This window comes from Cornus florida, unplaced genomic scaffold (assembly GCF_030987335.1).
Source record: "Cornus florida cultivar Cherokee Brave unplaced genomic scaffold, ASM3098733v1 CherokeeBrave_3.0.0_Hap2_Chr02, whole genome shotgun sequence".
Taxonomy (NCBI): domain Eukaryota; kingdom Viridiplantae; phylum Streptophyta; class Magnoliopsida; order Cornales; family Cornaceae; genus Cornus; species Cornus florida.
In genome coordinates this window covers 27,665,710-27,809,888 of record NW_026775572.1, presented here as the reverse complement: position 1 = coordinate 27,809,888, position 144,179 = coordinate 27,665,710, and the positions used below count along the sequence as shown (strand labels likewise).

At 35.4% G+C, this 144,179-nt stretch overlaps 6 protein-coding genes across 12 annotated transcripts; 2 read left to right on the top strand and 4 right to left on the bottom strand.

The window, feature by feature from the left end:
- Positions 1-20,518: 20,518 nt before the first annotated feature.
- Positions 20,519-24,656, bottom strand: LOC132295915 (probable serine/threonine-protein kinase At1g09600). The gene is made up of 7 exons (XM_059794177.1): positions 24,607-24,656; positions 23,491-23,629; positions 22,030-22,130; positions 21,583-21,697; positions 21,298-21,439; positions 20,942-21,210; positions 20,519-20,725 (listed from the first exon to the last, which is right to left on the bottom strand). The coding sequence occupies exons 1-7, from the start codon at positions 24,654-24,656 to the stop codon at positions 20,519-20,521; spliced, it is 1,023 nt and encodes a 340-aa protein (XP_059650160.1).
- Positions 24,657-50,656: 26,000 nt separating this feature from the next.
- LOC132294450 (NADPH-dependent pterin aldehyde reductase) lies at positions 50,657-58,575 on the top strand. Of its 2 annotated transcripts, XR_009478088.1 has the most exons (6): positions 50,657-51,028; positions 51,750-51,819; positions 55,297-55,490; positions 55,927-56,099; positions 58,170-58,318; positions 58,417-58,575. XR_009478088.1 is itself a non-coding variant. In XM_059792320.1 (5 exons), the coding sequence occupies exons 1-5, from the start codon at positions 50,774-50,776 to the stop codon at positions 58,237-58,239; spliced, it is 762 nt and encodes a 253-aa protein (XP_059648303.1). In that variant the 5' UTR covers positions 50,657-50,773; the 3' UTR covers positions 58,240-58,575. The 2 variants fall into 2 exon arrangements, 1 of the variants encoding a protein (XP_059648303.1); XM_059792320.1 differs by having other exon boundaries at positions 58,170-58,575.
- Positions 58,576-59,487: 912 nt separating this feature from the next.
- On the bottom strand, positions 59,488-77,027 carry LOC132294449 (DNA (cytosine-5)-methyltransferase 1A-like). Of its 3 annotated transcripts, none has more exons than XM_059792319.1 (12): positions 76,917-77,027; positions 66,613-68,128; positions 64,613-66,131; positions 64,374-64,535; positions 63,946-64,150; positions 63,744-63,855; positions 63,256-63,403; positions 62,582-62,779; positions 61,892-62,170; positions 61,637-61,798; positions 60,875-61,093; positions 59,488-60,439 (listed from the first exon to the last, which is right to left on the bottom strand). In XM_059792319.1, exons 2-12 carry the CDS (start codon positions 68,124-68,126, stop codon positions 60,302-60,304), a joined length of 4,656 nt encoding a protein of 1,551 aa, XP_059648302.1. In that variant the 5' UTR covers positions 68,127-68,128; positions 76,917-77,027; the 3' UTR covers positions 59,488-60,301. The 3 variants fall into 3 exon arrangements, with proteins under 3 accessions (XP_059648302.1, XP_059648300.1, XP_059648301.1); XM_059792317.1 differs by lacking the exon at positions 76,917-77,027 and adding an exon at positions 76,380-76,776; XM_059792318.1 differs by lacking the exon at positions 76,917-77,027 and adding an exon at positions 76,034-76,291.
- Positions 77,028-79,907: 2,880 nt separating this feature from the next.
- LOC132294448 (uncharacterized) lies at positions 79,908-96,408 on the top strand. Of its 3 annotated transcripts, XM_059792314.1 has the most exons (13): positions 80,001-80,135; positions 82,506-82,549; positions 82,674-82,820; positions 82,934-83,116; positions 85,603-85,685; positions 85,820-86,018; positions 87,071-87,192; positions 88,379-88,445; positions 90,122-90,172; positions 93,465-93,517; positions 93,681-93,891; positions 94,476-94,646; positions 95,711-96,408. In XM_059792314.1, exons 2-13 carry the CDS (start codon positions 82,541-82,543, stop codon positions 95,768-95,770), a joined length of 1,356 nt encoding a protein of 451 aa, XP_059648297.1. In that variant the 5' UTR covers positions 80,001-80,135; positions 82,506-82,540; the 3' UTR covers positions 95,771-96,408. The 3 variants fall into 3 exon arrangements, with proteins under 3 accessions (XP_059648299.1, XP_059648296.1, XP_059648297.1); XM_059792313.1 differs by lacking the exon at positions 82,506-82,549 and having other exon boundaries at positions 79,915-80,135; XM_059792316.1 differs by lacking the exons at positions 82,506-82,549; positions 93,465-93,517; positions 93,681-93,891 and having other exon boundaries at positions 79,908-80,135.
- Positions 96,409-97,179: 771 nt separating this feature from the next.
- Positions 97,180-119,590, bottom strand: LOC132294445 (dynamin-2A-like). Its single transcript, XM_059792310.1, has 22 exons — positions 119,032-119,590; positions 114,398-114,448; positions 114,134-114,257; positions 113,904-113,993; positions 110,457-110,518; positions 110,190-110,304; positions 109,738-110,080; positions 107,867-108,014; positions 106,439-106,540; positions 106,233-106,352; positions 105,300-105,383; positions 105,061-105,188; positions 103,720-103,804; positions 103,410-103,551; positions 102,308-102,384; positions 101,752-101,808; positions 99,546-99,690; positions 99,284-99,432; positions 98,879-98,992; positions 98,724-98,791; positions 98,112-98,284; positions 97,180-97,746 (listed from the first exon to the last, which is right to left on the bottom strand). The coding sequence occupies exons 1-22, from the start codon at positions 119,173-119,175 to the stop codon at positions 97,502-97,504; spliced, it is 2,766 nt and encodes a 921-aa protein (XP_059648293.1). The 5' UTR covers positions 119,176-119,590; the 3' UTR covers positions 97,180-97,501.
- A 2,619-nt stretch (positions 119,591-122,209) lies between these two features.
- On the bottom strand, positions 122,210-132,514 carry LOC132294447 (chloride channel protein CLC-c-like). Of its 2 annotated transcripts, XM_059792311.1 has the most exons (7): positions 132,073-132,514; positions 130,741-130,941; positions 129,714-129,891; positions 127,075-127,337; positions 126,331-126,600; positions 124,245-125,373; positions 122,210-122,678 (listed from the first exon to the last, which is right to left on the bottom strand). In XM_059792311.1, the coding sequence occupies exons 1-7, from the start codon at positions 132,264-132,266 to the stop codon at positions 122,589-122,591; spliced, it is 2,325 nt and encodes a 774-aa protein (XP_059648294.1). In that variant the 5' UTR covers positions 132,267-132,514; the 3' UTR covers positions 122,210-122,588. The 2 variants fall into 2 exon arrangements, with proteins under 2 accessions (XP_059648294.1, XP_059648295.1); XM_059792312.1 differs by lacking the exon at positions 132,073-132,514 and having other exon boundaries at positions 129,714-129,896; positions 130,741-130,820.
- Between the last annotated feature and the right edge of the window lie 11,665 nt (positions 132,515-144,179).

Sequence of the window (144,179 nt, the reverse complement as noted above, 5' to 3'; positions counted from 1 at the left end):
ACTAGGACCCCACCAATTGCTCTGTCAGAGGCATCAGTATGCACTTCAAATGGCAAACCAAAGTCAGGCAGTCTCAAGATCGGTTCTGTAGACACTGCCTGCTTAAGCATCTCAAAAGCATTCTGGCACTCCTCAGACCAAACCCACTGTTTGTCCTTCTTCAACAAGTCCGTTAAAGGACTGACCTTCTTGGAATACCCCTTTATAAACTTTCTGTAGTAGTTTGCCAACCCTAGAAAAGATCTCAACTCTATCACTTTGGTAGGTGCAGACCAATCAAGGATGGCTTTCACCTTTCTCTCATCCATTCTGACATGGCCCTTACTGATCCAATGCCCCCAAAACATCATTTCTTGGCGACAAAACTCACACTTCTCCTTTTTGACATATAACTGAAACTCCTTCAGTTTTGAGAAAACCAATCTCAAATGTTTTAAGTGATCTTTCAATGACTCACTATAGACTACAATGTCATCTAAGTAAACAACAACAAAGCGATCGATGTAGTCATAAAACACATTATTCATTAAGTTGCAGAAGGTTGCCGGGGCATTAGTTAATCCAAACGGCATTATAAGAAATTCATAAGATCCATAACGAGTTACACATGCAGTTTTGGGTTCATCTCCTTCTGCTATACGCACCTGCCAGTAACCTGCACATAAATCCAGCTTAGTAAAATAGGATGCCCTTGACAACCTGTCAAATAAATCTGCGGCATTGGGCACTGGATACTTGTTCTTCACAGTCACCTTATTCAAAGCCCTATAGTCCACAGACATCCACATTGAGCCATCCTGCTTCTTCTGGAACAACATTGGCGCGCCATACGGTGCCTTGGATGGTTAAATATAGCCAGACTCCAGTAACTCATCCAACTGTCTACGCAGTTCAGCCAGTTCTGAAGGCGCCATCCGGTATGGGGCCTGAGCAAGAGCCCTAGAACCCGGCTCCAACTCTATCTTGTGATCAACAGCACGTCGAGGGGGCAATTGCTTGGGTAGTTCTGGTGACATCACTTCTGTAAATTCCTCTAGAATTTCAGCAATAGAATCCGGAACTTCAACAAACTGGTCCGGTTTGATCTCTATCATAGCTGCAAGAAAGGTAGAGTCTCCCCTCTTCAAACCTGTTTTCACTTGCAATGCAGAGATTATTTCGATGCAGCCATATTTACGATCTTCCTTTTTTTGGTGCCCATAAAGAGCCACTGATGGAATAAAACATGGATAACTCATGTCCCAAATAAAAACTCCTCCCAAATATAGCACAACTACCACTCTGGCTTTCGTAAGGAACTCAATTCCAAGAATTAGATCAAAATCATTTAAGGGTACAGCCATAAGACTAACTACGCCTTCCCAACAACCAACTTTCATAGAAGTGGTGGCCATGCCTAAGACAGGCTTGGCTTCAGAATTCACAGCTTTCATCTTATTAGCATGTGGAATTAACTTTAAATTAAAGTTACTTACTTTCCTCTGCGCAATGAAGTTATGAGTGGCCCCCGTGTCCACCATTGCCAAAACTTCCTTACCGTTCAGCGTCACCTGAATGAACATGAGCCCTTTCAACTCCATGGACTGTTCTTCAGTAAGAGCATTCAGCATTTGCAGAGGATTAACTCGGGTTGGACCAGATTCTGAGTCTGAGTCTCCTTTTGAATCAGCGACAATAGCACTCAGCTTCTCCCTCTTGGGGCAGTCCCTAACACGATGGGGACCATTGCAGATGAAACAACTGTAGTTGGGCTTAGTCCCACTACTACTCCCTTTGTTATTGTAATCTTCCTTGGCCTTGACAAAGCCACCGCCTTTATCCTTCTTTTGATTCTTGTCCTTGAACCTGAAGGACTGTCCTTTGTCTTTCTTCCCCTCCTTGGACTTCTTCTTGTCTTTTGTAGTAGACCCAGTCATCTTGAAATCTACAAGACAACATTACAAGAAATGGTGCTATTAGGGACAAAAAAAACTGTCCCTATAGGTGCCCAAACTGTCCCCAATACCTTTTTGGGACGGATGATGCAACTGTCTCTATATGCAGCGTCCTAAAAGGGTTTTAGGGACGGACTAATTGGGACGGAATAAAACTCCGTCCCAATTGAGCATTAGGGACTGAATTTGTTTATCCGTTCCAATTGAGCATTAGGGACGGAATTAAATTCCGCCCCAATTGAGCATTAGGGACGGACTTAAATTCTGTCCCAATTGATCATTAGGGACAGAGTTTTATTCTGTCCCAATTAAGCATTAGGGACGGACTTAAATTCTGTCCCAATTGAGCATTAAGGACAGAGCTTTATTCTGTCCCAATTGAGCATTAGGGACAAAGTTTTATTCTGTCCCAATTGAGCATTAGGGACGGACTTAAATTCTGTCCCAATTGAGCATTAGGGACAGAGCTTTATTATGTCCCAACTGAGCATTAGGGACGGAATTAAATTGATGTATTTTTTTTTTTTTTTTTTTTTTTTGGCGCCTCGGACTTTTTCACATCTGTTCTTATTTCCCATCCGCTGTTGACAACCTGAAACTCCTCTACCTTTGATCAGTGATTTGATTCATATCTTCATCCATTCATAATCTGTCTGCTATATATATTCATAATCTGCTTCTACACAAACTAAAGTTAATGTCAATATATAATTAAAATATATATAGGTTGTTTAAATTACACTTCTAGCAATTCTAAAAACTGTACCAAAAAAACATCATATGTAATCCCAAAAAATTAGTTTCTAATCAAAAACTTTCTTGGCCTTGCACTTGACTTTCTTATACTGCCTTTGGAAGAGGTGCAGCAGATGCCACCTATTTGTGTGCCTAGCTATTAGGAAATGCTATCAAAAACTTAGTTTCTAAACTTCAATGTCTGAAATCATTGATCATGTATTGCAGGCTCGGATTGAAATGGTTGGTACGGATGACCAAATGCCCCAAACATTGGTGGCTGAGGACTATTCAATAGACAGCCAAATGGTCCATAAGTTGAAGGCTGTTGCTGCTGCTGTGGGCTACCAAACGAAGGTCGATGCGTGCCAAATTGTGTGAACATAAGCTGAGAAGACATTCTGTTTTGATTCTCCGCAAGACTAGCCACAGTTGCCTTCAAATCATTTATGGAATCTTCAGCTCTATCAGCCCTCCTCCTCTCAGCTTCTAATTCTGCCACCAATTCTGCAATATTGGCATTCCTCTTACGTCCTCGTGGAGCCTTCTTTCCATGACCAAACCCGCGGAAATAAGTACCTTTTCCTTTTCCAAGACAATTCTCTAATATCTGCTCATCCACTGGAATTGGACTACTAGCATCCACATTAATAAATTCCTTTGATTGGGCAACCATATTATCCTGTATTTTGAAATGTCAATGAAGTAATTTAATAGATAAATTGATGCAACCTAGATAAGTAATAATTTATATTGCTTTCATCAGGAAAACCAATTTTATTTTGGAATTAAGGCAAAACTGAAGCACTCTTAACTATAAGGATGATGAGAATTTTAGTTCAAATAATTGAAAAGAGTGATAAGTTTGCTATGCAATGGTAAAAATTCCTTCAGTAACAACATCACTAACACAAAAACAGAGTTACACAAACACAAAGAGGTCAACCATGGCAAAAAAATTAAAGGCCTAAGTCACTGTTTATTTGATTCATGGGTTGTGTCTTTACTAAATATAATATGCAAGGTTCTGCCAAACTGTAGGCTACATCTATACCCACTAGTAAACACATTTAAGAGAAAAAAGACCTAAATAAATCAAATAGGTAAGCATACCATTATTTGAGAAAATAAAGAATACCATATTTAATTACTTAAATGTTATAAAAAAGAGAATTACAAATAGCAGGACCTAAAGATAAATGGACATAGGACGACATTTTTCATATCTATACAACAAGATGAGAAGAAGACTTTAGAGCATCAAAATTTAAAGCATTATCTCTGAAAGTGAATCAATATTTTTCAATATAATTCCCTCCACATTTTCCAAGTCAGAAATCATTTAGTAATAGCAATTTTCAACTACAACAACTGCAAAAGAAAAAACCTTTTGTTAAGTCTTCCATACAGTTATTAGGCAAGTAAAACCATTGGTTTCATGGAAAAAAAAATTGTGTAAATAATATTATTGCATTTTCCTTTTTTAAGAAGAATGGATGAATCAATTATAATTAAAGATAAAAACAATATTAGAATCTTTTTATATCAAACATTGCCAAAGCCCCACATTCAAAACAACCTTGACAATTTCCAAAAGAGCTAAGATCTCAGCCTAAATAGCAATTTGGTGTCATCCAGCATAGAGAACCTAAGTATCTAATTTATCAAAGTGAAAGCTAATTAACGGTCTTGCATTATCCTGAGCTAGAGTATATAGTATATACATATTTGTTGTAAAATGTGAGTGCACTAGAAGACAAGAATGTGTGATGTGTCAATGGGTATTGAGGTCCCTCTATATGCTGAAAAATGTCAGGATAATACTTTCTCTAATGCTATTGGTGGATCTAGCCATCCTTATCCGCTATACTAGGGTTTTTCAGTGTGACAAAAAGTTGGTATAAAGCATCCTTATAGTAGCCTGCAAAAAAGAGAGCCAAGAGAGGAATATTGAGCTGAAATAGGCTGCATTGCAAAAGGGGCTCGAAGCTGAATATAGTGAGTGTTTAATGGGTGATTTCAGGTTTATCCAAGTCTATTTTATTCATTGAAATCCTCATGAAGAAGCTGTAGATGTGTTGAACATAAAGGAGGGCTTATGTTGCTGATTTTCTGATGTAAAAGAGTGATTCAGAGCCTCAACATCTATGAAGGACGGTTCAGAGGTTTGTACAGGTTAAGGCAAGTATATTCTATCTATTTAAAGCTGCAGAAAACCTGTTCTTAAGCATATAAGTGTTGTAGCTAAATTTAAGGTCTCATTGTTCTTTATTGTTGCTGATTTTTGGTTTAAGTAACAGAACTGAGTTATATATATACAAATCATGGTGTGAGTTGATTATGTACCCTTGGAACATGATTGTGTTGATGATTATAAGCTGTTGAAGTTGGTTTATTTCCTAAAAAGTGGTCAGTGCTTGTTTTGACATCTTAAACCTCATAAGCAAGGGTTTTAAGCTTAATACACTGAGATCACAAAATTAAAATTAAAGTGTTATGCCTCAGTTAGTGTGTTCTACATCAGAGCATATGTGTAATGATGGTTCTAGTTTGTGAGAACTCAATTCAGGCCTGAGATTATACGAAATTCCAGAAATACACTTCAGTCAAGCAATTCTGCAGAAACTGTAGCTGAGGACAGTTTGTGAGCTATTTCTTGAATATTAATTGTTGTGTTCGTGTGGTGGTTAACCTGAGCAAGTGTAAGGTGAGGAAACAGAGCCGTGGACCTAAGCTTTCAGAGGTGTCTAGGCAAAATACCAGTTTTACCCCTTCATATTAATGTTAATTCAATGTTGTTGTTTTGAGCCTGCTGTGAGTTTTTCAGTTCTGTTTGTGAGCTGCAAATTGATTTACCTTGCTGCTTTAAGAATTTTTTATGCACCAGCAAGTGTATTTTATGAAGACAAAGCTGTGACGACTGTTGGTGGTACAGGACTGAAATCGAATTAGTGATATACGCACACAAAACCCTAAAAGCTAGGGTTAGTTGAGTTCAAGCCATTTGAGTGCTGTGATTTACATAAAATTGTTTCTCCCTATGTTGATTTTGTTTTCCCAAGCCCTCTATAATTTTGGGACTGAGACTTAAAAGGCTAACAAAGAGTCTACAACTTTGACCCTTAAAGTTTAAATAATATTAGTGTCAACAATGCTCTGAAAAATGTGTGCAAGAGAGAGAGAGAGAGAGAGTTTTTTACTGGACCCCTTCAACAGGAGGGTATATTCTTCCCAGAGAGTTGGTGTATAAAATGATTAGATATGAATTTTTGACACTTGGACTTAATGGTTTCTATCTTTATCTGAAGTGAGCCCTTTTCAAGGGGAGAGACTAAAAAGGCACTAAACTAGCTTGGAAAGTGGGGGATAGGGTAGAGGGATGAGGCTATGAATAAACTGATGGAATGAGGGCTTTTCACTTTTATTAAATGAAAGAGGCTTTTACATATTCTCCCTTGCAAGTTGAGAAAGTATTTTATTAAAAGACGCAACACACAACTAGCCAAGCTTGAAACAATAATTCAGAAAAGCTATACACAAAATCAATTAATTTATAATTAATTAAATTTAAGTCAAGTCAAATTTAAAAGTATAGAGAATCAAATAGGAACAAATAATACAAAACATTAAGAACAGAATCAAAACAGATTCACAACTATTTGTATTCATAAAGTTTGCCAGCAAAGCAAGTGGAAGCAAATTTACGGACAAGGGCAGTTAATTCAAACCAATACTAGATATTGTGTATGCCCAAATGCATTACCGACAAGCAAATTTACAGTTAATCTCCACATCCAAACGCAAATAATCTATGTCCAGTACACTGAAAAAGTAACACATGATATAACTTGTTATCTAGTTAACTCTTTTAGTTATCATTTATGACTGAAGATGGTCAAAATAATTCTCAAAATAGTACAAATTAGGGACAAAGAAATATGCAGTCATAACATAACCACAGTATATTCTTTGGGGAAAAAGTCAATGCAATTTTTATCTAAGCCAATGTTCAAATTATATAACCAGTCTAGTGATTCTATACACAACTTCAAAGTTGTACACTAAACACCTACTAAGCCAATGTTCAAATTATATAACCAGACCAATGCTTTTCAAATGAAGCAAGTACCCTTGTTTGTTGATCATATTGGATCACTTACCCAAAAAAAAATATTTATAAAAAAACAAAAATCATTCCTATATTTCCCAGCCACTTCTAAGTTTTAACAACAGAGAAGATTTCTAGGGATAAGGGGTGACACGGAGATTAATATTAAAATGTCACACCTAGATTTATGAAAAAAAAAAAAATCAAAACTCCTAATCATTATTATATATGTGTGTATGCAGAGAGATAGAGACATAGAGAAGACTATGAAAATTGGCAAATCTTCATGTTAAGTTAGATGATTTAACTTCTATGAAAAAAAAAAAAAAAAAAAAAAAAAAAGATTTCATAACTTACATATGCTTTGCGAGCATCATCATTAGTCCATCCAGTCCCTTCCTTGAAATGTGCATTCTTGTACATTTTGATGGCAGGTCCTACGATACGATCCTCATTCTCTTCATCACTATCTTCATCATTTAAAGTAGCTTCCTTTTGTTTCTTCATTAATTATTTTTATTTATTATAAGGTATGGTTGTTGAAAGAAAAGAAAATAACGAAATCTAAGTATAGTGTTAGATATTACATACCTCTTCATAAATCATTTTGGCAAACGACTTTGACCCAGCATAATGTATCACATCATTCTTTGACCTGTTTTCTTTGTTCTGGGCACTAATTTCCTACAAAATAATTGAAAAATGATACAACAAATGAATGAAAGAATGAAACGTTGAAATCTTTGGAAAACGATATAAATAGAAAAAAATGTAGTAAACTTAACTTGAAATTTTTTGACATCCACCTATTGCACAAGATCTGCCAGTCCTCGTAAGTTACTTCAGGATGTGTGTTGCGGCGTGCACTTTCTTCTGTTTCAAATTGGTTAAGATGTTCTTTCAAACGGTACCTATACTTCCTATGAGTAATGGCTAATGCGTTATCTGCGCATTCCTTAGCTTTTGAATCCTTTTCACAATCAACTCTGAATTCTTCCTGTAGTTTTTCACATGAATAAGCCATAAATAAATATCATTTTAAAGAAGGAAAAATAACAGAATCCTGATTTTGGAAAGCTAAAAAAGAAAAAATTACAAATTATTTTTCATATCATCTAAATATACAAAGAAATCTCACACAAAGATATGCATTAATTAAGGCAAACCTTTATTTTACAATATAAGAACTGTTTATGAGATTTCGGAATCTTCAGCCAATTGTTATAGCATAGTGGAATGTAATCACGAGCAATGATCCCAAGCTCTCTCTCCCAAAAATCTGAATATTCCTCCACCGGTTTTGAATAATCGTCGTTAAACTTAATCGGAATGATACCCCCATTGTAATTTTTGATTTTATATTTTTTTTTTGTTTACAGCTTTTCCACGCTTCGGGAATTCTCTTGAAGAACCTGAAAAATAAAAGACATGAAAGTAACTTGTAAAAGTATTTTGAGACCTACTTTTAGTAAATTCAAAGACCAAGTGTAGTAAATGTAAAGATTAGAAAATATCACCTTCCACTATTGGTTGTGGCTGGGACGATGCAGGAGCATTTTGGGTGAGTTCATTGTTAGATCTCAAAGAGCGACGAGGTTTATTGGATGCCATGGTATATTACAGCAAAAGGCGAATAAAATCTTTATAACGAATCAAAAAATCGATAGATTAGAGAGTAACAATTAAGTAAGAGGGAGAAGTATTAAAATAACAAGACAATAGAAAATTAATATAAAGAAAAATAATAGATAATGTGAATGTAAAAAAAGAAGTAATAATAAGACAAAAAGATAAAAACAATACATATTCTAAAACTTAATGTTCAAGTACTGAAGACAATTTAACTTCAAATTTCCATGTGTTCAACAAAAAATGAATAAAAATAAAACTCATCACATGTCATCCAAATCAGTATCATCTTCACTAAGCAATTCTTCTTCCTCGTCTGAATTGTCTTCAATGGAGATTTCATCATTGTCTTCAAGAAAGTCAAATTCATAACGTGATTCTTGACTAGTTTTAAGAATTATTTCAGCATCAATACTTTCAACCTCCAAGCCATCCCTATTCAAAGGGAGTGGATCCATGTCAAAGTCCGCCGCCTCAACAACCCTATCCACAATACATGGTTCATCCTCTTGATATGCTGCAGTACACATTTCAGCTGTAAGTTTGCTATCATCCTCCATTTCAAGAACATCATAGGAGCTTCTATGTGTTATATCTTGAATGACCTCCCACGTCCCTCGTAATTTGCTGTCTTTGACGAAGAAGACTTGTTTAGCTTGATTAGCCAACACAAAAGGCTTATCTTTGTACCATTTACGGGCTATGTTTATGCTCCTAAAATAAGTATCACTCTTAATACCAGTCTTTGTGTTGAACCAATCGCATTTAAATAGGACAACCCGCCTTTTCAAAGGGTATTGTAACTCAATGATATCTGTCAAGACGCCATAGTAATCAAGGTCCTCTGTTTTGACTAACACACCACTATTTTGTGTTCTCGATTTCTCTCCCTTTCCTTTGTATGGAACCTAACTCCGTTTACAATGCAACCAGAATATCGATGTATCCGAGATTCAGGTCCACACGCTAATGAATAAAGGTCATCATTAATTGTTGACTTGTTATGATAACGCTCTTCTTTTATCTATGAAAAATTTGTAGAGTGTTAAACTAATGCACAAGGACACAACATCTAAAAGAAATGGTAGGTATGTCAAGCACATTATAGACTTACCAGTGTTTCCAACCATCTGGGAAATTCTTTTGCGTGTCTGGATTGTACATTAACCGTATTTTCTTGCTCAAGTGTAGCCTTGTGTGCACTAAATAATTATGTGATATTAATATATGCATTTTATAATTTACAAGTAGATAATTTAAAAAAAAAAAAATACAATATATAACTTACAGTGCATATGACTCAATTTCTGGACAATTATTTAACACGTAGAATCGAGCCTTTTGTATGCTTGCAATGTCAAGTATTTCTAAACTTCCAGACCCTAAAGGACGAACCACTTGCCTTAGCTGTGAAAAAGTGGACCGATTGGTACGATAGTCGCCCTCGTGATTTCTTTCTTCTCGATTAAATCGTGTCTCAATCCTTTGAAGAAACCTTGAGCAAAATGTAACACATTCATTGTCCACATAAGCTTCGGCAATGGACCCTTCAGGACGTGCCTTATTATGCACATAAGACTTAAGAGTATGTAAAAACCTGCATACACATCAAAATACTTATACATAATTAAATATCATGTAATGCCCCCAAAACATTTTATGTATTAGAAATATACATCACCTTTCAATGGGATACATCCACCGATATTGGGCAGGTCCTGCGATGATAGCCTCACGTGGCAAACGCATAACTAAGTGCACCATTATGTCAAAAAATGATAAAGGAAATATCATCTCTAACTTACATATTATAATAGCAATGTCCCTTTCTAATGCCTCTAAGACATCCATTTTAAGGGTCCGACAACACATCTCCTTAAAGAATAAACCAAGCTCTGCTATCGCATTACAAATATCAACGGGTAACAATCCCCGTATAGCTAGAGGGAGGAGACGCTGTAAGAGAACATGTGAATCATGACTTTTCAATCCAGATATCTTACATTCACTGACATTCACACAACGGCTTATGTTCGACGCATAACCATCTGGGAATTTCACCGACTTTAACCAATCACACAATTGCCTTTTTTCATCCTTTGACAATGTGTAACGCGCAAGTGGCATCTCAAATTTCTCACCATTACGCCTAAGATGAAGTTCTTTTCTAATACCCATTTCTTCTAAATCCATCCGACTTTTGAACGTATCTTTCGTCTTTCCTTCAACGTTCATTAATGTCCCCAATACGTTATCACATATGTTTTTCTCTATGTGCATAACATCCAAGTTGTGCCGCAACAAAAGCGTTCTCCAATAAGGCAATTCAAAGAATATACTCTTTTTTGTCCAATTAAGTTCCTCCTTCCCACGAGTCCACTTCTTATTGTTTGGTCCTTTTCCGAATCTAACCTCGGGTATGAGATTAAGTTGTTCTAGAATATCATCACCAGTCAACTGCTTTGGTGGCTGTCTTTCTTCCTTCTCACCATTAAATTACTTATAACGCTTCCTATAAGCGTGTTCGGATCACAAAAAAATACAAGCTCCCACGTAACATATCTTCTTTCCATGACTCAAATAAGAAGAACATGTGTGTTTGTTACAATTTGGACATGCCATATAACCCTTTGTCATCCATCTGGATGTCATCGCATAGGCGGGAAAATCATGTATAGTCCAAATCAACCCCGCATGCATGTTAAAGTGAGATTTGCTATAGGCATCATATGTCATCACACCATCCATCCACAATTCTTTCAACTCATCGATCAACGGTCGCAAGTACACATCAATGTCATTACCAGGTGATTTAGGACCAGGAATAAGCAATGACATAAACATATATGGTTCCTTCATACATATCCAAGGTGGCAAATTGTAAGGCACAATAATTACAGGCCACATACTATAAGCATTGCTCATGTTACCAAATGGATTAAAACCATCACATGCTAACCCGAGACGAACATTACGAGGATCGGCAGCAAACCAACTATGCTTATTGTCAAATTCCTCCCAAGCTTTTGAATCAGCTGGATGTCTTAACACATTTGTCTCTTTGACGCGTTTCTCCTTATGCCACCGCATGTCTACGGTTGTATCCCTTGACATAAACAATTGTTGAAGCCTGTGTTTAAAATGAAAGTATCGTAGAACTTTTTGAGGAATTTTCTTACCTTTACCTTCGCGAGATTTATACCTTGACTCACCACACTATGGACAACATTCTTTACCTTCATTCTCCTTCCAGAATAGAGCACAATCATTTTTACATGCATGGATGGAATCGTATCCGAGACCCAAGTCACGTAACAAGCTTTTAGTCTCGTAATATGACTTTGGCAACGTGTTGTCATTAGGAAGCAACTCCTCTTTTAGCAACTTAAGCAACATGTCAAAACTTTTGTTGGTAATTCGGCCTACAACTTTCATATGGAACAACTTTAATATTGCTGACAACTTAGAGTTTTTCTGACAACCTGGCCACAATTCACATTGTGCGTCATTTAGCAATTTCTTAAATCTTTCGTCTCCCACATCAACTTCAAGTGGATCTTCTGCTTGTTCTGCATTAGTGAATGTTCCCATTCGTACATTATCCAGCAGTTCAAATGCATTGTCTTCGTTTCCACGTCCCTCATCGGCATTATCCCCATTGTCGGTATTAAAATCATATTCTGTATTAATAGTACTAGTGATGTTAACAGTACCCTCCCCGTGCCATATCCAATTAGTATACGACTTGTACATCCCACACTGAAATAGATGTTTTTCAACCTCCTTAATTGGCTTATACACAGTATTTTTGCACAAACGACACGGACATCTGATCCTACCCTGCCCATCTTTATGTCTGTTAGCCAACTTTATGAAGTTTCTTATGCCTTTATTGTACCCTTCACTACCCCTAGCATGATGATGAATCCAAGACTTATCCATGTAACTGGTTCACCAAAAACAAAATCAATTATAGATACAATAGAATTGATGCATGTTGAATATATATGTGTATGTATAACTCTTTCAATTTCCTCATCCATGGTCCTATCCCATTAAATAGAAACATGAATAATGTATTAAAATAGATGCAATTGTGTGGAAATACATTTATTACTTTTTTACACATTATTTTGTATTTCAATTATGTCGAAATGTGTTATAAACATATATATATGTAAGGAACAACTTTATTTTGAACACATTATGTACAAGTATGTTCAGGACAAAAAATGTTATAACCTCCCAAACAACCAAAAAATGAAGGAACATAATAATTATTATTTTTACTAAATATAATATCTACCCGGATTAAATTCAAACATATTTATAAGAGAACCTTTTATTTAAACAAATTAAATTGAAGAAAACAATGAAGCTTAAAAATAACATCAATCAAAACATGAACAAACAATTCCGTATAAAATACAAAACAGAATCATATAGTTCTGTCCACAAATTCAACTATATATCACAATGTTAAGACGAAGCCAAAACCTAAGAGATCAAAAACAAAAGCCTCATTTCCTAGCACTTCATTATCTAGATGTGAACTAATTTCTAATGAAAAATCACTAAATCTGAACCAAAAGGAGGATAAAACAACACTATTTAGTTCAAATCCAAAGCCAAACAAAACCACATGTATATAGAAACAAGATATTCAAAAAAAAAAAAAAAAAAAAAAAGTAAACTTAAAATCTAATCAAAACACATGGAGACAAATTTACCGAAACAAATAGAACAGGAAATTAAGAAATCACAAGACATTGAAAATTGGACTGTTTAATTACAAAATCACAAGATCACCTAATTTACATCCCATGTGGGACAGAACACATCTACGCAACATAAAAAATGGTGTCTTTGGGTTTGCTTTTTTACTTCTAAATTTTGGTATGAATTCTGATCAGTATACTCGTAGTCTTGTATAAAAGTAAAATTTGGAAATTGAGCAAAGGTGATCTATGTACCCGCTCTAGGTCAATTTCATATTGGAGAATCCAATTATGTATAAAGCCTTGAAACTTCCAATAGTTGAAAGAATTAACATGACTACAATTGTGTCCAGGAATATAAAAATAAAAATAAAAAAATCTGTTATAGCCTCCCAAACAACCAGAAAATGAAGGAACATAATAATTATTTTTTTTCCTAAAGATAATTTTTTCCCAGATTTAATTCAAACAAGTTTTTATTTTTGGGCAACACATGAACAGATCTGTATAGAATACAAAACAGAATCATAGAGTTTTGTCCATAACTTCAACTATATATCACAATGTTAGAAGAAACCAAAACCTAATAAATCAAAAACAAAAGCCCCATTTCCTAGTACTTCATTATCTAGATGTGAACTAATACAAATACTCACACACACACACATATATGTATATATAAGGCCATAAAAAACATGTGTGTTAAATCTATTGAACTGGTTTCTTTTACTTTTTGAACAAAGCACATTGAGTTAGATATAAAAATACTCAACAAATTACACCATACACACAAAACAATAAATAAAGAGATAACTCTAGCCTCACCAAGCCAAAAAGCAAATATACAAATCTAAAAAGCAACGGGAAAAAAAAATTAAATATAGAAAATAAAAAACACTTACAACACCCGTAGAAGAGTAAGTAGTGACACTGAACTTCTAGTCGCTCTGGTAATCCTTATAGAGAAGATCTACGGCACGAAACAAAGAAGCAAATGATAGAAAACATTCCAAGCTATCAATCCAATCAACTGAGACAAATGGATGGGGTATTCCAAAAATATAAAGGATGGGCTCTTTATGCGTTCAACTAAACATTTTGAGCTAATGCAAAATTTACAAATCCATTGAATTGATAACATTTTTGGCTGCTCAAGTGGATCAGTAATGCTGGGTATTAGAGATTTTCGTAAATACACAATACACAAGTGTTGCATTCTATAACAATTGGTTACCAAAAAATTGTTAAAATAGCTCAGTAATCTTTTGAAAAATAAAGCTTAAATTTGGTATTTTTAAAACTGTAAGATTAGCAATACAAAATAATAGGGATCATCGAGTCACTTGTTGAATTTAAAGTATTATAGGAAAAAAAATCCCCAAGAAACAATTTAGTGACAAATAACAATTTAATAAATAGCTAGTGAGTCAAGCATAATTAGGGAAAAAGTCCCAGATATTGGATCAATTTGGGGTGACCTGGGAGGCACTCTCCTAGTTGGTGTGACTTTCAGCACCACTCTAACCAATTCGTGCGCACCAAGACGGGGCGTGACACCTTCTCCTTGTCAGATAAATATATATATATATATATATATATATATATACATATATATTTTATATAATACTAACTAAAAAATGAAAGAAGAAAAAAAAAAACAAAAACAAACAAACAAAACAAAACCCTCTCTTAAACATCTTGCGAAGCTAGAACCAAGTCTGCAGAACTGGAAAAGGCAAAGTGATGGATTAAGCTGTACAGTTTCAAAATAACATTTGTCCTTGGACACATACTCTGCACTTCTTCTTATCTACATGATACACTCTAGTTATCAAAAAAAAAAAATTTGTTTTGTTTTGTTGGCTATAGTTATCAATTAATTAGCTTTACAGCTAACTTGCACTCTACTTGTGGATAAGAAGATCAATGGGATATAAAGTCTTGTTTATACATTCTGTTTTCTTGTCCAATAAAACTTTTTTAAAATTTAGTTCCAAAAGAAGATGGATACAACTCAGGCCAATAATTTATAATACTACTAAATTTAGTTTGTTATGATTTTTTTTTTTCCAAAAAAAAAAAAAAATACGTTAAAACCCATCAGTACCATTTAGGTTAATGCAAAATTAAAAAATTTCCAAAGCCATAAGAAGAATATTCAAAAATGAAAAAGTTGGGTTTGTGAGAAGATGACGGACCTGTTGCAGGGAGTGTCTAGAGTAGGAAAGTGGGTGAGATCAGAATACAAAGAAGGAAGAAGAAGCTTTGTCCACCATTGATGGACTGACTTTGCTGCCTCCCAATTAAAATGAATTAGATGTTCACCCAATTAGACAAAGAAGAAGCCAATAAACTGCAAATTATATATTACTAAGATCAATCAACAAAACCCACAAAAAAGGATTGACTTTCCAGCAAGAAAATTAAATTAATGAAGTAGCTTAGTTTATAGATTGTGCAAAGAATCTACTCTTATACGAATTATGAAATTTTATATTATTCTCAAAGTACGCGAGATATCAGGTTCTTCAATGGATTAAAAAGAAAAAGAAGTGAAGCCAATTGTCTATTTTACTTCATAATAGCAATATATAGCATAACTCCTTCAAAATATATATATAAGAAAATTTATTCTGTTTTATTTTATATTTTATTTTATTTTATAATTTTTTTAATAGAAACTCACTCTTACATTCCACTTTTTCTTTTAAGGGATTTAAACCTAGATCTTCTATTTTGAAAGGTAAAAAAGTGCCACTATTTTAAAAGTAAAGTTTATGTTTTGCATTACAATCATATGTTTGAGAAAATTTAGAAAACTTAACTGCAGAAGGAAAGCAGAAGGAATATATATTTTTAGCCTAGCAATTGGTTGAAGTTTGATTAGAAGTTAGAGGGTAAGTAGACGACTCCAACAGAAGCTCACACACCAACTGTAGGGCTTCCCACCAACTGGGACATAAAGCACGTCTACCATAAGGAAATTCCTAATGTAATAATGTACAATTTGGAAGGATGAGCGCGACAAGAACTTATCTTCTGATTTCAAGTTTTAAAAATCTTCTCCAGCATTCCACAATTCTAAATCAAAATAAAAATTCAAAGAAGACCTTTACAATTCTTCTTTTTTAATTTTTCTGTCTCATTTTCACTAAAAATTTAAAATTCAAAGTTAATCATAACTTGATCCTAATCCAAATACAGAGTTCCATGCATGACTACTTACCAAATTAAATATTGATCTTTGAACCCACCCCCCGTTTTCCTTTTTGTTACATTTTTTTTTTCCTTAATTTCGTTTTGAGTACAAATATGGTTGTTAAGCAGTGAACAATAAAGCGAACACTCAAGTTTTGTGCATCTAAAACATTTATGTTAATTATATGCATGTGTATATGTGTGTATATAGTGAATGTATACGCAATTAGGGTTCATTAATTGGGAAATAAGGGAATTGAGGAGTGAAAATTACCGGCGGTGGGATTGATGTTGAAGACGGCAGAGAGTGTTAGAGGACTCGTCGATAGGAGAGCAGAGGATATCAAGAAAGATCGTTTCCGGCTGCTGTTGTTGTTCGGCTCTTCAAGACCTCCATGTTGATATCCACTTTTGCGAAAGAGAAAATTAGTTGGCAATGACTTGAATTGAAAAGAAAAAGATCAATATTGGGGAAGACCATACAAGTTTTTCAGCACCAGATGTCATGTAAAGGCAGAGGGATCATCATCGTCTGAGATAGACGGAAGGAGAAGAGCTAGCTAGGGCAATCCTTCAGAAAGAGGGCAGAACAAGTTTAATATAATTGAGAGGGTTCTGCACAAGTGTCTCCCTTGTGGGCAAAATATATATATGCTAATTGACCGAAACTACGTCGTTTTAGAAGGATAGTTTTGTAAAATTACCTGGTAAGTAATCAAGGATGGTACGTTTACCGTCCCAAAAGGCCATTTTCATAATTTTTTTATTAAAAAAAATATAAATATGGCGCTAAATTTTCGCGCTAACAAATTGTAGGGGGTGGAATTTTTTTTTTTTTTTTTGGTATTTTAGGCTTTTTTGGGTAATTTGGGACAAACTGCCCCTTCCGTCCCAAATAAACTACCTTTTTGAGACAAATTTGAAACTGTCCCTAATTGTCCGTCCCTGTTGCCCAGAATTCTTGTAGTGCAATCTGCCGCTGTCATGGAAGTAGGAAGGTCCCTCACACCTTGCCTACGGAGTTCTGCCTGAGCCCATGGTTGCAATCCGGACATGAAATTGAACAGCTTGTCTTCCTCTGAAATATTTCGAATGTCCAGCATCAAGGAACTAAAGTCCTTCACATAGTCACGAACGATGCCTGTGTGCTTCAATTTCTTCAGAGATTCCCTTGCAATCCATGCAGTGTTCTGAGGCAAGAACTGGTCTTTCAATTCCTTCTTAAGGGTCTCCCAAACTTCAATCTAAGGCCTACCAGCAGAAGCATCGTCCTCTGTCCTTGTGCGCCACCATAGTTTTGCATCACCAGACAAATACATGCTTGTAATGGTCACCTTCTCGCCATCGGGGATTCGAGCAGCCTTAAAGTACTGCTCCATGTCCCATAGGAAATTCTCCAACTCTTTGGCATTTCGGGTACCACTGAAAGACTTGGGATCCGACACCTTGATCTTCTGTGAAAGAGGATCACCACCGCCTCTGGAACTCCCATGAATGGCCCTCTTCACCAAGGACACTTCATCTTCAAGGTCTTTCAGGTTCTTGAAGACGTCAGTCAATGACTCAACATCTTCAGAGATGCGGGTCAATTGCTCTTTGGTGGCCTGCATGAAGTCACCAAACCCATCAGGATCAGTCTTCAAGATCTTCACTTTAGAAGCCAAGTTTTCAATTCGAACAACAAAGCTCTCTGCACCATCTTGTACCTCTGTTTCTGTAGGAAACCCACAAACTCTTCCAAACGGGAAACTCTCTCACGAGTATTACCTTCAGCCATCCTGGAACGGGGCTCTGATACCAATTATTGCAGGGCTAAATTACCCCATGAATTTTTGCCTCTGTAATGGCACTTGGGGCCACCAAGTCTCAGCCAACACAACAACACAATACACACAGTATAGAAACGTAAAGAAGGCACACACTGTTTACAGGGACAAGCCCCAACCTTTGCTCATATTAAACATATTACAAAGGAACATAAGTTCGTACAAGGAACAACCAAGGCTCACACCCTCCTCTCTGTTCCCTCTACAAAGCCCACCTTAGCATTATATAGGCCACTCTCAAAACCGCCCATAACTGCCCACTAAGATGATGGATGACACCCCCATCCACCTAGGGTCGTGCTGGCACCCTCCAAATATGCCAGCACTATAATGCAGTTGACAAGCCCAACTGCTAGACTTGTTGGCATGTTCTGTTTATGCCACATAACTACAAGAAGTTACATTCTGCATAGTAGAAGAAACCACCCTTAACCGCCTATGTGTTGGTCCTCTCAGAATTGTGCCACATGCTTGGGAGGTTACTCAGCACTCCCCCACTTCCCATGATGAGTGGGAAGTGCTAGTAACTTCCCCCAACCGATCGAGCCCACTAAGCCACCACTTCTTGTAACCGCAAGCCATGACTTTGTGTTGTCCATGCTCTAGCCACATCTGAGTCAACCTTGTGAACCTAGCCCAAGCCAAGTCCACCAATCTGCACCCACATATATATGTCTCTGAGTGCACGGCGTGCCAAGCCATGCACGCCCGTGCGCACGCTCGGGTGCACGCCAAAGTGCACGTCGCCGCACACACTAGTGCCCTTCTACGTGCGCCATGTTTGAACCCTCATGCGCCCGTGGCTGTACGCCAGCCTGGACGCCCATGCGCACACCGAGCTAGACGCTCGCGCACACTAGGTTGGACGCCTGCCCGCGCGCCCACCTGCACGCCCGCATGCGCGCCGCTGCACACCAGCGCGCGTGTCGGTGCCCACTTGTTTGCCCTTCAATATCTTGGATGCTCCCCACTTGTGCAACCATCTTGGAGTGGTGCAACACGTGGCCATGCACGTTGGCTAAGCCCTCTAAGCAAGTCATGCCATAGCCCAACCGATGTGCTCAACAGACCCCTCCCTAGTATAGTCTTAAGGAAATCCAACACTCTGACAGGAGTAGACATCACCCATGCTTGAGGAGTCATAATGGCCTTTCAAGCCTTTCCCGACATCCAAATTAAGTGCCGTCTGCGCCAACCAGCTTCTATGGACTCAAGATACCTCCCATAAAGATCCCAAGTCAAAACTCCAAGTTTCACTTTTCGCCATATTTACGAAAGTGCCACTGGGCACCCCCAGTGCACGCCGAGCATTTTTTTAAGCATCTTGTGTGCACGCTGACAACCCACTGAGCATCCTCATGGCTGTCTAACCAAAGCCAAAGTATTCCCAAGACATGGCATGGCCTTGAAATGCCCATGTCTTCCCTTGGACAACCGTCAAGGGGCTAATAGTTTGGTATTACATTGTTTGGGTGTGAAGTTTGTGTGGCTGTGGATGCGATTGCTAAGGGAAGGTAATTATTGCCACGACTTGTACATTTATATGGATGAATCACATGAGATGAATTTTCAATGGAAAATGTTAATAATATTTTTAATTTGGTAATTAGTTATAATAATTAGAAAAATGTTAAATAATTAAAAAAATACTTAGTTGTTGTTACTGTGACTATTTGGAAGTTTATTTAAACATCTAACCATCCGGCCTAAGAAATAGGTAAAATAAAAAATTAAATTAAATTAAGTGATGAATAACATAGTGAGAAATCCATTAAATAAATGGTTTAATGTTTTAACTTAAATAGGTCTGTAACCCAATAATTAATTTATGTATTAAATGTAAATATAATGAATTTTTTTTTAGATAAATGGATGATTAAATTCATGAAATGAGAATAAATGGGACAATAGAATTACAAAAAAGGTGAAATATTTTCGAATCTATATTTAAATAATAGAAACTGACACTATTAATGCAAAACCTGACACTATTAATACAAAAGTCTAGGAGTTTCGTGTCTTGTTCACTCAAATTTGCAACAATGGCTCAGCCTTTAAATTGAATGGGGTAAAATTGATTTGACTACACCAGTTTTTAATCTGTACAAGCATATATTAAGTAACAAAAGTGACCCCACAAACAAATTAAGCCACCGTGTCGATCTAAAAGGCCACCACAAGACAATTATCAGGTGAATGGCCATGATTTACTTCTAAAACACTCAATTTTTCCCATCACCTAAAGCCTTTTGAAGGACATAATTCTATAGCATGATATCTCATATACAGAACATAGGCATTCGTTGCGGTGAAACCCAGGGATTGCTGATGAAATCTGAGTGAAGGCGACACAAAAATTCCTCTCCAATGTCATTGGCCATTTATTCCACGGTGCTGCAGCGATTCAGTTTGTCCATTGTCACGGTACTTTTTCTTGCTCTTGGTCTTGTCGTGACAGGCTTTACGGACAGCATGCTGGACCCGTTTCTCGTGTTCTTTGAGCATTTCCTCGATGTTTCCACCCAGAGGAAACAATGGTCCTGAGTAGTGGATCTGATTCTTCTTGGGAGAAAAAACCTAGTATCACAAGTCATGGCCAAAATGATGAGTATATTACTAAAAAAAAGAATGGTGCTTGAAAATTCAGAACTGGAACGTCTTTCACACACAAAGTTTGTTTCACCACAACATGAGTCTCATGAAAAATCCAGGAATTTGTCAACCATGTAGGTGTTTTCTTTTAACATTTTTTTATTATAAAAATGATAGGTTGTAAAGAAAATGATTCTTTACCTTTCCAGATGTCCGTTCATCATTCTTATGAGAAGAATTTGGTCCATCCAGTAAATGATGGGACCATTCAAGATTTTCAGATGATTCCGCACCATCCAGCTGGTTATATCTGGCATTCAGGGGCTCCTCTGGCCAGTGTGGATAGGCATTTGTCTCTCTGCTAAGACCTGACCGTGAACTACCTCGAACTGTTGCTGAATTGGAAAGCTTGGACAATTGGCCTTCTGCTCCCTGAGGTTTGAAAGATCCTTGTGGCCTCCACTCTGTACCTAGCCCCGAAGACCCAAATGCTCATTGAGAACCCATCAAGGCCTCATCTTCATTCACATTCATATATACTGCAGATTGAAGTGCACCAGGTTTAATTGATTGGCAAGAACTGGAGAAACTATTTTTTGATGTTCCTCCAGAAGGTCCAATAGGAAAGCCAGAACCGCCATCTTCTTCAGGATTGTATTTCTCACTCTTGCTTTTAGGGTGTGACTGCTCTTTTTGCTTCTGAACGTATCTAATTCACTCATTGGTATACAAAAAAGAATAAATAGCAGTTAAATTCACTCATTGGTATTCACTCACACTTTTTTTGTTTCCTGAACCACTCACACTTAAATTTATACAAGGCTTCACAAATAAGGAAATACCTGTATGGACTCCCGCAACTCAGCATTAGCTTCTAGCACAGGCGCTGCTTTGAATCCTCTGGAACCCTTTCGAGAAGATTCAAGTTCACGTCCCTTACCAGCAGCTGCTCTTTGCCTGATACCAAGAGGGACACAGATATGTAGTGTAAATAAGGTGTAAAATGGTCAACTTCCTTTGGCAGAGGAGTTCAAGGTGTTCCAAACAAGATATCCCCTTTTTTCTTGTTCTTTTTTTTTTCCAGTAATAAGAGTTCTTCCTTGTTCAGGATAAGATATTTCAAACATTCCTATGAGTACATTTTCAGAAGCATGAATGACACTAATCTCCATGCAACCTTAACTGTGTTTTAACATAGGATGCAAATGCAAATCCATAACAGTTTTGCCTGTTTCTTTTGAACTCAAGAGAGAGAGAGAGTTAATATTTTAATAGTGGGAACAACGTACCTTCTTGCATCCTCATCTCGGAGTTTGGCATCAAGCTCTTTGCTAGGTGGATACTCGGGCAAACTTGACGGATCACAGGGAAGAGGCTTCGCTGTGAAAAACTGAAGAAGAAACTCAACATTAAAAATGGTAATTACCCAAAAATCAGCAAATCAACTCGCGGAAATGATCAGTAAGAATACCCCAAAAGAAAATACTTAAAACAATTATTTTAATTTTTTTATTTTTATTTTGGAGGAATAAAAGCATTATATCCTACCAGAATTGTAATGGTAGAACTTTTGGGTGGGAACCCAAAGTTTTTCCAACAATCACCATTCCACATAACCCCCACGTAACATAAAGAGATACGCAACAGATGGTCAGCTCTAAAAGTTTATTGTTAGCTGATTCTAGTGTGCAGACAGACCTTAGATGAGAAGTGGAAAGGTACAATGTCAACCTAAGAAATATGGAAACGGATATGGGACACGGATACGATACGACAAATTCTAAAAGATTAAGACACGGACACGGCGGGAACACGACAAATAACAAATGTATTTATATATGTGTGTGACTGTACTTTTAAAAATTAATAGTGTTTCTTTTTATCAACCTAATAATAAAAATAAATAAATAAATAATATTAATAAAATGTGTTTTGCTTGGAAAAAGAAAGAATGATAGAAAGAGGATTAATTAAGAAAGAGAAAAAGAAACAAAGAAACAAAGAGGATCAGGATTTGGTTAGAAAAAGAATTAGAGCTTAGTTAAAAATAAAGGCAAGAATCCATAGAAGAGAAAAATTTCACAAAAACAAGAGGAAAAAGGAAAAAGAGACGCACAAATAATTTTGTTGTGAAAGGAAAAAAAAGGATTTAGGGTATATGAAGAAGAAGAAGAAGAAGAAGATGAGAGAAAAGATGAGAAATTGACACCATCCGCCAGCAGCGAAGCTTGGTCGGTGGGACAATAAGAGAGTCAAAGATGATCATGCAAGATTTTGAACCTTTGAAACTAAAATATAGCATAAATATCTTATTATTTTAATATAAAATTGTTATACAAAACAACTTTTAAGTAATTATATGTAGTGTCGGGATGCGTCCAGCACGTGTCGGTGTCCGATACGGATTCTTTGTCCTTTTAAGTATTTCCGTGCTTCCTACATGTCAACTTACCAAAACTATACCAAAAAAGTCTTCAAGGCAAGGAAGGCATTCCCAACTACCAAGAGTAAGTTTTCATTTAAGAGATTGTAGATGATGAGTATAAAGGCTCCAAGTTCATGGTTCTGGGGCAAAGCATAAGCCAAAAATAGAATGTGAACTAACAAAAAGGACCACAATTTTTTTTTTTTTTTTTGATAAACTACAAAAAGGACCACAATTTGAAAACTGTAAACACCAAGTGGAAAGTTGTTAGCCCCTTGACGAAGTATACAGCAAATTAACATAGCAATGAAAAGCTCAGCTTTACCTCGCTTTGAATCGCAGAAGAAGCTGATCCCCGGCCCTCGGGTTCAAATGCAAGGAGGACGTCCAAAAGGGTTAATGCCGAAGAAGGAAATTCCTTGAATGTCTCAGCAACGCAACGCAACGCAACGCTTGTAAGGGTGCTGAGGTTTAAAGATAGTCACATGGGACAATTTCGACTTTTCCCAGTACTCTTCAGTTGGAGAGAACCACAAAGTTTGAAAATTTTATGCAGTTGTTCCACCTATAAATGATAATTATGAGGAGATCAATAACCAATCAAATTCAGGTTATTTAAAGCCCACACAGGCACAAATATGGTGCTTTTACTAATTACATCACTTGCCATTAAATAATGGACACATCTTGAAAAGTAGAAAAATTACACTGTACTATAATGATGTGCTCAGCTCACCCCTGACATAAACATGGTTAAATCAATCCAATTTCAAATTCCTAATTTACAGCATTAATTGACTTTAAACATGAAATCGACCTGAGTTGTATCTACATTACCCTTCATATAGATTTTTTACTTTTTGGCCTTTTCCCTCAGACTTATAGTTTACTATTCGACCCACTTTGTTTTACTTGATTTAGTAAAAATTAAAGAGTTGAAGGTTCAAAGCAGATAGATCTTTTTTCATATTACCCACATAGATGAAGTGGTGCTTGCCACTGTTTGCAAATCTGTCATCGTAGAACACTTTCCTCTGGAGGAACTACACAACATATCAACCCCAAGAAACTAGAGACATTGTTGTGGGTTCAGTGGATTCATACTTATCTATTAAAGGGAAGAAGCATTTAGGAAGTGAAGGTACCTGGTCAATTCTCCTGGAGTTGGAGGAAGATTCTTTCTCTTAGAGGATCAATCAATCCCCTTGTCAAACTTGAAATTGGCAATGGAAGATCAACCAATTTTTGGTTTGGCAACTGGTGCCATCTTGGTCTACTTGTCCAGCTTGTTTCACCACAACAGCTCTCTGCAACAACTTATGACAACAAAACAAAAGTGTGTTCCTTCATTGACAACAACACATGGAACTTCCCAAACTCCATCACAGCCATCCTACCCCAACTACAATGCTCCTCATCCCTCCTAAACCCAAACTCTCACAGAGAAGACAAATTCATTTGGAAACCTTCTCCCTCAGGATTATTCTCCATTGCCTCGACAATGAAACAATTTAATAACCACTTGCCAACCCTCTGCGATAATCGATGCAAAGTCTTAAAGATCCATCCTTCTTCTTCGCAAAAAGAACCGATACTCCCCGGGGTGAAGCACTAGGACGAATAAAGCCCTTAGTTTTCAAATCATCCAATTGAGCTTTCAGCTCATCTAACTCTGCCGGTGCCATGCGGTACGGTGCCATAGAGATCGGCGCAATACTGGGAATAACGTCGATGGCAAAGACAACTTCTCGAAGAGGAGGAAGCTCAGTCAACTCCTCCGGAAAGACATCCAGAAACTCGTCTACAACTGCCGAAAAAACACGGCCCAAACCGCTACCCTCGTCAGCTAACAGGCTAGCTAAGAAGGACCTGTGGTGACTCTAGTCACTGATGCTAAAAATCATCGTCGAGTGGGAATCGCTTCGATCTCCCACGAAGTGAAAACAATCTCCCGTGAGAGTGTAGATAGACACTTGCCCGCAGAAGCAATCAATCGTGGCACGAAAGAAAGACAACCAGTCCATCCCGAGGATGACGTCAAAGCCCGTCATGTCAAAAATGACGAAATCGAACTCTAAAGTCCACCCAGCTATCTCGATAGCACAACCCTGACAAACACAGTCCAAAGACACTGGACCACCAACTGGTGTGTCAACACAAAGGAAACCATCCCGCTGTGTGACTTCCAAACCCAAGGAATGTGCAAATGATGTAGATATGAATGAATGCGATGCACCCATGTTAACAAGAACTCTAGCCCAAGAACTGAAAACTGGAAAAATACCTCGAACCGTAGAAGTCCCTACGGAGGTATCGGCCTGTGGCAATGCGTAAGCTCATCCCTAAGCTCCTGACTGCTAAGAACTGCCCTGGTGGCCCGACTGATGTCCGGAAGCAATAGGCATAGAACCTTTACCCAAATAAGAACTGTGATAGCCCAAGTTTTTAAACTCGGTGCGTCAGTGATGAACCGAAAGATGACCCAATGACGGATCCGAAATGTGGAAGCAAAAGACAAACAACGGTCTCTAGAGATACAACATGGCTCTAAGACGCCATTATGACCCTCAACGAGGTTACGGAACCCAAAAGAATCAAATGCGGAAGCAATGTTTTCAAAAACGAACAACAATGAACCTAGGGGCAAAAATGTCATTTTTAGCTTAAAAGTGGGTGCCACCGAGCACACCATTGGAAAGACAACAAAAAATTAACGAATTTAGACTCAAGAATCATTTGATTCGGAGTCCGGATGAAGAAGATATGGCAAACGAAAGAAGAATGGGCAAAATGGTCAAAAAGTTAACCCAAGACCATCTAATCGATTAAGAGATCCCTTCTAATCGATTAGAAGACCAAAAATCAGTGACCAACTCACTGCCCACGCTCATCTAAACGGTTACGAGATTCATTACCCGTACACTTGACCCGTACACTTGCACTACAACTCAGCAAAAACCTGGCAGTAGGGGTTTTTCGGGAAAAAAAATGAGATTTTGAGGCCCTAGATGACATTTTCTGGAAAAACACAAAGAAGAAACCACCCTCAAAATTGAGTTTTCTACGTGATTCTCGAGAAAAATTGAAAAATACTTGCAGTGAAATGCCCAAAATGCCCTCCCAAGAAAACTGGTCCAGAGGGTCCAAAAAGCTGCTAAATGGAAAAACAGAAGCTGAACTTTGCGATCGATTTCCGATACCAAGATGGCATTTTCTGAAAAAACACGAAGAAGAAACCCCCCCTAAAATCACATTTTCTAAGTGACTATGTGGAGAACATAATTTATTTCCCAAACAAAATTCCCAAAATACCCTTAGGTTAGATTATGCAACAAAAGTGTAAAATGAGTCCGTAGGAAGCTCATTTCACAAAAGAAGAAGCTTTGCCCAGAAACGACCATGCATGCAAACGTAACTTACCTAATAAGATGTGCTACAATGGTCCATGGCTTAAAAATATGGCCAATACAAAATATGACCCCTCAACGACCAAAATGCCAAAAACGAAGTTTGGAATGAAAACTTGGAATTTAAAATCTTGAAATGACTTCAAAATACCGTTTGACCTTTGGCCACACCTCATACATATTAAATGAATTCTAGATAACGAATTTCATACACAATACACGCTCCGGTGCAAAATAGCATATTAAAATGCATGATTTTCATATAATCTCATGAAGGGCAAAAATTTAACATCCATGATACAAATGTAATTCCAAAAGAAGTTTGGCCCTTTGCCTCATGTCATATACATAAAATGAGAATCAAAAGTGTGCTTAGGCACATTACAAGTTTAGAATCAAATATACACATTTGACAAATAAGACTACAATTGGCATTCCGAGTCAACCTTCACAAAAATGAAAGTCTTCAAGTCCACAAGTCATCCAAGCATAATAGGAGTCTCAACTTTAATTATTGTACCTGAAATATGCCCCAGTATCGTAGAGGTGAGTAATATAAAGCTACTCGTAGGAAATGAGCATGCATCGACCTACGTTTTACAAGTTTGCATGATTTAATTATTGTGGTTCATTACACCTAACGTCTATGTCAAAGGTGAAACTCAAGGAGCATCCTAGCTACCTAAGATCATTTCTAGCATCAATCACCTCATTCATGCAATTTTAGCAACATAGGGTCATGCTTACACAAAGCAACAACATAGGAGCATGCTTACACAAAGCAACAACATATAAATTCTCAAGGTTATCAACTTGAAGTCTAAATGTAACATCAACTAAATATAACAATTTAGCATAATTAGAATATCTAATACCACACATCAAGACATAGATTCTCTAGGTTATCAACTAGAAATCTAAAAGTGTAAAATCAACTAAATATAGCAATTTAGTATGGATGTACTTAACAACATCAAAATCGCCAATAGCCAAAACCACAAGTCAACAAGGTAAACATGATTGTCAACTTGGAATTGAATGCGAAAACAAATAATGGAAGACTTGGACATCACGTCTTGGATTTCCGTCGAGAACAAAATGGTTGTTCCGGGTACTAACCCGCAAGGAAAACCACCCTAGGTCCGCACTATCTCAATTGGGGAGAACTCATACCTCCCGCACTAAAGCCAAACTTTAGCCATATCACATGTAACAACAATGTCCCAAGACTCCAAAATAAACCAAATAAGTTCATAACTTATACATATTACTACTACATAGTAACAAGTTAGCAATATAACTCTCAATTGTGCATAATAAGCATTTGATATCCATAATGTTATAAAATCACAAGCCAACAATATATTCATATTAGAAACATACTCTCATGAATATAAATTTAACAACAATGCTCTTCAATGCATATAACACAATCAAGTGAATACATCACAAGTCTAAATCCATGCTCTTAAAATAGAAATAACTTTTAAAACATGATTAGATCCATGGATAAACAAGATAGAATTTAATTACATCAAAATAATTAAACTCTCTAGATTTCAAATCATTTCCAAATAGTCTCAATTTAATATATGATAAAAGACATATCATGGTCATTACATATATTCACACAAAAGCTTAATTAGGCCCATGAAACGACAAAGTAGATTTTAATTAATTCTCTTAATTAAAGTCTCTAGATTTCCAAACTCAACCAAATACTTTCAAATTAAAGTATGTTAACAAACATGCCAAAACTTAATTTAGAAGTATAATACAACTCAAGAACATGCAAGGTATGGTCATGAACTTTAATCTTTCACAAAAGATAAATATTAATTAAAAAGTGCAATTCTTATTTAATTAATCCAAATTTAATATATGTTAACCAACACATTAAAACAAGATTTTCTAGCATGCCACAATTCAAATCCAAGTTACACATCATGAATTGTAAATCTTATACAAAGAAATAAAAATTTCTAACTTTCTAGATTTGATACAAGGCATACATATATATTATATAATCATGGAAAACACACAATACAACACACAAATAATCCTAAAACATTCCCTACCTCCATTTGAGATGAAATCTCAAATCCCTACCAAAATAAATCGGCTCCGAATCCGACGAAACTCATAGGTTTTGTCGGGGACAACACCACGAACATGAATCCCAAGGAAGCCCCATCAAAAACACAACTTGACTTCAAACCCGAACTCAAGAAATGGCCAAAACGAGATTCCAATCGGTTGGAATCAAAGGCCTCGCCGAGAGGAACAATAAATATAAAGGCATCACCACTTTTTAATGAAGGGAAGAAGTCCAAAAGATGATAGAGAAGGTGGCAGCCATGGGAGGAGCTTGGACCAGCCATGAGAGAGGAGAGAGAGAGAAAAATCTGATTTTTCATCCACTAATCCCCTATTTATAGAAAAACCCAAAAAGCACCCCAAACGGGCCCCGTCGAATCCGAAAAAGTGAAATTCTAGCAGACGTGCTCAAACGGTAAAACTCCATGAACGAAAAAGATTTCAAATGAGAAAATATGAATAACGGAAGAAACGGTATCGAAAACTGAGTTCCGAGCAGAGAGTTATGCCCAAAACAAGTTTGGCGCAAACCGGGGCCAAAAATCATGAAACTGGAAAACATAGTCCAGGAGGAAATTCTAAGAGTCCATAACTCGACGAAATGTGAAAATGAATCCCGTATGAGGATCCAGGCTCAAAACAAGGCATTGAGCAATAACTTTCATTAATTGCACAATAGCCCCTCCAAAAAGTGAAAACTGCGAAACTGCCCCAGAATAAAAATATCTTCCAAAAGATATTTTCTTAGATAACCCTGAAATAAAATATCTTCAAAAGATATTTATGAAAAACACCCCAAGAAAAGAAAAAGTTTCCAAAGAACTTTGCATTTATGCCCCTATGGGCACCGAGAGCAACCAGAGTACTTTCTCACGAAAGTAAAGATACGTATCTCATAGAGATCATTGAGAATGAAGATACGTGAAGTCAAAAACCAACTCCGAACACAAGAAGTGTGGTTACGCAAACAGAGTGACAAACGAGGAAAAAACGAAATAGGGAAAAAGACAAAATAGGAAAAAGATAAAAAGTGAATAGTGTCGAAAAACGAAAAATGCGGAATTAACTCAGTCCTCAAAGGAAGTTGTCAATCCATAGAAAAGAGTCTCAGAAATCACTCTAGAGCACTCGAGACGACACTAATTGACAAGAAACCAAACTCAGAAGGGAAAAGACAACGGAAAAAATTTATCCGAAAAATCCAGGTCATTACAAGAACCAACTGACGATGCCACTTGCTGTGGTGCCTGAGACACCCTGAAACCCGACTGAATATTTGCAGATTGTGCCGGTGTGGCCTGTAAACCAGTGCCACTCTGTGCTCTGTTCAGTAGGCGTAGACACTCCCTCTTGAAATGTCTGGGCTGCTTACAGTAATAGCAACCCCCTTGAAGTCCCTGCGTCAAAGCTGAAGACTTACTCGTTTGAGAACGACTGCCCTGAAGCTGCAACTATGGACAACGAGGCTTGATGTGCCCCGGCTACTGACAGTGGTGACAAATCAATTTCCCTGAGGAAACAGGATCTGTGGGTACCAACCGAGCCTACTGCAACTGTCCCTGAACACGAGGACTGTCCCCAGCTTTAGCCTTCTTCCACTGAGCCCCAATAGATACTGCTAAAGCCTCTCCACAAGACTGCTTATATGACCCCTTGATTTTGCACTGATCATAGTCCTCTGCCTTAACCAACATAGCCTTCTGCATTACCTCCCCATAGGTCCTCAAATCCAACACTGAAATCCGTGGCCTAATATTAAGATGCAACCCATCCTGAAACTTCCTTGTCCTTAGCTCATCGGTAGCTACTATCTCCGGTGCATAACGAGAAAGGGAAATGAAGCGTGTCTCATACTCAATGACACTCATCATACCCTGATAGAGACCTGTGAACTGCACTCTCATATCCTGCCTCATAGCCCTCGAAAAGAAGCGGTCGAAGAACAATGTCCTGAACTCCTCCCAAGTCATCACCTCCACATCTTGGATATTGGTCATGGACCTCCACCAGACATCAGCATCTCCTATGAACATAGAGGCTGTCAAGGAGATCCTCAATAGGTCCGTAGATACTGTCATGCTATCAAGCTTGCGTATCATGATATCAAACCATGCCTCTGAAGCAAACGGATCCATATTCCCTACAAACTGGTCAATCTTAACCCGCTGTAACTTTATAAAGTAGTCCAATGCCTCATTAGCAACTGGTGCCGGTGCTGGTGCTGGTACCGGAATCTGCATCCCTACAATATGCTGACGAAACATATGTTGAATGGACTCTGGCATCCCTAGAGCCACTCCCTGTGCAATCTGCTCCTCATAAGTCGGTGCTTGTGGTAGATTAGGACCCACGTGTGATACCCCCACATTTCCACGTGTAGGCTGGCCAGGCCCACACCCGAAAATGCGAGAATATCAAAACAATATAGTACTTAAACGAACACAGAATACAAGAGGAATAAAAAAAATGATTAAATCGCTGAATGGAATTCTATTAATAAAATTAAATCTCTGTTACAAAAATATTTCCATGAGTTTCAAATTCTGAAAATATTATACAACTCGGGAATCCCATAAGTTAAGGACCCCTAAACCAAAATCTTATAAACCACCAGTTTATACAAAACATTTAACAATAATTAACTATACTAATTAAAGGTAAACAAGATGAGTAGATGAATGACAGTCTCCCAGCTGCGGATCCTCAACCTCGAGACTGGAACTTCTAATAACCTGAAAAATAAATCGTGGGTTAGACCCACGAGCAAGTTCCCTCTACCAAGCCTCTGAAAACCAATAAATAAAGCATCTCTAACCAACATCATCCTAATTAAAGTTTTAACCTTTAATATAAGATGTTACAAATATATATATAAAACTTTTATATAAAACAGTAATCCTATCAATTAATAGGTTCACTAATTTGATTAAACCATTCACCAACGATTAATTCTTAATCATCCCTAGACCAAAACCATCATTTATAAGTATTTAAATCACACAACTAGGCTTTGACAAATCATCCATGTCACCACCAGTAATATTTTGTTAACATGTATAAAATAATATACTATCCTGAAAATATTAGACTATTCTAATTTAAGAATATCTAATTAATCATAATCCAACCTATACATGCAGTAACCATAGATGATATATTTTAATCATCTAACACATAGCAATAATTGAACTTTGGCAAATCAACCATGCCATTAAAAATATATTTATTTATATATTGACAATTCAACCATGCCTTCTTTAAGTATATTTATTTATACCTTTGGCAAATCACCCATGCCTCCTTTAAGTATATTTATTTATACCTTTGGCAATTTAACCATGCCTCTTTTAAATATATTTATTTATACATGTGGCAATTCAACCATGCCTCCTCTAAGTATATATATTTATACTAACAACCTAGCAACTCATCCATGCTTCCGATGTATATATTTTTATTCATACAAATACCTAGGCAATATAATTACGCCTATGGCAACTCATCCATGTACAAATTGTAAGTTTAACAATAACTAATTTACACATAGATATCCCCTACTGATTATAAGCACATACTTAATTAAATAACCAGTCTATCCAAATATATCAAATAAGAAAGAATAATACTAATAATCTTAATTCACATACATATATATACATCTATTTAATATAATATATATGTGTATAATCCTTCCCTAATAACCCTTGGTTATTTCAATCCTATATATATATATATATACATCCTTCCTTCCTTACTAATCATAACTTAATAAAATCCCTTTTATACACACATATAGGTAAATATATATATATACTTATATATACATATATACACATCCTTCCATAACAATATAATAAATTATTATATTTACTCAAAAGAAATGCTACTAATCCTCACAGTAACACTCTATGGTTTTCAGAATACCAAGACACCTCCTCTAATGGTTGTTTTCAACCCCAATAAGCTTAAAACAAATTCTGAAAATTCACCGGACCTCACAGGACCTTAATGGAACCCTAAACAGTATCTCACGCGCCCCCACGCGCCACCACAAGCTCCTAAACACATCCCACGCGCTTCCACGCGCAACCACTAGCTGGCAGCTTCCTTCACGCGCTCCCACGCGCCTCTTACTTCTCTCTGACTAATGTGGCACACCTGCATTCGCTGGATGCATTCTTCTTTGTGCAGCGCGATGCACAGGATCGGCCGCCCTTCTTCAGCTAAATCTAACCGCCAGATCCGCATGTGTACCATCTTCCTATGAACCGTACCACACTGAATCATCCCACACCTATCTACTTTAATCAACAGCCCAGATCAGCGATTGCAACCTTTCCCACGTATACGCTAACACTGGATTATTCGCTAGTCATCATGACCATCCCATGGTCTTTATTTGAGGCGCACTGAAGTTCTTTATACCGCATCACACCAGATCCCTCTCCCTATGATCAAACCGCATCCAAGGGTCAGATCCGCGGCACACCATAGTTCTTTGTACCGCGCCGCACTGGATCACACCCTCTTTTGAGGCGCCGATTCTACAGATGCCGCCTCCAGTGTATACAGTGTATATATATATATATATATATAATTATACACATATATATTATATATATAATTTCTAAAATATCAGAAAAATATAAATAAAATCCAGAAAAATATAGAAAAAATTTCCAGAAATCCTAGAAAAATTCCAGAAATTATAATTAACCCTCTTGGTTCACAAATCAAACCTATACTTAATTTTAAACAATATGCACACCTATATACATAATTAAAATCCAACGAATCCACAAATTAAATATAATAATTTATGTTTTTTTTTTTTTTATTTCGATCTAACATGATTTCATTAATGATTTTAAACTAAATTCTGGCACCCAAGGTGATAAATTTATGGGTCCTAAGAGGAGAGTTAGAGACAACTTGCATGAAGATTTCGAAACGAAATCGAAACTTTAACCTTTGATTGTCTCTTCCAATTTCGGTATCCGCTTTCTCAGATCCGGCCTACTCCTTGTCCGTTCTCTCTTCTTTTTCCCTCTTTGTCTCTTTTATTTTTTTAACATGAAAACTTCTTAACCCTAAACCTTATGTGTATATTTATACACATTAAACCCTAAATCCTATTCGTAGTAGGATTACAAAATAAAATAATAAACTAATATTATTTAAATAATATAATATATATATATATAAACATATATTATATTACTTATGCATATATATATCTCCCATAATTAACCATCGGTTAATTAAATCCTAAATCCTATATATATATATCCATAAACCTATATCCTTCTGTAACACTTATCAATTAATTATATTTATATATAATTAAATCAATAAAAATGATTATTTAAATAATCAAATACCCATTGGCCTTTATTAATTAACCCATCAAGGCTTCATCCAAGCCCAAGACCATATCCTTTGGTCCAACATTCCTTAAGCCCAAACCAATTAATCTAAATAAATAAAATAATTAAATAAATACTTAAATTAAAATACTAATTACATAAAACACATAAATAAATAAGAATTTACAACTAAGTCACATCATATCAATACGCCACAATTCAATCAATAATTAAATACACACACATCAATCATCATATCAATTCAATAAATATCTAATCACAAAATAAAATCTAACTAAAATGAGACAATTAATCTAAACACTCAATTAAATAAAATAAATCATTTAAAAATAAAATAAAATTCATTAATCCCAATTAATAAATCTTTTAAATTATCGGGGTATTACACCACGCCACGAACTGGAATCTTGGGCCTCCTCGGACCCCTTGTAAACTCAGTCTCATCCACCTGCTCCTCAATGCCTTGACGTAAAGACTCTCCACGCGTGACAACCATGATGCTAAATGTACAAAAGGAAAGAGGTCAACAATAACACAAGCTATTAGGACCGAATGCAACTCACACTATAAAAACATGAAACACGAAGCAAGATAAGGAAAGCAACATACGGTCATGCTAAAATAATCAAAGAAAGCTCTTTAAACAACTAAGCACTTAAGCAAATAAGCATACATGTTAAACAAGGATGCTTTTTAAACACAAAAGCATATAAGCATAAAGATATGTTATAATACCAAGCGTATCACCAAAAAACACATAAACATGTTACAATGCCCAAAACATGTTATCAAAAGCATATGTATTTATCAAAGTAGATCAATAAAAATATGATATGCACCTAGAACCCGTCGCCCTAAGGTTTTCGAACCTGTGAGCTCTAATACCACCTGTAAGGACCCTGGTTTTTAGGCCAGTGCATCTTATAATAAACCGAACGTAAATCCGATAATGAATCAAGAATGTGGAAGCAAAAGGTAAAACAATGGTCTCTAGAGATACTATACATTTATAAAAACACCAATGTGATCCTCAATGAGATCATGAAACCCAAAGAAAATGAATGCGGAAACGACGTCTTAAAAACTGACAAGAATGAACCTAGGGGCAAAATGGTCATTTCATATAGAAATGGATGCTACTCAGCATACCATTGGAAATACAACAAAAAATTAATGAAGTTAGACTCAAGAATCACCTGATTCGGAGTTTGGACGGAGAAGATATGAAAATAAGAACAAAACGGCATTCTCCGATTTAAAGATACTGCGACCCTATCACACTAAAACTAATATAACTCTCACTACGGTTGGATTTTTTGAGTGTGGTTGGTATCATTGGAAATTTAACTTCAAGCTCTTGAGTTTAGGCTCAAGAATGACCTAATTTGGATCAGAAACGAAGGAGATATGACCCTCTGAAGTTGATGCAATAAAGCTGTCCAAGAAAAATCAGCGGGCTGATGAACAGTACTAGCCGGCCGAAACGCCATTTTTTACTAAAAGGCCACTGGAATTGGTCTCGAACAGTCATCAGTCGGCTGATGACTACTATCAGCCGACTGATGGACCTGGTAGTAGCAGAAAAATCTGCTGTAATCCATGGGGAAGGTGTTTGGCTCAATCCTAAGGCTATGCATGCTTCCCATTTGATCCGGACAAGTTTCAAAACATTCCCTAGCCTCATGTAAGCATCTAAAACATGCTAAATCAAAATTAAGCTTTAAATGATACCCCAATGCATGAATTTTGCTTAAATTTTCATAGATCATCCAAAAATAGTTCAAAAGTTGGAACTTGAGAGTTTTATGAAATGTAAACATGCACGCATACATAAAATGAATAAGTAGACGCGTTACAATGGCCTACGGCCCCATAGCAATTCATATGCAAAATATGACCCTTTAACCCTTGAAATCCCATATATTCCATAAACAAACTATGAAGTTAAACTAGCATACATATCATATAAGTGTCTTTGGCCCTTGGCCTCATTACATATACATCCAAAGAGTGTCAAAATATGCACTTAAGTGCACATTACATAGTTTGAACATTTAATACATGTTTTGTCAAAATAAACCAAAATGGAGCATGATATGCTAACAAGTGCATATTCTAACATAATAAAAATACTCCAACTAGTCAAGCAATCCTAAGGGTATTGTGCATCCCACAATGATGCTTTTTTACCTGAAAAACACCCGGTAACTTCGGGGTGAGTAAACAAGTTTACTCGTAGGGAATGAGCATGCATGAACCTACTTTAAACAACTTTGCAATTTGATATAAATCAATTCATAATGTTCAACTGACATTGGAACTTTCAACACAATGCAATAAGATATAAACTCATAAAGTTATCAACTTGGAATTTAAATGCGAAATCAAACCAAAGTGGATACTTGGACATCACGCCAGATGAAACCGACACCATAGTTACTTTAGGGTTACTAGCCCATGGGTAACCTCTCTATGTGTGCATTAGACTTGTAGAGGGACAATCCCCCGTACTAGAACCATGCCCTAGCCTTAGTCATAACAACGACATCCCAAGTTTCCAAAATCAACAATTTGTGCAACAACGCATATATATTAACATAAACATATATATACAATGTGAAACCATCTACCATGCACAAACCAATTTTGGAAATACAATACATGCCCCAAGTTCACAACTATAATGGCATAAAGAATATTGAATAATCATTATGCAACTGGTTACTCTTTATTACAATATCCTTCAATATTAATAACACAATCTCACAATTATAGTTCAAGTCTAGAATCATAATTAAACATGCAATCTACATAAAATACACACTCAAATCATTGATACAACAAGGATAGAAATTAATTAAACAAAAACAATTAATTTCTCTATATTTCATTTCTCATCCAAACATGCTCAATTTAATATATGTTAGGAAACCTATCATGATCATTACATAAATCCCTTCAAAACTTAATTTAAATCATGGTAACATATAAATAAAAATTAATTAAATTAATTGATTAATTTCTCTAGATTTCAAAACAACCCTAAATGACTTCAAGTAAACATAAGTTATAAATCAAGTCACGGCCTTCCCAAAAATCATGTCTTAACTTAATTTCATGCAAGGTACACTTAACTATTAACTTAAAAATTTTGGATCAAGACATGTATTCCATATGAACCAAGTTATAAAACAAATATAACGACAATATCATAAGTATAAATCACCCCCTACCTTAATAGAGAATTGAATCTCTATAAACCAAAGCAACCAAGCTCAAAATGGGAAACCAAGCTACGGTTTTATAGAGGAGAGTGAGAGAAAGATAAAGTATTCCAAGCTCAAAGGTCTAAGGTGAGTGGAAGGAGGCCAAAATAAAGCTTAAAGCTCTAAACTAAGCTTTGCTTCAATGGTGGCTAGGTTAGGTTTTGAGAGGAAAGAGATAAAATGAAATAAAAACACAAACCCTAAACTAAATGTGATGGAATTCTCCACTCACTATGTGCTCTTGCACTACCTCTCACACACACATAATGCAAGACTAAATTAAGTGCCTATACTTGTCACTAATTCATGGCTCCTTCCTAGGCTTAATCCTAAGCCTACACTTGCCAACCATCCAAGCCAACAAGTGCTCCAATCCTAGGTCAACAAGTAGGTGAATCTCCACCCTCCATGTGTTACAAGATTATGCTTCCAAATCTTTCCACCCCATTGCCAACAAGTGGCACCATAGGAGTGTGACACTTGTCACATTTTTTGAAAATTGTAAAAATGTCCTTTTCCAAAATATCTTCCAAATTAAATTACAAAATGGTCCTTAAGACGAAAAATAATTACTTTACATAATTACACTAAGACCCCAAAAGTCAAGAATATTTCCAAGAAATTATACATCCATGCCCTTTACAAGAAAAGTAAATATCTAGCATGCTTTTCTACAAAAGTAAAAATGTAGATATCATGAAAATTAAATATCATGGATGTATGCAAAACCGGAATCAAATTCGAGCACAAAAGTGAGGTTATGCAAAGAAAACGATAAACGGGAAAAGACAAAATAGGAAAAAAGACGAAACAATAAAAAAACGAAAATGGAAAGAAAAGAGAAATGCCAAAAAAAAAAAAAAAAAAAAAAAAAAAAAAAAAAAAAAAAAAAAAAAGAAGGATGGAAAAGACTGGGTCATTACACATCATCTTGATCTAGTGATTGTTTTGAAATTCACTCTAAAGTTTTACACTAGCACAGGCGCACACTAGCACTTATTTACGGGGTACATGCTTTGTTGATTATTGATTTGGTAATATCCCAATTGAGCTAGTAGTGCTTTAAAAGTTTTCATTCTTAATAAAGGTGGATAACAAACCTTTTTTACTAAGTAGCCGTGATTCTAGCTTCATCAAGTATTGAATTTCTCGGGTCAAAAGGTGGAGGGCCCAAACTCTAGGTTTTACAAAAAAAAAATAAATAAATAAATAAAAGTGAGGGCTTCTTACCAAAGGTGAAGAGTGAAAAATGATTAGATGGAAGTTGTTTTGATTTGTAACCTAGTTAATTTGAGCTTGTAAGTCCTTAGGGGTGTCTCTACACCTAATGTCCTAAAACCGTCTGGTTTGGGAGTCATTGACCTAACGCTCGCCTCATGAATCTTCTAGAAAGCTTAAGAGATCACTACCTTACACCATGCTTTCATCTTTGATCCTATTTGGAAAAAAAAATCGAGCAAAAAGAATAAGTGCACCTAGTTAAATAAACTTTAATAAAAAGTTCATTATTTGTCTTGATAATCGGTACTAGATTTGTGTGCTAGCTTGAGGCCGGTTGTGATAATTTTATTAGTTGGCTAAGATAGCAACATATTTGATGTCAGTTCACTTAAAAAGGATTCTAGAGTTGTTTTGATTTGCATGATGTGTGGATAACTATATTTGCTTGCATATTGTTGAAATTTTAGAAAATATATTGCTTAGAGATGGTGAAAAATTACATACTTGAGTTAGTTTTCTCCCAATATTTGTTTGAAATGCTAGTGCCTCCTTAGTGAGAAAGAACTTAATGTTTGAGAGTATCATTTCTAGAAACCCTTACGAGACTTCACTCGTCCACTAGGGGTTTAAAAGGCTTGTTGCATACGCTAAATGCAATCGTGTTCCCTACGAAAGTGGCGTTATTCTTTTATTGCTTTCTAGTTTATAGTTATATAGTTGTTTATTTCTTCCTCTTCTTTATAGTTCATTACTAGGGACTAGCAATATATAAGTTTGGGGATGTGATAAGTGCTCAAATGTTGCACATTTTAGTACCTAAGTTAGGGTATTTTAGTCCATTCATCTATCTGACTTTCCTGTTTTAGTTCTAATTTGTGTTTTTATCTATTTCAGGTTAATAAGGTTCAAACAGACTAAAAAGAACCTATTAGCTCTTTTTTTGAGTCAAGAAGAAAATTCAGAAAAAGTCAAAAAAACTGTACTGGACAGTCTTCGATCAATTGAAGGAATTTTCGATCAATCCACAAGATCTTCGATCGATCGAAGTAAATGCGGTGCCAGCTCAACAATCCAAATAAGGCTAAGAAGATATTTTTCATGCCACGTCAACTTCCGAAGTAAGCTTCGATCGATCGAAGTTACTGCTGGCAATGAGCTGTTTAATTCCTGAGCGTACCCGAACTCCACCAACTTTTGTAGATGCAGGATTAGACCAATGAAATGCCTATTTTTTGACTTGTTGCCTACTAAAAAAGGTTGGTATTTAAATGAAATTGGACCATTTTTTTAAAGTTCCAACTTTTGTTCCCAATTTTTAGCTAAAAAATATAGTATAGTTCTTAAATAATTTTCTGTCTGTAGATTAGGATTTTTGGAGACCAAAGTAAGAGGAAGAAGATGATGCCTACATTGAAGAAAGCCCTTGAGGGTTGAATGATAGCAACCATTAGTGGTTAGATCTTTCTTTTGAGGCTAGAGATAGCCCCTAGGCTTGCCTCCTAAACTCTAGTATTTTGTAATTTTTGGGGATTATGTTGTAAATAATGTTTTGACCTGTGATTATATATATATCTTGTGTTTTTACATGATTTGTATGGATTTATGCTTCCAATTGATCTTTTAATTCTATTCATATGTTTATGTATGTTAAAATGAATGGTCATGTGCTTATCACTAGATTTTATGAGTTTGATGCATGTCTATATGTGTAGGAATTGTAAATCTAATGATGGTCAAGGTATGGTACTTAATTGACTACTCTTGTGATTTATTTGATAGATTATATTTATTTCTTGATGGATTGTGCTACCTCCTTAGCTTAATTAGTTTAATTTCCTTGTCATTAATATAATTATAGTATAGTTGCTTTAAATACCTAGATAGGTAAATAATGCATACTAGTTGTTTGATGATCCATGCTTATGAGCGCAAGTAGTACATTTCTCTAGATTTTTGTGTGCATCAATTGTGGGTTGTATTGAATGGTTAATGGCTTAATTTGATAGGTTGTACTACTCACTAGCTTGATTAGACAATGTATGCTTATTTTGCCATCCATGATTAGTATTTCAATTAATAGCACGCACACTTGTTTTACAACATGAAATCCCCCTAAATTGACAAATGCTATATTTAGTGAGGTGAAGCTTAATGGTGAACTCTATGCCCCAAGACTTCTCTCTCATTCTCTACAACTTAATCTCTAGATTGTTTTTAATTTGCATGTTCTTAATTGAATCATTAACTTAATTCAACCAACCAAACCTCTCTTTGATCATTCAACCTACTAACCTGAATTTAATTCCGTAGTACCTTACAAATCCCTTGGGACGATTCACTCTTGCTACATTAGTAGTAGTAATAGTAATGGTTTTTATAAATTTAAAATATGACCAAAAAGGCTTTACTTGAACCACTCTCACATTCACACATTTTGGCATATGCAAGCGACGCACCCGTCAAACATACTTGTGCAACATGTCAAAATTCCGGTGGAGTTTTGCTGAAAAGTTTGTCACGTTCACTTTATCTGGAATCTTGGTCAGTCGTGCACCTAAAAAAAAATAGAGTTTCGAAGTGTAAAACAAAATTATACCGTTATAAGATTGTCATTCCATTGTTACAGAAAAAATAAATAAATAAATTTGAGGCCAGTGAATTCGTCCTCTTCTTGTGTTGGATTGAGAATTATGGATGCATATAAAGATTGAATATCACAATTCTAAGATTGAAACCACCCATTTGTCTATCGTTGCTCTCTTCAATTGTCTACTGGAGTTTATTACAGGTTGTTAACGACATTGTTGTTGCGATGGTTGACAAATGGTGTTGACAACGACAATCGGCGATGTTGTCGATTCTGGTGGTAAAACCTCTGGCATATGTTATTGGTCACTCTATTGTTTGCTGATTAATTCACGGTTAATGATGATGCTCTTGTGCGATGATTGACGACATCGTCCGTATTAATAGTAAGACCTTTTTTTTGAGCTTGTGGTAAAACCTCTCTGCATCTACATCTGTTGTTACACTCCGGGTTGATTCGTGGATGCTGACAACACTGTCTGTGCTGGTGGCACGACCTCTCGAAAGTCTCTGAACGGTTGCTGGCTGATCTGTAGCTAATTAAGATACTTTTGCGATGGGTGTTAACAACGTTGCTTGAGCTGGTGGTAAAACCTCTTAACATTTGCATTTATCGTTGTTCTTCGGGTTGATTTGTGGACCTCTCCGAGTCTGTTCTCGCTCTATCAATGGCAAATAGTTGATCCATGGTGGATGACGACGCTCTTGCTGCGGTGGTTGATAACGTTGTTTAAGCCGGTGGTAAAACCTCTCTGCATCTGCATCTGTCATTGTTCTCCGGGTTGATTCATTGTGATGACTGTGTCTGCAATTCCCTTAGTTTTCAAAAGGATATAATTGGAATTTAAATTTTTATTTCTTGTGCATTTTAGTTGTTCACGTGGCTATGTGGTTAGATGCTTTCATGATATATGTGTAATTGAATTAATTGTTTAATTTTGTGTGTGCTTAAGTGTTTTGTTTACACTAAGTATTAAATGAAATTATTTGTTATTTGATTTTGGTGTGTATTTTATTTTATTTTATTTTTAGTTTAAAATGATGGATTTGGATAATAGTAATGGACCAACAGTAGCTCTCATGGACTACTTGAATAGAGGTTGCAGATGGATACGAATAATTCCCATACATGGTTGGTTGTATATATATATACTCGTGTATATATATTGGAGAATATAGATTGTTATTATTGTTTGTTATTTATTTTAATGATGATAATATGTTACTAGGTTATATATATATATATATATATATATATATTAATGAGAAATTGTATGTATATAATTGGTTAATACGTATAGGGCAGTATATGTATATGTAATTGTATTTTTATTTTTATTTTCTTTTCTTTTCCTTTAGAATTAGTAGACTTAGTATTGGGTTGGGATTATTAAACTTATATATATTTGTAGTGTTGCCTGCCTTAGGATTCATAAAACCCTATTCACGCCACCTTATAGACGAGAGTGGTAGCAGAGAATTAAGAGAAAAAATAGAGAGGAGAGAAGAGAAACCCTGAGACCGGAGAAAGGGTTTAGGCAAATTAATTAGGCCGGACCAAGGAAGAAGGTCGAGGGCTGTTCGAGGGTTAGAATAAGAGCAGTAGGAGGCTTGGACGGCGGCCAAGGATTGCCGAAAAGAAACTAGGAAGAAGAAGTTAAAGGTTTCAATTCAAAACCTACAAGCAAGTTTTTTTCTTACTCTCTCTATTTGACCCGTGTTCTGTGCACGCCTGGGTAATCTCCAGGAACAAAATGGATATTAAATGGATTAAGTATGCATGTTAATTCAAATTTTAAACTGTAATTTACGTGATGAATGATTTAGTTTGATTTTCTGAATAACTTGTTTTAAATTCCTATTAATGATGCATACTGGAGTTTATATGTTTTTTAGGTAACTTTGGGACATAGACAGATTTCTAGGAACTTAAATAAGACATTGTAGAGTATTTATAGCATTGACGGAGGTGAGGATGATGACAGAAAGTAGGGGCAGAGCCGGCTATCAAATGAATGGAGCCGACTGCATAGGATTTTTGGACCACAGCTCTTTGTGAGAGAGAGAGCCGGCTCCATGGAATTTGGGAGCCAGCTCCCTAGGTCATAAAGCCGGCTCCCAAGGTTAGGGAGCCGGCTCCCTTGTGTGGGAGCTTACTCTCACACTTTGAGAGCAAGCTCTCGTGCATAGTAACTTTCTAAAGTATTTTTTTAAAAAAACACAGGTTTGTTTTTAGATTTCTGGACTGGTTTGGGATATCAACGGGGGTACTAAATATTAATTTTCATGGTATATTAAAACCCTAGAATGCATAATCTTCAATTATATGCTAATGGTTTACGCAGCATGAAAGGTTAAACAACTTTGCATGCTGTTAACCGATATAAAGGATTTAAATTGCTTCACTTTATTTTAGCAATTTAATGGACTGTAATATAAGTTTTAAATCTGTATTGGATGCATAATAGGGTTATCTACTTCTTAGATTTTATTATGCTTATTTTGGATTTTAATTGATAAACCATTTAAATTCTGTTCTGTCAATTACATGAATATTGTTCGGGATTTTAATTGATGAACCATTAAATTATGTTCTATCAATTACATGGATATTGTTCTGGATTTTAATTGATGAACCATTAAATTCTGTTTCTATCAATTATATGAATTTTGGGGATTTATTTGATGTATTGTTTTAAATGTTGCATCATTTATGGATCATGTGCATTATATGTACTGGTATGGGACGGTGGCATATTAGGGATGGATTAGATCAAAACGCTAATTCCTACCTATTCATACATACGGAATGGATTAACTAAAATAGTTAAATCCTACATGGATTCATGTCTTGTCAACTAAATTAGTTGAACGACATACTGGATGTTTGTTTATTTATATTAAGTATTAGGAATGATATATATATATATGTTTATAATGCCGTGATATGAGCTTGAGTCTCATGATCATGGTTAGAGTACGTATATTGCCTAGGATGAGTAACTAGACATACTTGATGTTCCCTGGTAAGTCAAGGTATACATGGCACTGTAAAATGCGATTTACATGTTACCTTCTATTCAGGCTGAGACAGACCTATGGACTAGCGAACGTCCTATAATGTGTATTTATACATATATGGAATACTTAACTATTGTTGAGTTATCTAGGATGTATCTGCATATCGGGTCTCTGCTTGGACTGTAGTAGAGTAGAACTTGCATGTGGGCCTGACCCACTATCATTTTTCAGGTATTCATCGGGAGTAGGGATTGTTCGTGCCAAGCAGGGATCGTCTACTTTGCTCTTCCGAATTATTTACATAGATGTTTTCTTTATATTTTCAGTATTCTGATTTAGTCACTTGTTCAGTTGGGATTTTCTAGTGGTCCACATAGTATGGATTCCTGAGTTGTATTAGTAGTGGAGGATTGGATGTACCAGAATATTTTCTGATTTATAAAAATTTATTCTGAGATTTTCATTAATGGATTATAGTTTTAGTTTTCTTTCAGCAAATTTTATTTATTCTTAGTTATCATTTTTGTATTTTGTGTTCAATTATTGCCATTTGTTTTTTATATCCTCGGGTATTCGAGCGTGGGCCTGGTCAACCCGCATCCGGAAATTCGAGGGTATCACAGTGTCATCTTTTCCTTTTTCGGGATATTTTTTTATTATTTATTTATTTATTCGTTTATTTCTTTTCGTGATACTTTAAGGTTTTGTAGGACCCGAGGTAGGGTTTGGTGTTTGTAATTAGTTTCCAACATCTCACACATTTACTTTATTTTATTTTTTTGTGAATGCATAGCTTAATTGTGTAGAGAAGCATGCTAGTTTAATTTCAATTCTTGGGGGTATGAATGCACTGTTTCTTTGGGTGACTTTTTCATTTTTGGGGTTATTTGTACGATTAACTTTTTGAGATATTTTGGCTTAGAGACCTTTTTGCAAATATTTTTTTGAGATATTTAAAAGAGGGACCTTTTTGTAAATTTTGAGAAGTGTGACAAGTGTCACCTTTTCCTTAAACCATTTGTTGACTTTTGGTTGGAGATACTTGGAAGGTTTAGATGATGACAAGTGTAGGGTGTGGATTGAATCTAGTGAGGGTACGGTGCATTGGATTGTGACAAGTGGAGGGGTGAGATTGATTGTGTGTGTGAGAGGTAGTGCTAGTGTAATATAATGTTGTGTATCACATTAGTTAGTGGAGAAATTAGAAAACTCCATTGTCTTCTTCCTCACCTCTCACCTAAACCACCATTGAAGCATAAAACCCTTGTCCTTATACCTTGTTTTCAAGACTCTTCCACTACCCTTTTAGCTTAGCTTTTGAAAGACAAAAGCTTCCCTTCACCTTCCTCTACAACACCTTGTTCTTGGATTTTTATTTTGCTCTCTTTTGCCTTCGTTTCTAGAGATTCAATTCTCTAGTGAGATAGGGGATGTCTTATATTTATATCCATAGTGTTTTATTATGCTTTGAAGTTAATATATATTGTTTACATGTTATATGAATCGTAGGATTGCATATGGATGAAGGTTGTATGTATTTGACTTAGGTTTTCATATTACTCAAGGCATGTGTATGATTTAATTCTTGTATAGTTGTTGTATTCATTTAGTAGAGGATAATTTACTAATTGTTATATACATACTTAACTTAGGCTTGTTTACTACTTAAAGCATGTATATAATTAGCATCTTGTTAAGCTTAGTATTTAAATTGGTAAAGGGTTATACTACTATTAAATTCATTGAATTGTAGTTGTTGTATACTTGTTTCCTTATATTTAAATTAATTAAAGCATGTGTACAATATAGTTCTTGTAAAGCTTATTATTGTGATTGGTGGAGGATTAATTTCTAGTAATTTCATTTGGTTATAATTATGAGATTCTAGTATTATTCTTGCCAATGGGATTGTTGTAAGCTTGTATGGTGTGTATTGTAGTTTAATTAAGTGCTTAAGGCTTACTTGAATATCATGAATTGATTATTTGAATTGGCATCACTATGCTAGTGCATGTATTATTATTTACATTGTGGACTTGTCATTGCAAATGCCATAGTAGTTTGAAGACTTGAGCATGAATTGTGTGGTTTCAAACTTAGTTGTGCATGGAAAGTGGTTAAGTGTATTGTATATGTTGTTATATTACTTATTGATTTTGACTTATTGGGGCGTCGTTGTATGACATGGCTAGAGTACGGCTCTAGTGCGGGAGATACGAGTTCTCTCTAAAACAGTGGCCACTTGGGTAGTTACCGGCGGGTTAGTAACCTAAAATAGCTATTTCGTTTGATTGATAATTGGCATGATGTCCAAGATATTCCTATTGTTTGATTTCACATTTTGTTTCCAAATTGATAATACTAAGTAATTGTAACTTGTTATTTGGTATTAGTTGTTCCAATGTTGTTTAAATGCGTTATTTAATGTGAATTGCGTTTAAAATGCTTCAAAGTTAGTTTTAGGATGATTTCTTAGCTTCACCTTGAAACTAGACGTTAAGAAGCATGATCCATATGTATTTGTCTATATTATGCTTGCAAAACCACGCATATGCATCATCCTATGGAGTAATTCAAATTACTCACCCTAATTGATTATTGTTTTGCATAATCTTACGGAGTAATTCAAATTACTCACTCTAGCTAGTTGATTATTGTTTTTCAGGCAAAGAGGTATTTTTCTTGGATGCACACCATCTGTAGCTCGACTTGTGTTACATTTTGAACATCTTTTGTATGTTTTTAGCATGCAAATGTTAGCATGATGTATTTGTCTTTTGAGGTTGATAATGTGTAACCTAATTAGACGCTTGCTTAGCTTCCTTTTGTATGTGTAATATTCACTCAAGTACCCCCTTTTTGTGTAAAATTAACATGTATGTAATGAGACCAAGGGCCAAACATTTTTAATGTATGTAAAGTATGTCATTTTGTATTATGTATATATCTCTTTGACATATCATGCACTCGGGGGCATTTTCTTTATTTTACTTAACTTTTCATTCTTGGTTTGGACCATAGGTGATCTTAGAACCAATTTTAAGGGGGTTGCTTCACAAACTTTTTCCAAAAAATCACATTTTCACAATGAAATTCAAGGATTTTCAAAAAAATGCAGGTTGCAGCCCATTGTTCGCAGCCCAATACGATCGATCGCACCTAGGCACCTTGTTTTTAAGCTAAAATTTTGTACATTTTTTTGTAACTTTTTATGAAACTTCGAAATTCCATATTTCTTTCGTTCTAACTCCAAATCAGATGATTTTTTAATATAAGTTTATTGATTTTTCATTGACTATCCAATGGTATGCTCGGTAGCATCCATTTTACCCCTAGTTGCATTCTTGTCATTGTCCGTTTTAAAAGTTAGCTTCTGCTTTCGTTTCCCATTTGAGTCTCGTGACTTTTTAGGAGGTCACTTCGCCGTCTTACAAGCGGTGTCCATCTCTAGAGACCTTTTTCTTTAATTGCTTCCGCGTTTAAGGACTAGTGTTCATGTTAGTTTTCGAATTACTTGCTGATGCACCGGGTTCTTTAAAATTTCGATAGTCACATTCGTGGCTGATGATGACACTATCTATGCTTGTGGTACCACCTTTCGGAGTCTATTCTTGCTCTATCAATTGTCTATCGGGCAAATTTGTGCTGTTGACTAAGTTGTTAATGTGACTGTCAATAATGTTGTTATTGGTGGCAAATCCTCTGCATCTGTTGTTCGTTCTATCCCTTGCCTCCCTTGCCTACTGGTTGATTAAACTCCCCCCATAATCGAAAGCTTCAAAGGAGTCCCAAATACCATGCTTCGATTGAAGATCAGACCTCTACGAGCAACTTCTCGCCAGCCATGAAATCAGCTCTCTTCATCAAGCTGTCTACATAAGTCCATTCGATCTGGGTTCTTGATTTTGAAGGCTAATGCATGAATAGCAAACTAGTCTTGGTGAGAATCAAGACTTGGAAGAAAATTCTCTATTTTCTGTCAAATAATAGAGCAATATTGTGGTGAAAAAAAAAAATGATAGAAAATCCATGTGGATAGCGGATCATTAAAACCCAGTTCATCAGAATGTTATTGTGAAAAAAATATATATATATATTTATGCTGGAAAAAATTATAGTTATTGTTGGTGTGAATTGCTCACCATGGAGAATGGCCAAACATAAAATAGTCCGACAAAAAAATTCAACAAAGAGAAAGCAAATCACAGAAATCAATTTGCAGATTATAACTCAATGACCCTATCCCAGAAGTTGCATCACCCGGTCTGTACAAAAAGAAAAAGACAAATACGAAGGAAGTGTATAGGCTGCACTACATTCGCAATTTGACGCGGACCCCGCTGTTGGGATGGATGTCACCGGTGTCCGGAGGCGTGCCGCCAATAATCATCTACACGGCTAGAATAATAACTAGTTTGACCAACGAGGCCAACTGCTGTGTTCACATGAAATGATTTATGTGTACAGCACAAATGGGAAGGAAAAAGTTAACAGGTATCACTTAGACAGAGAATGTCAAGAAACAATGAAACTTCATTGGCGGCTGGAAGAAATTTGAAAAATAAATAAATAAATAAATCAAGTCCAGCACGTGAAGTTTCAAGACTTGTGAGATTTGGGGGAGACTTGCATATGGTAATACTATAATTTGATTTCCCAACATGCATGTCTTAGAAAAGGGCAGTACAGTTGAGGAAAGTGATGCACAGGCTGGTTTCTTCATCTTATCATTTGAAAAAAATAATAATAATCACATCTATACTAAATAAGAGAAAACTTACCAGACTTTGGAGACCGGCAACACAAATTACATAAATGGGTAGAGCATGCTTCTCCAGCAGTTCCGTCTCCTACGATAAGACACCGGCCGTCATGCAACACCCAGGGGCAGGAGTCATTAGTTTAAGGGGGCACAATGCACTTGTTGCTGAAAAAAAAAATAATAATAAATATGACAAATAGAAAGTATAATTTTTTTAAATCAAAAAGGCAAATAAAAAAAAATTAGTTGTAAAAAATATACGAAATAAATACTATAAAAAAAATATAATTATAAATATAAGAATCAAAATATTAATTAATAATATTTTAAATCAATACAATCACAAATGTTATCAATAAAAAGAAATAAGTTAAAAAAAATACATAATTATACATAAGTGAAAAAAGAAATTTTTTGAAAAAAGAAACAAAAATTAGAAAAGAAAAAATATATTATATACTAGAAGAAGTTGAGAGGGCCACTATTTAAAATTACCATAAAAGTATATGTATATATCAAAAATATGTATTTATATATATATAGTAGGTTGGAGCAAAATGAGAAAGAACACGCGCTCCCTCTGAGCTTTAATTGACTCAGCCCGTAGCAACACCGATGTGCCACCTAGTTGCACACCAAATTAGACGCCCTCAACAAGTAGCATATATTGATGTGAGGGAGCTCAGACTAAACTTTTACAATCTGCAATTTCAAAAAATAAATAAATAAATAATAAATAAAAATGGTGGAGATAGAAAAACATGTGTACCAAGTGTATGACACCAACAATCAATGGATGGGCACCTGATATCTCTCTCTCAAGAGTCCACGTTGAAGATAGAATATTCAGCACCACGGGTGTAACAAAGGAAGGAACAAGAAAAGAAAAAGCACCTTGAGGTGAAGCAATCTGCCACCACTCGCCATGGCCTTGCTCATATTGCGCTGTTTCCCTCCTCACCAACAGTTTGTAGCGGTTGGTGAATCAATGGCTTTGATTATATTGTTGAAGAAAAATAATAATAAAAATTTTTGGTGGGTCGTGCTAGCTTGTATCGCCCATCAAGATCCGTTGGGTGCGAAAAGGAATTTAAAAAAAAAAAAAGAAATTCAAGACAAAAACAGTCTTGAATTTATGGGAAGCACCCCTTAATTTGTGGCTTATTTGCTTGCATGGAAAGGAATTCTTTGAGAAGTGTAGGATGGAAGACTTTGGTCCACCCTTTGGCTACACATGGCCCACGTTGACACAAATATGAAAATTTTACAATATTGGTCAAAATTGTCAATGTGGAAAGTGACAACGGGAATTCAAAGTAGGAAAGGATCCATGGAAGAAATCCCCAGTACATAAATATATTCATCCTTATCCCTCACCAAACAGAAGCGAATTGAATTGAGAGGTGGGTTCGTCCACTAAAGGTTTTAGCTGCCCTAATTTGGCCAATTAAATTCAAATCAGTACATTTGAACTTAAGGGCTCAAATTTACTCAAAAAAAAGAAAAAACCAAAGTTACCCAAGACACTTCAAAAAAAACTTGCCACCCGTGCACGGCGAACATACATATTGTTAGTTTAGAAACCAAATATTTTTGGTTAATCAAATTTTTTGATTGCGAATTCCATAATGACCATGTGTCAAGATCCTAAAAGTCCATGCCCGAGGTTACAAGGGGATTCAATTATATGGAGATTCTTAAAAAAATAAATAAATAAATAAAACATACAAGGGGTAATTAAATATGAGCTCTCTCAAATGCCAAAAAAAGATGTGAACGTAACTGGACATTTAACATTTTCGAGAAGCTAAACGGCGAGTGAAGAAGGTGAGAGAGAGAGAGAGAGAGAGAGAGAGAGAAGATGACGGTGACGACGGCGACGTTGGGAGGAGGAGCACACAGAACGGTACTGATAACAGGAGTGAGCAGAGGGATTGGGAAAGCCCTAGCCCTAGAATTGGCCAAGAGAGGCCATACCATCATTGGTTGCTCTCGCTCACAGGACAAGCTCAATTCTCTACAATCAGAGCTCTCCTCTGTCTCTTCCTCTTCTTCCCAACCTCCTCAATCCAATCCTTCCTCCTCTAATAAGCACCTTTTCATGAATGTCGATGTGGTCAGTCACACCCCTCTCTCTCTCTCTCCATCTCTATTTGCCTATATATGTGTGTAATTGTATACATGAATGTTGTGTGAATTTGGGTTTCATTCAAATTTGCATTCTTTTTTTTTCTTTGATTTGTGTGGATGATCTGGTTGCTGAATGTCAGTGAATTTGGTGGTTGTTCACGCTCTCTCTCCTTCTCTATGTCTCTGTGAAATTGCATTGCCTCGTGGCTTTGGTTCTTGTTTCGATACTTTTGTTTGCTATCGAACGTCGCTCAGTACTATTTGTGAAGGAATCGTTTGTTTTCCCTAATATACTGTTCGTTATGTGTTCTATGGTAATGTTTACCAGTTTAATCCTTGCATTTCATTTCATTACACTGTCCTTTTTTTATTTTCTATGGATGATTTGGTTGTATCATTTCGTGATTGTTGATTTTTTGTCTGTCTCTGAAATTGCATTGCTAACCCTTGTTCCAGTCTAATTGTTTTTTAAGATATCACCTGTTTTTCCCAATATTTTGTTCTTTGTGTTCCGGGGCAATATTATACTAAATTTGAACTCAATTTTCATTTTTCTTTTTCTTTTTTGAATTTGGGATAAATATTGAAAAGTAGTGCTGTCCAAAACAAATAAATATTGTTGATAATGTGGAGTACATTGGGAAGGGGAGAGATTGATTTTGTGTGTGCATGTTAGATATTGTAATTGATTGACTTTGTCTTTGTAGAGGTCAAATAGCAGTGTTGAAGAGTTGGCACGTGCTGTGATGGAAAAGAAAGGCGTTCCAGATATCATAGGTACACAAATTCTTTTTACTTATGTTTGTTCTTTTGTTGCTTGTATGCAATTTGGATTTCACATTGTAATTTTTTTGGACTTTTGTTCTCTATTGGAGTTCCTGTTGGTTACTTCCCCTGACAAATAAAACCCGAATAACGAGAAATGACCTTGTGAGGTAGTGGGATTGGCTACAGTCTCTTAGTGACAATCAAGGGGTCTCGAGTTCAATTTCTCATGGATATACCTCATATATGTGACTCTGGGATGGTCTCACGGGAACACCATCCGTTTAAGTAGAAGAAAAACAAGGTTTGATGTATTCCAAACCTCTCAAGGATGAATAAAATGATCATCATAAAGTGCCAAAGTAATTACACCTGTCCAGGCCAAAGAGTCAACCTCTTCGTTACCCCATCATCTGGGGATCCATCTGATCTCTATGTTTAGGCAAGAGGACAATTTGACGATCTCCCTTATCCAATTATCACAACATTGGAAAGTAAAGTTGCAACTCTTCATCCATCCCCGTTCCACATATCAGAGTCTCTGGGTAAGACCATAAGATAACGTAACCCCCTTGCATAAGCCTCTTTAAGGACCTTAGAAAAGTCAGGATTTCTTCTTCTCTTAGTTTTCCCTGTCAAAGACTCAAAAGGGCTTTGTCCTTTTGTTCTTTCGGTGTTTTAGTAAATTCAACGCAGTTACATTTTTATTGGTTATTAAGTTCCCATAAAATGATGTCAAAATAGCATGTTGAATTGAACTACATTTCCAATAAGTAATCAGGCTTCAAAAGTTTCAGACCTATTAGATGATTTAAGCGTAGTGTAGCATTCGTTTTATTTTTTAAAATCTTATGAATGATAGAAGACTTCTTAAGTTGTTCAATGTTTAGATCAACACACACACACACACACACACACACACACAAACTTGTAACTCACTCTCTCAGGTTACTTGGATTGCAGCATTTCTCCTACTTGTCAGTTGTGACAAAGTTTTTAAGCCACACCTATTCCTAGGCAAAGTGGATTTCCAGATCAAAGATGATCCTAATCAGATTTATTGACCAACGTGTCCAATCCACTATATGATTATATGAAGGCTTAATCGTTTGCCAATACAAACCTCGATCTGTTAGTTATTGAACATCGATTCCATAACTAAATCCATACCAAAAAAAAAAAAAAAAAAGCTAAGAAAAAATCAACAATTGGATTCAGATTTGGATCTTGCTAAATCTAGATTCACACTGAATTTGACCCATTGATAGCCCTAATTAAAGAGCCCGTGAACAAGTTAATGAAACTTTTTAGGCCTTTACCATGTCTATAACAACCCCACAGAGCTTGCTTTACCCACCAAAGCCACCCTTGCGAGTTGTGGTATTTTCAAAAGCTCATTTTGCACACAGCTCACAGTCAACACACTCCTAGAATGAAGTACTAACCATTGCAAACGACCCACAGCTACCACAATTGTTGATGAGCTCTGCTGCAGCAGGCAGTGGGGGGAATGGATAGAGAAGGGAGTGGGTTTCAGCTGCTCATAGGAAACACTAAATTATCTACTTATATACCATAAAGATCTATTGTTAGATAGTATATATGGGATGCTTGATATAAAGCCTAATATGTTAAGTAATTGAATTGGATCATTGTCAGATTGTATCAACCCTAAGCCTCATTTGATCCATGAGTTATTGGATACGTGGAATTTGGGTTGTAATTAGGTTAGCATATCAATCCTCTTCTATAAGATCAGCTAAAAAGATTGGATTTGGATCAAAATATAACTATTGATTGGCCTGGCTCCATCAAAGGCTTAAACTTTCCTTCTCCTATGTTTCTCCTGAGACATCAACTGCCTGACCGGTATTAGTGTGGGGGAGATATTTACTAATGTAGGCGACTGGTGATACAATTAGACAGCTAAAACTTATCAGATTGGTTTAATTTTAGTACTTTATATTTAATGGGTTCGATGAAATGGCCTTTTTATTGATTTTGACTATTGGATCTCTCTATGGATGGAATAGGGTTGCTTCGAATCAGGACTAACAACTAATGATAGGGCAAAAATCGGGGAAGTACTATAAATTCCAAGCACTTTTTTAGTACCCATATGAAATAAATCTAGCTAATTGTACAGATAAAACTCATCTTTCATGTTTGATTATGTATGTGTGCGTCTGTATGTAACTTGTTGTATGCTTGGTTTGTATTAATTATGAACAGCTAGAATAGGTTATACTTTTTTTATAATGAGTCTCTAATATAGCCATAAATGGTCGCTAATTTAGGGTGTTTGCATGTGCTTAGGCCCCCTCCTGTTATTATCCATGCTTAAGTTTTTCCCATGAAAATGATTGTGGTTTCCATCAATGTCTCCTTAATTAATCTTTTAGCCACACCATGCACAACTGCTCATGTAATGTATGTGACATGTATAATTTGCCTTATGCTTCCTTTTGTGCATGTAGTAGTAGTTAAGTGTTTGGTTAGATTATGTATTTAACTTGTTACATGCATGGTTTCTAAAAGAGAAATGATAATTACTTCACATACTATTCAAAAAATTTCCTGAAAAAGTGCCAACAGATTTAGGAAGTGCCAAAGCAGATTTGTATGGTCAGAAAGCCACAACTCATCTCATCTTGCTACCTCAATGCATCAAAAGTTCCTCCTTAGTTCATTCATTTCCTGAACCTGTCTTTTTTGTGATGGAAATTACTGGTTTTTTATATGCATCTTAACTTCATTTTTGCATTAAAATTTTAGTGTCACATGGTTTATATATTTGCTTGATTTTTGATTATTTTGTATTTGCAATAGGACTTCTGCCAAAAACTTTTCATGAAATTGGAGATCACATCACCTCGTAATCAAATGATCATTATATGAGAATGTTATATATCTCTATATTGATTATTGAAGAATATAAACATAGGCTCTATAAATGCCAGATATATGGTTCACAGCCACGGACAAGTCCCTATTCTTGCTTTACCACATGTTGACCATCTTTAGGATGGTAATAATCTATGTACATATGAATTTTACAGTCTACATAAGCTACAGGAGTGAGAAAATCATAACTTTTACTGGTCTTTATTATTATCGTCTTTTTTTTTTCTTAGTTGGTAGTCACACGCACATGGCTCCACCAAGGCTCGAAAGTCGAACCCCTGCCTTCCCTTTGGAAAGTAGGGGTTTGATACCGCTGGACCACTGCCCGTTGGTTACTATTATCATCTTTTCGTTTCATGTTATTGCAACTTCGATGATGGTCCTGATGGATGGTAAATTTTAGTATTCTTACAGTGGGCTTCTCCTTATTATTAACTTTTCTCTTTAATGGAAGCACATGGTTCTATTTTTTTTTTTGATAAGTTAAGCACATGGTTCTATTTTAATTCCATTTTTTAAACATTGCCTCTCATTTATGATAGAATAGCTGTGTCTATATAAAACTTAAATAAGGGTATCTTCCAGTAAACAATGCAGGGACCATTAATAGAAACAACAGGATATGGGAAGTTCCAGCAGAAGAGTTTGAAACTGTCATCGATACTAATTTAAAGGGGGTAGCAAATATGTTGCGTCATTTCATCCCTCTTATGATTGAGACCAAGCAAGGGATTATTGTCAATATGTCATCTGGGTGGGGAAGGTCTGCTGCTGCACAGGTAAAACTTAAAAAGTGGCTGTTGTACAAATATCTGAAAATCTGTTTTTGGTCCCATATTATTTCTATGGATAATCTTTATATTGTTTGCAATTAATATGAGCTTTTTAACTGGGCATTGTGCTACAATTCACAACATGCTATTCCTGGTCTTCAATGTTTTGTGCTAAATCTTGATATATATCTATATATTGCTGCATATACGAGTTGTTTTCCCAAAGAATGTGCTATAAGCCTAAATCTACAATATGCGCGCGCGCGTGTGTGTGCTTTAAGATTTGTTATTATCTATCCAAAAAATAAGGCAGCACGGATTTTATGATAACTCTAGTTTGTTCTCCGCAAGTATTTACTCAAGACTGATATTGATGGTCCAGAGTTCAGGTTTCATTTCTGACAACATTGATTTGGTTCTAAAACTAAGTAATTGTCAACAGGTTGCTCCTTATTGTGCTTCAAAATGGGCGGTAGAGGGTCTAACTAGGTCAGTGGCGAAGGAGTTACCCAGTGGAATGGCAATTGTTGCACTTAATCCAGGTGTGATAAACACTGACATGCTTGCATCTTGCTTTGGCAGTTCGTCGGCTCTCTACCAGACACCCGAGTCATGGTATGTTTCTTATTTCTTTCCTCATCTATGATATTTAGAAATCCTTCACAATCTTATTCTACCTTACACAAAATTTATTGCATATTCATATATTATATGTTGAATCAAACATGCAACCTACGGTTGTATTGGACCAGAATGGTTTGGATTCCATTGAAAGAAAAGCATCAGCATAACATAAAACCCATGCCTTCAAGAAACCTTAAAGAAGAATATTTCCTCGTTGCTATTTCAACTGTGTGGCATAACTTAAATATTAGATATAATTGACGTATAATGCTGAACACATGGTGCCAAGGAACAGTGTTATGGGACTGGTTCTCTGCTGAACTCAATTTGTACATTATATGCTGATTTTACTGTTTCCAATTTTGGGAGGTCGGATGACCTGTTCCATTTTAGGATAATTTCTAAATTGCTTTAAGGTAAAATTTGCATGACACGAATTATGATTTAGAATGTTCGATGCAAAGAAACAATGTGGTTGCAAATGTTTCTGTGTTTCTCTGGCAAACTCAGATTTTGTCACCATACTGATCTGTAATAGTCCATTTGAATTGGTTTCGTCGGGAAAAGCTTGAAGATCTCATCATGGGGAACCTGGATTGCTGTAACACCCAGGCCTCCTCTTTCCCCTCTCTTTCTCTTTCCTATCTTTGAATGTTTGAGGACTTTATGTTGTTGACAGCTTTTTTGCTTGAAGAATCTAAGCTGGCTTTAGAAATTGTAAAACCTGTGTTCAGATAGAAACATTGGGTTGCATATGTGGGGAAATTACACACAATGGATAGGTAAAATGCATGAATAGGATAGTCATGTGGTTTCCCTCTCATTTTGTTCTATATGATCTTACTTCAGATGCATTGTGATGATTTTATGCCTCTATGGTAACACTTTAAAGAAGGGAAAAGCTAGGGTAGGTTGCCTCGTAAATTCAGATAAGATTATCTGATCAATTATCTACATAATCTTCAGATTTAGATTTGACTGGGAGGAAGGCTGATTTGAAAAATATAGACTATTGTTTATAATTAAAATATGCAATAGGACCAATGAAGAACACCATGCTCTATGCAGTACCCAAAGTCCAAATCCCTTGGAGATCACCAGCAGACATCCCCCAAAATGTTCTCAATCTGCTAAACCAAAAAGGGAGGTGTGGGCTTGATTCTCCAGTGCTGTAGGGTATTTGTAAAATTTCCATTGACCAATAAGGTTGAAGCAGACAGAGGCCTCACAATGTTCTATGCTTCATTTAGATCCTCCTTTTTTCCACATATCCGTGTTCTTCTTTCTGAGAAATTTTTAGACACGTTCCGCATATGAGTTGGTGACTCCAACCGAAAGTGATCCACATACAATCTTAGAAATACAAGCAATTGGGAGTCATCTACTATGTTGATATAAAAGAGTTTTGACATTTGATGTCTTAATTGTTTGATTTTCATCATCTTGTCTAGGGCTACAGTTGAAACAAGAAACATAATCACTTGCTCTTGAACGGTGGACTTCAAATAATACAATAATGTTACTTATCAAAAAAATTAATAATAATACAATAATGTAAATTAGAGAACAATAAATTTACAAGCCTACAAAGGACAGATTCTGGATAATAGAACTTAAGAGCACTTAAAGTCTTCAAAAAAGAAAAAGAATAAAAACGTAATATGATGGCATGCTCCTATTACTCCATTATTATGGAACAAGCTTTTAGAAAGCATTACCTAAATTTCATTCCTTATCATGAAAGTCACTGTGAAATGGGAAGAACTTGGAGATTAGTGATGGAATGAAGACATCCACTTTTAAGAGTTTCTTTCAAGGTGTTGAAAGAATTTCCACGAGCTGGTATTACTATATTAGTGCATTGGTGATGTCGTTTTAAGAAATCACCATTACTTTTTATCAATGAATTACATCAATTTTAAGGAAATCGTATTGGAAATGATCCATAGGTTCCTTGGAGTTGTAATTCTTGAACCAATTTGATTAAAAAATTCCCAGTCACTAAAGTTTTTATTTCCTTTACTCTTCCTAATTTAATTCATTTTCACCCGTTGACAACAGGGCTCCAAAGGCAGCTACAATGATACTCAATCTTACTATGGCAGACAATGGTGCATCGCTCACTGTGTGAATGGACGCATCTGAGCAACATCCTGTTAGTCGTTTGTGCAGATATATCAAGATGAAGATCTTCCGGCGTTCAAGTCATAGTAATATTCTACGATTTGGTTAAAGCATAAGATTTGATTCATATGACCTGTAAGAGTTGTTATTTTCAAGGAATTGATCATGTCTTGTGAATTCCCAGGAATACACTCGAGGAGAAATATGTGAACAAGGGTCTTCATACTATTCTATGAGACGCTTGGTACAAGATAGTAATTTAGATTAGCAACCTGTAATTGTAATGTGGGAACTTTAACAATAGAGTTTGTTGAAATTATTATTAGGAGGGTTAAGATAGCAATATGGTATATTAAATTTCTAAATAAAAATTAAGTGGAGTTGATAAGGAGATTGTGAAAATAATACTATAAATTATGTGACGCAGTTAATATATATATATATATATATATAAGAAGTGGCGATTACAATGTTGTAATTAATACTAGAAGAAATTAGGATATGATGATATTAACAAAGCTTGTGCTTGTAGAAAATATGTTTTGTAAAATTAGTGTTTATGCATGTCAAGTAGGACTAAGCAAATTACACAATTTTGGAGGTACGTGAATAACTTAATTAAAGAAATACCTGAAAAGAAATTATCTATATGAGGTGACCTTGATCTAACTTCCCTTTGTAGCTCCCCAAACAATTTATCAGTGTCGATTGTCAAAAAGAAAAAAAAAAAAATCTGGTTATTTCTTTCTTTTCAAATATTTCCTTTCAACTCTATTTATCATTTTCCGTTGCCTCCAAATTTGCCAGCACACTTTTATAGAAGTATATTCCGGCAAGATGCTATATATCTATTTCCCGGGCATGACCAAGCCAAGCCTAGTGCCTTAGATAGTTGATTTCTTACTCAATCCAACTAAGAACTTGAGCTTGAACTTGACTATTGACCCTACCTACAAAGAGACCGTGGAAGGAAAAAAAATTCAGCTTTGTTTGGGACTGACAAAGCGGTGTCAAATAAAAATTTTTCTATTTCAAATCCGATGTACTGATTTAGTATTCTCAAATGTAACATAAGTACCTTTGATTTAGTGTTCCCAAACGCAACACAACATAAATACAATCGATTTGGTGCTCCCAAATCCAACATATTGGGAGCAACACAAGTAAATGCAACTCGGATACATTGATAAACGTGATTTAAAGAGGTATTATGATGAACGAAATTAGAACACACATTTCCTGGTCGATGTCTCGATGATACTAAAAAAAACTTTTTCATAAAGGCTCCTTTTGAGCATAGATGAGTATTAAGAGTGGTTTAATTACATGCCTGCTTTAAAATTTCCAACATTCAGTAGACTGGTTTCTTCACCAAGCTTGCTTTAAAATTCCCTACATTCAGCAATTATATGACGCATATTTGGCAAAAACCAACTTTCTCAATAACTCAGGTTCAAAATCCCTTAGGGTCTGGGTTCACCTGCTCATTGCTTGGCCTTGACATGCCCTGTAAATAAAATAAGTCAATGAAAGCCTTTCGTGTTGAAAGGAAAAGCCAATATACTCCTGTTTTCCAAACACCCAGAAAATCATACCGACAAGTCGAGGAAATTTCACTAGAAGAAAATCATACCGAGAAGTTGACGAGATTTCTCTAATTAAGCATGACTCTGGTCATTACATTTAGTCACACTATACAAAACGGTGTCCGTAAAATATTAGACAACCACAAATGAAACATATGTCGATTTCATTCAATTCCCTGGATTTCAGTTGTCAAAATGTACCTACAAAAGATGGTATATTTGGTGAACTATCTATATACCCAGCTCTATGATATTGCCTTCCATTTCATTCGGTCATGACATACCTTGTTTTTTTTTCTACTACAAAAGAGCGGTATGCTTGGCGAACTCCTATGTATACCCAACTCTATGACATTGTTGCCTTAGGCAACAAAAAGAATTACAAAAGAAAAATCTTTAAGGGTTTGATTTACAAAAATGATAAGGCTTGAGATATCAACCCAACAAAAACAAAAGATCCCTGTGCACATAAGAGCAGCCCCACTACGCTGAGCGTTTTCCTTCTACTGCTTCCTTAAGTTTCCTCCCCAGTGCAAATGCCAGAGGAGGAGGGACAGCATTGCCAACCTGCCTATGCTTGTGTTGAATGTTACCGGCAAATTTATAGCTATCTGCAAAACCCTGCATGTATGAAATGAAAAAGAAATTTAAACAGATCAGAAAGCAGCCGTTGTCACTCTTGACTATCCAATATTGTTTTGTTCTATTAAACAAATAGCAAAATCATTGAAGTACATTGCAATTATTGCAAATGATTCATCAATATCACACAAGTATTGGTTCCTAAGTAGCATGGAGATTTTTTTTATTTTTTTTTTATTATTTTTTTTTATTATTATTATTTTTTCTATCACTGAGCTTTGCCCTTCCTTTAACTTGATTCTAGCATTCTTTTTCTCAACATTACCATTGGAATCCAAATATTTTCATAGCTTCTTGCAGTTAATTTCTGAAATACTGATTCATTCCAATCCCTGTTGACATCATCCAAATATGTTTGCAAATGCCAAATGACTCCCAGTTTGAGATACACTTGAAGATTGATAATGGACTTACTTGAGATCGAGCACATTCCCGGACTGTGAGTATTCTATCCTGTTCAGGGTGAAAGCACATCCCGACCTTGCCCATCGGTTGAGGATCAGTAACAGAAGTTGGGAAGTTCCCTTCCCAGTCCAACCTTCCAAACAGGCCCTTCCATTGATTGTGCCTTTTGGATGTGTTAGGCAAGCACCAGGGTATTAGATCAACCACTTGTCCTGTAGACAACTTAACCTGCAGGTGTAGCAAAATTAAACCGAAACTGGTCCAACACAAACCGATATAGGTGTGATGATGAAAGAAGAAAAGGCACAATCTAATAACATAGAAGAGTTTCTTACTTTCGAAATTGATGAAAACAATTTTTATCATCTTATTTAATTTAAATTTTTATCGAGTATATTCTTAAAGAATGATAAGATCATATATTACGCTATTATGTAACATAATTGTTTGGTACTGAATTGGGGTCAAGAAAAAAAAAAAAAAAAGTTCTTCTCTAGAAGAGGATATAAATCAAATTCCCATCTCCAAAGACTTGGGATTCATAGAGGTACAACACTTAAGACGTACAATCACACCCTATGCAGGTAAGTAAGTCCAAGGAACATAGAATAGAAGAAGTGTGATAAGCGTTAAATTCATTAAAAAAAAATTATACAATATAGTAGCCTTACAATTGAGCTAAAAGATGTGAGATCAGTGAGCCGCTATCTTAAATCCAAAACTATATTCCTTCAAGTCTAAATATCAGAAAAGAAAGAAACATAAAAGTACCTTTTCATCAGGGAGATCACGCCAATCGGCACCAGGCCGTTTAGGAATTCTCTGGCACCGAATAAGATTGAGCTCATTCATTTCTTTTGATATATGATCAGTTAACACCAGCATATCTCCTCGGATTTTCTTTTGGAACCAAGAAATGGGTTCATCTTTGTACTGAGCATCAAAAATAAGAAAATAGTAAGGTCAACAAAAGGATAGAACAATAATAACACAAGAAGCTTCATCAGAACCGGAGAAGAAACCCACCTCCATGGTTGATGCTGAAGCCCCATTTCTAACAGATGGAAGATCTGCAATTGTATCTCGCACAGTTATTGCGCGGAAAGGGGCACCAGTTGAAGTACTTCGAACAGCAGCATATTGGGTATTTCCATTTAATGTAACCTTAAGCTCTGGACCGGCAAAGACATGCATTGGCTCGGGCCATTCAGGGAGAGTCTCTTCAGGTGAGGCTGCCCATATGAATGCACGTTTACGAGATTGAGAAACACCGTAGGCTCCAGCTTCCAAAATACCGAATCTCACCTGCCACAGAAATATAATAATTAATCTGCATGGAGGAAATTAACCTTGTCATCTCAAGAAACACATTTTACATCACACATGATAGAGGAAAACTTTATATAATTTTATTTTTTTATTCTGCAGGTACAGAAAACTCATTAACTCAACACCACCAAAATGTGACAAACTACCACTGATTTTCAGTTCTGATCCCTTTACATACAAGGAACACATAATTTACCAACAGCCTCCTTCCAGCAAGAAACCAACTTTAATAGTTTCCAAATTATTCTTCAGCAGAGCAACTAGGACGAAAAGAAGTTGAGATAGTAGTACTACCACGCCCTTCCCAACAGATGTCTTGTTAAATTTTGTATAGTTAGTTGATGAGTGAGAAGTTCATTTAAATAAAGCGACAAAATCTGCATGTACCTGATATCCCATCTCAAGGAGCGAAGCTAGAGTTAACCGGAAGGTCTGTCCTTTGTTGAATGATACAAAGTTCCTCACATTTTCTAAGAGGAAAAACTTCGGCCGAAAGTAATCAACAAAAGATAAAAAAGCGAGGATCATTTCACATTGAACCTTACTCCAAGTACTCTGATTAAACCTATTCATTCCAGAAAATCCCTGTAGAGAAAGACAGCGTCAGAGTAAAGATTCAGTAGCATCATTACAAGCTTACTAGAACTGCTACGATAATTATATTCTATAAACAGCAAAAGGAGCAAAACGTCACATCTTGCCACTTTTTAGGAACTAGGAAGGTTATGCAACAAACGATGCACAAGGGTTTACTAGGAGAGCAGTAGAGTAGCATGGCTTGCCTGCGTGTCAATTGTGTCTAAAAGTCTTGTTGAGTACAGGATAATATTCTGAAATGCCCAAATTATCTAAGATATTTTGTACATAGTTCCGGAAGGTTCCATTCATTTTTTTTGACCCTAGCCATTTGGTTAAGAATGTGGATGCCTATAAATAAATAAGGGTGTTATTTGCATCAATGGGTGAGAAACTTCACTGAGAACAAGTCAACAAACCCAAAGTTGAATGTGTTGTGTTGAAGGCTTACCTAGGTCTAAGGACGAAATTGATTCTGTGCATACCTGACATGGAGGACCTCCATTGATAAAATCAACTTGCCCAGGCCGAGGCAAATTATTGATCTCCTTCTCATCAAGCTTTGCAGCTAATTCAGCAGCATCAGAAGTGGAAATACATTCATCTGCATCCCCACATGCTGTCATGATAGCCCTGCACGTTAATTCATTTAAGACAGCACTGCATTAATTTTATTACTTAAACTAGGGATCATACTTCGTAGGCATAAAATAGAATCCTCTCATAAAAAATAATTGAAAAAATGATATGAAATAACAAGGAAAGGCCTAGTTTACCAATTTCTACCAAGCACAAATTTTGGAAACAGGATTCCTTTTGTTTGTTTTTTTTTTTATTTATTTTTTTTATAATAATAATAATAATTAAACAGGACATGGTATGACTATACTTAATATGAAAAAACAACTGCCTCTGGACAACAATGCAATTTTAACTAATGTCAATGCAAGTACAAAATTGGGCAAATATCCACCTTAAAATCACATTGCAATTATTAATGAATGTCAATGCCTCTGGATGATTGAGGCCAAAAGCTTCGCCTGCAGCATCTTCATATTCAATTGCCCACTTGGTAAGTGACACACCTGCAAATATTATACCAATGGATGGGTAGAACTTCCACACTAAATATAAAGCTGATGAAACAAAATTTAACATAAATAAATAAAGCTTACCTGATTGCTGTAAACCTTCAGATAAGCCGCCACAACCGGCAAAAATGTCAAGTGTGGCCAGGCGATTTGTCTGAGATGCATCCTCTTGTCTGTCAATAGCATCAAAACCATTTTCTCCTTCTTTCATCTTCCCCTTTTTCTTTCTATTAACAGTAACGTCTACCACCCATTCTTTTGAGGGACTTAATTTAATGTGAGCTGGCAACTGTCGATGAAAATGGCAACTACAGACTTTAAAAGATGAAAATGCAATCCAATAGGAAAAAGAATCACAGTGTTTATTAAGAGGGGGAAAAAAAGAATATCCTATTAGAGAACAAAAACAAACCTCACAAAGATTTCCATTCATTTATTAACCCAACAAACAGAGTAAAGAAAGCACAAGGGGAATTATCACAGTTGTTGGACAAGGAAAAAGGATAAACTACCTGTTTGATAGCTCCATTATTGGGGTCAAACAAATGTTCACAAAAGAAAATATGCTCAAAAGTTGCAGGATGCAAAGGTGGAAGATCTTGCTTTCTTCTAACCTCACACTTCCCTTCTACAGCTATTATAGGCACCGAAAGTATTTGTTCACTGTAATAAACCTGCAAATTCAATTGAAAGGTGCTATTAGCAAAAAGAAAATCGAGGAAAGCAAGAATGGTTATTTTTAATATGTTACCTCTCTTATGTCAGAATGGTATGCTTTCTCTGCAGAAATGTCCTCTGGTCTGAAAAACCTCCTAACTTTAACACCCATTGTTTCAGAATCGGCTTTTTTAGCATCCTTATCCACTTCAATCTCCAGCAAATGACAAACAACATAAGCTTTCAGCCCCACGTTCCTCCCACTCTTAAAAGTTTCATTATCCTTCTCATCTGCTGCAAAGTGATGAGGACCTAGATAGACAAAGTCATGAACACAGTACTCAATTCCATTGTGTGTAAAACCAGTCATGGAAGAATTCACCTTCAAGGCCTTATTCTCTCTTTCCATTTTCTTTATTTTGCAAGAGTGGCAAATCCCAGTACCAAGGCCCATTGAATTAGTTTGAAGACAAAAGAAAGCACCTTTCTCAGGCCAGTACAAGCATTTACAAAAGTATTCCATGGGCAATCCTCTACTTTTCCTATCCTCTGCTCTTGCCCGGTCAATCTTATTATTATTGGCATTCACCTTGCGATATTGATGACCCCAAGCTATCAATCGGTCTTCCACAACCACAGTTTGTATAACATCACCCAGTTCAAAATCCACACAATCATTTGTTAGAAATACCTCCCTCTCATTAGCAGTGTTGCCAAGGACAGTCTGAAATGCTCTCAGCATTACTCTGCCATGAACCATTTTTCTTGCTGCTGAGTTTTCAAACATATATTCTACAAAATAGATGGAGGGAGATTTATCTGAGTTGGCTGTTTCCACCAGCACAGAACCACCTACAGTAACCACATCTCCACGAACAATAGCCTGTTTATAAAGAGCCTCACCGTGACATGTTCTTCCTACCGCCTCCCCATCCCATCTAATCTGGTTGTTTGAGCAACATGGTTTTGTTTGTTTTAATGCCACCTGAGGTTTCTCAGTTTCTTCAACAATTAGGGACTTTTCTTCTTCAACCTCTTCCAAATTTTCCTCTTCATCTTCTTCCTGTTCCTCCTGAACTTCTTCATCTTCCTTCATTTCACAAGTATCTTTCTGATTTGAATCTTCTGACAAGTAATTTGAATAAAACTCTCCCCAAATTTTATTTATCAGTCTTGTTGTCGTAGCCGGCATTGCCTTCCTCATTGAGACCACAGGTGCCATTGCTGCTCTTGGATTCAAATTCGCTTCCTTCTTCAGCACCAGTTTTTTCTTCACTTGCCACTTGGTATGATGCATTTCCTCCATTTTATCATTAAGCCCACTCACAAAAGCACACTTCCTAATGGTATCATCAGGATACTCTGCAAATTGCTGCAGTATAATCTGTCCATGAACTACCACATACCTTTCCACTACCGAAGAATTTGAAGAAATGTAAGCAGGGTGATCCTTGTCAAATTCACATAATCTCTTAATGATATGTGAGAAGGAAAGTCGTGATACTCGGCTTTGCTCCTTTAGCAATGTAATGATGCTAATTGCAAGCCTTGCTGTCTTCAAAACTGGTTCATACCATGGAGCATACTGCTTTGATGGCTTTCCAAGCCTATACCTAAAGAGACAGGAAGAAGACTACAAAGTCATACATCATGTTTATCCATTTCCACTGCTAAAATTTGCAAAGAACTTAGATTGAGCAGATCACGATCAACATGGAAGAGGCATTTATCATTAATAAGATTACTAATTAACCACTGAAATCAAATCCCACCCCCTCATCCCCACGGAGAAGAATAAGAAAACAAAAGAGGAAGTAAGATAACTACTTTATCTATAGGTAACTTGTATGCACGGAAGTAGGTGAGGTCATTGTAGATTTTGAACAAGAAGCAAGGGTCTATTCTAGATTGTGAATGGAGGAAACCAATAATGTATAGAACTAAATAGGTATTAGGAAATACAAAATATTAAAAATTAATTATTAAAAAGAAAGATCTATAATAACTTAATTACTAAAAAATATTAAGTAAGATCTAAAATAATCAGAATGACTCTACTATCAAATTTCTATTATGACAATCAATGCACAATACCAGGCCATATCAGTTCGGATTGAAATAAAGACCATTGATGCTCCAAATTCAATCATCCATTCCTTTATTGCGCTCAAGTAAATTGGAATACCATCCATATTCTGTGCTGCAGCAGAACTAGAAGAAGGTAGGTTAGAGTCAGCATCAAGATAAAATCCACTTCCATCATCAGCTGTCATAATCCCTGACCCATAAATTGTCACGTCAATATCTGCGCAGGGTTTCATTGGGAGAAGCTCCAAAGAAACCAACCGAGAGTCCGAATTGTAAAGCGACCAGTTATGGAGCATGCTCCGAGGAAGTTCATCAGGATTGGTTGTATCTATATCGCTGTCAAAGATAATGTACTCATCAGTTTCTAGAACTGCAGTTTTGTAAAATGCAGGAAGTGGATAATCATTTGCAATCTCATCTTCATTAATCTTGATGTAACATTGGTTTGTTGAAGTCACTGGACGCTGCCTTTTCTTCTGTCTCAGTAATTGCCAGTTTTCATTTTCTTGCAACAACCGAGCCAATTTCATATCTTCATCTTCCTTGTCTGCATGATTGGGTTCACAGGACTGATTTTCTTTCTCCCCATCCCCAATTTTCAAATTTGTATTCTTCACTCCTCCAGAAGGATTCCTCTTTTCAGGTGCAAAACTCAGATATTTCTTACTCTCATCCCTAAGAGCAGCAAGCACAGGCAATTCACCAAAGACCTGATCATTTTTCTTGGAAGTCTCTTCCAAGCCAATCAATTGATTAAAAATAAACTCACCCTGTGAAATAATGAACTCCTTAATTGACATACCACTAGGAAAATGCTTGCTACCACTCATTGACCGCACAACTCCTGCAATTAATTCATCAAGAGTCAGATCAGAGTCGACTCCAGAAGATTTTGATAGCCTTTTGTAGATTTCAACACATGCACGAGCCTTTCCTAAGAAAAGGCCGTACAAGTTTTTGTAATTACTGGCAGGCTTAATGCAATCATAATCGGCAATATCTGTGGAGATCCATATGACGGGTGAGCCATCTTCATACCCAGATATAGCCCAAGATTCTATTCGTCCAAAGCTTTCGCATCTGACCCCCTTTTCCTTTTCCTTGTCAGAACTTTCCTCCAAGGGTAAGATGAGACCAGAAACAAATATATCACTCACTTCCAACATTTCTACAGGCTGTGGTGTTCCATTTGCATCATGGAAGATAAAATCTGTCAATCTTCTATTTGGCCGCGAATCATCCCCACTAGTTGTCAAACTTATAGCTTCTAATTCATCTTCCACTGCTTGTTCCTTTTTAGTTCCAACGACCATAGATTTTTCAGACAAGCGCACTGACTTATGCTTATAATCAATGCAGGAAGTAGCTCGCTTTGGCATTTTCCGAGAACCAACATTGTCAATGCTCTCAGAGCTTATTCGCTTTTGGTTCTGTTTTGTGGCCACTTCAATATTAGGATCTGCTCTATTAGCATCAGCACTTGAATTTTTTGATTTAGCTTGTGTTCTCTTTTTCCCCATTCCTACAACAACAAATCTGGTCAAAAATGGGAAAAAAAGGAAAGAGGCGTATGAACACAAATAATTAACAAAACTGACCGCATTATTACACAAAAAAGGGAAGCATGTACAACAATTAGATGACCAACAACCATACAAGGTACACATGCAAATGATGAAAAGAAATGCAGACAACAAAAAATTAAACCACAGGAATATATATATGTACAACTCTTCAGAGGCTTATTGCAAAAGTTTCAGACCATAGCCTTCTTAATATTTGTTGGAGATTCATACTGTTATACACATTAGTTTGTTTGGACTGAGGCTATTCACTAGATCATCAATAAATGTTTTTAGTACATTAGAAAAGCATGTGACGGTTGCCTTATGTATGGAAATATGGAAATTTCCAAAGCACAATTATGCAGTATATTTTGCTGACCGGAACACTGATAGCTACCCTCCATTCAGCTTGCTTTAGCCTTCTTTAACTTGACCTTGGAGATAACCTATCAACCTACTTAATGCATTAAACTGATACAACCACTCATTTAATACAAGACAATTAAGACAACAATATCTGTTGAAAACCACGTTTATTCCAACCCCATTCCTAACATCTAACTAAAAGAAAAAGGTCTGACAGATACAGCATCTATTCTTGAGACTTCTCACTCGTACATATTTTTATACACATTTTTTGTTCTCACTTCTCACTCATGAAGAATTTAACAACTTAAGTTTGTATTGAGAAGATATGCTAGTACTTTTTTTTAAGTTCATTCCCTGAAGCCAGCCTTATATTAATTCAGAGTATATACTGGTGTACATAAGGATGGAGTGGCATCGAAAAAATGATGAATAACACCAATTTAAAATGTAAGGGTCCTTTAGGCATTCCCATCCCAATATTCCTGCTTTGGACTGTCGGATAATCAAGTCCAACAGATATTAGATGAGAAGGAAAGGGTCCATGAGAGACAACATAATGGCATTTGGGGATAAAAATATTCAGAACAAAACCATACACTAATTCCAGAGAGGATGATTTATTCAATTTTACTGAGTTGAATGAAAAGGAAAACGAGAAAATGTCATCCAATGAACAGCCAGTTGCCGCGTTTGGATTGATCAATGTGTTCAGACAGCCTTGTAGTGGAGTTAAATATTTCACTCTCGGAAATGGGACATGCAAGAAGCCAAATTTGGAGATAGTTACCCTCTTCATTATATATATTATTCAATTTAGAAGAACTGTGACTTCGAAAATACTGAACATTCAACAATTAGAATCTATAGCAGAATGTTACAATATCTATAGAGGATGATATGTGAAAATTCCAAATTATAAGAAATCTACTGCATAAACTAAAACTTAGAGATAACCATATGTGGAAGGAAGATGATTTGTCATGCCTAATTCATAAGGACTATTTTTGCTAAGTACCTAATAGTATCAACTTAAAATCTCCGTAATCAAAATCATTCCAAGAAGAAGAGGATGATCATAAAAGGAAAACATGAGAATAAGATGAACAGAAGTTATAAGAGATACAAAGAAGTATCATGAGGAACAGATGTAGACAGCATAAGATAAAATCATAAATGGAAAGATTCAGCAAGGAGCAGTAAACGAGACGAAACAGCATGGCAAATTGCAAGCTACAATCGTGCTATTTAAAGTTGACAGGAAACATAAGGAAAGGTGTTAGGTTAATAGGACTTCTGTTGGCATATTTCATAGATCAAAACCAGGAACCTTTAACTTTTGTTTTTCCTTTCCAGTTTAGTTAGAAATTTCAAAAGTTAGTGTTAATTGTTACCTCTTGCTCATAGTTCAAGAAGGTATATAAGCTACATTCAAAGGTAAATGTGTAATCTTCTACACCAAGGGTAAAAAGTTAAATTGACACATTTGATGCACTCACTCACCATGTTAGGATTCATGCATAGATGCATTAGGTTTTCTAAGACTCCGTTATTTAATTTACAAAATTCCTTTTTATATGAATGCAAGTGTTTTGGAAACTTGATATATTGAGAATTTTCCAAGTATAAATCTGCTTGAAACACTCTGAATCTGATTTGATCGACCAACCAATTTCTCGATCAATCGACCTATACAGAATTGCAGTTTCCTTTTCCAATTAGAACACTGATGACCCTTTTCTCTCTATACTTCTATGTATACACTACTCTACAGCAGATTACAAGCACAAATCATACATACAGAAAGCTGAAAAAAAGAGCATATTTTGTGAGTTTTAGAGTGCATATTTTTCTTTTTACATTCATCATCTGCATTAGTTGGTGAATATAATTCAAGCGTGATGACAACAATTGTTGTGGAGCTATAACAAGCTAGTTCTACATCTACGTCAATCCATTCTTTAGAGATTGACTTGGACAACTAGTGATTGAGATCAAATCACTGGTTCAAGAAGCAGATTCGTGAGGAGCGAAGTTTGTTGACACACATGATGAACGGCCTGAAGACTTGAGTGTCAAGTTTGGCATCAATTTGCATCAAGAGGTAACTAGGGTTTTCCAGGGTTTGGGAAACTATTAACCTAGGTTGTAATATGTCTTTCTCATAGTGATTGCCTGGACTATGTCTCGTGGTTTTCCACACAAAAATTATGTCACCATCTTTCTATTCTATACTGCTTTAGTTTTATTATCACATGGTTGATTAAATAGAGTTAGTTATTAAGTTTAAATTTGAATTTAGAATTCAGTTAAATTCAAAAAGTCGTTACCTCTAGGTCTAGATCACTGACCTTATGCAATTCTCTATCAGAGCCTCGGATTACAGTCCTATGTTTCCAAAAAGAAAATAATGAAGAATTATAACAAGGGGAGGGGAAGAAAGAAAGCAAACAAAAGGAAAATGCAAAACACACCTTTAGTTCAACAAGGCCACAGGGTAGGGAAATAGAGCGAAGACACATTAATATAATGGACACTGGACACCTGAGTTCTGACTATGATATGGATATATATATATATATAGATGCAAGTTAATGTAATAGTTTATATACGTATTGATCAATGCATATGCATATGCATATGTAAATGTATATGTATGTAGCCCTATTTTGACTTGTCATACTCCACCTATAGTGAAGTTATATAATCCATTTCCATACAGAAATGGAGCTGCAAGAAGCAGATTTGCATAAACAACTCAACAATGACTGCATAAACACAATGAAATTTACAGGTTCCAAGACAAAACGAACCAAACTGCAAAAAATATCTATATCAGCTATGAACATAAGTTGAGAGGAAATGATCTACCATAGGTAATTCATAACCATTAATTTTTCTATGCTAAGCAATTGAAGTTACCATGCCTAAATGATAATGGTTACTCAAACTCCTAGCTGAAGCACTAGAAGGGAAAATTGAAGGCAAACAATGGAAGAGAAAATAACACACAGATAAGATAAATAGAATATTTATGAGATTCAAAGATGTAAAAGAAGCAAAAAAAAAAAATTCAGAAAATATGAGATTAAATTATATAGCATCATCCATCATCATCATTCTTGCCTTATTCCCATGTAAATGGGGAGATTAAATTATATATCGAGAGAGATTAAACAAGGACAAAGTGCATAAAACTCCTAGGACATACGAAAATTCATTTCTTCTCTTCCCCATGCTTGCCATGGTATTGGTAAAAAGGAAGCAGAATAGATCAAAACATTCCCATCCAGAAACACTCTCTAATGCATATCATCTGACAGTAGCTATCAACTCTATATGCACCACTAAGGCCGGAAGCAGCAGGGTATCTTGCATGCCGACAGCCGAACTATCCATACTTGACTTGCTCAGCAAGCAAGGGGCAAAGAAATTAAGCCATAGCAAAAACAGTAAGAATGGAAAAGTTAAAAAGGTGGAATGAAGTTCATAAAATGTAGCTAAATAAGTCAACATGATGGAATAATAAATGTAACCATCACAAATACCCATAGAATTGAAAGTATTACATTCAATTATGTTGCTTTCCACATAGAAGATATAGGTTTCTTTTATTCATTCCCAAAAGAAAAAATAAGAACTGAAACTTAATGAAATAATGCAAACTTAGACATCAATAATTCTCCTAGAGAAGCCCAGGACTGAAATCCGATAGCCATGATTATTATTACTCAAAGAAACAAGACATATATTTTACAACAGAAACAGAACTACACAGGTCTTAAAGATGAGACGGAGATATAGAGAAAAACCACAGGGAAAGAGACAGACAATAAGGAACACTTAAAGTGATACCCCATTTTCAGAGGTAGTTCATCATCTGATACCTCTATATAAAGAGGGATTGAACTTTACAAGCAATATTTAATCTGAAATGTCACATATATCTTTCTCCAAATCTTAATCTTGGATCACCCAAAACTACCATAAATTGAATAATGCAAACATTCATTTATTGTTTTCCATACAAGAAGATATCATGGGAACCAATGGATGAGTGGAAATAAGATCTCTGAAAAGAATCCTACTTTTCCATCTTTGATAATTGTTCATAAAATTAAACTACATATACATAAATACACACGAGGACAAATAAAAAGCAACATGAACCATATACCTGGAAGGGTAGAAAACATAAATGGTGCAAACTAGCAACGAAAAGAACAAAGAATAACAAATATGAAATGCAACAAATAAGATATATATTTTAATGGCAGATCCAAACAAATTATGCATCATACAACATAAATAAAAATACCACAATGATTTGTGTGAAATGTATTACCGAAACCAATAACATTCATAATCAAAAGTTGTAACAAACTACAAAAGTATAATAATGCTGCAAAGACATACTAATCCAGAAAGTGTGGCAGGAAACAATAAAATAGTACTATACCCATCTGAACAAAAGAACTGTTGGCATAATATCAAGTAATGTGTTACAGATTTCCAAAATCAAAAAATCAAAATATAGAAAGAGAAGAAAGGAAACAAAGAGCCCACCTTTTTTTTGGCTAAATCCTTAACAGGGACCAGAATATGCATGCTGAATACTTATAATATGAGCGATGCGGGTTTAAATGATGCAGATGTATGAAGAGGCTGATTCAAAATCCATATCATAAAACAGGAAAATGAAACAAAATCTACATCCATGTAGGAATCCTTGCGGAACAGCTTACAAAAATATTATTTTAGTAGAAAAATATGCATTGCGTGGTTTTAACGAACATGAAAATAAAAGGTATATAACCGTATTGCCAAGTAGCAATATGCGAAATTTATGGCCTTAATGGCCAACAGGGGATACCATTTCTTGTCGTAATGGTCCGTAAAATACCATAATAGCACCATAATGGACGTCAAGTCCAATAACTATTGTTTCAGAAAGTGATATATAACTACCATATATTTCCCATCTTCTAATTTTCTCCCAAAATACCAGCCCCCATCCTCTCCCAAAAAAGAAAAAGATATGTAAGTCTAATCTCCAAAACTTACAATGCATAAGATCCCGAATCAAGAGCTTGGGACATTTCTTTCAATCGGTATTTCATATTTCACTTCATTTAGGTTAAATTTTCCCTAAATTTGTTATTGATTTAAGATCTGGAGAGAGATCTTGTTCTGAATCTTTCGGAGATGTTGTTTGAACATCCTTTAATTAATAACATTTATACATTTCCATGTCAGTGCAATTGTGAGGGAAAAAATAAGTGCAAGGTCAAAATTAGTAAGATTTTATTACTGACAGGGACTTAAATTTAATATAAAATCCATTACCTGCATTAAAGCATCTTTTTAAATTCAACAAAATTCATTAAAAATTCATTGGATTTTGGTACGTATTATTACATTTTAGTCAGATTCTAATAGTCGCTACCTTGTGAGTACATCCTTATTCAGCGACCATTTACAGCAACCGTTGCTTTAGTTAAAAATTTGATGCACAAAGAAAGACTCGGTAATCTTCAAATATTGCCAAGCGAGTAAGGAGAACAATGACACAAGTTGTCCTTCACATCTAGAGAAAATACAAATCAAGATTTACAATAAAAAGACGAGAAGTAAAAACTTCATAAGCATATTAATTTAGTACAACTTTTTAACACCATTTATTTCTTAAAAAAACTGATTTCCAATACCTCTCTGTACATAAATATATTTATATACAAACATGTTCATATACAAATATATCTACCTTCTGCGCATGAATGCACGTACTCACACACTGTATGACTGTACGTATATATCACGCATAAGTGTGCATTTATGTGTTGTAACTTGTACGAAAAATACAAATCCACAAGTAAACTCTGAAAAAACATGATTGACAAACATAATTGTACTTTTTCATCTATGATTGAAGCAGAATCAATGTGTGCATATACGTAAACGAACAAACAATTCTTAATCAATATGAATAATTCAGTTCTGCGTGAGTGAAAACTAAAACTAGAAAAAAAGACATACCTCTCTTTCCATACCAGATACGTACTCTCTCTCTCTCTCTCTCAGTTCCAACTTGCCCCACAGTCTTCTATTTACATGCAATTCAATCCAAACATTTCTTGAACTGATGATCCACCCATCAATTCCCTTTCTCTGTGTGTGTTGCATTTTGTGAAGGTATATGTGTGACTGAGTAATCTGATTTTTCAACCCGTCTTTGAACTGACCATCCATATTTCCATTATGAATGGCTCTCTCTCTCTCTCTCTCTCTCTCTCTCTCTCTCTCTCTATTTATATATAAAAAGGAAAAAATGGCACACAACCACATATATAATTATATACATGTATCAAACACTACCTCAAGTCAAGCAAATATTATCACGTGTTCAAAAAAAAGGAGAAATGATAATTCTCATCCATAAAACCAGCATGCTAGTCCTTCACACGTGAAAAACAAAATTGTGCTTGCACTAAAGGAGTTGTAAAGAATGGTATAGGAAGAAAAGGCTTTGCCCATTTTTTATTTACAAATGGGAAGGAAATGGAAAGGAGGAGGGAGAAAGAGGTCTCTGTTAATTCCTTGAAAAATGATTTTACTATCTTTCTGCATGTGGGATGAAAGGGAAACCAACAATAGCTTTTCTCTACTAACTATTGCTATTTTTTGTTTTCTTTATCCAGATGCTCTGTAGAGAAAGAAAGGGAACAGAAAAAAAGGAAGGCATAAACAAGAAGAGCGTATCTCTAGGGTTACAGTTTACGCTAATTAAATTGATGCAGTTACATATACTACTGCATGGGAAATAAAAAGACCAAAAGAAGACTCTCTCTCCCCTTTCCCTCCTCTCACTCTCTCTCTCTCTCTATATATATATATATGTCTCTCTCTATACATACATATGTACATATAAAACACATAATTGATTGAATTGAAAATTTGCATTGAGTTCAATTTCAACCATTCTTTTAACTTATCATCCATCTTTATCTATCCCCCTCCTCTCTCTGTGCCTGTCAGTAATTAGATCTTTGGACCATTATCTAAATTGATCATCGATTTTTCATTAACTACAACTCTGTATACATATTCAAATATATGGAACACTTTCTCTGATCAAACTGTGAAAAAGGACGACATAATCATTCTAGTTCAATTAAATCAACATAACTAGGTCTAGATACTTATAAACTAGAAAGAAAGAAAAATAAGACCTGTATATGAAGAAGAAGAAAAAACAAACAGAACAACATATACCTTCTCTCTATTCCAAGGATCTCACTCTCCATCTGTATGTACACACACACACACACATACATATGTATGGAACCCTCACTGATCAAACAGTGAAAAAGAGAGACCTAAAAAATCTCATTCACTTAAATCAACATAACTAGGTCTAGATATCTGGAATCTATAAAGAAAGAAAAATGAGACATAACTATAAAGATAAAAGAAAAAAAAAACAGAACAACGTATACCTTCTCTCTGTTCCAAGGTTCCCTCTGTGTGTGTAGTGTGTGTGTGTGTGTAGGCAGCCGCTTTCCTCTTCCTCTTGCTCTAACACAAACTCTGAAGGCACTCTCTCTCTCTCTCTCTCTCTCTCTCTCTAGACAGGCCCTTTCCTCTTTCTCTTACACAAACTCTGAAGCAGCCTTTCTCACTCTATCTCTTTATTTATAAGCGATTCCATTTCTCACTCGCACTCTGTTCTCTCTCTATATGTGTGTGTATATATCAAACCAAGATCGTCTATACACGCATTATTAGATATAGAGAGAGAAAGCAATGCACATTAAGTAAATGACCTCAGCAACATTATCTTACCTGGATTCATTTGCCCTTCTAAATCGGCCGAATTCACCGCACTTTGGTTCGCAATCAACACACTCGCCTGCCTCATCTTCACTTCTATATATAGACAGATATGTATAGATACACATCGATATATATATCTAAGTAAACTATTGAAAGCAGGGTCTGTAGTGTTGAGTCGATTTGGAAACAATCGCAACACTTTCAAGAACCATTAAGTGCTTCCAGAAAACGGCCGTTAAGGAAAGAATGGGAGGGGTTTTGTTTTGGGGGTCTGGTTTCGTATGTTACAAGTGGCGGGAAAGCACTTTTGGAAGCACTTGTGCCTCCATTAATTAGTAGTAGTGGCCAAAAATTAAAAACCCTAATTACATATACACACGCATATAACTGTGTGTGTGTGTGTGCCTGTGTATTGTTTGATTTATTGTTTTGAGTTTTAAATTGGCATTTTCTCTGCTTTTTCCCCTGTTTCAGTCAATTGTGACAAAATAGTAAAACAGAAAGGGTATGGGAAAGAGTTACAGAGACATAAATACGGTAATTTACCTTCTTACCCTCGATACGACCGATGTTGTCGATGTTATCGAAGAGCTAGCCCAGATGGTTCCTCAAACCTGTGGCAGATGTAATTGACTAGTTTGGACTAAAAAATACTCACAGATTATGTTGTTTAAGGACTAAAATGGGGGATGTCTCGAATGTGATGAGTTTTTTTAAAGCTTAGGTATATAGGTCATGGATGTAATTTCAGATTAATGGAAGGGTTTTTACTTTTTGAATGCCGGGGCCGGACTCCGGTGTCCGATGAATTGATGCATCGGTGATTTATGATTTATGTGTACTTGTATTTTTGCGTGTTGTATTAGTGTTTGCTTAGGTTCGAGAAAATTAGTGTTTTACCAACTAAGTTACTGGATTATTATTATTATTATTTTATATATGTATTTGATCCATGCTTTCTATTTGCGTTTTCTGATTTTTTATATTGTTAATCTTCACATCCAACCCAGTAAATCAAAGACAAAAACAAACCCAGTAAATCAAAGACAAAAACAGAAGATATGTGTAATATACTGATTTTTTTATAATTTTTTATATTGTTAATCTTCACATCCAACCCAGTAAATCAAAGACAAAAACAGAAGATATGTGTAATATATACAACACACAAACACACACACATATATATATACATATATGTATGTTTCATCCGAAGCTGATCTAGAGAAGCTTAAGTTATATTGGATGGTATTGTTGCGTACCTATCTTTTATACTTATACATTTTTTCATCTGAATTTGATGTGGAACAAATTTTCATTACAGTCGGGCCACCCTATCTACCCAGTTGCAACAACCCAGACGCCTCAAGATTAGGCGCTTGATGTGATAACGGGTGAGTCCAGACGCCTTAGGATTAGACGCTTGATGTGATAACGGGTGAGTGTTTGTCTATTTATCCAAAAACTTAAATTATTGGGAAGTATTGCATGTCCACCTATTTATATTTTTATATTTTTTTATCCGAATTTGATGTGAGACAAAATCTCCTTATAACAATAGATTTATTTCATAATTAAACTTATCCACTACATCGAGAAAATAAAATTCCTTTAATTACATTCATGGATCAAATAAATAATTCTCTAAATATCATTACTCTTTGTGTTGTCAATGGTTATAAATTCCACCTAAAGTGGCTATATAATGATAGTTCACAACAAACAAATTAATTGCTCTTTTGCGAGACTCAACCACACCAACCAAACCTTTAATTGCTATTCATTCGTTGTGAAAGTTCATTAGTCAACAATTAGGCCCACTAACTATCATTTATTGTTTGAAATGAGTTGAAAATTGAGCCTTCCAACTTTGTAAATTGCAAAAGAAAATTATATTTTTGTGTTAATAAAATGGTCAGAAAGTTGGATGAATGGTTTTTAATGAACTAGCTTTATTATGCTTGTGTAGTCGGTTTTATTTATTTGCCTTGTATATATATAAGATAATTGCAAATTAGGGTAATAGTTTCTATTCCATCTAGTCATTTATTTGTGATTTTTATTTTTTTTCTCTCCCATTGTGTCGTGCAATTGGATAATTCTCTACTTTTTCATTATTCCTTTTATGTGCCTGCATTATTTAATTTGGATCTATGGTATAATTATCTTAAAATCTTAATAATTATACTAGACGAAAATTTTAATGCATACCTCTTGCTTGGTAAGTTTAGTTTTTTTTTTTTTTTTTTCCTGGCACCGGAACTCATCTGGACAGGACCCCAGATTACAAAATGGGGATGCTGTCGACAACCCTACACCTCAATAACAATTTCAGTCGAGAGTTATAATGACGATTGGACGAGTTCGAACCTGGGACATGAGCGTTCCCAGGTCGTTACTTTACGTAAGTTTAGTCTTTGTTAAACCAGTTGTTAATTAAAATAATCTATTATGATATTTTGTCAATATATATTAACCTTCTCTCTTGTTTGTCAAATTGTGTTACTTTTCTGTTACATTTGTCAAATTTGTAATTATACTTTTTATACAATAATCATATTTTTTTCACGTACTTGCAATTTTTTATCTACTTAATTTTTTTTTTTAAGGCATTCTCATTATAAATCCAAGATATATTTTAGCGGAAATAATGGGATTTGTTCATTATTACTACCTGCTTCTAAACTGTAACTTTGTTCATTATTACTCCCTGCTTATAAACTGTAACAACAAATCCAACATCAGTCGTCTCCTGTTTTGATGAACCATTCATATCCATTACAATTGTGTGTTAGATTCTCGGAAGCACACTTGACTTGACATGATAAAACTAAATTCATGTTTAGTTTTTTGAATCATAAAATTCAAATCTCAAAAAAGATATTTGTTTGTGAACCGAAGAAAAGGGAAAAAATGAAAAAGAAAAAGAGTACAACAGATTTTTTATTTATTTTTCGCAAAATTCAAACAATAATGGTAAAATGTACAAGGGAGGTGAGAAAGGCCCGAAAGCCAGCCCAAACAAAAGGGCCCCAAAAATAATTGAAACTCTTACAATAGAAAGTCCAGCCCATGAAAGGCAATTTATTTTTTTACCTTGGCAAGAGTCCACACACTAACTTTTGCTCCTACACTAACTTGAACTAGACTTTTTATTCTAAAGTGTGAAAAAATACTACATAAATTAATCTCAATAAAATGAAATAAGCTCCATTTTTGTTTGTTTGTTGGTTTTTTTTATTTTTTGTTGTTTTAAAAATCAGGTGAATAGTGCTTGAATTTGTACAAGTCGAATTGGGCTACAATGTGTGTATTTATCAGGTGTACATCTGAGTTAGTTAGTTTTCTTTTTTTTATAAAAAATTAAGATACATTTTTCGAATTTAAAGATATTAAAAGGAAAAAATATGAGGAGATTGTGAACCCATCTTATGTCATACCATAATGATCACACTTTTACTCACCCATCCGAACCGCATGATCTACATCTACAACACTAAAAGAATTGAACCTGGCGCTGAGATGGCCACGTGGCTAAAATTCACTCCCAGACAAGCACATCCCGTGCGTTCGTTTTCTTCAACCTGATCATAGACTACGCACGTTTTGTGTTGAGACTCTGATCAGTCTCTTCTGTCAGACCAAACAACGAACAGCTCCTCGGCAATGGCGGTCCTAGTTCTGTGCCATTGCCGATACCGCCCAACATATTATCCCGCTAACCCTAGCCCTTCGCCATTTCTTGGACACATCCCATTTCATCTCGTAAGCATCTCTTTCTCTCTCTAAAACACACACACACTCTCTCTCTCTGGAACTCATTCAAGAGGCCAGGGAGTTTGATTTTTTCATGTATGAATCAACTAATAGATATATATGTGTGTGCGTGCGCGTGTTTGTGTGTCTGCTTTACAATTCTACATATACGACATACACACACTCATGCAAGGGAATAATTTTGCAATCTCTCTCTACATATGTATAGATACACATATATGTTGAATTTTGCTTAAATTCTATAAAAAATGAAGCCACTAATCTCAATTGGAAACAACACACAGTATTTTTCAATATCCATGTTGCTAAAGAACAATATTGCACTATTATAATTATCAAGGAGGTGCTAGGATTGTAGCTCAGGACCTTTTTGCAATCACATGTTGATGATATGATTATAGAATAATTATGTTCAACTTTTAATAGAAGATATTGCACTATTATAGGGCTGAAAGGGGAACAATATTTTTGGGTTAACATGCTGATATGATGAACTTTAGGCCTCAATTGAACATTTAAGTGAAGGTTTGCATATTGTCACGGGCCTAGAGATTTGGCGCAGCGGCACGGCCCGTGCGGCACCAAGGCGTTGCTTCGGCTCGCGCAAGCGCCCTGGTCAGCCACCACGACCTGCCCTCCCAAGGATACATGCTGACTGGTTTCGGCCTGCCATGGCCTCGTCAGGGGAACGGCTCCAGCTCCCGACCAGTTTGTGCAGGGATGGCCAACTCCCTTCTTCATAGTCAAGTCCAAGACCAGCGACAAGCACCTCGAACTGAACCGAGTCGACCTGCCTGAACTCTGAAGAGGTACCATCCTGTGCTCCTGCACGCCCCTTCCCTGGAACCATTCCCAGTCAATGAATGTTCTTAGCCAACCAGCATGCGTATCTTCTATCCTCCAAGCGTCTTAGGAATCACTTCGTGACATTCTCCCCCACCCAAATCCTGCGACGTCCTCGTCGCAGTGCGGCGCTTCACTACTGCGTCCACTCCCTTCCAAAGTCTGCCTCCATGCGGTATGCTCGCCTTCCCACCATCGCTTCCTTGTGCAGCTCCCTGCACTGCACTCGCCCAATGATAGGCCTCGGACCAAGGGGACGTCCACTCCTCAAGGACGTGACTCTTCTCCGTCATGCCGCCTCCGCGACATCCCGAGCAAGCAATGGCCTTCTGCCGACTTGATGCTCGCCCTTCACCATGGTTTGCATCACCCAAGGACTAAGCACGAACTTTGGTGCGCGCGGCCCTCCGGCCCTTCAATGCGCAACTTCAACGGACGCCTCTTCCTAGGGAGATGGAGGCTCTCCCCCCCAACTGCATTGATTCCTCCACATCGACGCAACTTCAATGCACCGTCTTCATTCTCTGACCCCTCCCGGACCGACAAGGGGGCACCCTACCGTGCTTTACCCCAAGTCCTGCTCTGATACCATTTGTCACGGGCCTAGAGATTTGGCGCAGCGGCACGGCCCGTGCGGCACCAAGGCGTTGCTTCGGCTCGCGCAAGCGCCCTGGTCAGCCACCACGACCTGCCCTCCCAAGGATACATGCTGACTGGTTTCGGCCTGCCATGGCCTCGTCAGGGGAACGGCTCCAGCTCCCGACCAGTTTGTGCAGGGATGGCCAACTCCCTTCTTCATAGTCAAGTCCAAGACCAGCGACAAGCACCTCGAACTGAACCGAGTCGACCTGCCTGAACTCTGAAGAGGTACCATCCTGTGCTCCTGCACGCCCCTTCCCTGGAACCATTCCCAGTCAATGAATGTTCTTAGCCAACCAGCATGCGTATCTTCTATCCTCCAAGCGTCTTAGGAATCACTTCGTGACAATATGCTGCGTTCCATATTCCATTAAAGACATAATTTAACATATGTTCAAAAATTTCAAGACTGTTCTATTGTAATAGTACACAAAGGAGTTGGAAGGCTTGCGGGACATCTAGACCGGTTCGAAGAGACACAGTGCTTGTCAAAGTCAACACACTTCAAACTTGTATTTGATTTTCATACTGGCATATTTTAGTAGACACCTCTTTCTAATAGGGTTTGGTGGATATGGAGGGATATTAAGGCAAATAAACCCAATTAAGTCACACGACTGGTCTTCTTTTTTGAAAGCATGTTTCAACTTATTGCAGATTGACCTTGTGAACAGATACTTACTGTTGCCTTATTGTGAATTTGCTTTGTAACCTCAGTATTACAATTGAGACAGGGAAGAGAGAAAGAACCTTTTCTAGCAACATTAGTATCACAAGAACACTGCCACAGTTTTTTTTTCCTTCATTAAGTTGAAATTCTTTGATCTCATTCTTGTAACTGTTTTGACAAAAGAAATGTTTTCTGTTTTGTGCCAGTCACGAGTTTCTGTTGGGAACTGTTATATGAGAAAATGAAACAGGTTTTACCAGTCTATTTATTAATTGCTACGGTGTATGTGTTTTTTTCTTTTTTCCTTTTATTATTATTATTATTGTTATTATTATTATTATTATTTTTATTTTTGTATGATCCTTGGCTTGCAGGGAAAATCATCACGTGGACAGAGTATCCAGAATTCTGTCAACAAAAACAAAATTACCGCACTCTTTTGGGGACCTCGGAAGGCCACCGAGCCACCTAAAGTGGATTTTTCACTTGGGGATTTCACCTTGACAGGGTCAGGCTTAGAGGTGTTTTTTCTCGTTGGTCCTTTAGAAGTGATGATTATTTTCGATGCCCCTGTTTATTGTACCTAATGTTTTTTGGATAGCTAATGCCATTGCATTTTTTTTTTTGTATTCAGGGAGCTTCAGCAAATTTCGAAAAACCAAAAAAGATATCAGTCTCAGTAGTTTCTTCGATCTCACAGGTTTTGCCAAATGACTGGGATGCGTGCAACCTTGCTGCTACGGGTCCCAAAAAATTTAATCCATTCCTTACCCATGGTTTTCTTTCGAGCTTAGAGGAGTCAGGTTCCTCAGTGAAGGTTAGCTATTATCATTTCAGTACTATTGCAATCTTGGATTTCTACTATTGATCTTAAAGTATTTTATTTACCAAAGAAAAAGAAAAGGTATCAAACGAGACCTAGTGACGCTCCGGTCAATTGAGGAAGACTACTTGTAATGGAAGGAAAGAGTCGGAGAGGGTGGCCAAAAATAATATGGGATGAGGTTATTAAAAATGATTTTAAAAGTTAAAATATGGTAGGTGAATTAGCATGTAATAGAAAAGCTTGGAGGGAGAGAATCCATGTGACCGATCTCTTTCATATGGAATTAAGGCAAGGAGGACAACGATGATGATGATTTAACAAAGAAAAAGAAAAGATGTTAATTGACCATTTTGACATCACATGAATAAATAATTCCCATTTGCTTTGCATAGCTCTTATATGTGTTTATTTGTTTTCAAGTCTGTAACGGGTGTATTTTCGCATGTAGAGAACTATTTTCTAATTGTCAGAACTGTAGTTTTTCTGCACGTTATTTTCTGTTTTTGGTGATGATTTCATAGCTGTATATCTATCCTCCATTGTGATGAAGAGGTTTCTGCTTGTAAAGATTGGAAGATGAATAAAATGATTTTTTTTACTAGTGGTGTCCAAGTGACTCCTTGATAGATGCATTCTTCATTGAATGCAGATCCTAAAAAGTGACTTTGCAACTCAACCCAAGAAAGCCTTGTATGAAAACTTGACTCGAATCCCTAAAAATCTGGCAATGAAAATTGTTGTCTTCAGTTTTACTAAAGCATTATCTGATGTTAGGCCTGCTGAAATGTTCTAGCGTGTAGAAATGGGAATCCACATAAAAAGAAAGTTTACGATTAGCCTTTGATTGGAGCCAACCATCTAACATTGAGTTGATAACACACACATCTATTTGTGCCACCACCCCCCCCCCCCCCCCCCCCCCCCCCCCTCTCTTTCTTTCTTGTTTCCGCTTGTTTTCCCTTTTTAGGGTATTAAGGAATTAAGACAACATTAAAATTAATGATAAAGATTACGCTTGTCTCTAATATTTCCCTCCCTGCACTCCGCATTGCGTGGGACATACACTGGATTATGCACTATCTTATGTCAAGTTAAAACTAACAGTGCATGAGAAACATGATTGGAATCAGAACTTTAAAGATACAAAAATCAGCTTTCTATGAAAAGGAAAGCTAGTAAAAGGGAAAAGCCACCTGCTGTCACATACAATCAGCATTGATGTAGTAGATGTCATTCCACATTCAGAACTTAAATTATCAGGAATCAAGACCATTGGCTTTATTGGACTTTGGTGCCGAAAGATTATTTATGTTGTGGTCTTCTTTGGTTGGCATAGGAATTGGAGATTCAACACAACCACTACCTTGAGCTTTCTCTAGTCCCTGGCACATGTGGGACTTTCCTTAGGGAATTAATAAATAGAGGTTTTCTTTTTTTGGCTTCTAGCCAAATTGCAAAGTGACTTGTTCACAAAGTGTTGCCATGAATAGCTTAATTAATTCTATGTTGTCTTTACGTTTCTGAGTTATTGGTCACTGGTATGCTCATTACATTAGATTATAGTTTTTCTGGTAAACTTCAAGGATTTTTCACATTCACGTGGTGTGATTTTATGTGGCCTTTTTGCTAGTATATGTTGGAACTGAATCTTGTTAACATGGGTAGAGTTAGTAAGGAAGGATACAATACCATGTGGGTTGACTGATGTTATGAACCTTTCTCTTTTTTTTTTTTTTTTCTACCCCTGTTAATTAAAGTATTATAGACAGCGCTCAAAAGGGGAGCGCATCCCAGGAACTACACAAGGACCAAATAGGGCCCCTATCCACTATCTCCCCTGTAGATTTACAATTTCTCCCCTGTAGCCTAAAAAAATTAAGTGTGAAGGATAGAGAACTTGAGCACACTAATAGGAGTTTCCTCTCCTTCAAAGGATCTCCTATTCCTTTCCTTCCACAAAGACCACCATAAGCACAAGGGCACTACTCTCCAAACATCTCAAGCCTGAACTCCCACTGGACAACCTCTCCAAGCCTCAAAAGCATTCCTCGCAGAGAGAGGCATAGCCCAGCTGCCGACTGGACCCTGAAACATCCAAGGAGCAAATCCCAACAATCTCTAGCCACCGGCCAATGAAGAAGGAGATCTTTTCCTAGCCATTAATTACCTTCAATTTTTTTTTATCCCTTTATAGGCTCCATAGTTCACTGATTCTTTTTTATTAGTTTTTCATGGTGGTGGATTTTAATATGCCCACCATCAAGGTTTGTGGGAACCTAAAGCTTCTCATTCTCTCTGGGGAAATAATGTCGTAATTAGTTTACATCTGGATAGTTCTCCAAAAGATCACTTCTGTTTTCTGGAAACCTGTCTATTAAGTGCCACATTGGTCACTCTTATGTTTCATCATATGATTGAAATAAATATCCTAAAAACTCAATTGTTTTATATTGACAATGTGTTTGATATTATTTCAGGAAACAGGATGGATTCCACAGCATATCATTGCTCAGGACGAATGTAAAAATATTTTAGGTGTTGTCCCACTCTATCTCAAAAGGTTTAGCTTCATTTAGCTTCTTCTTTGTTGTTCACCAACATTAGTCTTGTTTAGTTTGTTCTGTAAGTCTTCAGGTTTTTTGCTAACTGCTTTTTATGTTTGGTGATGGCTACTCTTTAACCTTTGATGTGCAGCCACTCTTATGGTGAATATGTATTTGACCATTCTTGGGCTGATGCCTACTACAGTTATGGTTCAAGGTATTATCCCAAGTTACAATGTTGTGTGCCTTTCACTCCAGTAACTGGTCAGAGGATCTTACTCCGTGACACCTCATACAAAGATCAGGTCTTTGACATTTTAGTCTCTGCAATGAAGGATTTGACCGCCAAGGTATAGGATGGACCAAATTGTTTTTCCTTTCATTCACTTCCTTGTGCGAAGATGCCAAGCACATGCAAATATTCCAATTGTCCGTATATTATTCTCAACCTCTTTCATTACAATTACATGTTTTTTTTCTCCCTTCAGTTGAGGTATGAAATTGCGAGGGCATGCTTAATGTGCGTTGCCCTTTGTGCTTGCATCAAGTATTTTTTGCAATATAGACACTCATCTTTATCTTTTCAAAATTACTTTGCATCCTAAAAGTGCATGTGACAAGCTTTAACTTACATAATGACAATTTAATGTGTTGGTTATCATATTTCATTCAGAAATTTGAAAACCCTGATGTTTTTATTTTAATTACCTGGAATTTTGGAATCCAATGACTAGTTGGGATTTGGGAAAGGGTTGCTTTGGCTATCAGAAAAGGAGTTAAGTGTCCTGTAATTCTTTTGTATGTATTAACTTCTACTTATATATCATCTCCTAATGTAGAACTGAAAATCAGATAGGTTTTCATGGTTAGACCTGATCTATTATCAGTAAATAATGTTCCTCACCATAACTCATGTCATGGATTGCATGCCAGTAAGCCATGATCTATGATCAGTAAATAATGTCCCTCTTGGTTCTTTATGCTTCTTATAAATTTTCACATCCCCCCCCCCCCCCCCCCCCTCTCTAAATAAATTAATTAATTAAAAAAAGAAATAAATGTAAACGATTACTTTTTATGATCCTCCCATGTGGAGGTAAAGCTGTGCACATTTGACCCTCCCCAGACCCTGTAGTGGCAGGAGGCTCGCGCACTGGGCTAGCCCTTTAAACAATTACATTTTCCGCGTACCAATTATTAGCAGTTTCACCTGCATTGAGCAAATGTATATCTGCAATTGTTGATAAAGGCAATTTTATATCTTATTCTTTCAAGGAGTTTATAAATTTTATATTGAAAATTGCTATTATTTCATTTGCATCGAGATCTAAGAACCGATGGCTTGTTCAGATTACGGTATCATGAGTTCCTGACCAATAAATGTCACTTCATAATCTCACAGTTTCAGGTTTCATCTCTGCACATTACCTTTGCGTCTGAAAGTGAGTGTCACAGAACAAAGGAGAAAGGTTTTCTGCAAAGGATTGGAATGCAGTACCACTGGAAAAACCGCAACTACAAAAAGTGAGTAATATGTAGTTATCTTGTTCGTCACAGTTCCAGGCTTAGCACCAGCATGGTATTTTTAATTATTTGGCATGTTCTTCAAAGGTGTGCGGACCACTTGCCATGTTTTGCATATATGCAAGTATGCTACTGTAGAGCAAATTCTTGTTAGTAGTGTTAGCTTCAAGAGAAAGTCAGGACAAGAGAACTGTAGTGGTGCGTTGTTCTTGTTTGATCCCAACTGTTAATTGATCACTTCCATTTCCTCCCTCGACCCCCTTGTTCCTCTAGAGGGTTGATTGAGGCTTGGAGAGGCGTCTCTGTTGGGGCTATCATTTAGGATGCTTGGAGGGCTATGCCTCTTTGTATTTGGTGGTGTATTTGGTTCGAGAGAAATAGGAGATATTTTGATGGAAAAAAGAAGCCTGTTTCTATGCTTAAGTTCTCTATTATTTCTACTCTTTTTTGTTGGGTTTCAGGGAGAGACTATAGATCTACGGAGGAGGTTTTTTTGGCCTCATTGAAGGTCTAAGGCGCCCTTTGGCCCTTTTGTTTCTTTGGGTTCCGCTCCCCTTTTGAGTGTTTTTAATAAAATCTTACTTATCAAAAAAATATATATACTCAGCTTTACTGAAAAAATTAGTATTCCACCTGGGCACCTTGATGATCTTTGTTCAATCTCTATAGTTCTGCTGCTGTGTCACACCCCTGACGTTCCTTATCTCATTAATTCAATTCTTATGCTGTTGCTCAATATCTGGGGGGTACCTTAAGGAGTTGTTCTTTACTATATTTTACATTCCAAAAGCTTGTTTTCATACATGCAAAGTATACAAAGACATCCCTGAAGGGCTGGAAACCTACCTAGAACTCATATTACCTAAAAAATAAGTAAAAGGAGTTACAGAACATTTATTAATCTTAGCATCTCTAATTTCAACCTATATGCTTGAATGTTTTGACCTTCAAATGTTCTTCTATTTTGTTCTTTCCACTTCGCCCACTATCGATGGGGAAGCACATAGATTTTGCTCTCTTTTGAACCTTCCTCCGACCAAAAATAAAAAATCCAACCGCTGTCCTCAGCATGACCAGTTGGCCTCAAAAAGAGCAAGAAGGGCAGACCATAATTCTCTAGCTGCAGAGCATTGAACTGCTTTCTTTTGTTTGTTTGTATTTTGAATTGTTTCTTTCCATGCCACAGTTTTGATGAATTCTTGATGGACATGAAACAAAGTAAAAGGAAAAATATTCGTCAAGAACGTAAGAAGGTTAGTGTTTCAGTTTGTTTCATTTCGGTTTTTTGGTTGGAAAGTGAAATGAAAATTTTCATTGTCTTGCATGGATTCTCTTTAAAAACACAGCAGATGGGATGGCAATTCTTCTGTTGTGGCTATATGTAGATTTCTTTCTTTCCCCGCTTTTTCCTTATTATTGTAACGATTATCACTGCCACAGAACTTATCTACTAGGTTCATGGGCTAGGAAACCCAAGAACCAGATCAGATGAGGATAACACTGAACTTTCTTTTTCCCCTCCCCGATAGTCACTTTATTTTCTGAATTGGTTCAAGTTTGTACACAAAATAAGACAGAAAACAAGCTTTTTCCCACACCAAGTCATTCTTGCTTTTCCTATGAACTACTTAATGGAGTGAGGTGGGAGTTGTGGGATTCAACTTGAGCTATTTCTTGAGATTCCCAAGCTGCCCATTAAATTGTGGTAACAGTCATGCGTAATTATAAATGGGTCTCTTGTCAAACGCTTGGAAGATTTGAGAGGAATTGCACAACCTTCTTTGAAAGGTAACTTGGACTTGGAACACTGTTTAGTGGATGTGGTACATTCAGTCCATTGTTTCAATCTTAATTGTGAAAGATAAGTACTCAGAAGATGCTTTATTTCATTGTTTTTTATAATGCAAAAGGCTCTGTGTAGAATATATTTTGTCAATCATTTGTGAAGTAAAATAAAATCTTAAAAAACAAAAGAAAAAAGAGGTTCTTCAAATGTTTTTAAATTTGTTCATTTCTTTACACAATTCTGTGTAAATTCACTGATACTTCGTAGATTTCTTACATTCGTGTTGGCTCTTTTAGGATAAATTCAAAGTACTTAAATAAATAAATAAAGGGTAAATTACATGGACCTCCCCTATGGTTTGCCATAATTACGGGGATTCACATATGGTTTGGGAAATCACTCTGACCTCCGCTAAAAATGAAACTAACCTACACGGACCTCCCTTATGTGAAAGTCAACTCCAATCAATGACATATTTTGCTGATGTCATGTACTTAATTAATTAAAATGCCCATAATACCCTTATCCCTACCATTTTATAAATAATCGTTGCTTACAACGTGAGGGCATTTCGGTAAATTAGACAGGTCCGCTAGTGCATTTGATGGTCCGTCACACAGAAGAGAGGTCCGTGTAGATTAGTTTCATATTTAGAGGAGGTCTGAGTAATTTCCCAAACCACAGAGGAGGTTCCTGTAATTATGGCAAACCATAAGGGAGGTCCGTGTAATTTACCCATAAATAAATTAGCAAATAAATACTTCAGCAAACTTAACATAAAATTATCCATCTACTAAATTCTTAATGAATTTTACAGTGTCAAATTTTCAAAATAATAGTTCTGGGATTTTATTTTTGAAGCATCTGAGTTAATAAATGCTTTGCCAAATAAATTTTATGGTGTACATGTAACGGATATATGTCTCTAGTCACTCTCTTCTGATTGATCTTATCAAATAGATTTTAGATCCATTGGTGATTGTTGACTTTCATAATGTGTTTGATAATGGAGCATGCCTAATTCATTATAAGTGGCATATTATTTGCTTAATTTCCAGTAGATTCGAGGGGGGATAAAATCAATTGTTTTGTTTTTATATTAACATAATTTTGTATTTAATCAAATGAACTCTCATTGTGCAGATTTCTGCTCAAAATTTGACTATGAAACGCCTACGGGGATATGAAATTAAGGTACTTAGAATTAATATTTGCAATTAATGATTTCTGGTGTCTTTTGTGGGTTAATTATGTGTTCATATGTTCTTTTTTTCAGTTTGTTTTATTGTTACACACACGTTATTTGCCTCTTGAATGTGCAACATGGTTGCAATACTTTAGAATACAATTCTGCGAGGGAATTCATGTTGTGAAGGAACTTGTCATTTGACTATATGAAAGTGATTGCATGACTTCTACTCTCTGATACCATATTGCCTCTCTCTCTCTCTCTCTGTTTTTGTTTTTTTTTTTTTTGTTTTTGTAGGCTTTAATGTGACTTGTTATTGGCCACTAGTTAGCTCTGCTAGTCAACAATGTGAGTCTGACAAGAGCTCATGTGGTATCCTAAGAATTGTCTCATGTAAAACATTAGGGCTCAAGTCTAGCCGATTGAATGCTCGTCTGAGGTTATGATGTTAAATAAAACATAATGGGGAAACACAGTTGTCTACTCAGCCACAAATAGTTGGGGAAAATCTTTGGGATTTTTTTTTTGGTTCGGATAAGTTGGCTATACAAGCTAAACACGTTGTAGCTATTGTTCTCAGGCCTCCATATGTTTCCAAGTCTGCCAAACAGCCAAGGGAGTATTAGAGAACGGACAGAAACATGCAGGGCAACTCTTTTAGTTTGAAGAATGTTGGGAGTATTGTTGCTCTTTAAAAGGGAGTATTAGAGAACGGACAGAAACATGCAGGGCAACTCTTTTAGTTTGAAGAATGTTGGGAGTATTGTTGCTTTAAAGAGTTTTGAGTGCAAGGCTTAACTTGGTGCCTGAAACTAAAGACCTCAACATCTATTCGGACCCGTTGCCAATGATTGATGGCTAAGATTTATACAGATCAATTATTTTGGAAACAATTATATACTGAAGTAAATAAAGTCCATGTGTGAAGTATAAGGCTATATTTTCGTCAAATAAATTTACAGGATTATCAAAAAAATATATTTAATATTACATATACAGATCTAATCTAAGCACAAATAAATCTACTAGGATTTGTACAGATGTTGCTCATCTTAGTTGTAATTACTGTAAATTAAGCAATAAAGTCAATACTTAATGAATAAAGTTTTAGTTGCATCAAACGTAGATAATACATACATTGATGCACCAATAATATCTTGAATTCATGCATCTTTTGCGAGAGAGTGAGAGAGAGAGAGACTTATTCATGCTTCTAGATTTCCTCCCAATCTCCGGAGTCTTCTCAGAGCTGTAGTTTAGAATGAAGGAAGCACAGTCACCCCGGCTCTAATATGTTAGGGTATGCTAAGTCCCAATTAGAACAAACTGGGGGAGGGGGGTGAGTAAGTCTTGAAAACTTTTAATTGCTATTAAGTGTTTTAAAATTTTCTTTTGATAATTAAAATATATTCAAAAGGCGCTCAATATATAATATAAACGTAACAGCAGAAAATAAATAAAACCAACCACACAAGAACATGCAATTTTATGTTATAGAGTAAAAACCACTGGACCCCTAAAGTCTAAATTAGGCAGGAGTCTCGGGACAATCTACCATACGAAGGTTACAGATTCTAAACCCCATAGAACCGCCGAGTTACCTTAGTTCTAGACTTGAACCAAGAAGTTCTCACTTAGGGTTTGGAGTGGAATTATTGAGAGACACTGAAAATCGCAGAAAAGAGAGTGAGAGCGAGAGCTAGAGTTTGGGGGCTGAAATTTGTTCACCGTGGACGTAGGCTTTCCTGAAGCACGCTAAATCTTTGTGTTATTGTTTGGCGTGTTTATTTTCTGTCGTGTTTCTTGGGTTTGCTGTGTTTGTCAGAACAGAAGTAATTATGTGTGGCAGGTGAGTGAAGGATGAAGTAAGAAAACCCTATTAAACATTGGCTTGAGCATAAAGGGTCAAGAGGTGAACAATCCACCTGATCCAGTGTGGTACAAAACCTCATACCTGATTGGGACATGTCAACGTGTCCAACTGTGTGAGGGAAAAAGAGGTGGGACAGTTCCCGCCATGCTGGACATGTGTTGAGAAAATTACATGAAGGCAACTCGTTTCCACTTTGGGAGTTTTTAATTCCATCTGACTCAATTTATAATTTGAATTGTCATTGCATTGAATCAAGATGCGAGGCAGGCCAGTGGTTACTACACTGACCAGATCTGCAGCAATAATTGTCAAGGACTGTCGACTTTGTCTGTTCACACACATTTATCACGTGTGCTGTTCACATGCCTGCCCAACTCCAGAAAACTACATCTGTGAAATCACTAAACTTAGGGCATTCCACAAATCAGTTGTAAAAACACTTTGATATCCATAGCCAGGCCCACACAATGGCAGGGACAGTTAACAATGTCTAATACCATCCTTCAGAACAGCAAGAAGTACACACTCCAGTGTCATGGCTGTGACTTATACTGTCTCCCAAGCTGTGGTAGCCATTTAGTGCAGACAGAAGACAATCTGCACGTGCTGCCAGAAACTAGCCGACGGCCAAACCCAAACATTTAAACCAAGCTGATGGTTGCGACACTACTGGAATGGAATTAGCAGATCCAGTTGGCCCAAGTAGATTTATTCAAAAACCAGACAATGTAGAAGCTTGAACATTCAAATCCAGAAGACTGACACTGACATACCCAAATGAGCTGCCAAAATGCAAGAGAAGGGAAGGGTGGCAAGAGGGGGCAGAAGATAAGCATGACATTTGAGAGAGCTCTCTCTCTCTCTATAATCTAGATCAAGACACAGTAATTTTCTTTCTTCTTTTTCTTTTTTGTTTCTCCCAGGTTATCCTAGAGGGATGAATCGGTTTCGAGTAAAGGAAATCTGGAAAAATAATGTTTGTAGTGAAATAATGGGCTAGCTCAGCAAAGTCTCGGGTGGAACTTTTTAATCGTCAAGGTTAGCTATAAGTTTGCATTTTGTGTAGTTTTTCCCTGTCTGTGTCGTAGAAGGTTTTATTATTCTCTTTCTTTTTTCCATGTTCTTGTTTAATCCATACTTGGTAAGTTCACCAAATGCAATGTTTTTGTAATTAATTAAATAGAATGAAATTCTAGTGTCCACAGCTATATATTAGACCCAATAAGTCCTCCAGAATCAAGTGTTCATGTTGGTATTGTAAACTCATTATTAATATTCTGATTTTTCAAAGCAATTCCAATTGATAAATTGTTATTAACAACATAGAGTTTATTTATCTCCTCATCCATCACATTTTATTGTAGACAAGAAAATGATTGAACCTCTTACTCATGTTTTTTTATTTTATTATTATGTGTTGGCAGGCTAAGCACTGGGATACCTTTTATAACTTCTACAAGAACACTACTGATAACAAGTCCGTGTCCACTTCATTAAACACTTATTTTTTTCTTGCAAGAGAATTTTATTTTTATTTTTTTATTAGCTTCCTAGTATTTACAGTTTTTCCGAACTATGCTAGATCTTTAGGAGATGCTTGGAATTGTCACATCTGAGTTTCGCTGTTAATCTCTCTCTAGGTGGGGTAGTGCTTATTTAACAAGGGATTTCTTTCACAACATGGGTTCAAAAATGGGGGATAATGTACTGCTTGTTGTTGCTGAAGAAGGAGATGAGCTTGTTGCTGGAGCTCTTAATCTTATTGGAGGAGATACTTTGTTTGGGCGCTTATGGGGATGTCATCCGCGAGCATATTATCCAAGTTTGCATTTTGAAGCCTGTTATTACCAGGTTTGGATGTGATGATTTGAATTTAATCCGTAGTGATGGACACATGGCTCAATAGCTTTACTCCAAAGTTGAGATGTTTGCTGGTTCATTTTGTGTTTGGGGATCAAACAGACAGATAAATTTTGTGTGAATGGATCTTTGCATGCATTCAAATCGCAAACATCAGTCTTGGAAAGGTGCTGTCATACTGGTAGTCCCCGTAATTGCATATAGAAAGTAACTATAGGCTTATTTTTGCTAACTTTTCACATCCTTAATCATGGTCATGCAATTATGTTGTATTCTTGTTGAGATCTTATGCATCTCCTAACATCAGTTGGAGTGTCTGAACAGCATACACGAAGATGACCTTTTGATAATCCTTTCAGTAGGAATTAGGTTACTCCCTTTTGACAAGAGGATAAACATTAATCTTGAGTAAAAAAAATTAGTCTTAAGAATCTTCTAGAATTTTGGAAGATTGCATTGAATCTTCTACTGATATACTAAAATTTCATTAGGAATCTTACAGAAAGATGTAAGAACATCAGCTGCTTGAAAAAGGATACATGTTCAATTAACTAACTTTTGTTATACTATTGCAGGCAATAGACGCAGCTATTGAACTTAATCTTGATAAGGTAGAGGCAGGAGCTCAGGGTGAGCATAAAATTCAGCGGGGTTATCTGCCGGTGACAACATACAGCTGTCACTATATAGTCGACGAAGGTTTCAGGAAAGTAATAGAAAACTTCTTGGTGCGAGAAGCGGCTCAGGTGACTAAATTTAGTTTACTGAACTTCAATAGAATTCCATTCTAGAGGGTATATAGAGATCATACGAGTCTAATAGAAGCTCAATATAGACTAGACTCTCTAGAATAATGCCGATTTCATATCATTTAGAAATCCATTCTTGACTTGCCATTGGATATGAGCCTATAGTTCTTATTGAAATCCTTCCAACTGAAGCTACTTATGATGTCATATGCAATGGCAAGTCAAAGAACTAAGTATTAGGTCCTGATTTATGAATGATGTGGAAAACTTCAATACTTCGGCATTTAATATTTGGAAGGAATTCTTAGGATAAGGTTGTGGTGGGACACAAATTATAACATAATATTGTTCAATTATTTCACAATTCCAATTATGGACATTTGCAGCTATTTCATAACTTATATTACTTAAAACGATTTGTCATCGTATATCGGTATAAAATTCATGAACTAGTTGAACAAAAGAATCAAGAAATGGAAATGAACAAAAATATGGAGGCGAATGAATATGATCTATAGAGTGGCGAGGGAAAAATTATAATCATTCTTGAGAAAAACAGTTACTGGTAGACCAATTGATCAAACTAGGCGCTTTTCCACAAGACACCAAATCAAACATCATAGACTTTGTTTCATAATCTCTATTTGCTGCATCAAGTTGATATTAAAGCAAAAATTTTGGTCCTACATCATCCCTGACAAAAGAAGTTATGTTTGTGTTCATTTTGAATCCACTGCCGTAATTGTACAAAATCATTACTCTTGGTCATTTTTTAATTCGTTAGTGGCAGAGGCATGTTGATAGAAGATTCTTATACAGATTTGTCTTCTATCACTCTTGTTTCTTATTATCGAGTGTTTTATGGTGAGTTTTGTAACCAGTGCCAGAAATGGAGTGTCTACAAAGTGTGTTAAAAACATCTAGTCCAAATATTTACTTCTCTGTTTCTTTTCTTTCACTTTCCACCCCCCGAGAGACTAATATCAACACTGAATCTGCACACTATTTTCTCTGTAAATGTTTATTTGATTCAATCTCATTCAAATGCTTTCTCTTTACAGGTCAAAGCTGTTATGAAACTAATACATGATTCTGGTCCCTTCAAGGATGGTATACAATAGTGAAAGTATTGAGGCTCCACTAGTTAATAAGGAATTGGTATTATTCATGGTAAGGAAACACTCTGTTCATGAAGAACATAGAGTTTCTAAAATCGGTTTACAGACAGCTTTCAAATAAAAGGGATGGTGCTGTGCAATTCACTGCGGGGAACAAAAGGAACACAAAAGGTTGCGTGAACTGATTTGGGGTGAGTAACATCTACTTGTTTTGCAGTGTTCTATGGTAAAACTGTAAATATGCTCTTTACATTCATCATGTCACATGATCACGTTCAAGATTTATTAAGCTGTACATAATTGAACACAACATCATGCGTGTTGAAATTCTTGGTTACATAATTACACTGATACTATTAGAATATCAAGTTGGTGAAAATTAAAGCGATAGATCAAATTTTGGGTTAATTTTTTTTTTTTGGGTATGCCAACACAAAGTAGAAAGTTTTCAAGAGATAATATAGGAGAAGTTTAACAGCATGTTAAGCTAGAGATGATCCCATCTTTAAGTAGTTATCCGTGTTCCCTATTGAACTTTGACAGCATCCAGAACACTCTCTCATGTATGGACTTGGCTCTGGAATTACGTCTCCAAGCCTACCCTTGGGCTGTGCTCTAATCTGCTTCGTCTCGGGCAAGAGCTTCGTGTCATGATTTACCTTGAGACTCCAAGAAGGGAGAAATCAAAAACATCCCAGCTCTCATTTGGAGCCAGAGGCAGGAGAAGTTTGATAGTCAGTGTCTGCCCTCTGGAAGGTTTAGATGATGGACGTTCCTTTCAAAAGTTTCAGTAGAGAGAGCGGTTCCTATTGACCAACTATCTTGGTGTTGACTTTGCTTTGACATTAAGGCCCTTTCCAGTTCGAGGTAATGCTTGTTTGCTGGGGCAACTGGCTCAGAGGATAAATGATACCCAAGTGGCACCTCACATTTTAGTCCATGCTATACCTTGGTGAATGTGTGACGGATGTTGCATTTTTTTCGTACCACGAAGGAATCCCGATTTTTAATTTTCGGGCCACTAATACATTCTTAGCCTCTTTTCACTAATTAGTAATCATGCTTCACTTACAATTTTATTTATGAGATAAAATATGAGCTATTAAACAGAAATACCGATTCTACAAGCTTTGTTGTGCAAAATACAACCAAAAAAAGGTGCACCGCAATGGCCAAGATGCACTTTCTTCAAAGAAAGTAACTTTTGAAACGTCACAAATTTCATTTTCCTTTATACTATCTTGTTACACTTGCGCAAGCAAGTTCATTTTTATTAGAAATATTCAGATACAATTTATTTTTAAGCAGCCAATCATGTTACAGAAGGATTTACAAAAACCCAAGCTCAAGGTTTTTTATATAAAATTTCATGAGTCAGTCTAGAATGGGAAAGAATTAAAAAAAAAAAAAAAAAAGGACAAATCTCAAAATTTAATAGAAATACATCTGTGGCATACAACAAAATATGGGAAAAAGATAGCACCCCCTAGGAAGGGGAAAAAAATTTAATAAACACATTGCAAGAACCATCTCAAAGTCCAGCAATAGTAAAAATATTGGGGCAAAACAACGTTTACCTGAAATATTTATCTACAAAGACAGTACGCCAATTCTACATACTCTATAACATGATTCGAGCTGGAGAAGAGCTCAAAATATCCGGAGTGCACGGGCACGGGCAAGCGCCCACCCAAGAATGAAGCGTGAATCAATTTATCCTGAAAATTATCTAATCTAATACTTGTAACCAGACGAAGTCGGAGGTGGTGCTGGTGGCAGTCGGTTCGGGGTGGTGCGTCGGCCACTGGATCCCGAGCTTGCATCACCATTTTGGGCAGGGTCACTGTACCGTCGGCTGTGACCACCGGACCCAGATCTGAGTGAGTCACCGTAATATTCGTTAGGCCCATTGGCAGCAGAATCAAATGCTGATCTCCAGTCTTCACCCGATGAGGGTCCATTGGTCCTTGGACTACTCTCTGCACAAATGAACATGTATAATTTAATATAAAACTACATTGAACGAATACAACAATAATAAGCCTGCAATCAATCAAACTGTTCTGTACCGAATCAAAACCAAAAAGATTGCCCCAAAAATTCTCATGTTTACATCATCGATACCGCAAATTAATAATGTATGTTAGTTTCATGAAGTATGAATGCTGGGATGAATATGTTCCCAAAGAACAAGTTTCCTATTGTGCGTGCCTTGTAACACTTAGGATACCAAATCCAGCCCACACCAAAAGCCTATCTACCCTCGCGCTATGCAGTGGAAAAGGAAAACAGACGACAAAGAGTAAAGCAATAAGTAGCAATGCAATTCTATAGGTGACATCACCTGCTCCACCACCATTTGACATGCTGGAGGCAGCAGCTGCTCGATTATCATGAATACTGAGTTGCCTAGTAAGTTTTGAAAGAATCTCTGATTGTTTCTGACAACGATCCCTCTTCCGCTTTACATTCTGATCCTCCTGGAGCAGCTCTTCAATCCTTGCTGTACTTTGGGCACTGCCAACAATGTGAGAAAAATTAAGCCACGGCATCAAGAAAGAAAGTTAAAAGAAAAACAGCAGATTGTGTTTTGATGCGCATGCATGTTTAGAATAACATTTTTCTTGCATCAAATGCGAAATAGGGTTAATAGATGTTGACTGGTGTAACTGACGTAGCACACCTGTTTTTTCAGATTCACATAGATCAATTTAAGAAAATCGGTCTATTATGTACATTTCACCTAAAATGTGTTGCAAAAATACAGTCCACAAGAACCTATTCGTTACCGCTTATGACAAGCTTTTCTTTAAGGTTTACCATATCTTTTAAGGTATATAGTAACTGATTCCTCTGCAGACTATGTATTATTGAATTCCACCAATACAAGCAAACATCAGGAACAGAACAAATTACATGATCCACACAACCCAGGGGAATAAAAGATGCAGCTAACCTGACAGAACTGTACAACTTATTCAGCATGTCTTCCTTGGCTTTCTCGACTTGGCAAAGAACAACTGCCTGCACAACAAGAACTAACATAAGGGAAGATAAAAAGCCAAAATAAGTACACGAAATTTCCATGGCTTTTGATAAGATAAAACTGACTTTTGGGACATTAGCAGCAAGGCTGTTCAGAACAGCTTCAACATAACCGCGTACTTCCTGAGCCATCCATCGAAGTTCTTCCTCTGGATCTGCAGGTCTTCTGGCCATCGTATCCTAAATTATTTCAAGCAAGCCAAAAGTTCATACACTGGATAAACAGGTATTTGAAGGAATTTAAGAATATCAGAAAAGACATTCTACAACTAAAAATAACCACAAACTAAATATCCAAATTCTTGACACTATAGATAATAATAAAAAATCAACAATTATTAGAGACGTCAGGAAAGAGACGTGACCGATTACAATCAATCAATCATAATCAAACATGAATCAGACAGCACCTCTGGAAGGACAGGGACAGGACTTTCAAAGTACAAACAAGAAGCATAGAGAATAACTCACAAGAGAACCATCAGAAAGACTCTGCCGCATTGAACCACTAGGTTCACCCTTCACTTGGCCTCCTCTAGATTGGACAACTGTTCTTAATTTATTTAACCATTCAACCTTATCTGCCACACTCTCAGCCTTTAAGACAACACTGCTGTGAGCTGCGAGAACAACGGAAATCATAGTGTCCAACAGGTCAGACCTTGACAGGATAAAGAGACAAAAAATAAAACAAAAGTAAAGCATTAGTGCAACTGAAAGATAGATAATATACCTTTAAGAACTGTTTTATATGCAACCTTGCTTGTTATCTTGAATACAAGGCTTGTTTTTCCTGCATCTGGTCCATTTGATTTTTTATCTTTTGAACTTTTTGATGGGGGCTCTTCTTCATCAGATGTTTCTTCTATATTACATTCCTAAACAAGTCACCCACAAATAGGGAGATAAATTATATGGCAAGCAGGTCATTACGAGCTATTTTGGTTTGCACATTAATTTCAAACTCATAGAAAAAAGTTGGCTCACAAAATGAAGGTTCCATTTTATTCTATTTTTTTCGTTCAAGAATTACATAACATGCGTATAAAAGATGTGGAATCATGAATTACAACCATGTCTAAAAAAGCTTAGAAGGGAGCGGCAGCTAAATGGTAGAAGCAAGGAAGAAGTAATTACATAAGAAAACATATACTTTTTTTGTTATAACTTCAACCTTGTTACGTTGTTCTCTTATTCTAACTACCTACTATGTGCCGCATCTGTTTTATATTCAAGATGTATTTCATCTTCACAAACACATTCAAGCAAACAATAGGTTATACCATATATATATATGAACACGTAATATATGTAATATTATTTCAAATTTTGTTTCTTTTTTAAGCCATCAAATTTGTTACAAATTTATCACAATATATAATATATTCCACTTTCCAAAACTTGAAATATATAATATACAAATACAAGCAACACTAAAAAATAGAACAATTTTGTTCACCAAAATGAATGTCAAAAAAAATATTCATCATGTACAAAGAATAATCGACAGTGTTACAAAAATATGGACAGATTAAGCTTTTGAAGCAAGTGGCAGTTCAAAATTACTCCGTATAAAGAAGGGAGACAGTGTGTTACCAATGTACGGCCTGCAGTATACAGGCAACGAAAAGACGTTTGAAAACAAACCTAACATTTGCGTATAAAGAAGAGAGACAGTGTGTTACCAATGTACGGCCTGCAGTATACAGGCAACGAAAAGACGTTTGAAAACAAACCTAACATTTGGCATTCTTTTCAATGAAGTGGACAAAGAATAATCAACACCGTGGGATCTTAATATTCAAAAGATTGGACAGATTTAAGCCTTTGAAGCAAGTGGCTGTTCAAAATTATAAAGAAGTGAATTAAGCAGTGTCTGTTGCCAATGTGCGGCCTGCAGTATACAGGTAACGGGAAGACGTTTGAAAACAAAACTAACATCTGTCATTCTTTTGAAGGAAGTGGCAGCCACAAGACTTGCATCCTCGCGCTTGTAAACTCTAGCTAGTAGCTAGGGCCACGATTCAGGGTATCAAGTTCTATCTGTTTGCACTACATTCCTTCTGGCTCTCCGTGGTCAAGATAGGGTTGTACACTTTCTGTTTGTCTATTCTTTACGTCTAAGGGAAGGCCACAAGTGAGGAAGTGTGAGAACTTGATACATTGTAGCACCCATTTCTTAAAAGTTTAAGCTTTGGTGGAAATTGTCACTATCTTAGCAAGAAGACAGCTTGAGTTCAACCAAAATTATGAATTGGGAATTAAGGATTGAATGATCCTCCAAAACATCTAAATCGTAAATCCTACCCATACAAAAAATATAGCACTGGCCATAAGTTCTTATATGCAAGTACCAAATCATTTGAAAAGATCCTTACTGCAAGTATAGCAAAAACCTCAACCTTGTTTTCAACAAATATTGTAGAACTATTAAGCCAAAAAATGGTCAAGCAATCTCACGAACATAATGACTACAACCATTTAAACAGTAAACAGGCACATAGATGCATTTCAAGACAATGACTACACAAGGAGAAAAAATGTCAGGCCACTCTATAAACTCGTGTAGTAAAGGAAGGGCCACTGTTTGGTGCAATGGTAAAACTCAGAAAGACAAGCGTGGGGATGCGAGTTCGAGCTTGAGAGCTGCGTACACAATGTAGAAGTAACAGTATTAATCAGTGGTGTCTACAACAAAGTTTAGAAAGTCAAAGAGCCAAAAGAAAAGCATATTGCATTTTCTTTGATGATCAGGTTTCATTACTTCACTAAAACAATTCCAAATTTAATAATTGTTTGTAACTTTGTTTGGAAAGCTTGGTTAGAGATATGCCAATCAGAATAGATCACACAAACATCCATTAACTAGCTGTCTAACAAAAGATATATACAATTGAAAGCTTGTCCGCAACTACTACATTAACAGCCACACTGCATACCTCCAATGTGATGACACCACGGAAATGCCGCTCCTCTTGTTTTTTGGTGTATCCGAGCTGCAAAATGAGGTAGCAGTCAACTTATCAGATCTATCTATAAATAAATCTAAATACTTGCTAAAATTGACGAGACTGCAAGCAATAACCATATAAAGAGATCCTAGTTCTCTCATGGACTGAAAAAGGCATATTACAATTGATGAAACGGGGTGACTTTCAAATACATATTATAAGCAAAAGTACCAGTTAACACAAGAGCCATTAATGTTATATTTTGAAAATATGCTTCATTGTGCAAGAATTATAAGCATCCAAATTGAGATGATGGAGCCACAATAATGTTCAAGGTGGATGATAATTGTGTATACGGGTCAGATAAGATGGACAATCCAGCCAGGAGTGGAAAATTTATACTTCCACAAATTAAGAGGTAATAAAAATAGAAGACATTCATACAGCATTGCACATGGTACCAATTTAAATCAACATGGGTAAAGAGACAAAGGTTAAATCATAGGTAGTCTCACTTAAACTTTCCTGACACAACGCTACTAACCTTTCCTGTTTTCTCATTTAAAACAAACCATCGCCTACTCCACCCGTTAGTTTTTGCACTTTTCTTCAATAAAAATCCTGCAGATACACAACAAAAAGTACGCTCAAGTAGACAAATAGGCATCCAAAACATTATGTGTAAAGCTAATGCAACAACTGTTATCCAATATCTTCTTTAAATGCTACACGGACCCAATTTTCATATACAATATTATTACAGTTGGGGAGAAACATGGAAAGAAACTATACTCATAAATGTGGGTCCATTAGAAAGTTCATCTAAAAGTGGGCTATGTGTGTTTACACATAACAAGACCTTTTAGTTTAAGGGAGTTTAATAGGCATTTCAGTCTTCCCTAGCTTCCATCTATTAAACCTTTGGAAAGCCCACTTAGACACTGTTTAGCCTGATTTTTAATCACTTGAAAGCTGAAGTGCTAGCCATACAGATTTCATGCATGGTACCGGAACATAACACCATCAACTTGCAAGGAATGTGTCAATCTTTGGCCACAGACAACCACCACCATTAATAAAATAGAAAAATAATTTAACATCAAACAAGTCAAGCTCATGCCAATATGTTGAATAGCACAAAGATTAGGAGCACCAAACTAGACAAAGATCGGGAACGACTGAGCTAGACTAATTATTGAACCCAGGTATATTTCCAAACACAAAAGCAGTATGGTTAATTATTGGAACCCTCCAGTCCACTTATGGTATTCGGTATGGAAAGATAGAAACATAAGAAACTCTGGCAAATATCTATATTTCCACCATGGAATTTGTTCTCAATCGTGAAAAAAAGGGCAACTATTATAAGAAGAAACTATTATCCATATTTCCACCAAGGAATTTGGGTATTGCAGCTGTGATATGCTTAATATCATTTCATCATCTTTTTTTTCTTTCTGGGTAGGATTGTTTAGATAAACCCCAAAGTGCTTTACACAAAATAATCAAAACAAAGAAGTAAAGATCTTAAATTTCATCCAAAAATTCATGGAATTCATATGCAAGATAATACAACTGTTAAAAGGGGTACAAAAAACCATCATTATAGACTGACAATAATAATGAGAAACCGTTTCTCCATAAACCTGCTGTTATCTCCCCATCGGGCCCTGCAGTCTTCAAGGCCGATGATCCCTCTTGTACATCCTTATCTTGCTGACCAGATTTATCCTTCATGGTTTTTAAGCTGCCCCCAGTTTGTTGGCCACCTGTTTGAGGACTAGTGGCCTAAAATGGAGGAGAGAAGATAAATAGAAAAGCATAAAAATCCAAGGAAACCTACTGAAATAAAATCTCTGAGCAAATTCATATGAACTCATAGAAAATAAAAAAATTACATCAAATATAAGAACTCAACAATCCAACTATTCCAATAGAAAGCGAGTGGGCACATACCCTATTTAACATGGATTGCTCTGCATCAAGTGTCTTTTTAGAAGATCGATTTTTTACTTCTTCTTCACGTCGTTGCCTATCCATCCTAGCAAAATTAAAAATCAATTGATCAGAGAGATCATATGATGAGGTCAATTATCAAACCCACGAGATTCTGTCCACATGACAATTAGATATGAAAGCATCATCATACAAACAACATAGCAAGCCAGATAAATGATTAAACATCCAAAAAGGGATCCTTTTTCCTGTGTGTTTAGATAAGTAACATCAAACAAGGGATCATCAGAGGAATACAACAATTCATAACATACTAGAACATAATTACAGACATAAGGGAATATCAAATTAAATTTTATATTATTTTACTATGTTTTTACCCTTGTAAAGTTTGTATTTGTATATCTTCATTTAACTAAGTGATCCATCCATCTGGGTGGACCACATTGCTGTTCCTAAACTTAATGAGAAGAATCGACATGGACAACGGCACATCACGACGTTAGATGGACAATAAAATGTCAAATCTTAAAAATTTCCATGGGAGCTTAGAATAAACAGGCATCATCTAAAGGAAAGAAAATAGGACCACAGTATAAAAATGAATACAAAACAGTGGTTTGAAATTAAAATGTAAGAATTGACTTCATAAGATGCATAAAATAAGTTGAATAATATGCCCTAACAAGGGCTTTATTGTCAAGAAAGTCTGAATGGAAATAAGAAAAGAAGTTAAAGAGACCTATTTCAAAAATCATCAATGCCAAAAAAAAATCTACCTTGATGAGCATCTGTTAACAATGCATATGCTGAATACATATGTTATCTTTAATATCCAATGCAGATGGTACACACTATTTCTTTCTACTCCTCTCCCTCAAGTTTCTTGGCTAAGTACTTTAGATAACCTTGTCTTTTCCCCAGAAAGAAAAAGAGAAAATAATACTTGTGAATTAACCATGATGTACCTTTTCCCTCCATAACATCAATCACAGGAACTGTTTATGTATATTAAAATACATTCAGCTACCCCTCGTATATTATAGTGCCTCCAAACAGTTCAAGACCACATTTTAATCCATAAAATTACTATGCAATCAAACAAAACACTAAAATACAATTCAATTATCACAGATAATTTGTTCAAGAGACATTTAATATGACGGGAAGAAAATTCAAAACATCCATCACCAAGTTAAACACGTAATACTGCCACCACTAAATACATATACATTTACACATTCACAAGAATGCTTTTTTTTTTTTGGTTGGGAAGGGGGGGGATGGATGGGGAATATCAACAAAACCATTTAATTGCAAATGTCAAAATATTGTGCATACCGTCTCTGCACCAAACGGATGAAATGTTGGGGGGGAACAAATGCTCGCTCCATATCAACAAGGGCAACAACCATGTTCTTTGCTTCACTTTTAAACACATCCAATGCAGCAGTTGCAATTGCCACAACCTAAATAAATTAAACAACCACTGAGTACTACCACAAGAACAAAAGATAGAAACAAGCAAAAATCCCTACCCACACAGAGTATAGGAATGTGGACCTGTAAGGCATAATTACCTCTCTTTTAAAGGGAGGATATCTACCAAGGCCAGGTGTAGCATTTGCCGCTGCTGAAACTATATCAACAAGTACGCGGTGCACCTGTTTTATAAGTCGCATCAAAAACTGTTTTCGTTAGTAGAACAAGAAAACAAGAGCAAAAAACAGGAATTCATCCACACGATAAAACATAAAATAGATAATTGCCATCATCAGGATTCATGCAATATATTCGTGTATTTCCCTCATCAGATATTTTGCCATGTGTCGGAACGGTACTGATAAAGAACATTCATTGAAAAAAATGGCAAAAAACATTCATTGAAATAAGCAGGGAAACTTTTTAGAGTTGGAAAATTTCAATATCAGTATCTTCAATGTACCAAGTCATTTACACCCAGGCTTTTTTCAAGCACTCTAGGCCTCATGCCAGACACCCACCATCTGAGGTGTCTTTTTTTTAGAAAGCAAGAAAGAGAACTAACTCAATACTTTAACCAGATGAAATTGCGATTAAGGCAAATTGTCACATCAATGAAATTGCGCCGAGAGAGAGAGAGAGAGAGAGAGAAATCAAAGAATTAAGTGCAACTCTTATATTTCTAATCTACATGCACATGGGTCATGCTATGACACATTTTATAGTTTATGAGCACACCATATGTTCACACATTTTAAAACAACTTAGCCTCCTATGAATCAAAATGGAGCTATTCAGAACAGCAAATACAAGAAATAAGAAGTAAATGTTGTCAACCACCAATAACAGATGCGCACATATGGAAGAGAGTTAAACTTGCAAGCACAATTTTGTAGAGACAAATACATATGATAAAAAGGGGTCAAATTTCTGTGCACAGCCAAAGATGAACAAGGAGCGTGCATGATAAGTTAAAATCACAGTAAAATTATAGAGAAAAGGATGGGTAAAGACATATTATATAGGTTCACCTCATCGACACAAAGACGAGAAGGTTCTTTAGCCAGCTCTAATACACCTTTAATTAAAGACCGGAGCCCCTTCTCTGGAGATATAAGATAGGGTTGATAACCATCTGCTTCTAGAACAATCTGGCAACATTTAAAATGCCATCATAAGAACAAAGAGAAATAAAGTGAGACATTAAAAAAGAAAATGAAAATAAAAGAGGAAATACCCTTTTGACATTGTTAATGTCAAAATGTCTGTCTAACGGAAGCTGTTTGATCCTGTTAGGGAAGTTGCCCTCAAAACTAGCAACAACTTTCCAACCACCCCCCTACAATAAAGAATTATAACAGATGCTTTAACGTCGTCAAAAAGAAAAGAAAGCTCAGAAATATAATGACACATCCGGAAGCTTAGCCACAGTTCAATCCCCACAAAAGATAAGGATTTGAAAAGCATTTCCTTAAACTTCAGAATAGCAAGCCGTCATCCATCATACTTTTAATAAGCACCACATCAAAAAGTGATGCCCCCTCTGCACCAGCTTCATCCACATCTCCCAACAAAAAACCACCAACTCAAAATATTGGCCATTGAGGAAGCGAGGATTCCATGCCCCACAAATGGAGGAAATTAATACTGTAACTCAACTTAAACCATACAACAAATTAATTATGAAACTTGAACATAAAATTACACCAAAGCTAGTCCACCTCAAATTACATGCATATGCACTATAATTATTCCTCACTGCGGCCCAAGCTGAAAAGCCAAATTTAAGGGGTACAGATAAACCAAAAAAACCGTTAAATAGAAACCACACGGAACCTCCCTTCTTATTGCTTCAGAGAATCCAAAAGCAATGTCCTACCCATCGAATAATCCATTATGAAAAAGATCGATGCAGTCAAGATTATAAACCACAAACCAAATAATCATATAGCCTATCTGAATCCATTAAAGCTTCTTCACAATGGGGTCCCCCTGTGCTGCTTCTCTTCTAAACAAGAAATCTTCTATAATTCAACCTTATGCTGCTGTGAGTTACCCTAAACCCTCCCCCAGAAACAGAAATGAAAGAGCAAAAATCTTCAATAAAGCAAGTTGTGCACATTTCAATGGCACATGAAGAACAGTAATAGCCTTTTTCATATCATTTTTCCAGTATGGCCAGAACTTTATAACACAAAAGCAGTATGAACTTCAAGGAGAACCCAAATTATTCCTTGAGTAGGCAAACAGATATAAGAAGCATCAACAAATTAACTCTCCATCTCATAGGCTAATCATGCAAATTAAACCACCCAACATGTTATTATGATTTTTTTTTTTTTTTTTGATAAGTCAACATGTTATTATGATTTAGTTCACATACTAAATGTTTAATTTTCCGAGCTTGAATACAACCACTAGATGCATTCGATTATCCTTCGGACTTTTACTCAATGCTCACAACTGACATTTTACACGTCTTACATTAATCTGTTCACTCTTGTAACACAGGTCTATAACTCGAGGAAAAGAAGATGTAATTATCCCGGAGGTTAGCAGTAAAAATTATGAAACATAGGAATAGTGTTCTTACTGATTCTTTTGAGGATCCTATTGAACAACAAAATACTAAATAGCATGTATCGAAGTTTTCCTGAATTCTCACCTCACCAGTCATAATATGTTGGAGAAATTTGTCCTCAAATTCACGGCAAAGCTCCAAAGCCAATGCTCTTGTACCTTCAGCACTATTAACCATTTGTTCACCAAGCCTTACCAATTCATCCTGCACAATTTGAGACTTGCCCTGAAGACTGCAGCGGTAGTCAAAGAATATATTAATTAGGAGCTTACAGGAGAACATAGAATTCAAGTACACATTAAAGCTGAAACTATAATTGAAAACAATGAAAGATATCCATACACCACATAAAGTGGAGGACAAAAGCCGTCAATGAATGTACAACAAAAGGTCAGTTCTGTATGATCGGGTGACCTCTTCTCGATAAAACTAGGTAATTCAAAATGTCTCCAATGTGTCATTTGATGAGACAAACGAGGAAGGGAGAGAGAGAAGGGAAGTGAAGGAGAGAAAGGGTATAGTCCCCCCACATCTAAGCTCCACCGTTCCCTTTTCACTAAATGGACAGAAAGATGGATCCTTGAATCTTCTATTGGGTTGCTTAAGTTCTCTACTATTAGTTCACTTTTTTGTTGGGTACATGGAGAAATTGTAAATCTATGGTTGAGATATTGAGAGTTTTTTTTTTTTAAATAAGTAAAAGTGCACAGACAAGGGGTCGAACCTGGGACTCAAGGGGAGCAATAACCACCACAACACTTTTTTTTGGTGGGGGGGGTGGGGAGAATATTGAGAGTTTAGGGGACCAAGAAGCCAATAAGTAGAAACTTTTGATTGGCTGACAATCTTGCTAACCATTTTGACTTTGCTTTTGGCAAATACAGCTAAATAATGAACATTTATCTTCACAATATGAAATCAAACAGAAGTTCAACATCATCCACGTAGAGTCATTAAATTCTTATCCGCAAGCAGCAGAGTAGAACAAATGTATGACCAACAAGGGCATATAATGTAGTAAACTCAATACACGTTAATTAAGTAATGAATGTTGTAAAAGCAAAACGCATCCTTTTCATAATATCACGCCCTAAAGCATTCCTGTGGAGGATGCTAGAGAGGCCAATTGAACCAGATTGACATTGTCTTCCGCCTTTTTCTGTCAGGTTAACCTTCTGAAACACCTCATGACATACCGCCATCAGTTTTAAGTGAAAGGGGCAGAATTATGTTTTATCTACATGACTTATATTTTACCCACATTAATGCTCCATTTGGCAAGAGGGATGAAAAAATGGATAAGAAAGGATAAGGGAGGGATGGATGAGGCATCCCTAGGAAAGGGATGGTCTTCATCTCCCTTTTGTTTGGTTGGATGGAAGGAAATAGGTGCTATTATTATCTTACTAATATACCTTTAAATGTCATTTGGTAGGAGGGATGAAAAAATGGATAAGTAGGGGATAAGGGAGGGACAGATAAGGAATCCCTAGGAAAGGGATGGTGTTCATCTCCCTTTTATTTAGTGGGATGCAAGGAAAAAGATGCTATTAATATTTTACTAATATACCTTTAAAAGATAAATTAAAAAGAAAGTAAGAATATCTTTTCGATTTCATATAACAAATATCCATTTTTTTCTCCTCTTCATCTGACTTCTTAATGGAACTAAAATGGTGGGCCTGAAGGGATGCATCATCCCTCGTGTCATCCTTCCTCTCTGGTGAGCAAGGGTCTCCACCAAAGCTAAACGTTAAGAAAGATTTGGTATATCCATGTGAATCTTGTCCCCCTATATCCATAAATATGCAGCAATTATATCCCATCATCGTTCACAGATAATAGTTCAATCAACGGCTCAAAGTCCTCCTTGGGCCAACATTATTGATGAATCAAACTTGCTTTGAGAAATAATGAAAATTAAAGGATATGCAGTAAATGGAAAAAGAGAGTACCTTGATAGAATATTTGGCAGCTTGATTTTCATACGGTTACGGATTTGGTGAGCAATGGTTTCCAACAAAGCTAATCTACCAAGCTTGCTTTGAGGGGCCCCAGTTAAAATAGATTTGAGACTTTCACTCTCCGCTCGCCAAGCAGTTTCTAAAGAACTTTCAGATCCAACATTTCCAGCCTGTGCAGAGGCTATAGAAACAGTTTGACCAATCAAAGCAACCCATGGAATATCAGATGTACTTCTTGGCCCTTGATTTAACAGTAGAGCCTGTACAGCTGCAAGGATTTTTGGATCTGTCGCTGCTTGATCAATTTTACTAATAACACCAATAGTTCTGGTATCTACAATGAACAATACATGCTAATTTAGAAAACAATTTCAAAACAAATTAGTACTAAAAAAGTCTTGCAAGTATAACAAAGAAAGATCCAATGTCAACAGTAAACCCACATTCTCCATCATATTCCTTTGCAATTCTGAGGGCTTTAGATGAGGAAACTTCTGGAGCCTGGGCAGCAGGTATTATAACCAGTAATATGGCATCATTGCGTTCAATGTAATGACTCTATAAGAAAGATGATACAATTAGATCTCCTCCCAAGAAGAGCATATAAACTGAATATGCATCAGAAGAATTCCCTAACAAAAACAATTTTAAGCACCATTTTTTAAAAGTAAAATTTGAAATCAAAGAGTATTAGGTTAGCTGCTACTCACCAATGGATCATCAAGATTTCCTTTATCCACTCCAGGCAAATCAATCAATTTAAGTTGTGGAGCTAGGAAAAAAAATATAATAAAAAATTAGAGGAAAGTAAAGTGTCATAGTAGTGAATTTTAAAAAATAAATAAATAAAACAAGAAAAAAAACCAGAAAATAAAACCTTTAGACAAGTAATTCAATCAGCCGTTTCATAACAAGCGAGTAAAAAGATGAAGAAAATCTTTTTACCTCATGTTAACAAGTCCTAGGCATAACCATGTCATCAACAACATAGGTTGATAAGATTTGAGGAACTAGACGGTCATTAGATTTCCAATTTTAAATAAATGAAGTCTCAAAAATAAAAATGTGAAAACATCAAAATCCCAGGATCAGCAAAAAATCAGTTCTTGTTGGAATTTTAACTGAATATTTACCACTGTAAAATTCGCAATGCTGAGAGCTCAGTAGTGGATGTGGTGGTAGCTTAATAGTATGGAGGGGAATATTTGTGGCAAACATAGAGTGGTGGCAGGTGATGGACATATTGGTGTTGGTGGTGGACAAAGGGTGTCAATAAAGAAGTCATCAAGTGATGGAGGTGGTCAGCGATGCAATTTTAAAGAGGAAAATGCATTCTAATTGGAAATATAGGTTGGTGGTAATGAATGCAGAAACAGGAGATTATGGCAATACTAGAGATAAGAAGAGACGAGCAAGGGGATAGATATATGATCCTTGAGCAGACAAACCAATAACAATTGACTCCCTTAAACATTCAATACTTTAGAGGAACTGCTACAAGGAGGAGAGACTACAGAGAGGGGTGGAAGGAAGAAGGCCTGTAAAGTAATACTAGGAGAGGTACCAGTGGTAACAAAATGTGGTTGTTAGTTTTTCCCCCCATCTATTGTTTGAGTTCTTCTTAGTGGCTTTGCAAACTAACGTCTCTCGTTGACATATGCAGTACTCAATTTTACGCCTGAAGTTCAGCAAGTCTAGTTGTGAACCAGACATAAGATTGCAAACAAAATTTGCCATAGAGGACACCAAAATTATACGCAGTCCCAAATTATCTATTAGAATACCATTACTGACTCGAATAAAACAGTGTCTGTTTAATAGAAGTTGTAAAATTCTATGGAAAAGCTTTGCAACCAAAAAAAAAGTATCAACGTTAAAGCACTTGTTCAGTTGTTTATTAACTTGGTAAAATAGGGAAACTGGTTGATGATTCCTGCACACTTCTGATATTCAATTTTGTAAGAGAGATCATTCTGCATCAGCATTATGTCTAGACTCATTCTCTCCTTTAATCAAATTAAAGAACTTAATTCAGAAAAAGACTAAAAGAAGATCATGTATTGCTAAGAGATGTCTTCAGAACCTTATGGACCTACCATGAGGAAACGGGGAAATTAAAGAGAAAGGGAAGGAGGAGTACCGGCTCGTGCAATGCTTGTTTAACATTTTTCTACATGCATCTAAGAGTTTGAAACACAACTGTTTTTGTAACTTTTATAAACATGAACATCTTAAAGTGTCTGAGCCAATATACAAGTAGAAAACCAACGGATGATACAATACAGATAATACCTCTACAAGCTAGAAGATCCAAATGGATTTCGAACGAACTCCTATAAAGACAATTTGGAGAGACAGGAAATACTGTGTTTTAAATTGTATTGCTATCATTTACGAAAATAAATTTGACGGAAAATTGTTTGTGGGCTTATGCTTTCTGTCTATCAATTGGCTGTTTAGCTTGAAAGAACCGCTAAAATCTTTGAGGTGATAAATTCTTTGGCTGATACATGGTGGGGAAAAAAAATTCTAGGCAATGCTTTGGTTTTTGGTCACTCTAGAAATAGAAGATCCTATTGGAATGCCATCTTCCTCTAATCCTCTCCAATAGACAAAATTAATTCTAAAGTTGATTTGAGAAAGACGGTATAGCTTTTCAATCAAAGCATCCGTATCCTCGCAGTTAGGATTGGTTTTTTAAATGTTTGTTTGAGGGGTGTTGTTATTTCTGATCATAAAAAGGATAGTTTGGGATAACTGCCTTCTTAGCAACAGGGTCACCTTATGGAAGATATTAGAATTTTATCATATCAATAGCAGCAGAGCTGCGGAGGTCAACCAGATCCAGAAATCCAACAATTAAGAGAATGATAAATTAGACAAGGGGGTAGCATTTTCTATACAGCTCACTAAAGGGCATTATTATCTTCATTAGTCATAGCAATTAGAGGTTCAGGGCACACTAAGGCACCAAGGTCTCCTGGAACCTAAATGGCAAGCGCACAATGCAAGATAAATGCAAGCCTGAGAGAAAGAAGGCACGTACATGACAAAAATGTCACTAAATATGGTAATAACCAAGTTTTGTTTTTTAAAAATATGCATTGGTTTTGCTTTTTCTTTTAAGGCCAGCAATCTACCCCTCTAGTCGACATCAAAATGAGATAACTTTATAGCAATTGAGGTTCAGCTAAATCAATGTCATAAAACCTTTCATTTGCATCATCATATAGTCAGAAAAAAATTAACTAATATGGTCAATTAAATCAATTCACATAAATACATCAATTAAATCAAATAAAGTTGCAAATGTATAAACCAAATATTTGATAAGAATTAAAAAAATATAATATACATAATATATATGAGATGTGATATATAACATGTCAATAAATAATCACTGAAAAAAATAAAAGATGAGAGATAAAATTTGAATAAAAAGTATATACAAACTCTTTTAAGCCTAGAGCCTACTAAAAAACACAAGCTTAATGGCTTCATCTAAAAGCCGGACTGAAGGAAACTTTCCTTCCTCAAATAAATTTATAAGTGTCTTGCTATTTTCAAAAACAATAAAAGATAAACTGTTATTCTAATAAAAAAAGGTTGCTCCTATTTTGGAGACAAAAAGGTGTAAAACATTGTTCTAAATTTTCCAGTAGACAAAAATATATATATGCAAATATTCTACCAAATGATGACCACATGCATGTGTGTAGAATACATTCAAGATCACTAAGTGCACTACATGAGTAGTTTTTTAAGGATTTGGTAGCAAAAGGCAATATTAAAGACAAATAAATACTCTGGTTCATGACCAAAGAAGAAGAGGAGGGGAGAGAGCAGCATTTTAACTCAGGGTTGACCAAAAATTCCCATATCCAACCATTTTTAGAGAAACCTTTCAGAATAGGCAAACGACAGAAAAGCCTAGAAGCTCTCTATACATACTATCAAACCTGATATCATATTATGACCTACAGTCCAACTAGATTCCTTCATTTTAACATTTTTCTACAGGAAAAACAAATCCATATTGATTTCTTACTCCTGCATTAGCCACCAAGAAGATAGGGAAAGGTGAAGACAAAAGCCTAGATAAATTTCACACGATCGCTTATCTGCAAAATAAACAAAATAGAGAGATCCAGTCTAACCTGTACTTGTACGAAGCTTCAAATATATTTCATCCCGACTCTTGCCAGAACTTTTGCTTAGCCTATCCTGTAAAGAATGCCGAAGAGCACCTATGATGGGCAGAAAAGAGAACGATAGCAAACAGTGTCATCAGAAGACTGAGTCATGAGATATGCTGTAATAATTTAATTAACAAGAAACTGCAGTATTGATTATAATAAATGGAAGACAGTTTGGTAGAAGGCCTCACTTGCAGAAACCTGTGAGGATTTACTACTGTCAATCTGCAACATAATTGATTTGCTGCTCAAAGAGCCATCCCTTGCTAAATCGATGCATATGGGAGCACGAGTAGCACCACCTTCACCAGTTGGCTGTCCAAGAAAAGAACATAAAAAAAGAAAATAAGAAATAAAATATAATAGATAAAGAAACATACTTCTGAGCAGAAGTAATTCAAGATACATGAAAATTTTCACGAGAACACAAAGGCTAACACTAGAAAAAAACTTACCAAAGCAGGATGGCCAATTAGACTGTTCAACACAGCTGATTTACCCGCACCCTGAACAATTTGTCCACAATTAGAAAATACTTGCAATGACAACATACTAGCGGTAAGGACCATGTTAAAGTAAAGCGAAGCAAAAAGACAGAATCATATATCCCAAACTTTCTTCCCCTCATTATTCATGTGGTAGTACAAACCCCACTCTTAAAAACTGTAAGCACAACGAAATAATAATCCAAGTACACCATTAATAACCCTCTCCAATCAGGTAGCAAGCCAAGGCAAGCAAATGGTTCATAAAATTGATATGCCGTACAAATTTGAGTTCAACTGTACACAACATAGAACAGAAACAAATGGAAGGTGGCGTATAGAAGACACATTAATATAGTTGTCATCAAGAGCACAAATTACTAATTTCTTGTCCAAATAAATTCAAATTACAAAGAGATGAATTTTACCCCTTCCACTCGGAGAAAAAATATAACCAAAACAAAGCGTCCCATTAACTTCCTGCATCAATAGAAACTCTAGATCTGGAAATGATATGTGGCAAGCTACCCACTCATACTAGTAATAAAAGCATTCACTCTCTTGTGAGTTAGCACTACCACCTTAGGTAACATTTGCATGTAATTTTACCAAGAACTCCAAAATGAAGAAATACAACTAAAAGGTATGAAATCCTTTTGTAGACAGCCCACTTTGAATGGCACCTTGGCCACAATAGTAACAAATTATCAAAAACTATGCGGCGACCTAAACTTGCCACATTGCACAACATGTAATATCTATTGGGACAAGTCGTTTCTTTGAAGAACCCTTACTCCTTGCTCTCTGCTACTGCACCTGGACGTTGCACAGCAGCATGGGCCGGAAGGAAAAAATATTGTTTGCAACCTTGTTACCATATCACATGCCTAACGTGGTATAACAAACCAATAAATGCAAGCCATGTATTAGAGGAACACAACTGACTTGTATCACAACCCAATAAATATAAGCCATGTAAAACCATGTAAACATGTGAGCCATATTCCTCTAATACATGGCTTGCATCTATTGGTTTGTGATACCACATGAGCCATGTTAACGTGGTATCACAGTTGCAACCAATAATTTCTCCAGAAGAAGACCGAATTAACCCGGTGCTATTCAAGGCACACTTGAGCACCAAAAAAGGCATGTAGAATGTTCTGCTTTATCTTTTATGCAACTGTGTATACATATTCATCTACACCTCTATATATATAAATCTGTAATTTATGGATCGGTTTGAAAATTTGATGTATCTCTCTCCCCCTTTACCTCCCTAACTTTCCATGGTACAACAGTGTTGATCGGGACCAGTGTTATTAAAGGCTCAAGGCGCACCAAGGCGTTAGAGGTCCTTTGGAGCATAGGCACGAGGGGCACGGTGAGGCGCGCGCCTGAGTGATGCGAGGCGCAATATTGAAAATTTAAACTACCATAAAAGCATTCATATCTCATAAGTCATATCAACATTCTAAAATTTTATATCAAATACAAAAAAGTAAATACATCAACTATATAAGCATTCAAGAACCATAAAATAAAGCACAAATTTGTTTTCTTGAAAGGCAAAACAGAATTTGTTTTTTTGAAAGGTAAAACAGAGAACAAAAAGAAACTGTTAACAAGAAAAGGGAAAAAATAAAAAATAAAAAAGAGCCAAAAAAAAAAGATGCAAAGACAAAAAAAGAATGGATGAAGAGAGAAAAAGTGTTAAAGAAGAAAAAATAGAGCCCCAAAAAAAAAGGACAGAGAAAAGAGAACTAGACGAATGGAGAGAAGTAGAGGAGAAGAGAGAGAAGAACAACAACAACGAACTAACCTGGCTTTGTCATTCGTCTCCCAGTCTCTCACTTTCTATTTTCAGTTGACACTTTGACTCTTGGGCTTTCTTATTTGTTTGTTCTTTTGAACAAAGGTTCCTTCTCTCATACGCTTCGGCTTTCTTATTTGTTTATTAACTTACCAAAAGTAACATTTTTGGCTTAAGAAATAAGATGATCATTTAAAAATAAAAATAAAAAAAGTGAGGCACGCGCCTAGTAAACATCAGTGCGCCAACAGGCGCTAGACCTACGCCTCGAGCCTAGGTGTGCCTTTAGCAACACTGATCGGGACGGGGACGGAGTCTGAGATCCATTCATTGAGCAGGGTTAGATGAGAAACCCGTCCCGGGTTCATGAGGGGTATGGGAGAGACTAGAGAGAATTAATAAATGAGGCAGGGTAGAGTTAAAGACAACCCATCCCATACCTGCACGTTGCCATCCCTAAGAAGAAGAAGTAGACAAAGAGTGAAGAAGAAGTAGACGAATATAGAGAAGAAGAACTAGACTGAGAGAGAGAGAGAGAGAGGACGTTGAAGAAGAATTGACCGGATCGTCTCTACAAGTGTTCTGCGACGTAGAGGTTTTCGTTTCATTCATCTAGTTTGGCGCTTGCGATCATAATCGAAGGACTTCTCTTTTTTTTCTTTTAAACAGAAGTTACGTAACAAGACAAAGTTCCCCTTTCTAGCCAAGAAAAGTAAAAACCAAAAAGAAAAGAATAGCAGTCCGGGCCCGACGTCTACGCACGCACCAAGTGCATGTCGCTGGCTCAAGGGTTGCGCCAAGCGCCTAGGTTCACCTTTGACAACACCGGCAGCTCCCAGTCCAAAACATTAACAAGCCTTACATACTTCGAGAGAGAGAGAGAAAAAAAAAATAAATAAATAAAAAGGGAACAAGCCTTGCACCACAGCCTACATGTCAAACATGGGCATTGAAATTTAGCATGGAAATATGCAGTTTCAATGCGACTATGGGATCTCTTCATGAGGTCAACTCAGAACCCGTTTGCAACAACAATCACTCCTCTTTATAGTAATTAGCCCCTACGAGCTTATGCTATAAGTTGACACAGGAAAATCAACTATTCCTCAATTGCAGCGCCTTAGAAATTTTATTAATCTGGAAAATATAATTCTGGTTTACAAGCCTGAAGCCTTATAGGGACACTACGCAACTTAAATTAATGCAATTCTCTGGAGACTTTTGCTATCTTTTAATAGAAGGAATCCATTAATTTGTATTCCCAGAAGGCCTTAAAAAAATTCTTAGGTTTCTCTTCTTTTTCTTCTATATTTTGATTTCCAATAGCATCTGCATGATTGAAAGCCCTAATCTGACCTTCAAAATATATTGTGGCGAATGTGTTAAATCTATGGTCTAAAAGCCTAAAACCCTAAACCCCAATTAACCCAACAATATAGCTCTTAAAAGACCTTTGTTTTCCTTGCTCTCCAAAAGCTCCTACAACCATAATCAACATTTCATTTCAAAGTCAGCCTAAATATCAATCAGTTTAGCCTAAATACATCTCAAACCCCTAATCTACCTTATTAATCATAAACATAACAAAGCCTAGCCCACCATGTTCAATCGCCTTGACTATATGCCTTAAGGCATCATCCTACATCCCATGGTCCACTGCCACTCGGCTTCCAGCTTCATCTCTGGAAGTTTTATCTTCCCCTTGGTCAGGGTGCACAACCATGACCTTATAACACATGTCCCGCTAGCCACAACAACCACCTCCTCGTATACTATTCATTTATAAACCACAACAAACCACCTCCTGGTATACTTTTGATTCATAAAGACAATCTTTTAGATTAGGATACAAGTTCAAATAATTCAGTAATGTTTGCAACATTAGCAACGGTAACAAATTTTGGTGATACTGTCGGGGACTGTAGCAGCAATGTCAAGCAAAATGCAGCTCATCTGATCTGATTCAGGCTTGTGTAACAAGTTTTAGAAGCAACTTTCAGTAGAGTACTACTCTCTCTCAAGAATGACCAGTGCGGAAAAGATACAATTAAAATCAAATATAATCTGATCCAAACCGGTATTATGTAATGCTAAGGTGCCTTCTCATACGATTACATTAAATAGCTAGAAACCCGGGGGAAGAGGGGATAAGAAAGAGTCCACGGAGTTTTGTAATCAAACCACATTCTCCAAAACCAACATTGATCAGAACCAAAATATTTTCACATTTCTGAAAAATTCAAATATATATAGACATTATATCTGGATGAATCAGTGAAGCAGAGTTTGAGGTAATAAAGTACTGGTAGAAAAGGTGCCCTATGTAATCATTTGGAGCTCGTTAAGAGGTCCTTGAAATATACTAAATAGGAGTTCATCAAAAATCTGCAGATGAATGATATCATGCATGACATGCTTAATCCAACATGATACATCAAATCTAAAAATCTGAAGAAAGACTGAACCTACTCGGGCGATCTATCAAGCATGAAATATAGAAAATCTGAGTAACCAACACGCTAAAAGAGGAATATAATCACAGTTCATGAAACAGCCATAAACCGATTGACAAGCCAAACAAATGTGTGTGTAAATATAATTGCTGAATTGTATTTACAGTTCCCATTATATTATACTTAGCTCAGATGCCTCAAATACAATAGAATTCAAGATCCAGATACAACCAGATCCAGAGATCTATTCACCAACTCAATTGAAGAAACAAATAAAGCATCAAATCCAATCAATTCGACATTCAAATTAACACAAAAAAAAAAAAAAATCGACTCACAGTATTCCCAAGAGCAACAACGTTGAGGTAGGTCGAAGGCAGCTTCGACGAAGACGAGTTTTCATCAATATCATCGTCGGTGATCAAAGATTTCGCTTGTCGCATCGAATCCGATAGCTGTGCCAATTCTTCGATCGCCTCCATTGATTCGGTCAATCAACAACTCCAGTAACACGACACAGAGAGAAACAATAGTAGATCCAAAAAAATAAAATCTTAGATCGAATAAGATAGAGAAACGAAGAGATAGACAGGTATATGAAAACACGGAATCGATATTGTAAACCCTAGATTTTGAAACAGAATGGTGAGATCTACTAGAATATATGAATAAAAATGTAAATATATAGATATATATGTGTATATATGTGCGTGTGTATATATGAATGTATATATAGAGTTTCCGGCGGAAGGCCGGAGATTCAAAAATTCAACTTTTGAATTAGAGAGAGAAAGAGATGTAGAGAGAGAGACGGAGTATGTGAATAGAAGTTTTGTGGGACGAAGGAACTTGTAAATTAAAAGCGCAAGTGCGCAATGCTCTCTCTCTCTCTCTCTCTAAAAAACTCTCTGTGCTTGTAATAAAAAGGAGTCTTTTTTTGCAGTGTAGGTCCCGAAATTTGAATCATTTTTCTTTCGACCTATTATTTTTAGACATTAATTTATTCCGTACTCGGTTTGGTTTTTAATCGGAGTTTAAACTTCATATATATTCTTTTTACTGATAATTTGTTTGTTCTTTAACTGCCCAACACACAAATGTACATGATTTTTGAAACAGCGTCGGTGAGATTTTTTTTTTTTTTTTTTTTTACTTTTTGGTTTTTTTTTAATATAAATAAAATGCTAACAGAGTAAAATATTTTATCCAAATTTTATGAAATATTCATCGGATGTTTTAGTACTCTTTTTGTGTATGGTCCCGTATGGTATGTAAACTTTTTTTTTTTATTTTTAGCCGTCTGTTAAGATACACAAATGTATAAAATTGTTGTATATTTTATACAGCTTTTATACTCGTTTCAGCATATTTCATTTTTTTCTCTCCATAACACTTGGTTGGCTATTATTGGATGAAAAATATATACAATAATCATTGGAGTTAAAAATAAATAATCTAAAATTTTTTTGTAAATTTATTATGATTTATATATATATATATATATATATATAACGGTTGGAGACGCTATTTACACAAAAATATATATATATATATATACACACACAACAGTTGGAGACCCTATTACGGTTTTTTCCAATAAATTCGATAACTCTTTTTTCAATAAATTCGATAACTTCATAATACCAATGAATAGATTTATACAAATATATATATATATATACACACACACATGATTGGAGATGCTCTTATATTTTTTTTCAATAAATCCGCTAACTTCAAAATACCATTGATGCAAGTGTACTTCAAAATACCATTCACCGTCAATAATTATGAATAAAATATTTACTACTATATTCAAATTTTGAGTTTGGACTATTGAGGGATAATTTCTTTGTTGTTTCTTTTTATAGAAAAATTAAGTGTTGAAGTGTGATGTTACAGGGTGCCAATAGTGGAAATTAATATAAGATTTCTCTAAAAACGTGTGCAAAATGGCCAAGATATTTCTGCATTAATCAACAATACACCCTATACTGTACACCTAAGCAGAATCAAATATGCAATCCTTTTTAACATTTTATACTAAAATCTTGATAATAGAGGATCATGAGTAAGTAAAATTAGCATGGAGAACTCTACTAAAGATAAATTATATTTTTAATAAAAAGTAATTTTTAAAATTATATATGCATTCGGGATGGAGTGCCATTGCTTCTTCGATCTGAATCAATCGAAATCAAGACATTATAATTTGGCTCATCAATCGATACAAGTCCTATTAAATATATATTTTTCTTTTGATGTCAATTTTGTTTCAACTTATTGGACGATGGATCTCTAATCGATATTATCCATGGGATTCTTTAATTTTCTTAAAATTTAATTGAACAACTAATTGTAATGTATGAATGTTTTCATTTTGTTATTAAATTAGATATTTTTTTTCTCGGTAATAAAAAAATTGATAAAATTTTATTCGAACTTTACAATGGATCAACTTATTGTGAGGTCTATACAAAATCGATAGGGTATTATATGAATCGAATCCGCTTAAACCGACTTTTTCACAAAGGGCAACATATGATAAGCTAGTACTGACAAGTGCATAACAAGAGAACGAAAAGTTTCTCTCTGAAATAAATACTACCTAATATTTATGAAAACAAAAGTCTTAATTTAATTTTACCATTCATAGACACAGACATTCTAACCCATAGGATATAACATCTCACTCCAAATTTATTGCCCACTATGTGACACTGTTCTTTACTCCACCCTGCTACCCTAGAAGCAATTTATGAAAGTTAAAACAAATTCGGAGACGATATTCACACTACATTTGCACTGAGTTTGTTTAATGCAATGACACATTGCCTTTCAAAAATACACTCACATTCCACCACTCTACTCTTGAAGTAAAGTTTGATATATCATTTATTTTGAGAGTTCATTGAGTCGAGTCTTTGAACGTAAGTTTTGCCGAAGCCATCCGACCGAGAGCACATTTGTCTGGGCGTCTCACAAAAAAGAGGAGCAGTAAGAACTTATCAAATAAAAAAAAATAAGAGAGTTATGAAAACATTTAAATCGAAACCATCAAAGTTTGCAGATAAATTACTTTCAAGTTTCAAGTTCAAGTCCTGATTATCCATGATTTGCTAGTGATAAAGAATATTCTTGGTTGGATAAAAGACTGTTGTAGTCACAAGTCCAAATGGTGTCTAGTTGGAATGGTTCTCTCCACCAACATCAAGTTTTTCAAAAAACAATTATTAGAAAACTTTCAACCAAATAAAATTTAAAACTTTATTTGTTTATTTATATAAGATAAAACTACAAACAACCAGCGCTCTGTCTTAAAACTTAAACAAACGCCTGCATTTTGTCATTGCCATAACCACCCTATAATGACAATTACAGTGCCATCAAAATTCACACACTGCACAGATCACAACAGTTCAAGATCTCATTAACAAAGATATCAAGAGTAAATGCAGAGAAATAATGTAGCTTCATTGATGCATCATTTGAAACAAACGTAAAGCGAATAATGAATTCACAGAGAAAATGGGATTTCACATTTTCATAGAACCTGTCCATATGACATTGCTTAGAACTATTCAGACTTTATAGAGGATTCATACATAGACTCAACCCAAAATCTGAACAAAAATTTAAGTACAGATCCGCAATATAAGATTGCTAGTTTTACCTGTACATGACAAAGTCGACGAATGCAATTTGGAATAAGAACATACAATGCTTGCATCTTGACCTACTTTTACGTTTAAAATGTTTCCTCAAAGCAGTCCCTCAAATTATAAGCAATAAAAAAGGTGTATAATTTGTAATTACAAAAGGATGGCACATGATAGCTAGATAATGCTACTGTAAGAATAGACAATGGTAACAATGAGTTGTCTTGTTACTTGTGCTACTTGTGGTGTTTGATATGTGGGTAGAGTCCCAAAACGTGCTCCGGCACAAAGTCATGACGCGTCAAAATACCTACAATCGGAGGCCTCTGCAAAGTATGAGAAATCAAGACATTTGTTACATTCAAGAGTTCTGTAAAGATTAAAAATGTCCAGAAAGTATGCTTTGAAATTCCTCACAAAATTCACATCAAATGGGGAAAACGAGAAAGAAAGAAAGAAAGAACAATTTCTAAATTTTTACTGATCTCAAAAGTGCTGCAGCAACTCAAGTGGACACAAGAATTTAAGTCGATTCATTTGTGAAAATAGACATTTTTCACAAAACAATTAATCACTGGAAATGGATTAAGATAAAAAGTATCCAAAATAATAATAATAATAATTAAAAAGGTTAAATTGCAAGAAAGAAAAAAAGAAAAGCCATTAAACTATAATGATTTTATGGATAAACCACTCAATGCTGCAAATAATTGGCCTTATCTTATTTAATTAAAAAATTATGAATAAAAGAAGTTATAAAATTATAAAATGCCAATAGTCAGAACGACTTGGTTTCTGTTTCAGCTGAAATGAGAGGATGTAACTTTAATAAATAATCCTTCAACACGCTCCCTCATGTGTAGTCTTCTTTTGGTCCAACATGTGTTTCAATTTTTTATTATCAAGGTGATGGTGAAATTTGAACATAGGACCTTGCCTACTTTGAAATCTTGTTAATAACCATCAACTCTCAAAGCTTGAGCTGTTAGAAAGAATATAACTTTAATATTTAAATTATTCAACAATTAACAAAGCTTCAAAACCATCATCATCATCTATCAACTAATTTTCAGCTCCAAATGCCAAACCAAATAGACTTGATGGCAATCACTGATTCATTCCCTTAACTTAAAACCCCAATTTTTATTTATTTTTTTGATAAGTAATTTCATTTAAGGCACTCAAAAGGGGAGCGCTCCCAAAGGAAAACCCCCAAATTTCCTTGGTAAAAAGTTTTAACTCCCACAATTGAAAAAACCCATTAGCATTTTCACCTTAAGAGACCATAGCAGCCGTGATAAATGCTGATAAAGGAAAGAAATAGCAGTTGAGGAAGTAGAGGAGGAGCACCGAAACGAGGGAGGACAAGTATATTAGAGAGACTGCATTTCTTATAATTTCTTCAATATGGATTGTATGCTAGACCCGTTGTACAACAAATCAAGTATCTGAATTTAGTTTTGGCACGGAATTGGTCTCGGGTAAAAAATTGGCTGGTGTATCGGTTCGAATTGATGTTGATTCATTACAAATAAGCTAATGTTAAATAATTGTCTAAAAGGGTAAATGAACATAAATAGAGCACTTGACTTTTTTCAGTTAATTTTTAACGCCGTCTGATGAAAGGGGTAAATTCCAACTTTGCCGAGTAGATTAAAGGGGTTATTTGAAGGAATTTAGTTCAGGAATTTTGTTGGAAAAAAAATGTTTATAGTTCAGGGGATTATTGCAATTTATCCTAAAAAAGTATAAATAAACCAAAATAGTGTTTCCTTCATTTCAAACAATTCTATAACTCCCCAAAAAGGAAAAGGAAAACAAAAGGAGAAAGAAAAGAATTCCTATTACTTTTTAACCCCCAAAAAAAAAAAAATCAAGAGAGAGATGCGTACCCCAGGTGTCTTTGGCACCACACACAAGTGCCTAAGGCCAAGCTCCCGAAACAGAACTACTGCTTTCGCTAGAGACATTGTCTCCACCACCGTATACGGGGAAGTATTAGTGATGGGATGAAGATCAACATACATATCCATATCCTCCTCCTTAATGTCCAAATCTTCCAGCTTGAGCCCCTTTCCTGATCCGGCCTTTGCAAAATCAAATGCGTTAAACCTCTTTAAAATTTCGGTTCCAGTCAACACCCTCTGCTTTGTAAACATCTTTCCTTTAAGCAAAACAAGCAAGTGAGATCTCAAAACAAGCCCACAAAGTTCTGCTGCATCTGTAATAGGTGGCTCATCTATCACCGGAAACCCATTATGCCCTGTTAGCCTTAGAGCATGTAATATATTACCCACTTTCTCAATGCTGGAAAATGTTATCAAGGGCCCAGAAACAACATCACCTGCAACCAAGTGTCTCATGTATGGTTCAGCATGGGCTTCCATATAAGGCAGACCTTTCAAAATCACTATTTGGTCATAGACGCCCTTGTTAAAACTATCAGCCACAGTTTTTGAAATAAGGAGAACTAGCATCACCAATGGGAGCATTAATAGATCATTAGTAAGTTCAAGGAGTATGACACAAAGGGATACTGTCATTCTCATGGTGCCACCAAGGAAGGAGGCAGCACCGAGGAGGGCAAAGAAACCAATATCAAGATTAGACATAGACCCAATGAGGCTCCCCAAAAGTCGACCATAGGAGGCTCCAGCGAGTATGACAGGAATGAAGAGACCAGAAGGAACAGCGATGCCATAAGTAATAATACCGAGGCAGAATATAGCAACAAAGAAAATAAAAAGAGTATAGAAGTGAAATTCCTGTTCATTTCCAGAACTAAATAAGTTGCGAATGGCATCATCATTGGTGTTGAGAAAGAGGGAAGCGAGGTCACTGTAATGGCCTGGTGGACATTGGAAATTTTTGTAGTTTGCAGAACGACCTTCGGTGGGGCATTCATCCTCCAAGCCAACAGGGCAGGGTGTGCACTTGACGAGCCATGGGAGGCCAAAAGAGCAGCAAGAGGTCAGAAAGGAGACGGTCATGACAAGCAGGACCTTGAATGCAGGACCTTTTCTGCAATTTATTAAGAACTAAAATTTAATATCGGTAATAATTTAAATGCTAATTCTATGCAGTGTTAAAATTCCAGATTCGAGAATTTAATCAATCCACGTAGTATACAATTTTCTGAAGCCAATGGCAGAAAAAATAACAAAATAGTCAAGACTAAAGAAGTGAATGGTAAAACAAAACGGACAAGTATATACTAACTGAAAAAAAAATTAAGAACAGATAGTACAAAAAAAAAAAAGCAAATTAAGTAATGCACGTGAAAATAATGTGTAAACTAATGTAGTATTCAGAATTTCCTAAAAAAAATTAATAATTATTTATAGAATTATGAACATGAATATTTCACTAGTTATTAGATTACATATATTTGATATTTTGTCATGTAAGCTATACAAATATCTTGGACAACCACCGGACCTCTAGCCCGGATGGTATGATCTCTCCTCTCCAAATGGGGAGATTGAGAGTTCGAGTCCCGCTAGGTACATGTGGATAATAAGGGGTGTTGAACCATCTCACACGGATCTCCAAGCCGAGTTTGAGTGCTTAGTTCATCCTACTTGCCACACTCTTCTGGTAAGTACAGAGGAATAGACTGAGCATTGTCTATTTAAAGACACAGCTATTCTTTCATTATCAATAAAGTCGGTTTATGAAACGAGATCCATTGAATTACTCCATGTGGCTGCCATCCATCAATCAGTCTATTTCTTATACAAAAAAGAAAGCCAGCCGAGCCCACTGACTCAATAGAGGAAGAATCTCCATTTTCTTAATAGTTAATCCTCCTATTTTGCATGTATGTGTTTGCTTTAACTTCCAAAAAAAAATATCCTGGACAGACTTTCTGTGTGTTTTCCAACAAATTTGGATAATTGTTTCTTTCATTGTGTTTGCTTGGTGATGTATATAATTAGCAATGTTCTCATCACTGTAAGAAGGGTTATGAGGACATACTCATTGATGATGCTATAAGTACGAAGAACCTTATCCACAAAATAATTGTAAAGGCTTCCAAAAATGCCTCCAATAATTCCAAGTAATATAACTGCTAATAGATCTGGGATGCTGTAAGTGGGCACTCCCGAATTGACATCAAACATGATCAGTCCTCCTTGCCCAAATAGCCCACATCTTCCACTCCGACAAAATTCTATCAGCGATCTTAACACCACAGCAACTACAGCTGTTGTAAAAAATGTCCTCCAAAGAAGAGCACTCCGCCACCTAAACACATTAAGAAAGAAGAGGTGAATAGCTGCAATAGGGTATACTAAAAGGCCATGCTCTTAATTATGATATAAGAAAGTCAAGGAAAACTAGAACCTTAAAACTACTAGATAAAAAGTTTTTTTTTGGGGCTCCCAAAGACGACGGGAAGCAACCGAACCACTGGGCTACAAAGGCATTCGCACTAAATAAAAAGTAATGCATTCAGAAAACTGTCTGGAAATCAAAATTGTCAACAGCTCTTAAATGCTGATGGATCAATGTGATTTGATTGAATTCTCCCTTTTTTATAAAAAAAGAAAGAAAAAAAAAATTACTATTCGAAATTTCAGTGTTTATTTATGGTATATACATTCCTCTTAGTCTCGACTCTAGGGATAATATTTTTCGCTATCTTTTTCGAGAACAACTAAAGTTCCGAGTAAAAAGATGCCACTCCCCTACAATATGTACGTAAGTTGAGAGAGAGACCATGAAGCTGCTTCTTCAAGTGCAAAGAGGACTCCACCAACCGGGGCGCGGAAGGCAGCAGCCACACCAGCGGCGGCTCCACAGGTGATCAGATCCCGTCGATCCCTATCATTTTTGAAGTATCTGAGCCATTTCCAAGTGATATGGTACTTGCGGGAACCTCCTTGTCCAAGTAAGTTGGCTATGCAAGAGCCAGTGTGTACCATGGGTCCTTCCTTACCCACAACAAATCCAGCAGCAACTCCAAAAATGGAACCAAATATCTATAAAATTTAGATTATAATTAACAATTAGAACATCAGAAATAAATTCTAGATAGCAGGCAACTAATAATATGAGAATACTTATAGTATAACTTCCTCATCTTCTAAAAACACAATTGCACTTATTCTCACCATAAAAACAGTACATTATGTTAACGTAAATTAAGTGACAAGTTATTGAAATAAAACAACACATCCAAGGTGCTATAGCAAAAATAAATATAAGAAGCATAAATTTTCCAAAATCGAATAATTAGTAGCACAACAATGAACTACATCAGTGTGCTTGATGTGCAATGACCAATGGTAAACAATTAAGAAAACAAATGAAAAAGCACAAGGTGAAAATGGCAACTTCTGTTTTAGTTAAATGGAAGCTTCTGTTTTAGTTGGTGTATTTTTATTATTTATTACTATTATTTTTTTGTTGGTAACAAAGAATCGACCCACCCGCTAGCCACTTTGGACTCTCGGATGTTGCGTAAACTCCAGATGCATGTAATTGCCCCCAAACCATGTGCATCATTTTTCAGCTTGGGCCTCACCTTTGGTGAGTCTCAAACTGGCAATGCAAGGGGAGTACTCGCAAGAACCTTACTAGCCGAGCTAACACGTGGGCTTTTAACATGTACTTCTGATAAAGCAACTATGCAAAGTAAACCAATTGGAATGTATTTGGCTATGTGTACTTCTGATAAAGCAACATTTGAAAGCAAACCAATTGGAATGTGTTTGGATAAAAATATCCAAATTTAAAGTAAAAGAAAAGGTCTAGGCATTCAAATTTATATTTGCTAAAATTTTCACAAATTGAAACTCGCCAAAATGATGCATTATAGACGGTCCTTTCTTTCAATTGAAGGACTGAACATGTTATACTTCAACTGATTGTCAATTAAACAAGGAAAAAATTAACTTTCAGAATCTTTGAAACGCTGGGTTTAAGTGACAGTGTTAGAATACACAATGAGGAATGGTTTTTAAAAGAGAAGCACTAATGCCTGAAAAAGGAATGACCAAGAGATATACAGAGGAGAGGTATTTTCACTAGGGAGGGAAAGCAAAGGGTTTAAAAAGAAAAAAGGAAAGGAAAAACGAAACAAAAAAAATTAAAGCAGAAAAGAGTAGGCGAAAGAAGACTCTAAGGTGGCCTATTAATGTGATCCACGAGAAGATGCTCCCAGATTGAGTCCCTAGATCTAGTATTCCAATGGAAAAGAAAAAAAGAAAAAAAAGAAAAAAATGTCTGTCAAAAGACACTAGGCATTTGTCTTGAATGTGATCTTAAACCTAAAGAAAATTCAAATTAGGCCTCATTAACGGTCATTTCCACCAAATTAAATTAAAGAAAACCAATGGGGAGAGAGAGAGAGGGAGGGAGGTAATGAAAAGCACCATAAATGTATTAAATGTGTTTTCTTTTTTGATAGATATAAATGTATTAGAAAATGCCAAGGAACGCAACCCAAGTATTCACTACTCATGAAGAATACAAGAAAAACTCTAAAGCACCATAGCACTAAAACAATGCATCTTCCTAGAACTATAAGATCCAGAAAGAAGCAGGAGAAAAATGAAAGCTGCAGAAACAATGAACTACACCATACATGTAAACATATTAAAGACCAAGAGCTCCTTTCTGTTGAAAGTCATATTCTGCTCCTCTCGAACGCATCACCACAAACAGATGGGCGCCGCCAACCATATCATCAATACTTGCCCCAACTTCAAGCTTTCTATTCTCCAGGTGTATTGAGATGTGGTTCTGCCTCCAGCGTCAGGTGAACTTCAAACAGTTCATAATACTTGAATTATTCTAAATATACACACTACAAGAAGCATACAATGCTCCTTGTCCCTTTCATCTTATGTAAAAAAAAAAAATTATCTTAACTTGTTCCTTCAAGGATCCATATCTAGATATTAGAAACCATAATTTACTCAATGTGATTAGATTAACTGAAGGGGTTGAGGGGGGAAGTATAAGGAGAACTTATTGTTTCTATGATTTTGATTTTTGACATACTAATTTGGGCTAAGGTTACTTCAATAGCATAAATATTTTATACCTTCATATTTCAAGTATCTGCATGTTTAGTGTCAATTCTGACATTATTTCTGCAAAAATTTTAATAGCATAATTAAAAATAAATCAATGCCCTTTAGATGTATCTCTTCTATTATCACTGGCTAGTGGCTACAAAAGACTTGTGGAGACTTTGAAGCTTAATATCCCATGAAACTCATGTCATAAAATCAAATGAGGTTTTTTTTTCCATCTAACAAATAATGGGTCAATACAAATATATAGCAACATGCTGTGTGAGTTTGTATTTGACCTTGTGTAGAGAGAGTTATTATGAGCTTCTTACACACCTTAACAAACAGGGTACTTGGGGCCAAAATAGAATGAGCATCCACACCATTGAGGTAGGCTTTCACCTCAGGTATGCCAGATCCAGCAGCTGCAGGAGCAATATAAGCACAGAGGGCTGCAGCAGCAATTGCCAAAACCATGTTGCAACCAGCAAATGTTGCAAATGCCTGATAATACCTGCACTGGAATCAAAATTACTTTATATTTACTCCAAAGATGAAGAAGCAAATTGTTGACATCCCCTAGCATGAAGCTGTTTCAAGTAGAGTGCTTTTAGCTTGCTACCAAGTAACAGCAGCAGTCCACCCAAATTATGTTCCATATAAAGGAGAATATGAAAAAATGAAAAGCAAACTTAAACAGGAGAGATGAATGAATATGTTTATTTGGGGCAAAAAAAAAAAAAGGGAAAGCAATATGAAATCCTATTGAAAGAAGCAGTGCGTAATTTGAAACTTGCATCAACTCTGTCATAAATTTTAAATTATTGAAAAAATCTATTCTAGACTAGAAAAGGAAAAGAAACAGAGCTTCTTTCTCAAGGCCTACCCATGGGCAATGCTAAACATGAATTAACAACCAGTCATTGAAAGATGGGGTCACTGTATAACTGAGCTTAAAGAACTTCATTGGATTCATCGTGCAATTATAACCATAAAGATGTGCAGGTGGGTTCCACTGATCCACAGAGAAAGTGAAATTGATGAGGCATGACATCAACCAAAGACTTGTCCCATGAATGAGAAAGGCAATGCATTTTATTTCAAAAATAAATATTGAGATGGTTTTCTTGGTTAGTTGAAATATTTAAGCCCAATAATGGGGGATGAGTTATTAAATCAGCACATAATGTCTATATAATAACGTCATATGTGAATGTCAATGTCAGTATTGTCCCAAACTAAAAAGAAAAAAACTAAACATTCTTGTGGTGAAGACAAATATGAACCAGAAGAACCAATAACAAATATATGATTGCAATAGGAACTTCAGATATATGTTTTAGCTTGTGGAAGTTAGGCTTACTTATCGTTACGCATAAGATTGCCAGTAAGTAGAAGCTTGAAACCAGCAATATTCTCAACCGCAAGGTTATTGAAAAAGCCAACAAGCCCTGTAGCCAATCCTATAAGAAGTGCAAGTGTCCACTTCAGAACAACATACTGAAAAATCTCAACCTTTCTTCTAGACCTCCAATCCTGCTTAAAAAGGTCATTTTCGACAATCCTGCAAAAAATCCATACCAACAACTGAGATCGAAAACATACAATGGTCACCAATTAAAGTTTAGAACAAAGTAATACCAAGCAGGATGAATTATCACACTGTTTACTCAAGTCCCGCATAAAGGGACACCATAATTGCTTAATGCTTACAACAGTATCAATCTGGATTACAGGGAAGAGCATGATTTTAAGGTGACATTAACATCTTTATCAGACAGTCCAATCATTTCGGACCTTATAACTGCCACAGAATAGAAAGGAAGCCATGTTAGACATTTAATTCAAAAGCAAGGGTGATGCACTATGTCGAATGTTTCAGTTTCTCAATAAAGTTACTGAAGCACACCCAGAAGTAGGGCAATTCCCCAAAATTAGTATGCTAAATCCGAACCAGTGAAAGAAGAAGAAGGGCAAGAATAAATGTTCAAAGGCACGCAAAATAAAATTTTATATTTTATGCTTCCAGTCCACAAGAAGAAGCAACCAAGAAGAAAACTTGAATTAAAAATAATAATTATTATTATAAAAAAAAAAGATAATTTAAGCCCACCTGGGACTGAATAAACACAAACAAAAAGCATTACACATTTAGATGCAGCAAGTGCAATGCAGTTTGAATGAACGGTAAGTCTAACCAAAATCTAGCCACTCCTATTTGGTCCAAATATCAACCACTTAACAGAAGAGAAAAACCGAAAACGTCACTCTCTTTCTAAACAACTAATTTCCAATATACAATACAAATTCTTCATCATCCAACATGATTCGAAGGAAATAGTAACTTCAAACCCTCAAATCCATAAATAAATAAAACACATTTTTATTTTATATATAATCACCATTCTTACCAGAGCTTGCGCAAAAGGAGCCAATTAAAATAAATAAATAAATAGGAAATCAAAACAAGCAACCCCACGATAACCCGACAATAACCAACCGTGTGTGTATATATATATATGCGCGCGCGCAAATCATAAATACAAGATATCAAATCCAACACGCCCTTTCTGTAAATTTAACATATTTGATTGCCAAGAAAATGTTAGAAATCATTACCGTTTTCTTGGCAACCAAACACGGCAAGAGACATAGTAAAAATAGATAAAATTGAAAGATTGAATTGAGAGCTCACTCGTAATCAAGGCTTTCAATTGGACAGACATTAGCCCCGACAATGGCAATCTGAGAGGTATTGTTCCTCCTAGGCCTGAGAAGCGGTTCTTTGATCGACACAGCATTTTCTCTATCCATGAATGACGATCCACTCCTCTCCAACTCCTTCCTTTCATACATCAATTCTTCAGCTTCTATATCATTCGCATCCATCTTCACAATCTTCTCTCTCTATATATATATTCTCTCTCTATACTGACAATTCTTTGCTCAAAAAAAAATCTTGATTCTCTCTCTATATAAGTATACAGTAGGTATACATATTCACAATATTTCCATTTCTATCTATCTCTATATAAAGTGTATATGTATATGAGGAGAGAGAAACTAAGGAACAAGAACAAAATGTGAATGGAAAGCGTGATCAATTAGCATACAGCTCTAGACGGGAACAGCACAAAGCTGATAGGTTCTGGAAGATTAAATGGAGTCCATGAGAAATTTGTGATTGTTAAAAAGTAAAAAATAAAAATAATTTTTAGTTTTTGCCCACGTGGCATATCGAAGAAAAGGCTTGTGTGGACCACTAGTCATTAATTGACAAGAAGACGAATTCCCGAAATGTGCGCATAAAACAAGCACGAGATGGAGTCTTATCTAATACTACGTATTTGGATATTAAAAATGGAAGAACTTATCCTAAATCGCAGTTTTGCCTTTTAAAAATTGTCTTACCCATTTTGGACTACCAACTAATTTTAAATTTTAAAATTTAAGAATTTAGTTCTACATTCCTTAAACTTTTCATTTATATCCTTATCCAATTAGACATAACATTAAAATGAGTTTAATTTAATACCTCTTTTTATATAATTTTTAAAGTAATGCTATTGATAGAGCGTTCTCGCGAAAAGTCTAAAGAGTTCCTTCTTATAAGTCACACGATTCTTTTTTTAAAAATTTGGTAGAAATAATTAATGAAGAAATAATCTTTATAATAATAAAATAAATAATTTTTTTTTCTCTCTTCTCTCCACGTTCTCTCTTAGTTCACACTCCCAACAAATTTGTCTCTTTCTCTCTTTCTTGGTTAATCTTTAAAGAGTCTGTCTCTTTCTCTCTCATAATTAACCATTTGTCTTTCTGTCAAAAAGTCTCCACGTTCTCTCTTAGTTCACACTCCCAACAAATTTGTCTCTTTCTCTCTTTCTTGGTTAATCTTTAAAGAGTCTGTCTCTTTCTCTCTCATAATTAACCATTTGTCTTTCTGTCAAAAAGTCTCTCTAACTGCATTCTATCCATGGTTTCTCTCTCTATGCCATCAATTCAATTACCGAAGATAGGTGAGTTTTGTTTTCTTGAAGGTTTGATTTTCTCAAAGTTATGAATCAAAAGATCCTCAAACCAATTAAGTCATTTCCATTATCTTTTGATGAAGAAAAAATTACCATGCATATGAAGGAGGGGGGTGGAATGGTGTTTTAATTGTCTTCTTTTGGGAAATTACTTTCTAAGAATGCTATCAATGCTAATGGCTTCCATTTTTAAATTAAATGGATAAGATGTTTTAAATTAAAAATGACAATTCAATAAACAGCGGAATAGCCATATACCGTCTAAATTATATCAAGCAAACACATAATAATAATAATAATAATAATAATAAAACAAAAATCTAATAGTTTTTTAAGAAATTAATCACATAACATGTTTCATAACTTATTCAGTATTGCCCACTTTAAGAATAAAATGAAAAGGTAAATAATCCAAACCCTTTCGTAACTTATTCAATTGAAAAGGTAAAGATGATATTATTTTTTTAACCAAGAGAGAGAAAGAGACAGATTGGTTGAGGGTGTTAACTAACAGAGTAAGAAAGGAATAATGTAGAAAGAAGGGTGAAAAACAAATAATTATTTGTTTCCTTATTGCAAAGGATTATTTCTTAATTAATTCTCAAAAGGAATCGTGTGACTTATAAGCGGGAGTTACTTCTTAATTAATTTTCAAAAGGAATCGTGTAGCTTATAAGCGAGAGCTCTTTAGACTTTTTTGCGAGAACGCTCTCGCAATAGCATTACTCTAATTTAAAATTTTTCATATTAAAATTGTTGTAACACACCAGTTTTTTATTGAATTTGAATTAGGGAGATAATAAATGATAATTTCCTTTTTAATCAAATCCAATAATTTTCTTAATAAATGATCATTTCCTTTAAATCAAATCCACTATATATATATATCAACTGTTATATAGACTATATTCAAAAAACACCATTACCATTTACAATTTGCGTATAAATTTTGAACATTTAAAATTATGTGCAAATTGTCCCTTAATATTTATTGATGGTCAATTTTGATTGAAATTTTTATTGAAAACCTCAAAAATACTCCTAATATACCTTTAAAAACTAAAATCAATATTTTTATTTTAATCTTTCGTATTAAGGACATTTTAAGTATTTCAATCTTCAAATTGACAAAAAAATTCTATTTACTTAATTTTAAAAAATATAAGGTATTTTTTTTAACACCAAATAGTATTTGCAAATTCTTTCTGTAAAATTTTTATTATTATTATTATTTGGTGTGCTTTACCCTTTTTCTATTGGTGAGTAAGGAGCACTTTATTATTTCACTTTTTAAGAGTGGCACATTTGCTTAAAAGTAGAGTGCGGCTCCCATTGAATTATTAAAATCTTATGGGTCTATTTGATTAGATGAAAATTTATAATGAAAAGTGCAAGTAAAAGAAAAATAATATTAGGTTAATAATAAATATAAAAAAAAAATCAAAAAATTTGTGAGAACATATTATTTGCTAGTTTTGATAACATGAGTGGAAAAATAAAATGATTCTAATTATCAAAACGGCCCTTATTATTTCAAATACTAAAAAATAAATAAATAAATATTAAATGAATCCTCTTTATAACCAGTTGGTATATCCATTTTTAGCAAAATAAGAAAAAAAAATTATAGTGACTCTCACCCATGTGAGATTGATGTGTTATTTTGATAACAGAGTAATTTCAATCAATCTCACTGTTTATATGTGTACTGCGATATTGCAGAAAATTGAAATAATATCATTTAATTTTTTTATTATTCAATTCTTATTTTGCAGAAAGTAGGGTTAAGTGTAAAAAACTCTCCACTACTAGTAATATGATGCAAAAAAGTCCCCGTGTGGTATAAAATTTCCTATACTATTAAGTTCCTATGTAGTATAAAATGATGATAATACCCTTACTTCAGTTGAATAAATTCGTAATTATAAATACAGACAATGTAAAATAATTCTTTTATTTAATTTATGTACATTGTTAAAAAAATAACAATAATAATAATAATAATAATAATTCTTCATGGACTTTTATGCACGCTTGCTGACTTGTTCCTCCTTCCTTTCACTAATAATTTAATTGGAATATGTCCCACCAGGGCCACCACTAAAACACAACACCCGTTACGCAATTGAGAGAAATTAACTGTATAATAGTCCGAATAATTATTACTAGGTAATTAACACTCAAACAAAAAATTAAGAAAAACAACACAAAATTGACATATATATATTTACATATCAATTAATAATTGACTGTAATAATTTTTCATCAATCTGACACTCCATAATCACTGAAAATATTGATTTTTTAAGTCATGGAATTAACATTTGCAATATATATATATATCCTTAATTAAATAAAATTCTTTACCTGTGGCCAAACTTATGTATTCAAATTTTCAAACCGTAAGACTAACATACAAATATATCAATAACGCACGTATGTGTGATTTTACAATTTGAAACTTGGTTAACGGTTAGAGTCAGAAGCAGAAACATGTTGTTGAAACTTTTCTCGTTAATCTGCTTTTATTTGCCTTCTCTCTTGTATTTAATTTTTGTTAAAAAGTGGTCAAGTAAATTTATTTGCACATTTTTTAAATTTTATAGATTAACGTGCACTTTTTTTAATAGTTCTACACAGGAATTTTTTTGTATTTAACCCCATAAAGTATTGCTAATAAGTTTGTGAAGAAGAATAGCGAATATCGAGGGCGAAAAAGGAATTGAGATACAGATAAACAGTTTTTTCGAGAAAGTGAAACTTTCTTGTCTTTTATGTTATAATTTTTTTCCCATTTTTGACTTTCCATCTAATCAACCTCAGACAAAAAAATAATAATAATACTTCCACCTCTCAAATTAGATATCCTATTTAAAAAATTATTTGTGAGTCACAATTCTTTAAATATATAATTAAATTGAGACAGAGATAATAATAAATAAATAAATAATCAAACTCCCAAAGGGTTTACGTGCTATTTTTTATTCTACGCTTCTTTTCCTTTTTAGCTAGTTTGCAATAACCAAAGGAAAATTTATATAAAAATAATTCAAATATATGATGTATTTTTTATTAATTAGATAAATTTTAAACCATTGCATAAGGGAGAGGGAGGGATGGTTTAGGGGTAGAAGGGATCCACATTGAAGGCTTAAGATTATATATATATATATTTTTTAGTATTTTACCTCTATAATTTGTTCATTTTCAGTAATATATTTATGAAATATTACATTTGTCCTCTAAAATTATTAAAAATAAATGCACTATTACTCTTCAAAATTCATTTTTGCCCTCTCTTACCTTACATTCGGGGTCCGTCCTTGTTTAGTGGGTACTATTCCAATTGGTGAGGAACACTGAAGAGAGAGATAGTTAATTATATATAAAAGTTGATTTATAAAATATTTTACGGATCGTTGGCAAACACTGAAAAAAAAAATTTATTTTACATAAAAATGTTTTATTTAAAAATATCAACATTTTACGGAGCCTTAAACTAAAATATTTTCAAATTTTTAGTTAATTAAAATTAATATAAATAGCTTTTAAAAAGAAAAGAAAAAAAAAAAAGTATAACTACGAGAGTATGGTGGAACTATATTTAGAAACAACTCAACAAGTGCCCATAAAAAGGTTCCCTCTTTTTGGGTCATATCTGCATCACAAAGATGTTTTATGTATTTATTTGGGTCAAATCACGAGATCCAGTCATTATAGTTCGCTAAAGACGAGTTTTAAAAAGGTAAAAGTCGCATATGAATGAAACTAGAGACCCTTACTTACAATGTATTGAAAATGACCGTCCACTTTTTTTATCTTTTTTTTTTTTTTTTTTTTTTTTTTTTTTTTTTTTCCTCCTCCCCTAGGCTCAGTTTGGTAGAGTAGAAATGAGAGGAAAGGGAAGGAAAGGTGATGGAGGGTGACTAAAAAACTGTGTTTGGGTAAAATGGGTAGAAGGGAAGGGAAGGAAAGGGAAGGGTTTGGAGGGTTATGCATAGCCTTCCACAGTGATTTGTTTAACCTCCAAAAAATGGGAGGAAATGGAAGGAAAGGGAAGGTAATGGTTAATGATGCCAATTTTACCCTCAAATCAATATACATACAAGATAGCAGTTGCATAAAGAATGGAGAGACGGCGGGCAACGGCGAACCCGAACTGGAACAGCGACGATGGAAACTTGAAAGATATGGGTTTTGATTTTCTGAACAATCTGATATACTGATACGGGTTTTGAATTTTTGATTCTTGCAGACAGAAAGATAAACTGAAATATATGGGTTTGGGTTTTGAACTTCTAATCTTATAGAGAGAGAGAGAGTTGAGAACGATAATAGAGATGGAGGCCGAGATTGGGAAGGCTGAAATGATTTGCCCTGGATCGGAACCTTCAAGAACGAAGGTGCTACAGCCGGATCTGGATCGCCCTTGTTCAAGAAAGAAGTTTTTCTTTCCTTTTCTTGTTTCTTTCCTTTTATTATATATATATATATAATGGGGATGGAGGCGAGAATGGGGAGCTGAAATGATTTGTTTTTTTTTGCAGGTATACTATATATATATATATAATAAGGGTATAATAGTAAATTTATTATTATCCTTCCCTTTCCTTTCTTCTCCCAAACATAATTATTATCCTTTCCTTTCTTTCCTTCATTAACTAACCAAATACAATGGAGGGTTAAAATAATCCTTCCCTTTCCTTCCCTTTCCCTCATAACTAATCTTATCCTCCCCCTTCAAATCCACCGTACCAAACATACCCTTTCCTTCATTAACTAACCAAATACAATGGAGGGTTAAAATAATCCTTCCCTTTCCTTCCCTTTCCCTCATAACTAATCTTATCCTCCCCCTTCAAATCCACCGTACCAAACATACCCTTAACGTTTCAGGTCTCCTATCATCAGGCGGAGTTAGTGTATGCCCCCCTTGCCCGCCATATATATGAAAACTTGTATATAATGCCCCCAAAACTACTTTAGTTCTAAATTTTTTCCTTATTTCCCTATTTCTGTTTTTAAATTTCTCTAATTTTCTTTAAAAATAAAATTTTCATGTCTCAATCACTTTTTTATATTTCTTTTCAAAGTTACATCATTCTTCTTTCTTTTTCTTCTTCTACTATCTAAAATTCTCTTTCTTCAGTTGTGCTACGTTTACTTTTTTCTTTTAAAAGAAATGATAATAAGGTTTTTGAATTCATTAGTACACCACCCCTTAATTTATAATGTCATAACTACATTTTATAAAACTTTAGTTTTTTATTTTATTATTTTTTTACCTTATTTACTATTTTTTTTTTCCTTTTTTCTTTTCACGAGGTCATCTCAAATAAAATAATTTATTCCATACTAATAATTTTAGTTTTGGCAGTTAAAAGAGATAATTTATTTTTTGGTATAATCAAAAGAGATATTTATTCAACAAAGTTAACTTTTTTTTTTTTTTCACTCCTGTCAAAAGAAGTAAATTTTTTTTTTTTATTTTGATAATTTTTTATGGGTCATGTCAAAAGAAATAATTATTTCAATAAATGGACATAATTTCTTCAATTTTAATCCTCTTCTTTTAATTTTTTATTATTATTATTTTTTTTTGACAAAAGACACAATTTATTCAATAAATATATATTTTTTGGAGTTTTTTTTTTATGTCAAAAGAGATAATTTTTTTAATGGTTATTTTTATTTTTTTGGTTTGGTCAAAAGAGACAATTTATTCAACATAATATATATATATATATATATATATATATATATATATATATATATTGGTCTCATTTTATCTTTGTCAAAAGAGACCTAAAATATTAAAGATAGCAGTTGTGTCATTTAAAAATAATAATTATGTACTTATAAAGTTATTGTTACAATTGCTATTTCATTTACGTACTTGTAAAATTATTGTTATAATTGCTATTTCATTTAAGATTGTAGTGCAAATGTTAAAAAATAGAGTGCAAATACGGTCTCCCATTTTTTATTTTTTATTTTTGCACTAAGCCCTTTAATTGAAATCTGCATATCATATGTAGAAAATAACAAAGTTACTGCATATGTCAATTATTTATTTATTTTTGTAAAGCAGATAATTAAAATGAAGGCTAAAAGGGAGAACTAACTAGACATTTCACTCGTGATCAATCAAAGATATTTGTGAATTAAGACATTATGATTACTAATTTATTATTATGCTAATCAAGGCACCAATTATGCATATGCCAATTATTTATTTATTTATGTAAAGCAGATAATTAAAAAAATGAAGGCTTAAAAGAGAGGATTAACTATAGACATTTTATTAATACGAAATTAGAGATTTTATATAGACGCTATCAAAGAGATTTGTGAATTAAGAGATTATGTTTATTAATATGCTATAGAAGGCACCAATTTATATTTCATGCAATAATCAATACTACTGACCATGGTAAAACGAGTTAATGCAGTGGTGATGACATAAAAAACAGTTGACAATTCATTTAAAAAGTCAGACAAATTATTACATGATCTCATGATTAATGTGAGACATCTGACATAAGAAATGTGTAAACTTTATTATTATTTTTTTGTTTTTGATGTGTCACAAGGTGATTGACTAGGATGATGTAATATTTTTTTTGATGAATGAAAACAATAAACGGTAAATAATGAAATAATCATGTTAACAGACGCTTTCGTAACTAACAATTGGGTTGCTTCCCGTTGTATTTGGGAGCCCGGTATCGAGCCTTCACGTCTCTAACTTTTCATCTAACATTATTGCCTTGAAAAAAGAAATGTTACAAAAGGTGAATATGTTGATGGGATTTGGAGAAAAAAATTTCATTGCATCCGTTGCACCGTACAACTAGCTCACGGTGCAACCGGGCAAATAAAATTTTCTTGTATTTTGATAGCAAACAACGGAGCATTTGGGCCAATGTTAATTCTACAGTTGGGTAATTATGGAACTTACAAATGGTGGAATGAGGCCGTGACAGCTGGCCCTTTTTTCCTACTGTAAAGTAAGTATAATACTGTAGTTGTTATAATGGAGGACTGTTGTTACATGGAGCACATTTGCAGATATAAAATGGGATGGATAATGGAGAAGTTAAATCGGACACATGGCAGCTGCAAATTCTAAACAAAGACCCATTAGTGTTAGCGTGATTTTACATGTTGCAAAGAGTGGGTTACACAGATGAATGATGGGTTTACAAGTGATTTAGTTATTGGGCACGCGACATCAACATGTTTTTAGCCTAAAAAATAAGACCTGGTATCATGGGAAGTGGACGAGTGTAACCGGTAGTGCTTTGCAATTCGATTTAAAAGTTTAAGTGATTAGGTTGGGTTAATATTTAGTCCATATATAATTATTCATCTTTTTATTGGGATCCAATATGATATAAGCTCCCCCTTATTATATTTTCTTCAACTCGAACTCACAACGTCCTAGTCGCGGCTCAGGCCACCCTGTCTACCGAGATCCATATCCGAATGCCTTCTAGGGCAAAATGATGGGTTTACAAGCGATTTAGTTATTGGACATGTGACATCAACATGTTTTAAGCCTAAAAATCAAGGCATAGTATAATGGGTTGTGGACTAGTGTAACGGGTGGGTGCTTTACGATGCGACCCAAAAGCCTAAGCGGTTAGGTAGGGCTAACACCCAATCCATATATACCCATTCACTTTTCCATCCGAATCCAATGTAAGACAAACTCCTCCTTATTACATTCTCCCCCATTTGAGCTCACAATGCCCTTGTCGCGGCTCTAACCACCCTGCCTACCAGGGGTCCAAATCCGGACGACCTCCAGACATTTGGCGTGATACCAGATCAAAAATTGAATCTACCTCTGATATCAATTGTAACGAATAAGTACTTCGTGATCTGATCAAAAAATTTAAACTATTAAGTATGACTATTGACTAACATCTAATCCGTATATACCCATTTACTTTTCTATCTCAATGTGACGTGGGACAAACTTTCTCTAGTTACAAAGAGTCAAGCAAGATTGATTAGTGATTAGATCATGGGTTAATGGGTGAACAAATTACAGAAAGTGGAGTAAAACATGGGACAATTGTCATCCAAAGACTTAAAGTCGAAGATGGGTATACAAATGGGTTTGATAGTGGGACACTTGTCATGAAGTAAATAAAGCTTCTAGTTATGGATTTGGGAAACGGCTAGTGCCCTTTTGTATGGTTTGGAGGCCTATAGAGACTCAAGGGCAGCATAAAGTGCAGAAAAATCTACCTTAATTATCTTTGAATTTGTAAATAATTCTTTAAATTATAATTTGTACATAATATCTATTAAATTATTACATTTTATTACAAAATATTTCAATTCATAAACTATATTTTTTTAAATGATCATAATTCAATTTTTTTATTGAATTACATTTAATTTATTTTTTTATTTATGAAAAAAATTCATACTAATTTGATGACATATTCTCTATTAAATTTGCATAAATTTACCTTTAATTTTTAAAATTAATTGTTTAAATAAAAATCTTAATTAGGAAATTTTAAAACAACTTAATTAATTTCTTAATTTTTCATGAATATATTACATAAAAGAAGATATGTATTTTTTTAAGTAATTTATTAATTTGTTTATCAATATATTGTATGAAAAAGAAGGTATGTTTCTAGGTAAAAGAGTTTAAACGGGATATAATAAGTTTTATTATAAATAATAATTTTCTAATAATAGGTTAATCATTTTTTTAAAATAGTAGTTACAAATTTTTTTTTTTTCATTTTATGATAAATTGATACTAATGATAAAATTAAGATAAATAATATAATTAATATTTAGATAAAAGAAAAAATAATAAAATTTATTTAATAAGAAATGACAAATTTAATGAGAAATGGTAAATATTTTTTTGTGATGAATTTATCCTTAATTACAGCAAATCAATAATTCATGCCTTTACTAGGCGACATTCGAAAGCCTCTCCACGGCATCAAACAACTTCAATACTTGTCATTTTATTATTGCAATTTCAATACAAGTCTATTTCAATCCCTTTACTTTTCATGCACTTGCACTTGTTAGCATTGTAATCTTGTTAAAGTCTTTTTTCATTGGAGGCATGAGAAGGCATAAGAACTTGTGAAGAGTTTTTTTATTTATTTCTTTTCACACTCGCCTAATCGTTTCAAATTGATTTATTTTTGTTCGATTATTTTTGAGTCTTTTGAGACTCTGACACACCTGCACATTTCAAAAACTGTATTTATGAGCTAACACACTGTATATAATACAATAAATTATTATAATTATTAAAGTTACTTTGAAGCTTCCTGTAAATGAATTTAGAGAGGTCAAAATAATAAACATACAACGGCTCTTAAAATAACAAACAATGTACAATTTGCCTAAACTTAAGAAAAGGTGGATGTAGTTTACCAATAAAAGTTTAACCGGTGCAAATTGCATCACTTATCATTTTTAGCAAACACAACTTTGATTTGGTACCAGGCACGTGACTCACCGTCCTATCACGTGCTTCAGATGATTTTCATGCCACGCATCGCAGCAACTAGTTTAAAACTACTTTAGTTAGGAGTTGGGCAAGGCATCCCGCCTCTACGAGCCACTTTACAATTTGCACCCTACATTGCACTCCGCGTGTCGAACACTCATTTGACCAGGTCGTACTCTCCGTAATGTTCTTTGCAATTTGTCGTTATTGACAAAGACAAATTTCGTCCCAACTCAAACTCCAAATTATTTTTTAAAAAAATACTTTCTCCGATCTCAAACAAAAAAAGCTACATTTAATTCAATACGAAGGGAATATGTTTTTTTAATTATTTTTTTTCTTTCTGTTATAATTTTAAATTTTATCAATATTTTTGTTATTATTATTATAAAATATTTAATTATTCCTTTTTCTATTTTTAAACATTTATTTTAAATTTATTTAATTTTAATTTATTTTTCTTAAAAAATATACTCCACAAAGAGACGTTCACCAACTTTGATGCGCGTGGCAGGTCGGGGATTTGAGAGAAGATTTTTTACAATCCAATTCAACTCATCCAAAATCATAATCACGGTTGCAAAAATAAAAAAATAAAAAAATCATAATCATGGAATAGTAGAGTGTGCGCACACAAATAACATCCGAGTATAAATTGGTGTGCATATGCACGCAGTGTTTCAATGAGTTCAGGTTCTCATTAATTGAATTGAGACTTGAAAGTCGACAATGTGAATTCTCGATACAACAGCTAAGAAATGAGACCTAATGTCTGGAATGTATATGTCTATTGCTGTTTTGTATAACATCAGAAAATCTTTTTGTGATTCAAACCAAACATGTGAATCAGATAATGTCACAGTCAAATTATTGACCCGATTAATCCCTAATTGACATGTAAACAAAAAAAATAATAATAAATAAATAAATAACACATTTGTTTGTGTTTATCGACAATTTTTGCCGACGCACCCAACATGCGAGCGGTTTATTAGTTTGTCCCATGTATGCAAAAGCTTATTCTTCAAATTGTTTGTCACCCCATGAAAGCTCTGTCTAGCCTTTAAAGTGAAGGGCATGCCTGACGTTGTTGTCTCTTATAACAAAAACTCTCCATGAAGAGCTATCAATCAAGTGTTACTGAAAAATTAATCAATGTTATGTTGGGCAGCAGTTCGGTCTCTTGGATTTAGAATTTGATGCAGAAATAATTGTCAAGCTTTTTTGATCCGTTTGGACCACCAAAGACATGCTGATAGATTTTTTGAG

Bases quoted from the DNA above. Each gene is read 5' to 3' on its own strand.
- LOC132295915 (XM_059794177.1), bottom strand. From the start codon at position 24,656: ATGGAGAATAATCCTGAGGGAGAAGGTTTCCAAATGAATTTGTCTTCT. The intron at 23,630-24,606 runs GTGAGAGTTTGG...TTTAAACCTCAG, and splicing joins CAAATGAATTTGTCTTCTCT to CACCCTTACAAGCGTTGCGT. The intron at 22,131-23,490 runs GTAAAGCTGAGC...TTTCTTCTTCAG, and splicing joins CTTCTGCGATTCAAAGCGAG to TTTTTCACAGCGAAGCCTCT.
- LOC132294450 (XM_059792320.1), top strand. From the start codon at position 50,774: ATGACGGTGACGACGGCGACGTTGGGAGGAGGAGCACACAGAACGGTA. The intron at 51,029-51,749 runs GTCAGTCACACC...TTGTCTTTGTAG, and splicing joins TTTTCATGAATGTCGATGTG to AGGTCAAATAGCAGTGTTGA. The intron at 51,820-55,296 runs GTACACAAATTC...GGTATCTTCCAG, and splicing joins AGGCGTTCCAGATATCATAG to TAAACAATGCAGGGACCATT.
- LOC132294449 (XM_059792317.1), bottom strand. From the start codon at position 76,455: ATGAGGCAGGCGAGTGTGTTGATTGCGAACCAAAGTGCGGTGAATTCG. The intron at 64,151-64,373 runs GTAGTTTATCCT...TTTCATCGACAG, and splicing joins ATAATGGAGCTATCAAACAG to TTGCCAGCTCACATTAAATT. The intron at 63,856-63,945 runs GTAAGCTTTATT...TAATATTTGCAG, and splicing joins TGAAGGTTTACAGCAATCAG to GTGTGTCACTTACCAAGTGG.
- LOC132294448 (XM_059792313.1), top strand. From the start codon at position 80,037: ATGGCGGTCCTAGTTCTGTGCCATTGCCGATACCGCCCAACATATTAT. The intron at 82,821-82,933 runs GTGTTTTTTCTC...TTTTGTATTCAG, and splicing joins TGACAGGGTCAGGCTTAGAG to GGAGCTTCAGCAAATTTCGA. The intron at 93,518-93,680 runs GTCCGTGTCCAC...ATCTCTCTCTAG, and splicing joins AAGAACACTACTGATAACAA to GTGGGGTAGTGCTTATTTAA.
- LOC132294445 (XM_059792310.1), bottom strand. From the start codon at position 119,175: ATGGAGGCGATCGAAGAATTGGCACAGCTATCGGATTCGATGCGACAA. The intron at 110,519-113,903 runs GTTAGACTGGAT...TTTTTTTCCTAG, and splicing joins GAAGCTTCGTACAAGTACAG to CTCCACAACTTAAATTGATT. The intron at 98,993-99,283 runs GTGAGTTATTCT...GAAATAATTTAG, and splicing joins GTCTTTCTGATGGTTCTCTT to GATACGATGGCCAGAAGACC.
- LOC132294447 (XM_059792311.1), bottom strand. From the start codon at position 132,266: ATGGATGCGAATGATATAGAAGCTGAAGAATTGATGTATGAAAGGAAG. The intron at 129,892-130,740 runs GTAAGCCTAACT...ATTCCAGTGCAG, and splicing joins AATCTTATGCGTAACGATAA to GTATTATCAGGCATTTGCAA. The intron at 125,374-126,330 runs GTATGTCCTCAT...AATAAATTGCAG, and splicing joins ACTTATAGCATCATCAATGA to AAAAGGTCCTGCATTCAAGG.